General features: G+C 43.4%; 2 protein-coding genes across 6 annotated transcripts; one reads left to right on the forward strand and one right to left on the reverse strand.

Moving 5' to 3' along the window:
- Positions 1 to 31,221: 31,221 nt before the first annotated feature.
- On the forward strand, positions 31,222 to 93,121 carry RMDN2 (regulator of microtubule dynamics 2). Of its 4 annotated transcripts, none has more exons than XM_039528630.1 (12): positions 31,222 to 31,477; positions 31,964 to 32,027; positions 32,288 to 32,752; positions 42,802 to 42,997; positions 45,284 to 45,386; positions 48,160 to 48,220; positions 63,439 to 63,514; positions 66,753 to 66,830; positions 75,182 to 75,280; positions 77,809 to 77,862; positions 77,954 to 78,034; positions 79,284 to 79,368. In XM_039528630.1, exons 3-12 carry the CDS (start codon positions 32,298 to 32,300, stop codon positions 79,293 to 79,295), a joined length of 1,215 nt encoding a protein of 404 aa, XP_039384564.1. In that variant the 5' UTR covers positions 31,222 to 31,477; positions 31,964 to 32,027; positions 32,288 to 32,297; the 3' UTR covers positions 79,296 to 79,368. The 4 variants fall into 4 exon arrangements, with proteins under 4 accessions (XP_039384564.1, XP_039384565.1, XP_039384562.1 ...); XM_039528628.1 differs by lacking the exon at positions 79,284 to 79,368 and adding an exon at positions 92,284 to 93,118 and having other exon boundaries at positions 31,224 to 31,477; XM_039528629.1 differs by lacking the exons at positions 31,964 to 32,027; positions 79,284 to 79,368 and adding an exon at positions 92,284 to 93,118 and having other exon boundaries at positions 31,224 to 31,477.
- A 39,784-nt stretch (positions 93,122 to 132,905) lies between these two features.
- LOC120400195 (cytochrome P450 1B1) lies at positions 132,906 to 140,985 on the reverse strand. 2 transcript variants are annotated; one of them, XM_039528604.1, is made up of 4 exons: positions 140,153 to 140,985; positions 138,344 to 139,339; positions 133,924 to 134,282; positions 132,906 to 133,125 (listed from the first exon to the last, which is right to left on the reverse strand). In XM_039528604.1, the coding sequence occupies exons 1-4, from the start codon at positions 140,170 to 140,172 to the stop codon at positions 132,926 to 132,928; spliced, it is 1,575 nt and encodes a 524-aa protein (XP_039384538.1). In that variant the 5' UTR covers positions 140,173 to 140,985; the 3' UTR covers positions 132,906 to 132,925. The 2 variants fall into 2 exon arrangements, with proteins under 2 accessions (XP_039384538.1, XP_039384537.1); XM_039528603.1 differs by lacking the exon at positions 132,906 to 133,125 and having other exon boundaries at positions 133,659 to 134,282.
- Between the last annotated feature and the right edge of the window lie 3,194 nt (positions 140,986 to 144,179).

A 144,179-nucleotide genomic window follows, 5' to 3' on the forward strand; every position in this document is an offset into this window, starting at 1 on the left:
GGTTGGATGAGTGATGTGGTGTTAGGTGGCAGAAAAAACAACTTTGGCATTTTCGCACAGGTCGTCCAGGTTGATTGAATGAGCCGGTGCATTATCAATAAGTAATAAAATCTTGAAATCAAGATTTTCCTTGGCACAGTATTCCTTCCATGCATGGACGGCATAGTCAGCCATTCTGAAAAAATAGCTCTAGTTACCCATGCCTTCTTATTGTATTTCTAAATGACCAGAAGGTGTTCCTTTGAGAATTCCTTGAGAGCTCATGGTGCTTCGGAGTGGTACACTCTCAGCGGTTTCATCCTCATGTCTCCAGCAGCATTACAACCTAGAAGCAAGGTTAGTGGTCTTTAGCTGCTTTAAATCTGGGAGCTGTCTTCGTGTCTCACGAAATGCAAGTCCGTTCACGCATCCTCTTTCAGTAGAGTCCCGTTTCATTGACACTGAAGACTTGCTTAGGTGAATAGCCACCTTCCTTGATTATTTTCTTGAGATAGTCAGGGAATTTTTTAGCTGCTGCAATATCACCACCAGCTGTTTCACTGGACATCTTGATGTTATGCAGGTGGAAGCGCCTTTTGAACCTATCAAACCATCCCTGACTTGCCATGAATGTCTCTGTCTATTATCTTTCACTTTGATCGCTCTTCGGATTGTCATACAAACTTTTTGCTTTAGCCTGTATCACTAGCAAATTTAGAGGTACGTTCTGCTGGTTTTGGTCCTCTATCCACATGGAGAGAAGACACTCCATGTTTTCCATCAAACTGCTTCTTGATCAACTTATTTTAGTAGCACTAAGTGGTGTTACCCACTGAGCACTAGTCCTGATGTTGTCGGCATTACTCCGACTTGTTCTCACAGTGGTCGGAGTAAGACCTGGAGTGATGCCAATGTCTACTGCATGCTCACCTGCATCAAAATGCCTTAAAGCATCTAATTTAATACCCAAACTAATGGTTTTCCTGGTTTTCTTACTGCTACTGCTAGGCACTCCACTATCACTTGCTGGGTGTTTTTGACTCATGATGCTGGGTGATACAATCACAACAGGTTAGACATGTTCAGGGAATACTTGTACCGACACAATGTAAACAATGGCTGCCACACTGAAGCGGGAGTGTCGCTTGGCTTATGTCACAAAGTAGTTACCTACTAGCAGGCAGCGGCCAAACAACATTATAACCGAACATTGCATGATTTTAAACGAGTATGTTCTCTAATAAATCAGCGATGTAATAACGAAACAACATTAACCAGGACAATGTTAAGTGAGGAGTTACTGTATAACAATATAATCATTCACTTAATACTCTATACCTTATAACAATATAATAATTAAACATGTAACAATATATTAAACATTCAGTATTAAATACTTAAAACTAAGCATCTAGTAAGTGCTGGCCTGGTGATTACTAAATGGGTAGGAGAAGAACTTAGACCACAGGCATTCAGCTTTATTTACAGTCAAAATCCTACGCTCTAGGACAGTGGTGGGCAACCTATGCCCCCTGGGCTGCATGTGGCTCATCAGGGTAATCTGACTGTGGGCCGCGGGACATTTTGCTGACATTGACTGTCCACAGGCACAGCCCCCTCCAGCTCCCAGTGGCCACGGTTCGCCATTCCCGGCCAATGGGAGCTGTGGGAGGCAGCAGCCAGCACGTCCCTGCAGCCCGCTGCTTTCCGCAGCTCCCATTGGCTGGGAAGGCCTGTCCCCTACAAGGTGTTAGCTGGCTGTCACCCTTATATACAATTTGCAGCTCATTAGCTATAATTTAGGATCGTAATTCAGCCAATCAGTGTTCAGGGATTTGCATATGCTAATTTATGTCAGTGTACCAACATGACACTCAAGCTCAGCCAATCAGCTTCCAGAGATTATTATATGTTAATTATGTGCTACTTAGTCACATGTACTTGTAGGTCCTCCTCTCATAAACTTGTATGGGCTCAATCCCCATTCAGTTTTTCAGTTGACCTTTGGATGAACCCTAGCTACTTCCTGTTTGAAAGTCCCATATATTCCTATGGGCTACAATATATATGGGATTTTGCGGAGTCATTCCCCACAGGAAGTGGAATTCACCATTGCATCACAGAAAGTGAAGTTATTACATCATATGCAATGGACCCCATGTGCCCTAGAAATGGGATCTCCCACTATATTACATCACCCTATAGCTGCCATTACTATTCTTAATTTTTATTTAATTAAAGACTTATTCCTAAAATGAATTACTCTCCTAAGCATTCAAAAGGGTCCTGATACTATTACCACTCAGTTTATGTCCAATTAAGCAGTTTATAATTTTACCGAATTTAAACCCTTTCCGAGGTTTTTCTGCAAATTTCCTACTCCTTTTGGACGGCTATTCCAGAACTCCATTCCTCTGATGGTTAGAAACCGTTGTCTAATTTCAAGCCTAAACTTGTTGAGGGCCAGTTTATATGCATTTGTTCTTGTGACAACATTGCACCTTAACTTAAATAACTCCTCTCCCTCCCTGCTGTTTATTCCTCTGATGTACTTATAGGACAATCTTATCTCTCCTCAGCCTTTGTTCTGTTAGGCTAAACAAGCCAAGCCCCTTAAGTCTCCTCTGGTAAGGCAGGTTCTCCATTTCTCTGATCATCTTGTGTAGGAAGAAAAGTAAATATGGCAGGTGACCAGCTTGGCTTAACAGTGAAATCCTTGCTCGTCTTAAACACAAAAAAACAGCTTACAAGACGTGGAAAATTGGACAAATAACCAGGGAGGAGTATAAAAGTATTGCTCAGGCATGCAGGAGTGAAATTAGGAAGGCCAAATCACACTTGGAGTTGCAGCTAGCCAGATGTTAGGAGTAACAAGAAGGGTTTCTTCAGGTATGTTAGCAACAAGAAGAAAGTCAAGGAAAGTGTGGGCCCCTTGCTGAATGAGGGAGGGAACCTAGTGACAGAGGATGTGGAGAAAGCTAGTGTACTCAATGCTTTTTTTGCCTCTGTCTTCACAGACAAGGTCAGCTCCCAGACAGCTGCACTCTGCAGCACGGTATGGGGAGGAGGTGACCTGCTCTCTGTGGAGAAAGAAGTAGTTCGGGACTATTTAGAAAAGCTGGACGAGCACAAGTCCATGGGGCTGGATGCACTGCATCCGAGGGTGCTAAAGGAGTTGGCCGATGAGATTGCAGAGCCATTGGCCATTATCTTTGAAAAATCATGGCGATCGGGGGAGGTCCCGGATGACTGGAAAAAAGCTAATGTAGTGCCCATCTTTAATAAAGGGAAGAAGGAAGATCCAGGGAACTACAGGCCAGTCAGTCTCACCTCAGACCCTGGAAAAATCATGGAACAGGTCCTCAAGGAATCAATTCTGAACCACTTAAAGGAGGGGAAAGTGATCAGGAACAGTCAGCATGGATTCACCAAGGGCAAGTCATGCCTGACTAACCTAATTGCCTTCAATGATGAGATAACCGGCTCTGTGGATGAGGGGAAAGCAGTGGATGTGCTATTTCTGGACTTTAGCAAAGCTTTTGATACAGTCTCCCACAGTATTCTTGCCAGCAAGTTAAAGAAGTATGGGCTGGATGAATGGACGGTAAGGTGGATAGAAAACTGGCTAGATGGTCGGGCTCAACGGGTAGTGATCAATGGTTCCATGTCTAGTTGGCAGCCGGTATCAAGTGGAGTGCCCCAAGGGTCGGTGCTGGGGCCGGTTTTGTTCAATATCTTCATTAATGATCTGGAGGATGGTGTGGACTGCACCCTAAGCAAGTTTGCAGATGACACTAAACTGGGAGGAGTGGTTGATACGCTGGAGGGTAGGGCTAGGATACAGAGGGACCTAGACAAATTAGAGGATTGGGCCAAAAGAAATATGATGAGGTTCAACAAGGACAAGTGCAGAGTCCTGCACTTAGGACGGAAGAATCCCATGCACTGCTACAGACTAGGGACTGAATAGCTGGGCAGCAGTTCTGCAGAAAAGGACCTAGGGGTTACAGTGGACGAAAAGCTGAATATGAGTCAACAGTGTGCCCTTGTTGCCAAGAAGGCTAATGGCATTTTGGGTTGTATAAGTAGGGGCATTTCCAGCAGATCGAGGGATGTGATCATTCCCCTTTATTCAGCACTGGTGAGGCCTCATTTGGAGTACTGTGTCCAGTTTTGGGCCCCACACTACAAGAAGGATGTGGATAAATTGGAGAGAGTCCAGTGGAGGGCAACAAAAATGATTAGGGGGCTGGAGCACATGACTTATGAGGAGAGGCTGAGGGAACTGAGATTGTTTAGCCTGCAGAAGAGAAGAATGAGGGGGGATTTGATAGCTGCTTTCAACTACCTGAAAGGGGGTTCCAAAGAGGATGGATCTAGACTGTTCTCAGTGGTAGAAGATGACAGAACAAGGAGTAATGGTCTCAAGTTGCAGAGGGGGAGGTTTAGGTTGGACATTAGGAAAAACTTTTTCACTAGTAGGGTGGTGAAGAACTGGAATGGGTTACCTAGGGAGGTGGTGGAATCTCCTTCCTTAGAGGTTTTTAAGGTCAGGCTTGACAAAGCCCTGGCTGGGATGATTTAGTTGGGTTTGGTCCTGCTTTGAGCAGGGAGTTGGACTAGATGACCTCCTGAGGTCCCTTCCAACCCTGAGATTCTATGATTCTATGATCCTAGTAGCCCCTCTCTGCACCTGTTCCAGTTTGAATTCATCTTTCTTAAATATAGGATACCAGAATTGCACACCGTATTCCAGATGAGGTCTCACCAGTGTCTTGAACGATGTTAATAACACTTCCCTATCTCTACAGGAAATACCTTGCCTGATGCATCCTAGGATTGCATTAGCCCTTTTCATGGTCGCATCACATTGATGGCTCATAATCATTCTGTGATTCACCAATACATCTAGGTCTTTCTTATCCTTTGTCACTTCCACCTGATACATCCCCAGCTTACAGCAAACATTTTTGTTGTTAGTCCCTAAACGCATGACTTTGCACTATTAAATTTAATCCTATTTCTATTACTCCAGTTTCCAAGGACATCCAAATCTTCTTCTATGATATTCCTGTCCTCCTCTTTATTGGCCATACCTCCAAACTTTACCTCATTTGTGAATTTTATTAGCACACTCCCACTTTTTGTGCCAATGCCCTTAATGAAAATGTTAAATAATATTGGTCCCAAGACCAATCCTTGAGGAACTCCACTAGTGACCTCCCTCCTGTCTGATAGCTCACCTTTCAGCATGACCTATTGTAGTCTCACCTTTAACTAGTTCCTTACTTACCTTTCAGTTCTAGTATTAATCCCCATCTTCTCTAATTTAACTTCTGTTGAAAAAAGAGACAAGCTTCTGAACTCCAAAACGCTCTTCAGGTTACCTGAAAGCTTGTCTCTCTCACCAACAGAAGTTGGTCCAATAAAAGATATTACCTCACCCACTTTGTCTCTCAAGTATATTTCAGATCACTTTGTACTGTCCATGACTACACTGACCTTCACACCTCCTGAAGAAGCAGCAAAGAATCCTGTGGCACGATGCAAGCAGTGGAAATTTCCACTGCTTGCATCCAGACTAACACGGCTACCCCTCTGATACTTGACACCTCCTGAGGCACTCTTCATGGACTTCTCATGGAACAGGTCCTGCTTTCATTTGTTTGGAAATTGTGTCTCTCTCTGTGGGTATTATCACAAATGAAATGTGTAATAAAGTTTAGGTAGCAGGAATGCAAATGTCTCCATAACCTAGATCTTGTTTTTTCTTCTATTCCCTTCTCCTGTTTCTGCCTCCCCAGAGTTTGGATACTCTTTCCAAAGTGCATATCAATTATTGACTTGGCTGACAGTTATGAGAGCTATTTCAAACGCTCTTAAATAAAATAATATTTGGTAGTATTTCCTTGGCAATTTACTTGAAGTAGAGCTAAATCGTAAAATGAAAAATAGGCGTAAAAATATCCTAGCCTGGCCAAATTCAATGGAAAATGTTACGTACAAAGTATTGAAACAACTTCTTGGACCTAAATTTCTGTGTCATCTTGACCTTTTCTTCTACCCTTGTCAGGAAACACTGTGCCAGCCTCCAAAAGGAAAATTTCTCTTGGAGCCAAATTTAGCCTAGGAGTTAGTAGGAGCAATTCACGCTGAAGTCCCTGAGAGTTGTGCCTTCTCACTGAAGCAAAGAAAGCCTCCCATATGCTTCACCAGGTATGTGTTTGTCTGCCTCCATTGTGACTGAAGAACCTCTACATCAGGGGGTAGGCAACTTATGGCATGCATGCCAAAGGTGGCACGCGAGCCGATTTTCAGTGGCACTCAAACTGCCTGGGTCCTGGCCACCGGACCGGGGGGCTCTGCATTTTAATTTAATTTTAAATGAAGCTTCTTAAATATTTTAAAAACCTTATTTACTTTACATACAACAATAGTTTAGTTATATATTATAGACTTATAGAAAGAGACCTTCTAAAAATGTTACAATTATTACTGGCATGCAAAACCTTAAATTAGAGTGAATAAATGAAGACTTGGCACACCACTTCTGAAAGGTTGCTGACCCCTGCTCTAGATGCTCCATAACTTCAGAATCTGCTCTAGTGAGGTGGTGAGTACCCTCAGCTGCCTGTGATGTCAATGGAAGTGGATGTATACAATATTGTTGTAGACATGTTGGTCCCAGGATATTAGGGAGACCAACAGAAGTTGGTCCAATAAACAATATTACCTCCTCCACCTTGTCTTTCTAATAGAAGTTGACATTCACCACCTCTCAAGAGGAGCTCATCACTTTGCAGAATTGGGCCCTAACTGTTAGCATTGGGCACTGCCACACCTCCAGTCAATGAATTGCCATTACTATACTTTTGTTTTACAAATGTGTTTCCTATTCATTTAGCAGCAAACTCAGTTATAATACTTCTTCTCACGTTAATGTCTGTAACGCTTAGAGCTAATTGACATTTTTTAAATGAAAAAAGTCCATTGAAAAATGACCCTTTTCCAAAAAAGAAAAATGGTTGCAAAAACCTGTTGACAGGAGATCCCCTGCATCATGACCCCAAAGTACAAGAATCCACCCCTTAGTTAAAGAGCCAGTAGTCAAGCTCAGGAAACGACCAGTGCTTTGTGGGCATGGAGTTGAACTCCATTTGGTCTTAAGTCTGTGGTAACTAAACTTTTCCTGTCATGCCCCCCCCTATCAGTAATGGAATCTGTCCAACCCTCCCCCCCCCACATTACTGCATAGTTGGCTCAGCTCAGCAGAGTAGCTTGGACTGAAGGTGGAGCTGGGGGAAGCATTGGGGATGGAGGAGGATCTGGGGCTGGAGGCAGAGCTGGGCTGGGGGCAGAGCAGGGGATGAAGTGGAGCTGTGGCTGGTGCCAGAGCCAAGCTGGAGATGGAGCAGGTGGCAGAGCTGCGCTGTGGCTGGGGGGCAGAGCAGGGATGGGTGGCACTTCCACCCTGCCTCCTGTGGGGGCAGGGAGGGGCCCAAACATTCCTCCATGCCCTCCTAGGGGGACGCGCCCCACAACTGGGGAACCACTGCCTTAAGTGTCTCAGTCAGACTAGTGCACATTGTAGCAAGCAGCCACTTGGAGCTAAATGTCCTGTACAGAAAAACTACATGAAAAGAATGTTAAGGCTGCAAAGTGAAGTATTCAGGTGTCAGGAAAAGAAAAGGCATAAGACTGGCCTCTTCTCCATATGTGTTTTGATGCAGTCTTTCATTACACAGAATCTGATTATCCACTATACCCTAGAGGGGCAGCTGTAGGGAGCTAGTTAGGGCTCTATGATTCAGAGCTGGCATGTTCTGGTGCCAGTTATGGCTGCACAGGAGCAGCTGTAAATTATTCCATCAGAGGCTTGAGCATAGCAGAGCTCTCCCATACCACCTCCTCCCTGTCCCACCCATGTTCTGAATCCAGAATGCTCGCAATAGGCCTAGGGTTGCTAATTTGGGTTGGATGTATTCCTGAAGGTTTCATCACATGACATAGTCTTTAATTAAAGATTTATCTTTAATTCCTGGAGACTCCAGGACAATCCTGGAGGGTTGGCAATCCTAAACAGGCCCCCTTTTCACCTTACATCCAGAGTGGAGAGGGTAGGTAGATTTAGGATAGTTTGCCAGATTATTGCCAACAAAGAGTTCCTCTGCACAGGGGCCACTGTCGGCTTCTTTAAAGTCACTTTGCACTGCGTATGATATATTGATTCTCCCACCACATCTAGCCACCCCTACACATGCAGTTACACCTAAATATACAAACTGTCAGACAGCCAGGCAACTGGTCATGGCTTTAGCAGGAACAGGAGAAGGCACAGTCTGTCGAGAACTACCAGGCGGATGGGAATATCCCCAACCAGGTAGCAATGTTGAGCAAGCTGGGGTGGCTGCTTTCATTAGGAGCTTATATATGTGCCTCAGAGTGACCTGGTTAGATGTTTGCTTATGAATTGGCTGAACCATTAAGACTTGCAGTGAATTACTTCAGGTGACTCATCAGGCTTGGAGCACATCAGGTTCACACTCATCACACTCAGCACACAGACTACTGTATAATTTAGTAGGAGGGGTGCAAATTATAAACATAAAATAATCTCAGATCCCATTTAAATATAGCAGTAGTTCTGTCTGCCTCACTGGGAACTACTTGTGTTACTAGTTTTTGTTGTTTCCCTCATGTTGGTTGACTTTCCAATTCCACGGGTCAAAATGCTGATTTTAAGCTTTGGCAGTACACAAACAGGAGATGCTCTGGTTCTAATTTAGAATCAGCTCTGCAGAACCTATGGAACCAAAGAGGACTCCATTTATTTAAAAAAAACCAACACTAAAAATGTATGGGAAAAAATACCTTCATAGTAAACCCTTCTAGCTGTCCTTACACAACACTTTGAGTTATGTAATGTGGTTGTCTAGAACTGAGTACGTTTCAGATAGAAAAAGCAGTAACACTCTCCTAATGGCCACAGGTGACAGAAGCTTTGGGAAGATATTGATATACCTTTATTATATTGCTTTTACAGGCTTTAAAATTTCTTCACGGCATTTCCTGCTCTCAAGGGTGAATTCAATTGAATAATACTGAATTCCTGTTTTAAAAAAAACCCCAGACACTCCTTTCCTGTAGAACAATTGGAAATTAAAAGGCCCAGGATTATACAAAAAGGGCACTGGCAGTTATGAATGTAAAGCTTTAGGAGATGAGATGGGTTCTCCTGTACAAAATTGAAGGAGAACTTGCAGCTTGTTGAAAGCCAGGTGGAGGCATTAAGTAAAGGGTAGAGGGGACAGAAATCTTCACTGCTCACCCCCATCCTCTGTTCAAAGTACAAACTGATTGAAAGGGGTCCTGTAGTAGTGGTGGGGGAATGGAATCCTTACCTCCGGGCTTTGTTAAAGAGACATACTCTAAGTGTATCAGGGAAAATAAATTACTGGATATTTATCAATATACAGTGTTTGCCATAGAATGCATATAAATTAAATTAATTTAAAAGTTATAGGGTGGCTTTAGATTCTCAATGGCAACTTTAAAATATGCAATAATTTTATAACTTTTTGTCCTGTGTCAAATATACTGTATATATATTCTGTTTTCTTTTCCCTTTTGTAATCAGACAATTTTCAGAAACTGTAAATTTCCCCACTCACTCAGAACATGTCAGAGGCAAGAAATGTCTATATATGTGCTAGCTGGTTAACATCCAGTATTGAGCCACTAGTCATTAACTCTTAGGATTTGTGTAACTTTCTGATAATGATGATATTCTAGGATGGCATTTGTGTAAACTGCTGGATACGATGTATAAAAGATTTAAAACGTAAACATACATTGTGTGTATTTTTCCCCTTTTTCAGGGGCAGGGAATTAGCTATCCTTTGAAAAACTGGCTTGTGAGTCCTATTTCTCAATCCTAGAAATAAAATATACTTAAGTTCGTCCACTTCATAGAGTGGTAATTGAAAGAACTTTTGGCATCTTAAAGCGAGATTTAAATGTCTAGATAAACTCAGGTGACACGTGAGAACGTTGTACTTCAAAAGATTACCATACTGTCAAGCCAAAGTGTGCAAGATGTTCCTGGCTTGCTGCATGGCACACAAAGTAGCTATTAAACATGGATTATCTTTGAAAAGGCAGAAAGTATTGAGTCAAATGAAAATGATGGATGAAGTGATCTTGATGGGGTACAATTGTAAAAAGTTATGTGTAGAACCCAGGAATATCCAAGCTCCAATAAAAGAGCAGAGTTGCTAAGGTACATACTTTATATTTGATTCACTCAGTATTGGAGGGCTATATTGGTTGTGTTAAACTACTTAGAGGTTGGAATAGATACTTATTTGTAAATAAATTGAAATAAACAACTCAAATGGCATGTATTTGTGATCCAGCTATGTAAATGTTTCTTTTTTACTTTTGTTACACACGGTGATGTTGCCTTGTTGGGAACTCTATTTCTGCAATTTCTCCACCTCAACATAGCATGTACTAAAATGCTGCTAAAAGCCTCTACTACAGGCATATTACATTGGTAATTTATTGCATTACTATATTGTATTACTAGTGTAAGCCCCATTTTAAACTAGTACAGTGTGCTTATATTAGGGTTTTGCACTGGTGTAAGTACACTGAGGTATTTACACAACTGCAAATTTCACTAATCTAGATGAGCCCTGCTGAGCCGAAATCTTTCTCTTCCAATGTTTTCAAATTCCTGTCTGAATTCAACTGTGCCTCTATTGTGCATGGCAGAGAAGTGCTAGTCGATTGCATCATCTTCACAGCTGATACTGAATGCTGTGTGATTATACAATTTATATTAAGCATTACTTGTTACAGATGGAAACAAGTTGCAAATTTAGGCCCTGATTCAGGCCTCAAACTAAAATTAAGCACATGCTGGAGCACCCTTCCTATATAGGGACATTTTCCTGAATCAGGGCCTAAGACAGTGGAACTGTTGACATAGCTATGTCATTTGCTGCACAAAACACTGCAGCCATGTCAAAAAAGTTCTTTTGACTTGGTGTGAGATATGTTCAGGGACCCAGTTGTGAATTCTGTGCACCCCTCAAAGTCCTGTTGATTTCAGTAGGAATTCTGGATGGATAAGGAATAGAGAATGGGAACCCATGGATTGCTTTACAACTTTAAAATTCTTCTAAATATGAAAAATACAACTTTTTGCAGCCACACGATTTACTGCATTTAAATGTTTTAATAAAATGTTTTGCATCCTTGAAACAACTGTAAAAAACAAAATAAAATAAAAATTAAAAGTGAGATTTTATTATAGATAGAAAACAGTTGATATTACAGTGGAGTCGCATCTTACGCAGGGGTTAGGTTCTAAAGTCAGTGCATAAGGCGAAAATCACGTGTAGTCAAAATTACCCTTGAAAATCCCTTAAATTGCCCATAAATTACAGTATACTGTACGTGGTTTTGGGTATACAACCCTGTACAGTAATATGTATAAATGTATAATGTATACAGTAATGTACAGTATATAATAAAGAGTACATATGCAAAATATAATTTTACAGTACTGTATTTTTAATTACAGGGGGTAATTACAGGGGGTTGTCAGGGCTTGATGTCGATCCAGGAAATGGAGGTGACGGAGAGCTTGGGTGACGGAGAGCAAGTTGTAGATGAAGTGGTTGGCTCTGGTTCAGCTCGAGAAGTTGACTGAGTAGGCTCATCTGCTGCTGGCTGCTTTTCCTTGAAAAACATGGTGATCGGCAAATGTCGCTGTTGTCTCTTGAGCTGCTCAAACATTTCTTCATACGGTCTCAAATCGTCCGTAATACGACGTGTGATTTTGAGGCTTCATTCCATAAAGGGATCATATTCAGAAATTAAATCATTCATGTGTTTTGCTGCTTGGAACACTTCAGCAAATTTATGAAGATTCCAACTTGCTGGCTCTTCCTGTTCATCGTCATCATCTTCGTCTTCTGTAGACGATTTTATCAGTTCCTCTAACTCTTCGTTAGTCAATGTTTCTCTATGGCTCTCAGTTAATTCTTCAATTTCTTCCTCAAGGATGTCGACGAAGCCATCATCAGCCTGGCCACCTGAACAATGCGTTTCACTTCTTTGTCAATGGTCGGGAAACCCTTAAAATCATTCACACATTCTTTCTATAGGTTTTGCCAACATGCATTGACTGTTTCAGGCTTGATTGCATCCATTGCCTGTTTAATATAAGTGATGCAATCAGCAATGTTGAAGGAATTCCAACACTCCATCACATTAAGATTGGGATCAGCATCCATAGTACTATGTATCCATGAGAATGTAAGCCTTGTGTACGTGGCCTTGAAACAGCGAATCACGCCTTGGTTGAGAGGTTGGAGGATGGAGGTGGTATTGGGGGGGAGAAAGATGACTTCAGTGTCGTTATGTGTAAACCGGAGTGCCACAGGGTGGCCAGGAGCATTGTCTACAATCAGCAACACTTCAAAGTCAAGTTCTTTCTCTTTGAGGTACCGCTTGACCTCTGGAATGAAACACTTGTGGAACCAATCCAGAAATAATGCTGCCATCATCCAAGCCTTTTTATTTGATTGCCAGAACACAGGCAGGAGATTTTTGTTCTTGCCTTTTAGGGCACGGGGATTTGCAGCCCTGTAGAGCAAGCCCAGCTTTATTAAATGCCCAGCCGCATTGCCACAAAACAACACAGTAACATGGTCTTTAGCTGCTTTGAAGCCAGGGACTTGTCTTTCTGATTTCGAAATTGAAGTGCGGTTGGGCATTTTTTTCCAGAAGAGCCCAGTCTCGTCAGCATTAAAAACTTGTTCTGGAAGATAGCCCTTTTCTTCTATGACTTTCTTTAATTGTTCGGGGTAGGCTTTTGCTGCCTCTTCATTGGCAGATGCAGCTTCACCAGTAGTCTGCACGTTTTTGAGGTTGAAATGGTTCCTAAAACTGTTAAACCAACCTTGGCTGGCTTTGAATTCCTTCTCATCACAAGGCTGTCCCCCTTCGGCAGGAGGTTTGAACAGCGTAGAGGCTAAGAGCCTTTTCTCACAACGTGTTACCATACAATTCATGTCTTCCAGCCATAAGTTTAATGCCTTTTCAGTCTTCACTAAAGTCTTATCATGCACCTGGCTCGTCACCTTAGCAGTTATTGGAGCACTTGATGCCACGGCTTGATGAATTTCTCTCTCTCAAATCTTGATGGCATAGATGCTAGATTCATTGCAGCCATATTTACGCGCCACGTTGGAGACTGACATACCATCTCTCAATAAGTCCAACACAGCCAGTTTTCCTCCAGCATTGGAACAGATTGCTGTTTCTTCGGTTGAGCACCAGATGAAGTAGTTGGCTTGCATTTAGGGGCCATGTTGTACAAAAAGTACGTATCTTTAAACACTAGAATCACACTCAGCGCAGTGAGATGCTCACACTATGGGAAGCACGCAGGAACTGAGACCGACTGAGGGACCAGCAGATTCACGTCTCCCATCTCACGCTCACTCCGGTGCATACACTCATTGGGTGGAATCGCCCACACTATTTACAGGTATCTTGCTGTTTTTCCTTTTTTTGCCAAGCGCGTATAGTTGAATTTGCGTAAGTTAAATGCACATATGATGTGACTCACCTGTGTTTTATTAATCCTGAAGCAACTCTATAACTGAATTCAAAGCCTTCTTAAAAATCTTGAAACAACATTTAAAACAGCAGTGGATAAGCAGTTGCTCTAAAATTTACTACATATTGTGGGAACAGACATTGTCCCACTGAAATTAATATAATTTTGTCAAATTGCATTGAACAAATTATTAATTTTGCAGTCTGCAAGTCTAATCCTGCCATCCCTATCCATGCAGAACTCCAAGTGAAGTCAGTGACAGTTTTGTCTGTGTAATCTGCAGAAATAATCTCTATGATCCTAATTCAGCAATCAATCCCTATTCAGCAAAACACTAAGCATGTTTACCGAATAGAGATGGATTTAAGCATGTGCTTAAATGCTTTCCCTAATTGGGGAGTATGAATACTTTATAATATGTAATCACTATTTAATGTGCCTATTAAAGTGCAAAATAATATATTTGGGTATTTGAAAATTTGACAATATAAATTTGTTACTGATATTCCATTTATTATTGTCAGTAAATTTTCTTTTTGAGGTTGGCATCACTAGTCAATCTTCAGATGTGACAAAACTGTTGCTTCACTGAGTTGCTGTATAAGGGCAAAAGTTAATGAAAACAAAGAAAACATATGGAGAAAAGCTATATTGCTTGTGTTCCTCCCACTTAATTCTAATACTGACCACTGCACAAGAAAAGTGACAGCTAATATCACAATTGCTATAACATTTGTTCCCACAAGATGGCATTGATAGCACTATTGGGTAAGCAGTGTTTCTGGCTAGGTGTACACTGCGGGGGGTCGACCTAAGATACCCAACTTCAGCTACGGCATATCTTAGGTCGATTTACCTGGCTGTGAGGACGGCGGCGAGTCGAAGGCTGCCGCTCCCCCATCGACTCCGCTTCCGCCTCTCGCCACGGTAGAGTTCCAGAGTCGACGGCAGAGCGATGACGTGATAAATCGATCCTCGATAGATCAATCACTACCCATCAATCTGGCGGGTAGTGTAGACGTACCCTAAGACTGAGCATCCCATTGAAGTTCAAGAAACTCCCGTTACTTTTTTCATCTTCTGGTAAAGAGTGGATCAGTTTAATTTGTAGCTGATAGTCACCCATGAAAAATGACACAAGAAGATAAAACTGGGTGCAAACGATGGAGGAAAAATAAAAGCCTGAATTTACACAGTGTGACCCTAAGCACCACTGTATTCACATGCTATTGCAATGATGTTTGTACAAAAGATGCCTTGTAAGGTAACTTTGAAAACTAACAGCACACTTGTAATTAATATAATTGCAAAATGCATGTGCTAACCTTATATGAGAAGTTATGAATTCCCTCTTTATAATGTTACTAGGCCAGTTTTAAGAAGACAGCCTAGCTTAGGTAAAGGCAATAAACAGGTCTGTCCTACCTCGGTTTACATATGAGCTAAAAACAAAACTATTAAGTAAACCAGTGTGTGGTGGGGAGGGTTGTCTTGAGCATGAACTCGAGAGACAGAGATTTAACATGGGACCCGCACCCCAGAAAGACATAAGAGACTGAATCCCCAGGACATCTTCCTATCTCTATGAACAAAGACAGTTCTTTGGGAATATAAGGGACAGAGGGAGATTCCACATTTTTCTTTCACACCTAAGATAACAAGAGAAACCAACATCTTGTTCTTCTGTGGAAAGTCCTGATGGAGAGAGTCAGCCATGCTGGACCAACAGTAATTGGTGAGTAAAACGATCTTAAACAGAAATTGTGCCTTGCTGGATTAAGTTAGACTTTTAGGTGTGTGTTTTCACTTTTATTTGTTTGTAACTATCTCTAGCTTTATTTCTTCTACCTGGTAACACTTAACCTATGTCCTGCTGTTAATAAATAATCTAAGCCATCCCAGTGCTATGTTTGAATTGAAGTAATTGTTAACTCTACTTAATATGGCTAACTGATGGGTATTGTCTCTTTAAAAGAGCAAACTAACTGTATTATTTCTCTGAGTGGCCCAGGAGAGGGTCGGACACTTCCAGGAAAATGGTTTTGGAGAAATTTGGGACTGGAAGTATTTTGGGGTCATCTTGCCAGGTGTAACCAAAGCTGGTGGAAACCCAGGGTGTCTGTTGTGTTGTAGCAGACTGCTGGGGTCAGAAGCACTGAACCAGGGCTGCACATCACATAGACACTTAGGATACTGCATGCTTGTCTGTTGGCTGTTGGCATTCAGGCTGTGAGCCGCAGCAGCAGAGCATTTAAGGCACCAGGGTGACTGGGCAGGTGGTGACACAGCCCCTTACTGGTCTGGATTGCACCCCAAAAGGTGACACACTGTACATTAGCACACCAGTCAACTGCTGAAAAATAAAACCTGGGGGACTTGCAACATCCAAAAGTGTCAGGTGCTTCCTTCTACAGAGCAGAGATGTTTTACAGAATTATTTTTGCTAGAAGCAACCTAAATCACAGATAAAAATTATGGTTGTATATAGCAAATATCCCATAACATATCGTGAATGACTTCCTTCCCCTCAATTCTTCTCATTTCACCACTTTTCCTTCTGTATATTGATACATTAAAAAGCTATCATTTGCCAACAGTGATCTTTTTCCGTGTTTGGTTATTCCGCCCCCCACATATCAAAAGCCTCCTGGAGGGGAGGGAGGGGTCTGAAGCCTTGGCCCCCCCCAAGTTTCAGACCTCCACTCTGAACCACAACTTCAAAGCACTGTCTATACAGCTCTTTTTAGAGCAGTAGTGCAAATCCTGCTAGTCCAACTCTGTCAACCTGGGCTTAGAGGCTCGATCCTGTGGGCTCCAAAATGGTGTGTAGACATAGCCCTAGTCTCCAAGTACTGGACTGTGGCAGCCTTAGAGCAGGGCTAGAAGAGGGAAGGGAGGAAATCGTTAGCTCAGTCCCTCTTCTGGACCAGCATAGGTGACAACCAGAATTCTGGTGCTTGCACTCCCTGAGTGTTACACAGCTGGGTAAGTGGAGCCAGCAGTACTCCACACCCTAAATTGGGGGGTGGAGCTGGAAGGTAATATGGCCTGCCCCCATTGCTAGTGCTTAGAGGCTATTGCTGGGAGGACTGCATGCTGCTGATGAGACAGTTCATAAGCGCACACCCCAGGACCAGTGGAGGCATTCTGCCTGCCTCAGCACTCCTCACCCAACAGCTTTGGCAACTGCCACTTGTGTGGTAGAGCTCAACACCAGCCCTACTAGCTGAGTGAGAATTTAATTCCTTAGATGCAGCATTAACTATAGCCCAGGTACATATTAGTCAGCCACTGGAAATTTCTGGAAGAAATTTTGCAAGCACAGTGGTAAAACATTCCTAACACATACACCCACCCACATATCTATATACTGGGCATAGAATGTTAGATTACCTCCCCATATAACAACAATGTAGGGTATTCAGAGGAAGCACTATAGCTTGTATTGTTTCTAGAGGTTGGAAACATTACACTTGGCTCTTGGCTGGTCCTATTTCAGCTGGAAGTGGACTAGATAAAGGAGTTGTTCAGGACAGGACTATCTAGTGCCCCTAACAAAGTTTGTTGGTGACATCCCTGTGCTTGGGACAATGAAAATACGTGAGCATATGATAGGATCTGAAGAACCTAGAGTCCTTGACTGCCAGTCTCATCATCTCATCAATAGACAATGCTGGAGAACTTGAAATACTTAGATGTATGTATTAGAATTAATGAAATAGTTAATAGTATTGTCATTGTTATACTTCATTTTGATGAATGGGGCAATTCATCCCCCTCAGCAAGTTATTGTTTTAGTTTGTCCAGAGAATTGATAAGACTGCTTTGGTTTATATTCACTTCAAATTCTGAAGATCCTCACTGCAACTGGCTAGAAACTTTTGCATTTAAATAAAAGCATACATCCTTCAGGGACTGACAACTACTGCCACTGTCTAGTTGGAGACAGGCTGAGAACTGGCCCTTAGTGCTTTAGGTGTCTTTCCAAAATTTTCATAATTTATTACCTCTGAGTCCCAACATTCATTCCTCTAACTTGTTATTAACAACAGATCCAAGCCCTGCCAGCCCTCTAAGAGATATTTGCATCAGGAAGCCCAGCCAGAGGTCTAGTTGCATAAGAACCAAAAGACACTACAACAGTCCAAGTCACACCTCCTAAGGGGTAGAAGCCAGCCCAGCCCAGATGGGAGGACAAGAGGAAAGGCATTAGACTAGATCAGACTCACCTAAGAGAGAGTGGGGTTAATTAGATCAGATGGGTAAGAATGAGTTTGTGGGAGGAGGCAGGCAGGAAGATGAGACTGGCTCAGCAGGAAACTGTAGTTTGGAATGGCTACCCAATATCAACATGAGCAACTGTCCTGAGTCTCGGAAGGCTCACTCACTTGTGGATCCTGCAGAGAGATATTGTCACAGCCCTTTTAAATATTCTAAAGTTGCACATCAGGGATAAAGGACAGATGGACATCCCATATCTAAGGGCTTGTCTATACTTGAAACGCTATGGTGGTGCTGCTGTAGCGCTTCAATGTAAACACTACAGGAGGAGTTCTCCTGTTAATCCACCTCCCTGAGAGGTGGCAGCTGGGTTGATGGAGGAATTCTTCTGTTGACCTAGCGCCATCAACACCAGGAGTTAGGTCGACAACTACATTGCTCAGGGGGTGTGAATTTTTTACACCTAGGAGCAATATAGCTGGGTTGACCTAACTTTTAGTGTAAACCAGGCCTAAGGGAAAAAGACTTGGATAATGTGAAACCTTAATGTTATTTCAAAGTTTGAAGCCTTGGAAGATTTCTTGTAACAGATATGTTCATATATAGCATAAAGAGCTTTCTTGGACTTCTGAAAGGCTATATAATTCTTATATTTGTATGCCATATTCTTAAATTTGTCTTCTGAATAAATCTGCTAATTCAGTCATTTGGAATGCATCCAAATATTTGCAGCATGGTTTCTGAGTAAGGGTTATTTCTCTGTGCAGGAGGAAATTAGGCCAGCAGTATAGACTTACCCCTTACATTTTCTGTGCCCTGGCCAGCCTGTTAACTTTTTCTTCTCATTTTGAATACACTGTAGAAAATCTTCTATCTTCTGAACAGACAGCTCTTATCTCCTAGGTCAATGAAAGTGAACCATGCACTGAGATAATACATTTTGACAAAGATGTCCTTGAGTATCCTGACAAGATGAAGAAATGTATGCAGACAGAAGAACATATTATTTCAAAATAAATACTGCCAGGGCATCAATAACCCTTTACAGATAGTTTCCAGTACTGCAATTTGAACTGTCAGTGCAAAAAAATAAATGTGTTAATCTGAAGGTCAATGAGCAATCACTCAACCCCTTGTAATTTAGAGGGGTTTTTTAATTAAGAAGTGTGCTTGGTACATATTTAGGAACATTTGTAGCTTAGATGGGTGATGAGTCTAGTGGGGAATGTTCCTCACTTGCCTTCAAGATATAAAATAAATATTTGGTAATTTGTTAAAGAGGCTTACCTATACGCTTAAAAGACAGTTGCCAAAACAGCAATAGTTGATCAGTTGGCAAGAGAAAGCAGGACAAATGCCCACTTTTGTCAAAAAGTGGGGTCCAGAGGAACATGCGGGAGGTAGGGGAGAGTGGTGATGCCATCCCTGTGCTGTGGGGGAGGCAGGGCTTGAGCGAGCAGCGATGCCAGCCCCAGCCTCACGCGAGGGGCAGGCAGGGCTCAAGCAATCCGCGGGGGCAGGGCTTGGGCTAGCCACATGCGGTATCCTGTTTTCCCTTTGGGAAATATGGTCATCCTAGTAAACCATCTCCTGTTTGTCACAAAGTGTTAAATTGTCTTGTCGCACACAAAGAGGAGACGCTTTGGTCAAGAAAATTAGATAAGATGCTTCAGTCTGTGCTAAGTAGTTTCTGCTCTTAACATTTACAAATAATAAAATACAAATAAAATAGAATATTTCAGATATATTATGTCACAATCTGATATGACTCAACATGATGGGACACCTCATATTATGCATTGCTACTAGTGACACTCTCAAATGGATCCTAACAGCTCCTACCACAGTCAGGTAGAAAGGAGAGGCTTGTTATCCTTACTTGACCAAAGGAGAAACTAAGGGTACGTCTACACTACGGGATTATTCCGAATTTACATAAACCGGTTTAGCAAAACAGATTGTATAAAAAATCGGTGCGCGCACACACCACACACATTAAATGGTGTGGTGTGTGTCCACCACCGAGGCTAGCGTCGATTTCTGGGCGTTGCACTGTGTATTCTGCTGCTAGCTATCCCCATAGTTTCAGTCCCTCCCCCCCCCCCCGAATTTGAGGGTTGAGATCCCAGTGCCTGATGGGGGGCAAAATCATTGTCGTGGGTGGTTCTGGGTAAATGTCGTCAGTCACTCCTTCCTCTGGGAAAAAGCACAGCAGACAGCATTTTTTTCCTTTTTTTCCTGGATGCCCTGGCAGATGCCAGCATGCATGGCGTGGAGCCTGTTTTTGCCTTTGTGACTGTTGTGACTGTATGTGTAGAGATAGCTGCACAGCAGCATCGCGAGCGGCACACAGCAAGCATTTTGCTTTTGCATGACAGCAGAGATGAGAGCCACTGCACATACACATCTGCCATACCATATATCGGTAATAAGATGATCATGGTTACCAGCACTTTTGCACTTTGCCATTTGCTGCTTGCTGCTGCCATGAATTGAGCCAGCTGTGATCAGCCAAAGCAAAAGCCAAATCCCTCCTCAATCCCTCCTATCCTCCTCCTATCTAAAAATAGAATCAGTCCTGCCAATGATAGAGAACCACTGTAGAACCTAACCAGAGAACCAGAGTGCTCAGAGAGAGAGTGAGCAGAAATTAGAGAAATTATGAGCTGTATGGTGCTTGCTACCAGGTGCTCACAACAACTCCCCCACCTGTTGATTCCTGTCTTCCCCATTCTTCCCCCCCTTCCTCCTGGGCCCCCCCTTGTGTGATGAAGTAATAGTGAATGCAGAATAAAGAACAGAGGTGTGACAGTGTGAGGAAATGAGAAGAAGGCAGTGTGTGCTCCAGCTATAGTCCAGGTCAGAAAGCAGATGTGGAGCAGAGTGTGGAGAGGAGCCAGGCCTAGTCAGGGGTCCTGAAGCATTTTTCTTTTGAGATGGAGGGGAGGGAATGGGGCTGATGCCCTGTTGCCCTGTTGAGGCCCCTGTTGCTATTTACCAGCCAATTACCATGGGCACCAGCCAAAATTAGGGCCCTCACGATTTGATCGACGCATGCTTTTTGGCATGATGATGGTGCCTTTGCACTGCCCCAGTGCACCATATGATATGATGATGATGGATATCGCACCATCAGCCACCTCAGGCATCAGCCAAGGGCGGCATGGATGTTGCTGTTGAGTGCTGCAGTTCTGCAGCATTCAGTCAAGATAGGAAAAAGAGTTCAAAGAGTCAAGAAAAGTTGTTTTTTTTTTTTTTTCTTTTCTGGGGGGGGGGGGGGTGTGCGCGGAATTGGGGCCCCTGCACCACCCCTGACACCACTGGTGGACACTGATTTGACCGGAGCTCAGCAGTCAATGCAAATGCTGCATGACTTTGATACTGCGATAGCTGAGGGATACTGCATCCTCCAGTCCATTCCAGTCCATTTCCTTTTTTGTCTTTCGCTTGGCTTTCCGCGCGCAGTCCGTCCTGAGTGCTGCCTCGCGCTGAGTTTAATTTTTTTTTTTTTTTTTTTTTTTTTGAATTTATTTTGATAGAACAGATTGCTGATTGCCCTTGCCTGCCCATGCATGCTGCATGCACCATTGCTTTTATTTTTGCTTTTTTCTTTTTGATTTGGACGCTATTGCATCTGTGCTGATCAGACGCTAAAAAAATGCAAAAGTTCATCTCAAAATTCTGGGCTTTCTGGGGGCTGTCCCCAGTTTCCTGAGTTCTCAGCAGATTCCAGGTGGTTTAGTGCAGATTGCTGTGCCACACTCGGCCTTAACTCACACTAACCCCAACCGAAACCTAAATACTAACCTAATACTAAGGACCTCGTCCTCTCGTTAGGAGACTTATACAAGAGCCCTTTAAGGCCGATATAATATGCCTAAAGGTGGCATCTCTCAGTGTTTTGTGGTGTGTGGGCGTTTGGTTTTAAATTTAGTTTAAACGGTTTAAACGCTTAGTACCTAAGGCTGAGAAAGGTGAAGTGACTTGTCTTAGGTCATGAACTGCTCAGGGACAATTATTGGAGAGAATCAGCAAGATTAATCAGACACATGATTGGTTATGACTTATTTGCTTGGTTTTAAGTTAAAAGAGAACAAAAGGACCTGAGTCTCCTCCCCATTACCAGCCTCCGCCCGGCCAATCAGCATTCAGACTCTGGGAGCTGGGAGGCAGAGTCCCAAAGGATGGCCCACGTCACTCTTAGAGCACTATTCCAGCCCTACCTCTTTGTGAGGGTAACCTCATCACCCCACAAAACACAAACATCCTTGGAAGAGGGTGGGAAGAAGGGAAAAGGGAAAAAAGAAGCAAGAGAAGAGGAGAAAGGAGGGAGGGAAAGAGGAAAAGGACAAACACCAACATCCCCAGTGATTCTAGGGGACAAAGTCCTAGATAGAAAATCAAATTCTACCACTTTAACCTAGTGTTTTCTGTGCCTAGAATTCAGCTGGCACCAGGTGGATCAGACTGAACAGATTCCAAACCTCTTGGAGGCTCTTACCTTCTAGAAAGGGACGTTAGTTTTCTAGCAAAATGAGTTGTAGGAAAGGAGAAAGCTCTAAAAAGGTTCCTCCTCCCACTCAAGTACACCTCTACCCTGATATAACGCTGTTCTCGGGAGCCAAAGAATCTTACCGCGTTATAGGTGAAACCACGTTATATCGAACTTGCTTTGATCCCCCGGAGCACTGCTTTACTGCGTTATATTCGAATTCGTGTTATATCGGGTTGTGTTATATTGGGGTAGAGGTGTACATGAATCCTAATTCTCTCTCAGTCCTCAACAAGAAACCCTGAGAAGGAGACTTGCTGCAGCAAGACCACGGGGGTCTCTGAGGTTGCCCCTGCCCTGTACCTCTGTCCTGCCTGGCTGATGTCAGGGTCTCTCTGTGAGGTCACTGCCTCCCCACCACCTTTGCCCAATAGGCTGAGGTCCTGCAATAGGCCTTTGTGATGTCACTACCACACCCACCCCTTCCCTGCAAGGCTGATGTCTGCCCCTGGCCAGCCTCTCTGGATGTTTGAGGTGCTCCCTGTGGATCACCCCACTCAACGACAGTTGAGTCTGGGGATCAAGCCGGCTACACAGTAAAGCTTCAGAAGCTGCTCCCTATGCCACACTCAGTTTTTCATAAATTAGTGATTTTAAGGCCAGAAGGAACCATTAGAGCATCTAATCTGACCCTTTGCATATCCCAGCCCTCCTGTATAACACAATAGCTAGGTTTTGATCAAAGCACGTACCAGAAAGGCATCTAGTCTTCATTAGAAGACATCAAGAGATGGAGAATTCACCATTTCCTTTGGTAGTTTGTTGTTCCAATGGTGAATCATGCTCACTGTTAAATATTTGTGCCTTATTTCTAATATGAATTTGTCTGTTTTCAGCCACTCGAACTTGTTATTCCTTTTTCTGCGAGATTAAAGAGCCCTTTAATACTTGATATTTGGTCTCCATGAAGGCACTTAGACACTGAAGTTACCTCTTGACCTTCTTTTTTATAAGCTAAACAGATCGAGCTCTTTCAATAGCTCACAAGAAAGCATTTTTCTCCAGCTCTCAATGTTTGCTGCATGATCTCTTCAATTTTTCAAAAGCTTTTAAAAATATGGACACCAAAACTGGCTGCAGTATTCCAATCTGTCTCACTAAAGCTGTGTCACCTCCCTACCCTACTCACTACTCTGCTCATATGTCTAAGGATGGCTTTAGCCCTATTCACCACTGCATTGCACTGGGAGCTCATGAGCTCATCCAGGAAAGAGTCACTACTTTCCTGGATACCACTATTCCGTAGGTGTGGCCTGCATGCTTTGTTGCTAGGTATATTAACTTGCATTTGGCTCTGTTCAAACTTGTTTTGTTTGAATGGGTCCAGCTTACCAAGTGCTCCAGATCGCTCTGTGTGACTGCCCTGTCCTCAACATTATTTACAACTCTGCCAGTATTTTGTCACCCACACATTTTATCAACAGTGATTTTATATTTTCTTCCAGTTCATTGATAAAAATTATTTAAAAAAATAAGTTCTTGAGAGCCTCTTCAGATCCCTAGTACCAAGTGCCTGCTCCCTACAGCACAGCAGGAAAAGGCCATCCAGCCCTGGTGTTACATAGGGGCTAAGCACAGAACAAACACATGCTTAGGAGCTGTGTTATCCATAGGCACTGAGCAACATGTGGGGGTCAGCAGCTTACAAATGCACTACAGTCCTATAGTGTAGACAGGCCCCAGCTGTGTCTCAGTCTCCAACCTTGTAAAATGGGGGTAATAAATGAAACCTTGATTATCTCTATTTTATAGTTGTGGAAATGGATGTACACAGAGGTGAAGAGACTTGCTCATGGTCACAAAGCCAGCAACAGAAAACGGCAGGTCTGCTGCTTGCCAGTCCTGGCCTCTCTGCTCTAACTTTAGTCTCAGCCCAACTGGAGGTTTTCTTCTTCTCCGTGTCCCTCAACACCACATCACTACAGAAAAAAGATTTTTTGTTAGCATCTGGTCTACTGCACGGGGATGCCTTTCCAAAAGATGTGAATTGGCTCAATCACATGGATGGGTTTGATGGAAGATCCACTTGGTGACATTGTACAGCCTGTTATACAGGAGGTCAGACTAGATGGACAGAATGGTCATTTCTGACCTTAAAATCTATACATTTTCCTGCTGCTAGTAAGATAACTCTTGTCATATTTTTTATCATTTACTTTCAGTTGGAATAATAAAGCAACACTTATAAACACACTCTACTCAGGGAAATTTATTTATCCAGTATTGGCTCTTAATCCATAACACCAAATTAGCTTTCTTCCTTCTCTGAGCATGTGCTTTATCTTGCCTCTTTTCCCACTTCCACCCCACTCTCTCTTCTAACAAACTACCAGCAGTTTGCAGTAATACAGAGTAGAAGCAGGCAGAATTATATGAAGAGAGCATGGGAGAGACAGGGTGAGCTAGCAGCAGATACACACTGATTATAGCATCATCTGTTTATTTTTATTAATGAACAATCTCAGAGAGGTGTGCATATATTTAGCACTGGAAAAGCAATTACGTGTCATCTGGATCCATACAGTAGTGTGCGGTTGTAAGATTTCACAAGAGAAGCAGGGTTGGTTGGTGCTTGGATAAATGACCTCTAAAGAAAACAATGTGCTGTTGGGAGTACTGTGGATGTTTTAGTAGGAGGCATGTCTGTTTGAGGCAGTTTGGAATCAATGTCCCAGCAAGGTGCTGCTGGACATGCAGCTTTTTGGAAGAGATGGAAAATGATGCTACTGACCATGACTCTCGTGCTCAAAAATCCTAATCTCAGTCTTCTGGCCACACGCCAATGTAAGAAGCTACAATCTGCCTACCCAAACCCTCTTTGAATATAGTACACTTTCTTAAATACCTGTCCTCAATGATTTTCCCACAGCTTGCACAACTATATCACCTTCCACCCCAGAGGTAGCTGCATTTCAATACAAGATAAAATAGTTCTTCTTTCATAAATCTGATTCAAAAACCCAATGAAGTCAATGAAGTTGACAGAAAGACTCGTAATGAGTGTTGGTGCAGGTCCTACTGGCATTAAAGATAGCCTTATTAGATCATATCCTGATCAGACCTTTCCAAGAGTTACTTTGTATAAGAAGAACCTACTATAAAGGTTAATCCTATGGTAAGGAATTCATCAGCCTTCTGAAGATCCCTTGATTATGTCTGGAATGGATTTCAGGGCAGCCAGAGAAGTGAAGAATTCTGGAGTTTAGACACATCTATGATGGGCTTCATTATAAAACAGGAAAATGAATGAATGGTTTTTACTATAAATTAACTTAATTTTCAAAATGAAGTTGTATCACCTCCAAAAAATTAGAACTTCTTTGTTTAGAAAATGATGAAAGTGGTGGGGAGGTCTTTCGATAATTTTGAAAATATTTTTTCAATGTTTTGTTTAAGCGGGAAATTTGTTGCAACCATTTTTTTCCACAAACCAGGGTGGATAAAAATCAATGATTAAAAAAAAAAAGATTTTTTTTTATTTAAATCGGATTTTTTTTATAAAATGCTTTTTGAGGAAAAAACCTATCTAAAGGTAGTTTTAATTAAGACACATTATAGCTCAAAGATATCTCATCATGGAATAGGGATTATAAATTCTACTTCTATAGTATCAGACAATATATCCATGTAATGTTTAAGAAAAGTTTTGTAAATGCGTTCCAATAGTTCATGGATTAGGGATCCAATCTTATGGGGCTCCAGGGGCTTCTGTATAGATTATTTAGGTTAATCTTTCTATCTACCCAATGGGACTCAGTGCTCAGTCTAGAAGATACCATCACAGAGGCTTAGTTTTGCAGTTCTCAAACTGGATATGTATCTCCAGAGGTAACATGCTTGTAACAGCAAAAATGTTTTTAAATAAATAAATAAATATACAGAGGTGAGAAATAACAGACCTCAACTCTATTGTCCCTCTGCAAATTTGTGTACACAGAATCAATCCCTTACCCCTCTGTAAAAGTGCAAAGATTCTAAAAGTTCAATGAATAGAAGATTGTTGGGGGCGGAATAGATCTGGACAAGGAGAAGAAATCTGGAGATAAATGTGAGAAGCGAGGGACATATGCTTGTTTTCTTAAAATATTATACGTTTGCTGTCGAAGAAAAAAATCCAGAATACTTAATGTTGTTGTTTTAGTTAAATAAAACAATTTAAATGTCTGTCTGGTGATGTTCCCCCTCCTAATACACCATGGCAAGAAAATCCTCCAAATATTAATGATTAACCTGTTGAATTGGAGATAGCTGACCTCCCAATGACTTCATAAATATCTGCTTCAATTACCTTTGGTAAATGAAATAACCAAACAAACAATCATTTATTTTTTGATATAGCTGTAACACTAATCTGAAAAGTTTTCAAAATAAATCACTCTTTAAAAATGTATAATGTGTACCTTCTAAAAATGAAACCGACATCTATCTCTGAGTTGTTAAGAATAGTATTAAGGTTATAACAACCAACAAGAATGCACGAGTCTTCCAGACTAATGATTTAAATCAAATCCACCCTGCCACAAACAGTTTTGGTTTCAACAAATCAGCATTTTCCAATGAAAGCACCTTTCATCAAGAAATCCCAACCCTGCTCTAGATCCGAGGGTTAGCCCCATTGCTGCTGTGAAGCTCCAAGTAGCCACGACACAAAAACTATGAGCTAAACTATGAGCTCCAAGCAGGGGCGGCTCCAGACCCCAGCACGCCTGCAGAGGGTCCGCTGGTCCTGCGGCTTTGGTGGAGCATCCGCAGGCACGCCTGCGGGAGGTCCACCAGAGCCGCGGGACCAGCAACTGGCAGAGCGCCTCCCGCGGCATGCCGCCCTGCTTGGGGCGGTGAAATGTCTAGAGCCGCCCCTGGCTCCAAGATGACCTCTGGCCACTTGCTTAATACAATCCAACTAAAAGGCTAGAATGCTGGATTCAGACACTGCCCAATCTCTCCTGTTGGAGCTGTTCCACTTGGTATAAATATTCATTGAGCCAGAAACAAAGACTGACTCTATAACCTGGTGAGTAGGAGCCTGAGGACCAAGTCCCTGCGCTGCCTGATTCAGTTCAGGGACTTGAGCTGGGGGCTCCCACAACCGAGAAAACTGTCCCAACTACTGGTTATTCTGGGGTCTCTGTCTCCCTTGTTTTTTGTTTTTTGTTGTTGGTTTTTTTTTTGACAAAAGGTTTCAAGAGGACTCATTTTCCTTCTGCATTGGAATGAAAACAAAACTTCAAAACCTTGCAAATTTTTGCAAAACAGAATTGTTGTTTTCCAGTCAGCTCCAGGTACTATGAGCTAAACTATGCACTTTGTGGGTCATGGAGAAAAATAAATACATATTCTATGGCAGCCACTTCAAATGTCTGACTGCCTCGCAGTATGTAGCTCATCGTGACAAAATGGGTAGAGGGTTGGGCTGGGGCACCACGCAGCCTCACAGTTCAATTCTTTATGAGCAAAATCATAAAATACCTTTTCTTCTTCAACAGGAAGAGCAGCTCCCACTGAAGTTAACAGAAGCACCGGACACTCACTCCCATTAGAATTCTTGGAAGTACTTTTGAAAATCAGGCCACTTATCTAGATGCCTCATTTTAGGCACCTACTTTTGAAAATCTCAGCCCACTGAAACAAAAAATTAACTGGTTGCTGCATCTGTAATCTTTTATTTCAACTTCGTGTTGCATCTGTCATGTGCTAGTAAATTCACCTTTGGTAATCCTCTCTAGTTTTATTTGGCTTGCATGAATATATTTGGCATAGTACTTAAAAATGAAAATATAAATAAAGGTTTGCAAACAAGGTTTTTGCTACACTTGTTCCTGAACATCAACACATGAAAAAGACAATTAGCTAGAAGACTGGCACCATCCTATTCTGTCTAAAAATAGCAGCTGTATTATCTAACTTAAAATTATAACTTTCACTATACTAAAATCCAATCCTTTGGAAATAATGTACAGTCAAACCTTGCAATAATGCGCCCCACTATAACACAAAATCGCATATAACGCGATCATAGGTTGGCTCCCCTTTAAGGCAGATATAACTTGGATAATGTTTTCACAGTACTGTACAGTACCAGTGGTCCCCAACACCGTTGCAGGGGAGAGAAGCTGCAGCCCCGCATCTGCCGGGGACAGAGAACTCCACGCTGGTGCTCTCTGTCCCCAGCAGGCGCTGGCCGCAGCTTCTCTCCAGCTTCAAGAGGGGCTGCGGCTCCCTGCCTGCTGGGGACAGAGAACTCCGGGCCTGCGGGCGCCGGTTCTCTCTGTCCCTGGCAGGCGCGGGGCTGCGGCTTCTCTCCGGCTTCAAGAGGAGCTACGGCTCTCCGCCTGCTGGGGACAGAGAACTCTGGGGCTGCGGAGAGTCGTGGCTCCTCTTGAAGCCGGAGAGAAGCTGCGGCCCCGGAGTTCTCTGTCCCCGGCAGGCGGGGAGCCACGGCTCCCCTTGAAGCCGGAGAGAAGCCGCGGCCCCGGAGTTCTCTGTCCCCGGCAGGCGGGGGGGCCGCGGCTCCTCTCCCCTGCTGGGCACTAGGTGGCGCACATCAATGCACCGCTTTGGGGACCACTGACAAATTGACTGGTTTGAAACCCCGCTATACCGCAACCCCACATTTTGTGTGATGGAAGTTTTTGGACCCCAATCGTCACGTTATAGCGGGGTTTCACTGTACCTAATATTTTCATGAAGTTTCCAAGTCACGTAAGATTTTCAAAACTGATTGTCTAAACTGCTGAGCACCCAGAACTCCTACTACTGTCGGTGCAAGTTGCGGGTGCTCAGGCCTCTGAGACTACATTAAGACTTGACTGAGTACGGACAGCTCCCATCAACTGGAATTGTCAGTGTTCAGAAATTTTGAAAATCAGACACTTTAATCTCTGTTGAGATTATCTCAGTTCCCACTTATAAAATGGAAATAATAATAATTCTTTGTATCAGAGGTGTAGTGAGGATAAATTGATAAATGTATTAGAAGTGCTCAGATAAGAGTGTGATGGGAGCCATAAAAGTACCCTGATAAAGCCATTCCTTGTAATAAGTGTTTCAAATCTATCAATCGCAGACCAAACTGCAAAGGACTAGGCCTCAGTCTTACAACGTGCTCCATTTGGGTCTGCACCCACGTGGAACCTCAGTGGGCCTCTGTGTGTGCACAGAGATCAAGGCATGTTAAGTACCTTGCAGGATTGGAGTCTAAGACCCTGATCCTGCAAACACTTTCTCACATGCTTAACTTTACCTCTGCGAATAGTCATGCTAAAATCAAAGTGTGTGTGTGTTTTACATGATTTGGGCCTTATAAAGCACTTATATGAGGGTGCAACATAAAAGCCTGTGTGAGAAATGGCACCCCTTTCTCTCGCATCAAACATAAGCGACTTGTCTTCACTTTCAAGGCCCTTTGGGACCTATCCCCATCCCCCCTATCGTCTCTCATTTGCTATCACTGCTTTCATTGCCCACATGTTAAACTTTCAAGCACCTTGTGCTTTCTCTCATGCCACTTCTCATGCTTGGGAGGTGCTGCCTGTAAATATCTGCAAAACTATTTCATTATCCTTCTTCAAAACCCTCCTGTACTGTGATGCCTATAAAAACTTTACAGCGACTAAGCTGCTGGCATAAAGAGACCATGGCCTGTCATTCTGACCAATACTGTCTCACTCTTTCCTTGTCCTCCCCAGCTGTCTCTTGTCTTACACTCAGATTGTAAGCTCTCTGCGGCAGGGACCAGCTTTATATTCTGTTCATACAGTGCCTAGCACAATGTGATCCTAGACCACATCTGAGGCTCCCCTAGGCACTAGGGGAACAGGAATAATCAAAAATATGTCCCAGGTGATGGGAGGGCCTCGCTGCAGAGATCCCTCCGCTGCTTTCACTTCCTTTCTCGGAAGCCACCTGTAAAGCAGCGCTGCTCCGGCGGGTACTGCTGTCACTGTAATGTTAGTATCCCCACCCTGGCTAGGCTGGGTGACGAGAGTGCAAATGTGAAAAATCCGGACGGGGTTGGGGAGGTTATAGGCACCTATATAAGAAAAAGACCCAAAAATCGGGACTGTCCCAATAAAATTGGGACATCTGGTCCCCCTAGCCCCGGGTCACTGACTCAGCCCCAGAGAGCAGCTGCCCCCGGAGCCCCGCGCAGGGCCCAGCTGGGACGGGCGCACCCGGGGGAAGCCCACTGAAGTCACCGGGCGGTTTGCAGAAGGCTTCAGCGGGGCCGGGATTTCCCCCCGGGCCCCTGGCCCCGCCGCAGGGGACGCTGGCTCCGCACTGCCGGCCTGCAGCAGCAGCCGCCGCCAAGCAGGAGCCGCCCCGGGGCGGACGCGCTCCGAGCTGGCCGCAGTCCTCGGGCTCTCCAGCCCCGGAGCGGCCCCGCTCGCCCGGCCCATCTGTATCCGGGTCTCGGCAACTCCTGGGCGGCCCCCTGCGCCGCGCCCGCCCCCTCCGTCCTCCCAGGCGGAGCCGCGTCTCCTCTCCGAGCCGGAGCCCCGCCACCCCTGCGCTGCCCGGTACGTAACCGGGGCTGAACCGACCCCCGGGGTCTCGCTGCCGCCCTCTGGCTGCGGCCCGCCTGCCCCCGCCTCTGCCCCCGCTCGCAGCGCGGGGGCTGCAGCCCGCCCGGGGAATGCACCTGCCCCCGCCGGGGAGAAGGGGCCTGAGGGGTCGGTCACGCGCCGCGGGTCGCTGACGCCGCCGGGACGGCCCTGGACTGTGCCCCCTGCTCGCCGCTGTGTTCGCCCTGCTCCCTAGTTCCCCTGTCCCGGCCGGCTGGTGTGCGAGGCGCGGTGAACGCTCGGGTGCCGGGGCAGCTTCCTCTGCTCCCCTAACCCGTCCCGCTTTTCACTCATTTGTGCTTTTTAAAAATACCCTCCCTTTGGGCTGAACGGGCCCTGCTTGGGGTCAGGTGGCAGGTGAAGACTTTGCCAAAGTCTGAAGACCATCCACCCCTTTCGGCTGTTTTTTGATCCAGGGGATCAGGGGAAGATAGTGCTTCTACCTCTTAAAAAAAATATGTATGAATACTTTTGTGCAGGGAAATCTCTAAGCCAACCTTCAAAACACCAAATTGCCCTTAACAGAAGGTAATCGTTCCTTGTTTGTCTTTGAAAAGAATTTAAAAATGCTGAAGATACAAGCCACTTGTTAAAGGCTCCATGTATGCACAATAGACATTTTATTAAACTGTCAGTGCCTGCTGTAAAACAGGCTGTGCCACTCCATAGTGCCATAGCTAGGGATTTTGTGTACATGCCAACTAAGACAGCCTCCTTTGACTGTCACAGTTTCTTTTGGGGCACTGCAGGGGGGGCAGATCCACATGCAGAATTTGACCCTGAGACCCTGATCTTGCAAACCCTTATGCATGTACATAACTTTTAAGCGCATGAAGGCAAGACCATATCTGAAGTTACACAAAAAAGTCTTTGTAAAATCAGGGCTTACATTTGTAAAGTGCTGTGAAAATATAAATCCTTAGGTAAATGTTAAGTATTATTAGAAAATGTTGCAGTTTAAAAACCATAGAATTTTATAAAACTAAACGACATAGGTTTCTTCTCTTAAAACAGAAATGCCCAAGGACATTAACTGCAATATTAAGGTTACAAACGAAGGCCCCAGGCCTGCACACACGTAAGTGTATTTGCAGAATGGGGGCCTTGAACACAAAAAAACTGGGAAGTACATAAGTTAAGGTCTTTATTGCAACATTGTTGCCCTCATTGCATGTATGTAGTATTTTATTACTACTGAGGCTAATAAACGTATATGATACCTAAATATATACTATATCTGCTGCCTGGTATAAATTTGGATGTATGGTTTAAAGGTAAGATAATATTTCCGACAGAGTGAAAAAGCAGATTTCATTCTCCCTCCCCCTTCATTTTCAGATAAACAGAAATGTCTCACTCTGAAAACAAAGGGCTGATATTGGGCATAATGGCAGGGGCTGCCGGAATCAGCTTGGTACTGGTTTGGTATCACAAGATCCGAAAATCTGGGGCAACTATACATTTTCCTGCATTTCTAGATTTACGCAACAGATTTCAGTATGAGTTTCATTTTGCAAATCTACATAATGAGCAAGGAACAGTAATGGCTTTACAAGGAAGACAGCTTCAGATACTGGAAAAATTGAATGACTTACTACTGAATGTGGAAGAACTGAAGAGAGAGGTGAAGTTTCTTAAAAAAGCTGTTCCAAAGCTGGAAGAGCTTGTTCGAGATGAACTGCAAGGGCAGGCTGGTGTTCGTCGGACTAGCCCTTTACACAGAGCCACCAGAAAAAGAAGAGTTGAGACAGCTTATGGTGCAACAGAAACTACCAGCTCTGAGGAGGCAGATAGTGAAGGAGGGTGAGTCTTTAAAATATTTCATGCATAATACACTTTAAAATTGGCATGCAAACACTTTAGTACCATATATGTGGAATTATGTTCTGTAAACAGCAGTCTATATCTCAGCATCTGAAAAAGCTTTCCAAATCAGTAGGGCCATCCTACACCCTGCTGTGGCTGATTTGCACAGGTCTTCTAGGAATGTCTCAATTTTGTACAGAAAAAAACCAAAATCAAAATGAAGCATTTTGGAACACATGGGATGGAATGGTTCAATATTTTGTTTCAACATGACTTTTAATATTGAAATGTATATTTTCTATTATAATATAAAATTTTAGAGGTCAACATCAGAACAAAATGTTTCAATTTTATCAAAATAAAACAGTTTGACATGAAACAATTTTTTTCCAAAATATTTATTTTGCCTGAAATTTTAAGGTTTTTGGGTGTGTTCCTATTCAGAATGAAAACAGATTTTAAAATCATGAAATTTCCTGCATAACAACTTCTGGCTCCTGCACAGCTCTGCTCCTAACCTTCTCATGGAAGCTCCCATATCGGCACAACTTCAGATGGGATGTTTAAAAAGAAGCTCCTTCTGAAATGTGTCAAAAATGTTACTCTTGGATCATTTTTTAAGGGTCCTGGTTGTGTCCAAGAGTTTAGTGTTTTCTCTTCAAAGTGCGTTATACTCCTTACTAATTGTGTTCAGTGCTCCTCATTGCCTGAGAAGAGAGTATACTGTTTTCTTAGTGAGGTCATCATTTGCTGGCCTGGAAACAGAATCTAAGCTCAATTTCTGGTCTCACTTTCTATAAGTTTAAACAGGTACAGCATGGGCAATGACAGTACAGGTTTCACAATATTGCCTTGAAAATGCATCTAAATCCTGACCTGAAGGGCCCACTTCTAGGGTCAAGAGGTCTCCAGACCATTCAGTCCTTGGCCTTTTTGCTAGGATTGCAAATAAATGCCAGTTGTCATAGAGGATTATGTGGAATTTTTATTAACAGGTTACTGAAGTCCTTTATAAATATTTTTCCCTTTTAAGAAAAGTAAAGAAATATGATGAGTTTGCCCCAAGCGCGTGTTCTCAACTCTTCAGTGCATATACTGACAAATCTGCTACACCACTTAGAGACTGTGTGCTCTGAAGAGAGCTCTCTTAATGTCCATGCAAATGTGCTCATGGAATGACTGCAGTATTTGAAGTTATATGCAGGCTGTCTTTTAAATTAAAACAGATTAATGTAATAATAAACTATGATATTCTTGGATTATTAGTTTGACTGTCATAGGAAAATGTTTTAATGACATACAGACTTACCTGAGGCTGAAATAATCAATAGCAATTTTTTTTTTACTAAGTTAACCTGTAAAGGTGAAAATGTAGAACACTTTTCTACTGAAATATTTTTTTCTTTTGAGCCTGAGTGGATACTCTACAGCTTACCATCATGGTTCTTTGCAATAGTCTTTCCTTTACAAATGCTTAATAACTTTACTTACATTGAAAAGCATATACACAATATAACAAAACACCCAAGTGCAAAGCTGACCCTCTTGTCATTGAAATAGTTCCTTAAGATTCACTTTCTCTGTAACCTATAAGAATCACAGTTATAATAAAATATATAATAAAAAATGGAACAGTACCTTTTACTTGAACTATGAAGCTGTGCACATGTCTATCCTGAGTCTGAAACATATTGCTTTGAAATCTAAACTTGCTCATAATAGTGCTCTTCACCTTTTGTTACTCTCACTCACTGGATCATTTCTAAGTTAAGTGTTTGCAGGATGAGAACCTAATGTATGAGCCTAACTTTATGTACATGAGAAGTCCCATTGATTTCAGTTAGATTACACGCATGGGTGAGGGTACGTCTACACTACGGGACTATTCCGAATTTGCATAAACCGGTTTTGTAAAACAGATTTTATAAAATCGAGTGTGCGTGGCCACACTAAACACATTAAATCGGTGGTGTGCGTCCACGGTCCGAGGCTAGCGTCGATTTCTGGAGCGTTGCACTGTGGGTAGCTACTCCGTAGCTATCCCATAGTTCCCGCAGCCTCCCCCGCCCCTTGGCATTTCCGGGTTGAGATCCCAGTGCCTGATGGGGCAAAAATCATTTTCGCGGGTGGTTCTGGGTACAGCCTCACCCCTCCCTCCCTCCCTGACAGCGGCAGACAACCGTTTCGCGCCCTTTTTGCTTGGTGAACCGTGCAGACGCCATAGCACAGCAAGCATGGACCCTGCTCAGCTCCATACCGCAATCGTGGATGTTTTAAACACCTCGCGCACTCTCGTGCAGTATATGCTGAACCAGGACCTTCGAACCGAGGCGAGTAAGAGGCGGATACGGCAGCGGCGATGACAGTGATGAGGACGTGGACACAGAATTATCTCAAACCGCGGGCCCGGCGCTTTGGAGATCCTGATGGTAATGGGGCAGATTCTATCCATTGAACGCCGATTTTGGGCCCGAAACAAGCACTGACTGGTGGGACCGCATTGTGTTGCAGGTGTGGGACGATTCCCAGTGGCTGCGAAACTTTCGCATGCGTGAGGCACTTTCATGGAACTTTGTGACTTGCTGGCCCCTGCCCTGAAACGCCATAATACCAAGATGAGAGCAGCCCTCACAGTAGAGAAGCGAGTGGCGATAGCCCTGTGGAAGCTTGCAACGCCAGACAGCTACCGGTCAGTCGGGAATCAATTTGGAGTTGGAAAATCTACTGTGGGGGCTGCTGTGATGCAAGTAGCCAAAGCAATCACTAAGCTGCTGCTACGAAGGTTGTGACTCTGGGAAACGTGCAGGCCATAGTGGATGGCTTTGCTGCAATGGGATTCCCTAACTGTGGGGCGATAGATGGAACCCATATCCCTATCTTGGCACCGCAGCACCAGGGCACCCAGTACGTAAACCGGAAGGGGCTTTTCAATGGTGCTGCAAGCACTGGTGGATCACAAGGACGTTTCACAAACATCCGCGGGATGGCCAGGGAGGGTTCATGACGCCGCGTATTCAGAAGCACTACTCTGTTTAAACGGCTGCAGCAAGGGACTTACTTCCCAGACCAGAAAATAACAGTTGGGGATGTTGAAATGCCTGTCGTTATCCTGGGGACCCAGCCTACCCCTTGATGCCATGGCTCATGAAGCCATACACAGGCAGCCTGGACAGTGGTCAGGATCTGTTCAATTACAGGCTGAGCAAGTGCAGAATGGTGGTGGAATGTGCATTTGGCCGTTTAAAGGCTCGCTGGCACACATTACTGACTCGCTCAGACCTCAGCCAAACCAATGTCCCCTATGTTATTGCTGCTTGCTGTATTCTCCACACTCTCTGTGAGAGTAAGGGGGAGACCTTTATGGCGGGGTGGGAGGCTGAGGCAAATCACCTGGCCGCTGATTACGCGCAGCCAGACACCAGGGAGATTAGAAGAGCACACCAGGAAGCGGTGAGCATCAGAGAAGCTTTGAAAACGAGCTTCATCAATGTCCAGGGTACAGTGTGACTGCTGTGTTTGTTGATGAACACCCAACCCCTTGATTGACTCAGTCCCTGTAAGCAACTCCCCTCCCTTCGAGTACAGCTTACTTATGCAAATAAAGTCACTCTCATTTAAAAGCATGAATTCTTTATTTTTCATTATAAAAAGAGGAGAGAAGTAAGGGTGTGCTTTGGGAGGAGGAAAGGAGGGATGGAGAAGGCCATTAAAAAAATTCAGAGTAACGACATCCTTCTGGTTGGGCTGTCCACGGGGTGGAGTGGGCGGGTGCAGGCCTCCCCACGCGTTCTTACACGTCTGGGTGAGGAGGCTAAGGAACATGGTGAGGGGAGGGTGGTTATACAGGGGCTGCAGCGGCACTCTGTGATCCTGCTGCCGTTCCTGAAGCTCCACAAGACGCCGGAGCATGTCAGTTTGATCACGCAGCAGCCCCAGAGTTGCATCCCGCCACCGCTGATCTTCCTGCCGCCACCGCTGATTTTCCTGCCGGTCTTCCTGCCGCCACCTCTCATCTCGGTTGTCCCTCCTGTCCTCACGTTCATCCCTCCTGTCCTCACGTTCACTGGCCTCTTTCCTGTAATTTGAAACCACGTCCTTCCACTCATTCAGATGAGCTCTTTCATTGCGTGTAACTTCCATAATATCCGAGAACATCTCATCTCGCGTCTTCTTTTTCCTCCGCCTTATCTGTGCTAGCCTTTGGGAAGGAGGAGGGGCTTGAAAAATTTGCAGCTGCATGAGGGAGATAAATATTTAGAAAGATACATTTTACAGAACAATGGTTATACTCTTTCACAGTGAAAAGCACTATTCACCTTACATAGCACATGTGATTTCCCTACAAGGTCGCATTTTTCATCTTAATAGTGACTGCTTGCATCTCTGGGGTTACAGATCTCACAGACACAGGTCCAGGCATCAGGATTCAGCTTGCATGCGGCCATGGTAAGCCACTGTCTCAGTGATTTACCTCCCCCAACGCATGGCTAATACCACGCTAGCTCCTGCTAATCAACAACCTTCCCCTCCCCACCCACTGCTTGTCCGGTAGCTTGGGAAGATCGCCTCGCCGGTGACCAAACAGAAAAGATCATCGGCATTTCACCCCTCCCCTCCCCGCCGCTACGTGCAGGAAAGTGTTTTTAAGCTGCTGCATTCCACGAACCCAGTAGAAAAATGGCCACCCCCCTTACTTAAATTCCTGATTTTTAACCAGGTTATCCTGAACGATATCACTTTGCTGAGGATAACAGAACAAGATAAAGAGCGGATGCTTCTTGAATGCCAGCAGTCCCGGGACCATACGCTGCGATGCTTTGCCACGCAATGATACCTGATTACTTGCTACATGCATGGCATGGTAAAGTGTCCTACCATGGTGGGCGGAACAAGGATGCCTTGCCCAGAAACCTTCTGCAAAGGCTTCTGGAGTATCTACAGGAGCGCTTCATCGAGATGTCCCTGGAGGATTTCCTCTCAATCCACGGACATGTTAACAAACTTTTCTAAGTAACTATACTGTCTGCGAATGCATCCCAAGTCCTCAGGGCAAATCAATCATTAAAAAAGGCTTGCTTAAAAAACACTGTTTGCTATTTGCAAAGGTACACTCACCAGAGCTCCCTTCCAGGGCGTCATTCTCTGCAATAGTTGCTTGTGAGGGCTGGGAGCAGGGTAATTCCGTCAGGGTGATAAAAGCTCCTGGCTGCTGGGGTCACGGAGTGCTGTGTGCTCTCTGCGAGTCTTCCTCTTCTTCTTCCTCTTCATCTTCCCGTCTGCATAATCCTCAGACATGGCAGAGATTACAACCCCACCTCGGAATCCACGGTCAGGGTGGGGTACTTGTGGCGCAGCCCCCTAAAATTGCATGCAGCTCATCATAGAAGCGGCATGTTTTTCGACCTGCCCCGGACCTTCCATTTGCTTCTTTGGTTTTCTGGTAGGCTTGTCTGAGCTCCTTAACTTTCACTCTGCACTGCACGGAGTCCCTGCTGTGGCCTTTAGCAGTCATAGCCTTAGAAATTCTTTCAAATACTTTTTCATTTCGTCTTTTGGAACGCAGTTCTGTTAGCACTGAATCCTCTCCCCATATAGCGATCAGATCCAGTACCTCCCGAGCGGTCCATGCTGGGGCTCTTTTTCGATTCTCAGGAGACTGCATTGTTAACTGTGCTGATGAGCTGTGCGTGGTCACCTGTGATGATGAGCTCTCCACGCTGTCGAAGCAGGAAATGAATTTCAAAAGTTCGCGGGGCTTTTCCTGTCTACCTGGCCAGTGCATCCGAGTTGAGAATGCTGTCCAGAGCGGTCAGTGGTGCACTGTGGGATAGCTCCCGGAGGCCAATACCGTCGATTGCGGCCACACTAACCCTATTCCGATATGTTAATACCGATATTAGCGCTACTCCTCTCGTCGGGCAGGAGTACAGAAACCGATTTAAAGAGCCATTAAAATCGATATAAGGTGTCTCCTAGTGTGGACGGTTGTGGCGTAAAATCGGTTTTACGCTCGTAAAACCGATTTAAACGCCTAGTGTAGACCAGGCCTGAGTGTCTGCAAGGTTGGCCTTAGATTGCAAGTTCTTTAGGGCTATACTTAATACTTAAGCACATGCCTAAATTTAAGCACATAAGTAATCCCATTGACTTCAGTGGAAGTACTGATGTGATTAAAATTAGGACTGATTAAAATGTGCTGGGTGCTTTCCAATCTTTACTCAAACTTTTAGAACCAGGGTGATATAAAAGGCCACTAGCTTATTCTGGTGAAACCAGTCACGCTCCTTTTAGCATTTTTCACATAATTAATTTTTAATATTTTCTTACTTTGTCATTTAGCAATTGGAAGAATTCTCTACTTTGAAGTAAAACAGCCTCTAATTCAAACTGATAAACTGCATATAATCCTTGCTTTAATGAGAAGATACCTTTGTTGATCAGTTGTCTTTAAATCTGTGTTCTCTTCTTAGTATGTAATGCTTTCATACTGAAAATGTTTAAAATATCTTATAAAGGTGTATAAAATAATAATAATAGGAGATATACCTATCTCCCAGAACTGGAAGGGACCTTGAAAGGTCACTGAGTCCAGCCCCTGCCTTCACTAGCAGGACCAATTTTTGCCCCAGATCCCTAAGTGGCCCCCTCAAGACCACTGCTCAAACCACTGAGCTATCCCTCAGGAGAGAATAGTCAGTGAGTAAATTCATAGGTAGATGAGACTCAATGTATTTGTTCTCTGAACCTGCAAACAGTTAAGCAGATGCTTCAATTCTGTTCTTGAGCATCTTCATTGCTCTGTGAAAATAGGGCTACTAACATGTGAAATTATACATGTGTAACTATTTGCAGGATCAGAGCCATAGATTGTACTGTCTTTGGACCAGTTGCTGTAGGGACAAGTAGTTTTTAACTTGCTATCTGAAAAACTGAAAAGGTCAAGCTAGGAGAAGATTAAAAAAAATGCTGTATTACATCTGGGCTATCAGCATCCATCACTGCTAGGGGTTTTTTTGGGTGGCCAGTTCTCTGGTGGACTAATTGAGTGTCTTGTGACGCTTTTCAGCAAGAATGGAGTTGTTGTATAATACACTACAGCTTCCAGAAACCAGTGGTTTTGCCTTAATAATGTAACATTGTTTCAGCATGTTTCATTTATTAATATATCTAGCATTTTTCCTTTGTCAGAGATTATTTAAGAGATACTGTTTTCTTTTTTTAAGTATCAAAATGAACAATTCAACAATATCATTTATCTTTATCAAGGGAATGGATTGTCTCCTCCACATATTTCTGTGAGGATTCACAAGCATGGGGGTCAGGGAGTGTTATATATGAATATTAATACAGACTAGGAGAGGTTGTTTTTTTTTTTTAAATGCACTTCCATGGGATCAGTGGGGGATGATGTGCAACCCCCTGCCCATTCCTATTCCAACTCACCCTGTCTCCTCCTCCTTCCCCGGCACAGGTTGTGGGCTGGAAAGGGAGTTCTTCCCATTGGTCTGGGAGGTAAGGAAAGGCACATTATGTGGATTGATGGGGATATGATCTGGCCATAGAGAACATTATTACTGCCCTGATATTTTTATGTTTTGTTATTGATGAAGCTTATTCACGTGGTATGATTTGATTTCTACAACAAAATACTGCTCAGCAGTGAGATGCTTATAGATTTTCCAAGTGAAGTTGTAGAAAAATTGTATTTTATGATCTGGCCATCTGGAGCTGATGCTTGGTATTGTCAGGTTGACACAAGAACCTTTGGAGTTCTCTGGGCTCTCTTTTGAGTGCTTCTCAGCGCAAACTTGACCTTGGCATTTTTTGCTTATATGGGAACATCTTGCAGTAATCATGTTAGTCTGTTTTTCAGCCTTGGACAGAATGTTTTTACAGGGGAAAAAACAAATGGGAAGATGTTATTTCTGCTAATTATCATTAATGATAACTGATAACATTGAGACCTTGAGTCCCATGAGTAAAATCAAACACTTTAAACCTTAAAGGTTGTTTGATGTGGTTCGTAAAAGCTTTTAACTCTACACTTTTACAGTTACAGTATCATACAGGAACATGTATCATCGAATCATAGATTATTAGGGTTGGAAGGGACCTCAGGAGATCATCTAGTCCAAACCCCTGCTCAAAGCAGGACCAATCCCCAAAAGGCCCCCTCAAGGATCAAATTCAACCCTGGGTTTAGCAGGCTAATGCTCAAACCACTGAGCTATCCCTTCCATTTACAATTACTATTTAATCATTGCTACATTACACTATCTAACTCCAAGCATTTTCAGTTGGTAGTTAAACAAAACAACCCTCTTTACCGAGACGATGTTCAGCACTGAAGCATGCATTACAGCTAAAGAAGCAGCTAAAAATATACTGCTTTTTTGGTGGTTTATATAGTCATTATATACACCGCTTAATATGCAGTAGCTTTACAACCAGTGCAAAATAATAATGAAATAGCAACAAACTGCACTTTAAAATATGTTTTAGCAGACTACAGTAAATATTTAACAACTTTCAAATCCTGACTTTTGCCATTGGACTTCAGTGGTATGAGGATTCAGCTCTAAACTTATATAAAAATCTGTTCTGAATATTTCACTTTTGTCCATCATACTTTGCTTTTCAATTTGTCGCTAAAAAGCTTTTATTCCTCTTCTTTCCTATACCAGTGGGGTAATTTAAGTTTAGAAACTACCATGCCAAATCTGGCAATTCTGTTATTCAATAAGCAGCTGAATACTTATTACTTTAACTTATCCAAGCAAGCTGTAAATGCACAATGTCATTTTAATTCTGGTGGCTTTCTTAGGGTGATTTATTGAAGTCAGGATTTAAATAAAAGTATCAGAAATCATTTAGCTCTATATTTCCAACATACTGTAATGATCCTATTTCTAGAAAATTATTTGTATGTTTTGGTTATTCTGAGCAAATTTGACTGAATTATTTATTGCTTAGGGTGTGCAATAAATATTAAAAATATGCAATTTGTATTTTATTCTGGTCATGGTAACTTTGAGCGCTCTGTGGTTGGTAGCAAATAATTTCCAAAGATTACTGAAAAGAGATTGTTCCATAAGAACATTATTTTAAAAAAAATAGATGCCAACAGTTATTCATTTTTTATTTTTTTGGGGTATGTGTACCTAAATAGATGGCCAGAATTTCAGATGTCTTTGGAGTCAATGGAAATTGTTGGGTGGTCAGCTCTTTGGAAAATAAGGCTACTTATTTATCTCTGTGTGGCAATTTTATAATATATGATTTTTTCCTTAGTTGTATTTTCCCATAACTCAGTCAGTGAAGTTAGTGAACTACTTTAGTTTTTCCAATGTGGGATATTAATCTTCTGAATGTACAAACTATATTGATGTAATTGATAATGCTTAACATGTAAATAGCATTTGACATCATTAAAGCATTTTGCAAAAATCAGTTACACAGCATTTGTAACATTCTTGTGTTGTTAGTATTTACACCTACATTTCACAGACGGGGAAAATGAGTCACAGAATTCAAGTGAGTTTTTCCAAGGCTACTGTAATGGCATGCTAAACTATATTATACTGTCCAGGCTTTAGATGTCTCTGTGCATAAAACCATATTTAAGCTAACCTCAGCCATACCTGGCAGTGCCTTTAAGGATCTTATGATGAACACATCTGACAGGTATCTTGCTCAGAAGCAAGCTCCGTAGCCAGTCCATATCTGGTAACAGAACCATGACAGCTACAGAGACAGTGTCAAAAACAGAATAAGAACTCACAGTATTCCTGTGCTCTAACCACTAGGCAATGTCTCTGACAATCATGTTTTGCAGACTTAGTTAGGCAGAATGCATCAAGAGTATTTGCCTAATATGCTAATTATAATGAATCTATTCTCTAGTTCAGAATAGGGATACTGTAAAATGAATGTGAAACTATCAGGAACTGACCCAACTTCTTTAAAGTTGGGGAACTGGCACAAATTGTTCTTGAATGTTTTGTCAATATTTTCAGAATATATAATTATTGTTTCTATAATTTTAGCTATATTACAGCTCACACTGATACTGAAGGAGAATCTGAAGAAGAAAGGGGATGGATTAGTTTACCTGCAGCATCTGCAAGAACAGAAAAGGAAACAGAATTATTTAATCTTCTGCAGCAGGTGGACAGTTTGCATTGTGGTTCAGATGATGATAAAAAGGAGAGCTTCAGACTGTTACTTGAGAAAGAGGAAAAGGTACTAAGGGATAAATGTACAATTATTTTCATAGTCCTGGCTCTAGGTTCACTACTGTATGTCATCCTTTTTAACTCTGAAATATTAGAACTAAAGTACAGAAGACTAGAAGGTTTTGTACAACAATTTACATTAAAAACCAAACATTCTTTCAAAATATCACCACATCAGTATTTTTATTAGGGTAGCTGTAAAGGTTTAATTGTTTTGAACTAAATTTAAACTATATCAAGTTGCAGTTTGTTACAGCTTCTTAAGGAACAGACATGTCATGGACTTTTTTTAGGCAGTAGGAGTAGTTTTTCCAGCTCTTAAATTTGTCTATATGGCAATGTCCTATGGAATTAAATAGGGAAGAAGCCAACTGGGGGCTAAAGAAATTTAAGGAGTGTTTATAGAAATGACACTAAAACACAATAGGGAAAGATCCACTGAAGTCAATGGAGCTATGACTGTTTATATCACCTGTGGATCTGCCCCATAAAATTGAATAGAGTGATCATTAGTGTGTAGTTTTTTAAAGTGTCCTATAGAATTCTATAGGAGGGTATCATGGCACACTCACCTCTTGAGTGCCTTCTAGTGGCTGGGTGTGGTAATGCAGGCCTTTCTTGCACCTAGCTGTAGGTTGTCAGCCTCACTTGGTGGGTCTTCAGTGGCTCAGCTCTCTAGCTAAGTCTTCCAATCCATATGAATGAATGAACCCCTTCTGGGTTAACAAGGTTCCAACAGGGACTACCAGTGTGTCCTTATTAGTGTCTTCACCAATGTCTCTGGACCCTTTGAGTCTAGCCTCTTTATCGCCTTTTAGTAAAGAACCCCACCAGGACTGTTGGTCTACCCTCACCAGGGCCCTGTTTCTTGGCCCTTTAAATCTAGTCCCTTTTCTTGGGCTTTTAAACTAGCTGCATCCCTTTCCAGGGCTTAGGCCACTCCAGCACTTGCTGGTGGGGGACCCAGGTCCCTCTACTACTCCAGGTCCCAACACACAGCAGCCACTTACTGCTCCCTCCAGTTTGCTGCTGCTATTCCTTGGGCCTTTTCCCATGCAGCTCCCTTCTCTTTGCCCGTACCTCAGAGCTGAAGTTCTCAGAGCCTCTTCCTCCTCTCTGAATGCAAATACCACCAGAACCCTTCTGCTTCTCTGGAGCTTCTGTGACCAGAGAGGAGCACCCTTCCCTGCTCCTCTGGTCACAGCCAGCAACTGACCTGCTCAGGCCTTGCAGCTCCTTTTATCTGAGTCTGCTGGGCTCTGATTGGCTCCTTCCAAGTAGCCTGGCTAAGCAGGCCTATAGAACCACCTTTGCAGCTCTTTTCCTAGGGAGGGTGTAGTAGGACTGCAGGGCCTCCAGCAGGGGGCCACAAAGGCCTAGTAGACCCTGTTACAGAGGGGTATAATTCTCTATTCAATTCTAAAGGATGATTTGAAAAACCCATAGAAAGTTACAATTTTCTGGTAAATTCTCTAGGACAGGGATAGTAAATTATTGTTTGCCAAAGTTCAAATATCTTGGTCAAGGTATAGTCAGGGTCCAGACTCCAGAGAAAACAATAAAAAACCCCAATAATGATGATAAGTAAAAAGAATTTGGGGTCCGTTCAAAAATGTCTAGCAATCCAAATTTGGCCTGCGGTCTGCCTATTTACTATCCCTGCTCCAGGACTTTTCCTTTAAGATGAGCGTGACCTTTCAGCACTTGTGCTCCCATTGAAATCACTGGGAGTTTTAGCTGCAGTAATTAATACAGTGCTCACTCTTCATACATTTCTTCTGTTTAGACAGATATTTGTGCTTTTGGTAGTGTCCCTCATATAAGTAAGTGTAGAAAATAGCAGTCAGACTGGTAGATATGATACTGTCAGTGGATGATGAGATTTTTATTTCATGCACAAAGAAAACATCCTAATTGATTACTGCATGATATTTTTATAATGGATTACCTTTTTATTTGTAATAACGAACAGTTATAGAAAGTCCTTTTGTAAAGAAAACAAAGAAAAAACCTGAACAAACCTGATACATGTGTTCCAGCTAAGTGTCCTAATATTTATCTTTTTTTCCTAGAGGAAAAATTCATCTATCTTGTTCTCCAAACATAATAAACATAGTGTGGCAGGAATAAATATAGCCAAAGATTCACCATCTTTCAATGAGGGGAATGAGGGGAGAGAATAAATATGCTGTTAAATTATTTTAACTTTTGTTCAAGGAAACTATATAAAATTACATTTACATTTTAGTCAATTTAATGGTCTAATATAGCTGCTTTTTCCTTCTCCTTTCAGTATGGAAACCATCAGGGGTTTCTTTGGAGACTTGCACGAGCTTATGGAGATATGTTTGAGATGACTACAGATGTTGAAGAAAAGAAGAAATATGTTGCTGATGGTAGGGGGGCAAAAAACTGGCTAGATAAAAATGACACCTGATTACTGTAGAAAGGCTCATACTGTGAACTTTTAGTGGCACTTTTCCCTGAAATGTCATAGTCCAAGCAGTTTGTAATCTGGTTTTATAAGGATAGCATTTAGACTGTGATGAAAATGTTTTGCATGATAAAACTGCCACGTGTTTTGGCATCAAGCACTTAGTTTCGCTCTACTCAGAAGAGGTCCAGGACTGGATTAGAAGGGTTTTTGCCAGTCAGGATTGGCTCCAGTCAGTGCTTTTAATTCTTAAATGTGAGCCAGACTGACACAGAACTAAAATAAAAAAAATCTTCAGCCTGATGACATCTAAATAAATGCCAAAGCAAAGGTGGGGGTCCAGGGTTTCCTTCCCCCCTCCGAGGCCCCACAGTTTAGTAACCCCGTCTCAGGTGAGGAGGGCTGAATATGACTCTTTTGGGAACCTGGGAATACTGAGGACTAGAAGCAGTACTAAAGAGTGAAAAGCAGAATATGCTGCATCCACTGCACCTAGCCTGTGTATCCAGCATCTCCTCCTGGATGTCCTGTTGTTAGCTTAATCTCAAACTGGTCAAACCTGAATTCCTGATTTTTCCCTCTCACTACCTCCTTTTTTCCTCTGCAACTTTCCAAAGTACCACCATCTTGGCCATCACTCAGGCTCATAACTGGGAGGTTCGTCATTTGCTTTCTCTCTCTGGTCCTGCACATTTAAGCTGAATCTAAATCCTGCTACCTCTTCCTCTTCAGTATCTCTAGCATCTTCAGAGTAGCAGCCGTGTTAGTCTGTATCCGCAAAAAAAACAGGAGTACTTGTGGCACCTTAAAGACTAACAAATTTATTTCAGCATGAGCTTTCGTGAGCTGCAGCTCACTTCTTCGAATGCATAGAATGGAACACACAGACAGGGGATATTTATACATACAGAGAACATGAAAAGGTGGAAGTATGCATACCAACAGGCAGAGTCTAACCAATTGAGATGAGCTATCGTTAGCAGGAGGAAAAAAAACTTTTTGAAGTGATAATTAAGATGGCCCATAGAAGGTGTGAGGAGAACTTAACATAGGGAAATAGATTCAATTGGTGTAATGACCCAACCATTCCCAGTCTTTGTTTAGGCCACAGTTAATAGTATCTAGTTTGCATATTAATTGTTGGTATGCATACTTCCACCTTTTCATGTTCTCTGTATGTATAAATATCCCCTGTCTGTGTGTTCCATTCTATGCATCCGAAGAAGTGAGCTGCAGCTCACGAAAGCTCATGCTAAAATAAATTTGTTAGTCTTTAAGGTGCCACAAGTACTCCTGTTTTTTTTTCTAGCATCTTCCTTTCTCAATGAGAAACTCTCACCCAGGCCGTCTTGATCTTGACTACTGCAAAATTCTTCTCTCTTGCTTCTCTGATATCCCCATTGCCCCCTCCCTGTCCGTACAACACACTGCCACTAAAATAATCCTCTTTGCCCATCTCTTTGATTACATCACTCCATCTGCACCTCATCCATTGGCTCCCCCTCCTCTACTGCATCAAATTTAACTTGTCCTTACTGCCTTCAGAGCCCTACATAGTCCTGCCTCTCCTTACTTATCTCTTTGTCTTGTTCTGAGTTTTCATTAACCCACTCTGTTCCTCCAGGGATTCCAGCCTGGACCACTCATTTGACAGCTTCTCTCACACACACCTCTCCGTGCCTTCTTTCATGCTACCCTTACACATGCTGTGTCCTTCCTGAGCTGCTCTGCAGGGTACCTACTCTGTCTGCCATCACATCTCTTGTGAAGACTCATCTCTGTCTTGATTCCTATAAGAAACTTGCTAACTGACATTGTCTTGCTTCACAACTAACTTGGATATAATTTATATGCACGGTATGTGTTTAATATTAACACAAGTATATCTTTGTTACTCCCTTCTCCTTACTCACTGTCCATTTGTTTACATGTCTGTCTGTACAGTGAGCTCCTTCGGGCAGGGATGTTCCCTTCTTTGTTTGGAAAGTGCCCAGCACACTAGAGCTACCAAAATAAATAATAAAATAATAATAAAACTAGACTTTGAGCTCATATAATTTGCTGCTGCTTGTGATTAATTTTAGCACTTGTTGATGAGAGATGATGAGAAGCAATGGTGGTATGTGAAGTGGGTCAGAGGTATTCCTGTGATCAGCGGTGTTGTGTCACAGCCTGTTCAGATATTTATCCTGCAATGGCTGGGTGTTCTGAGTTCTGAAGTCTCTTGCAGTATTTTTTTTTTATTTTTAGTTTGGGAAGAGGCTCAGAGAGAACTGTTTCTAAAGTGGACTTGGCACAGTAACTTATTTTTAATTCCAGCTGGACAGAGGATTGTTTGCTTTACCTCTTGTTTTTATAGTTATTTTTAATAATAATAAAAAGTGTGGCTTAATTGGTTACAGCTAAGGCTTTAGAAACAGCAATCTCATCATCTGAACTCCTACTCAAAATGTGAATTTGGCCAAGTCACTTAATTTCTTCATTCCTGAGTCAAAAGCAGAACCATCACTGAAAACCAGTTGGTTGCATCTGAATTGAACTATCCTAAGTAAACAAAAATATAAAAAATACATTTTTGTATGTATTGTGAATCCATAATGTTACAATATCCCTCTCAGTGTTTAAATGGAAAATCAGATTGGTTTCTTTTATATCTAAAATATATTATCTCACAATGTAGTTCCTGGCCTAATCTAAGATGGAGAGATGCTTTAGTATAACTTTTTCTTTTACAGGAAAAATTGTAGCTGAAAAAGCTATTCAGGTGGATACTATGTGCGCTGATAGCCACCAATGGTAAGTTTGAATAATGGAGAAATATTGTTTGTATTGTGGTTTTCTGCAAAGTCAGAAAGATGAAATTGTCTATAAACAATGTCCACAACAAGTCCTATAAGAGTTACAGGCTTCATATTTTATCATTGCAGATTATTGGTTGGATATCAGTTTTGTAAATTAGCTGTTTATAACTTCATATGGTTTTATTTATCCAGCATAATGCAGTTACATCTAATAATTACATTAAAATATTTTGAGAAAAGCTTGCTATGGTACATGAAACCTCAGTTTTTGGTGAAACAAGGCACTAAACAATTTTCCAGAAAGTATGACGAAATGCAGGAATGAGTATTTGATTACACCAGTATTTCATAATGTTCATACAAACTACAATTTTCCATTTTCTTTCTTTTCCTAAACTATTCAAAATAGTTGTTTGACATGATTTTCTTTTTGATGTTATTTCTCTTATCTAATTCAATTGCACCCATCCAAAGCACTAGATGAATTTACAATCTGTAGCAATGAAAGTTAAACAAGAAAGGCCACATTCTGATACATACTGAGTAGTATATTTCGTGCAAGTATTCCCTCTGGAATCCAGAGTGTTAGACAGGTGCATTGTAATAATAAATGAACAATATATTCATAGAAATACTTTAGGAATAGCTAATTATAAAAAAAAGACAAAACAAAAAGTAAACAATGTAATGGAACAGAGAGACAAATGGAAAATAATGGCTTATGTGAACATTTGGAGATATGGGTGTATCCGGATACTAATTTCTACATTTTATCATATTGTTTACTGAAATGCTGTTAGTTTGGGACCTCAAGATATTGGCCCAATGTCCATCCAAAATTGAAAATCCTCCCACATCCCTAGAATTAAGACTTTTACATCACTCTTCCAAAATTAATTCCTCCTCCACACAATAAGAAAGAAACTGGGAGCGTAGTTAATGACTTGCAGCATTAATTGGAGGCCAACAAATTTGGTTCTGGTGGACTGATAGTGAAAGGAAGTTCCAAAATCATGTCTTCAGACCCCTGTTATTTAAACAAGAGAATTATTTGCTGCAGCACTTCAGCTAATCTCCTTATATATTGTGAGGAGTAGGTGATTTATGAGGTATTTAGGCCTTTACTGGTTTACTCCAATAACATAAATTACACCTGGAAATGAGTTGGCGGCCAGTGCAACAGATCATACAGATCAAATGTGATGTGCTCCCTGTGCGGAACATTACATAGCAAATGGACCACAGCTTTCTACACTAGAACTATTTTTAGTGTCTTACATTTGAAAATTAATATTTTTTTTTCCTGTAGCTTGATGTAAAAATTAGGATCATGAACAAAATGGCACATGAAAAGTTGGTCCTAGAGTTGGGCAAAATTTAGAATTTCTTTTGCATGAGAAATTCCAACATTTCAAAATTGTCCCAAGTTGACATAAAAAGTCAAAATTTCCTGAAAAAATAAGCTTCTAAAAATTTAGTTTTGGTGATATCAAAATGACCTCATTAAAGCACTTTGTTTCAGTAAGGTCAAAGCACCTTGTGTTGACTTTTATATTCTACAATAATTTTAAAGTAATATAATATAGTTGAAACAAATTGTTTTTACCTTATTAAAATAAAGCGCTTATCAAAGTCTATATGTTCCCATGAAATGTTTCAAGTTTGGCAGGTCAGTATTTCTGATAGAAACATATTCCATCAAAAAAAATTCTGCTAGCTTTAGCTGGTGTTTCCTCAGTGCTGCTATTTTATTTATTAATTGTTTACTTCTTTTCTCCTTCAAGTAAACAATTACAAATAAACAAGTAAACAAAAACAAATGAAAGTTTTGTTGCTGTTTCTTTCATTCTAGGGTTAGTTTATTCATTATTTGCTAATTATTGCATCGGTTTAGTCTGTCTGCTGCTCTGCTGAGATCTGCACTTTATTGTGTTGTCCCTGCACAGGGATTCCTGAGAGAGTTGCTATGCTTTTAAAATGGTGTATGTCCCCCTTCTTTGATGTTAATCTCACCTCTCCTTGATCCAACTCAGCTTTCTGGCTGTGGGCCATTAAAGTGGTATAGTATGGAAGGAGAGTTTAGTCTGTGCTAGAGGACATTACCCCTTGAGGCTTTTAATTTATCCTCTCCTCCTTGCTGACTTTGTCGTAGTTTAGAAGTAAAATACTGTAATGACAGGCTCTGCTAGCAGGGGAAAATAAATACAAAAGTAAGGAAAGAAAAGGAGTCCCAAAATTAGACTGATCAAAAAAATTGTTCTAGAGGTTGAAGTGTGGAAGGAAATCCCATGTTTCTTAAGATGTGGTGTCTTGTTGCAGAAAAAAATTATATATGTTCTACAGTTTCATCCTTGTATTTCTGTCCTGAGTAAGTTTGGACTTTTCTTTTACCATGCAGCCAGAGGTACGGGGGCTTTCCAAAAGTATAATGGCATTATATGTTTCATTAGTTTGGAATGATCAAGTGCTCAGCATTGGTGGCAATTTTTAAGGATTAATATGGTATAGACTGTAAAGTCGTTTATAATCCCACTTTGTTTATGAAGAATATTGTAATATTTGATATTCCCCTGATTAGTACTGGATAAGGGTCATCTCTAATTCACTTTGCAAATGTGATATAGATGGGCTGCAATAATATAAGCAATAATATTATAGTATAATTCCTAGCAGGCAGCTAAGTCTACTTATCTGCTTTGATTAAGGCCATGTTTACACTTGCGCTTATGTCGGCAAAGTTTTTGTTGCTCCAGGGTGTGAAAAAAACACCCTCCTGAGCGACATAAATTTTGCCATCATAAGCGCTCATGTGCACAGCGCTATGTTGGTGGAAGATGCTCTCCCGCTGACATTGCTACCGCTGCTCATTGAGCTGGTTTTATTGTGTTGACCGGAGAGGTCTCTCGTGGCTACACAAGTGCTACTGTAAGTTGAGATGTGGCCTTAGTTTGTACAGTTCTTTCTCGTCCCCTTTCATCCTTAATTACACAGACGCTTGTAATCTAATAATATGGGGAGGGGGAAATGAAATTTAATTAAACAACTCTGAATTGTACATCAAATTGTTATTCCTTTTTGTGGAAGAAAATTTGTTTTATAAGTTGGCGCTAATGTTTCCCTGGATTTTATTCTGTTTGTCTATTGGGAACATAAAATATATCTGTCTCAGAGGATTAGGATAATAGGCTTCTTTGAAAGCTTTTCTCAGAAGCTTATCTCTAATAATTAGGAGCTCTAATTAGAACATAAATAAATTTCTATATGTACAAGCCAAGGAAGTTCAGCAACCGTGAAGTATAATTGATTGAGGGGAAATTGCTAATTCTGGCCTTCTTTTCCCACCCATACAGATTTTTTAGATTTATTTGACCTGGTAACCATATTCTATATATTACATGTCAACTTGGTGACTTCATTTAGTCTGTTAGAAAAGTTCTATGATATGAGAACAAGTGATGGGCTTTCTGAGCAAAGACAAATATGCCCTTTAACAGAGAAATACTTTCATGTCTACCTGTCTCTATACTTAAAAGTTTTTTAGTGTAGCATGTTGGTTAGGAGTATGAAAAAAAGCACACACTCTCCTACTAACATAGCTGTGCTGGCAAAAGCCCTATTGTATTACGGTATATCAGTTAAAAAGTCCTATTGCCAGTATATCTTTTTTAGTTTGCGGAACTGGTATAACTTATTTATTTGGGCAGAAGTACTCTTTTGCTGGTATAAGCAATGTCTTCATTAGGAGGGTTTGCTGGTATAGCTAAGGTCGTTTTTTAACTACTTTCCATATCTACCTCCACAAAAATGCCTGGAATAGGGCCAACTGCCTGTCCGTGTTTAGTTGTGTGATTTGTCAGTGCAATAGATAATCTTTTAGGCAAAAAGATATTACCAGAGCTTTCTGTGTTTTTATCAGCAGCTTGCCAGGTACTCAATATTCATCTTCAAATTAAATTTATCAGTGGGATAAATATAGAAAGTACTCACCAAAGCATCTTTTATCAATCAGTCAGCCTTGGCAATCAATCTTTTTGCAGCTGCTGCTAAATCTCAAAATTAATAGATGCATCCAGACTTCAGCTGCTGAGTGTTCATGCTTTATTTTATGGTTCCTGGATAGATCATGAAGCCTTTAGATTGTTTGATTAGAGATATTTTAATCTGCTACTTTCAAGAAAACTGTTGACAATGAAAATCAAAACTGTAATTTTTGTCTGTCTAATCAGTCCAGTCCCCTGTGAAGAGGAATTAGAACTATAGTAAGATTTTAGTAAAAGATGTAAATGTTGACGATGCCTTCATATGCAATGATACCTTGCAGCATTTTAATTTGTGGAACTTGTTGCTTGTTTGTGATTGTTTTATGACTAGGAGCCCTACCAAATTCACTGTTCATTTTGGTCAATTTCATGGCCAGGGGGTATAAAATTAGTCAACTTCACGGTTTCAGATGTTTAGATCTGAAATGTCACTGTGTTGTAACCATGGGGGTCCTGACCCAACAGGCGGCCAGGGTTGGGGGGGATCACAAGGCTATTGTAACAGGGTCATAGGATTGCCACCCTTATTTCTGCCTTGCTGCTGGCCAGGGTGCCGCCTTCAGGGCTGGGCAGCTAGAGAGGAAGTCTGCTGGCCAGACGCACAGCTTTAAAGCCAGCTCCACTGCCAACAGCAGCTCAGAAGTGATGGTCGGAGGTATGTGGGGTTGGTTACCATATGGTTTTCCTGGCAGTCTCCCGCCCAAGTGGGGGGCTGACAGCTGGAGCAGCAGCATCCGTGGGTGTCATAGGTCTCACCCCCACTTAGAGCTGTTGGGTTCCAATGTGGGGACCTGCACTGGTTTCCCTCTAAACTAAAATCCTAGTTTAGATCTAGTAAAAGCTGCCACCACTCAATCAAGTATGTGGATTGAGACACAGTCCTTCCCCAAAATCCTAGGGGATTCCAAGAGCCCCAAATCCATGGAGTTCTTACACCCAGGAGAAATAAACCATTCCCCCCTGCTTCCTCCCCCCTCCCTTTTCCTAGGATAGACACCGGGATTTAACTACAGAGGGATACCTCCCCCTCCCCTTTCCCTGAGAATCCACCCAAAGAAAGATCAACCAAGTCCTTAATAGAAAAGAATTTATTAAAGAATAAAAAGAAAAGTCACTGTCTCTGTAACCAAATTGGAACAATATACAGGGTCTAAACTTATCAATCTCTGGAGAGAATTCCCCCTCCCCCTTTCTCAGTAAAAGCAATATCAGCAAACAGGAATAAAGAATTTCCTTTAGCAAACACACAATTGCAAATATAGAAAGCAATTCAAAAGACTAATCCGCCTTTCTAATTAATACTCACTATTAAATAGTAGAAACTACTCCAGGAGAACTTGGAGACATGACTGACCTCTCTTAGATCCAAAGAGAGCTCTGAGCAAACAAGGAACACAGACAAAGGCTTCCCTCCACAGAGATTTGAAATTATCCTGTTCCTTGATTGGTCCTCTGGTCAGGTGTTTCTCAGGTTACTGAGCTTGTTAACCCTTTCCAGGGAAAAGAGACCTTAACCCTGATCTGTTTATTTATGACAGCGGGTGTGCGTGTGTGCGTGTGTGTGTGTGACAGCTGGAGCCGCAGCTTCCCTGCAAAGTCTTCTCCACTTTTTCCTCTTTACGCTGTTCATAGGCCACTGCTCAATCCACTGTACTCACTTTTTGGATGAGGAAGGTTGGTTACGAGCTCTGCAAAGAGCAGAAAGATTTCGAAATACATTCTGTTTTGACTGACATTTGTTTACACAGAAAGTTTTCTATACTTAACATGGCCGATGTATATGTTAGCCACAAAACTAACTTAATGCCGCAGTTAATTATTTATATTAGTTTATAGGATGTCGCTGATTACAGAAAGTCTGAGAGCACATACATACAATTGGTTCCTGGCCAATGGGGCTGCGGCAGCCGGCACTTGTGGCAGGAGCAGCGGAGCCCCTGTCCTGTCCCTTTTTAGCCTAGGAACTGCAGGAACACTGGAGGTGGGTAGGAAGCCCCTGCCAGCCCTACCATTCCCCCACCCCCGGGGTTCCAGGCCACCTCCCCCAGCACCTGTGGTGCCCTGGACTGTCTCCCCACCCAGAACACCCACGCCCCCCAGACTAAGTTTTAGTCACGGGGGTATTTTTAGTAAAAGTCATGGACAGGTCATGGGCCCATGAATTTCTGTTTACGGCCCATGACCTGTCCATGACTTCTACTAGAAATACCTGTGACTAAAATGTAGCTTTGATAAACCGTGGTCTCCTTCTTGGTGAAGGGAAATGGTGAATCATGGGAGATAGAGCCCAGCTTATAGAGGAAAATTGGGGTATGAGGCACCTTCTGCAGCAGGGTCCTTTGATTAGTGGCACTCTGGTGGAAATTCTGCAGCAATTCACATAGGTGAATGGGACATAGTTTGGGATTGCGGCATAAACACACCAGTTGGATGTTTCTGCTAAAATGATCAGTAAGGAAATAATGACAGTTAAATTATCATAGTTAGGTTTCAGAGCTAACACTCAGTTGAGATTAACTGAGCTATTCACGCCTCTGAGAACTATTGTTTCACACTGTGCAGATTCATGAAGATATGACTATTGATTTAAGCTCTCTTAATATTGTCAGAGTTATCTCTGCAGCCATACGACATAAAAACAAATATTTTAAAAATTAAAGTTTAGTTTCTAGGGGACAGTTCTGCTACAAATTCCATGGCCACAGAAATGCAGACAGCCCATAATATTCTGTTAATGTTGTTTTGGGTACAGCAAATTAATCTGCATTGAACACTAGTCTAAAATGATGTGTCTTTGGATTCCTCTTTGTGTGTTGCTGTGTCCTTTACAATGTTGTACTATATGAAAATTCTCCAATTAATTTGCATTCATGTGGGTATTTTTTAAAACTGTTGGTTTTTTTCCAGTGTGTTTGCTTATGTTAGCTGCACATGTGTCTGCTGGACCTGATATTTCCATGGAGCTCAGCTTTATTACTTTTATGAGATCTTACAAGAAAAACTAATGTTCCTGCCAGCCTGGATTAACCAGTGTGTTCTCTCTGCACTTGCATGGGGCCCCTATCTCACGGGGGCCATCTGATGACCGGGGGTGGGATGGGGGAACCCTGAGCAGCACTGCATTGCAATGCCACTTGCTCAAATTTTGCCTGGCTGCCCCCCATAGATGCAGAACTGGGCAACCAGGACCAGGAGAAGCTGCCCTAGCCCAGGATGGCACTGATGAATGGCCAGCAAGGTTGCGGGTGGGCTATGGGTTTAGTGAAGAGAGCAGTTGGGGATGTTGGTGGTGGCAGGGTTGGAGGCTGGAATGAGGTGCTGAGGGCTGTGTGAACAGCATGTATGTCTGGGCTGCTGGAATGTGTGTGAGGGCTGTCAGGTTAAGTGTGGGCTGGTGGAGGCTTGTTATGTGGAGTAGGACGGGCACTCGGAGGTCTGTGGGGAGAGCGGGGCATTGGGTAGTATGTGTGTGAAGTGGGGCATGTAGGAGGTTGGGGTGCTTAGCTGTCTATTTTATGAAAGGTTCAGAGCAGACAATTTCCACAGTGCACAAGGCCCCAAAATTCTTTCTTCCAAGCCTGGTTCCTGCCGGGGTCTACAGTGTAGACTCTGTTGCATTCCAAGTAAGGAAAAACCGCAGGACTTCGCTTTGCATCTTGGCAGGCTTGCAGATTCCTAACCCGAACACCACACTTTCACCAACATAAGCAAATGAGCATGCCACTGATGCTTTATATGTGCCCTGAGACTAATCAGATGCATTTTTATAACTAAACACTCCATAAATAGTGGTAAGAAAGGCTGTAACTTTAGGCACAAACCCATGATATCTGTAATGTAAAGTAACAGTAATCATAAACAGCACTGTAAATCACAGAGCTGAGAGTAACTCTATAAGGCATTAACATCTCATTCAAAGCCAGACTGGAAAGGAAGCCTAGAAGGTTAGTTGCACTGGCACATAAGCAATCAGTGTGTGTCTGGGGCTGTGAATACTGTGTACATACATACCTACAGCAGAGACGGGAGCGGGGAGAATGCGCTGCTCTTCTGGCTGACACAGGAAACTCTGCGGACGGAGTTGGAAAATAAGTGTCCACTGGCGGGATGATCATTGTGAGACAGGACCTCTGAGAGAGGAGCAGTGACAGGGAAAGGGGTGGGGTGGGGGTGAATGAATGGGGCTCCCAGGGCCCAGGGGAGAAATCAGGACCAGCATTTATAACTGTGTGAAAATGAACCCTTCTTTTCCTTGGCTTTGCATGTATTTGAACATTACCCTTTAAATAAAAAGTGTCACTAAGAGAGCAAGAGTGAGTGTGTGTGATTACAGTACATCTAGCGAACCCAGGCCTATTGAAATGAGAATGTTTGTTTAAAACCTTCCTAGGAGACCTCAAAGCCCTTCCCCTGTGGGGGAAGAGGAGGTGGGTTTCCAGTCTAGGGTCCACCTGGGAGGAAAGGGAAGGAGGGCAGGAACTGGGGTGGACTGAGGGAGGTGTGGGTAGGTCAGGAGCAGGTCTACAGGGTTGCGTATCATTTCCCTGCCTCTGGGCTTAAGGAACATATCTGGTAAAAGTAACAGCCTTTGCTGTGGATCTGCCTCCTGGTGGCCCATGCGGGTGACTATGTTGCCAGAGTCCCTGGCTGCTAGCTCATGCCTGCACCCACTCATTTAGAGATGCTAGTACAGTAGGTGAAAGTCCTGAATTTAGGAGTGTCTCAATCTGATGCATGTATTACATGTCCTAGGCACGAGGCATTCTTTCGGAATGGACCTTTTAAAGTAGGACGCACTGCAGTATGAACAAGGAGATCACCAGGGGCCAGAGTAATAATGGGATATGAGGTTTCTGTACTATGACTCTGCCTTTCCATCAACCATCAGGAATCATTAGGCAAACCCCAGCCTCCTCTCTCTCCTCTTTAGCTGTTCTGATTTGGATAGCCTCCTAAGTCACTTAGATGCTTTGGCAAATATTTTAAACTACATCTTGTTTTATTACTACAGGAGAATAATTTAGACCCCTAGCATATCTGCTGAGAATTGTGTTTCTTCTGTCAAGACTTAGGGGATAGACTTTGTAGAACAAAGGCTCATTCATCAATAAATTTCCTTGTTTTTAAGACAGATAGAATCCTAGAATCATCTGCATTTTGTCTGTTAACATTTGGGCTGTTTCTGAACATGCAAGGTAAAATGAGCTGAATTAACCTGCTGTACTTCTGACTGTACCATGTGTGCCCTAATATGTCTTAGTTTTGCCTGAATGCCATTAGACCACCTAGAGCACCGTCAGGGGAAAGGTTAATTCATTGTATGCTGATCTTCAGGGAGCTCCATGTAGGCAGACCTATCCACCTACATAGAGCGTCATTTACTTCATTTCAACAGGCACTGGGGTCTATACAGCCAAAGCTCAATCCAAGATCAGATCCTTGGTGATTCCTGAAAGCTAGCTGATTTTGTGTGTGTGTGTGTGTTTGTGCAAAAAAAAAAAAAGTTAACTGCAGGAGAATAATTCTTGTTTTCAATAAGTTTTTTTCTTCTAGAAATCTAGACATTTTACTTTCATTTCCATTTTTCTTGGTTTGTCTGTGTTTGTGTTTTTCAGTGTCTCTTATACAGTGATTGTACTAAAGCATATTTCCAAGTTCATTATTTGATTTAACTTTAACAGAAACAGTGTTTGCTCATACAAAAGTAATTATAACTGTATCTATTGTTTGTTTAATGAGCATGTTTGAATGTGTGGGTATTTGTGATATTAGTTAATTACCAACATTAACTCAGTCGTGGCGTCATTATTCTAGGTCCCTAGTCTTTAAAGATTTCCTCTTTATTTTTCCAGACCTAGGTATTATAAAGTTTTATTCTCTTTATATAGTATTTAAACATTTTGTTTTTCACAAATTTTATAATACTGTAGTGCAATTACATTGTCATACCAACGATTACTAAATACTCCCCCGTTTAAAGGTGTCTGCTGGTTCCTAATTGAACCACTAGATGGGGCAAGTGACTGTGGGGTGGTGTGCTCTTAAGAGAGAAGTGTACAACTCTGAACCTTGAACATGCAGATAAATGATGAATTTGGATAAAAGGAGGTTGTTAATATTTCAATATGTGTAGTAAAAGCAATGTTCCAGTTTTATTCCTTTTGCTAGCTTTGCTAATAAATATGCCAGAAGTCCATACAGGGATCTTTATGCACCGAAGACTCTTTCATCTCGCTGTTTATTGTTTAATTCTCCTTGATTTCTTTTATCTAGTGAAACATTTTACCAGGTGTGAAATTATTATTATTTGTCTTAAAGTAACATCCAAAGTGTTGGGCAGGACAGTGATTGGCACATGTCTTGTTAGTCCCATGCTTTGGTTTAGTGTTTTAAGGTGCTCCTGTAACTAGCCACAGGTGTCCGGATTTGTTAATCCATTTAGTAGATTATCAATTTACAAATAAGGATAAAATTTCACTTTCCCCACCCTCTTTTATTTGCACTCAAACGCATCCAGACCTGGAAATCTGGAAAGTTATGAATTCCGTCTTTAACCAACCACTATCCACAAATGATTGTCCAATGTGCTTTACACTTTTAACTCTACACAATTAAATAGTTTGTATACACAAATTGCTAGCATTACTGTTTATTCAGATACAAAAGTGCAAAGTAGAACAATGCAGCAAGTATATGAGAGATTTCCTAATTTTTAGAATAGGGAATGTATTTAAAATTGATATTTTAGCTTGTTTGTTTTTCATTTGGTGTGTATTTTGTTGGCATCTCTTCATATTACAGATAATCGCTCTAAAAAAAAGTACTGCTCTGAACTGGTTTAAGCTAAGGCCCTTTTTTCCTTGTCACGCACAGACAGGAAAATACTGCAAGATGCTGGATTAGCTTGCTCGCTTTTCATTGTTTTCTTTTCCAGCAGCAATCCGTTTAGCTATGGTATGCTGAGTTTATCTGATTAGCACCTAATGAGTAAAGGGGGTAGGAGACATGTTGCCTAGATTTGAGTAATTTATACCAAATAATGTTTTTAGTACCTTTCACCTCTCTAAATACCTGAACTTTCTTGACCTTCCTAGCTTCATTCCTCCTCACCAGCTCTTTCCCATATGAAATCATGCTGTTTTAGTTGACAGGAGTACCAGCGTGATTAGCCAGATTCTGCTCAGTGTACATCCTGCTCAACAGTGTTTGACAATCTGTCTGAGGGTCACATGAATTCAACAACTGTTGTTATGCCCTTTTAGCACCCTACCAGGAAATACTGGCAGTATCAGAAATCAACAGTTCATAACATGATTACTTTTATCATTGATTTTTATAGTAAAAGCATTGGATTTATTTATAAGCAGTAAAATATCTTAGTATCTGTGTCAACAATTACAGTATGTACATTTAACAAGGATTTACTCATAGTTTGAACTGTTAAATGTTGTAAAGAATCCAATAAAGCTGAGATTTAACCATGCTTAAAATAAATGAATACTAACATAGACTGTTCTTCTTTTACTGTCACTTACTTTTTACGGTTTTTGCATAATTCTCACTTTAACCCTATACTTCAACTTATTTTTTCTCTTTTAGATTACTCCTTATTTTTTAATGCATTGTGAAATCTTAAATGTCTTAGCTAAACTCTACAAGATCTAAGAAACCATGTTTATGGATTAATGCTGCGTTATTACTTTTATACAGTGGTGTAAAGTGGCCATAGGGCAAATTAAATCAGGCCCAGGGGGTCTGTTTTTCTCTCGATATGCATGCATGAGTCCATTATAATTGAAGTAATACGTGCACATCACTAAGAGTGCATAAGCTCCTGGAGTTTCAAGAAGATAAGACTATTGTTCAGAAAATACAAACCTAGAGAGGGAGGCCATTTAAAATATTTCTAAAACAGCATATTTTCCCCAATTATAACTTTATGTAATTTTTTTTGAGTGGCCCTAAATGTTCTTTTGAAATGCTAATGTCATCGTCCTAGTAATTTATCATAATTTGAAAACTCTCATAATTATAGGCAGTTTGGAATGAAGGCCTTGATCCTCCAAGCACTTAATGTACATGCTTAACTTTATGCATGTGAGTCATCCCATAGAAATCAATGTACATAAAAGATAAACATTCCAGAATTGGGGCCTAAACTAATAGCTGAAGTGGGACCTCACAGCTGCTCTGTTAAAATGCTGCTTGCCTCCAACAATTGATCATGGGCTCATATTGAAAAAGGCAGGAGGAAAAAAACCCAAGGTATGATAGGGTGGTTTTTTTTTTAAATAGGGGTGAATTTTCTTTGTGAAATACTTTTTTTATAAATAGTTAAGGCAACAGGTCCTAAGATGCACTGAGAGGGGAGGAATGTGATAAAAGTCAGTACGTAGGTGACTTGGCTTGGAACCATAGAAAGAGCAGCATTGTCTGGTTTGCTGTAACAGAACACAAATTTTAGGAAATTTTAAAAATTAACTAGACAAAGAATACTAGAAACACCAGAACAACTAACGAACATGAAGGAATGGGTAAAAGGGAGAGGGGACATTCTGAAAAGTGACTAAGATATTTGAAAAACTTCTAGAAAGCTAGGCAGCAGCAAAGAGTGAAAACATTGCTTAATTCAGTTACAGCAGAAAAAGCCATAAATAAAATACATAAGATTTGAAGTGTCTATTTATATTCTGATTGTTCACTCATGAGTGTAAGCACATCACAAAGAGCCGCACCTTTAGCTGAGAATATGCTGGTTATACCCAGTGCTACATCATCAAGTACAGTGGAATCTATTTATATACATTTTCATAATGGAAAATCTACCTCAAGGGAAAGTTAAGGTAGCATTCACAAGTCAAGAAATGGCAAAGTTAAGATTCAGAGGGGTAGCCGTGTAAGTCTGGATCTGTAAAAGCAGCAAAGAGTCTTGTGGCACCTTATAGACTAACAGACATTTTGGAGCATGAGCTTTCGTGGGTGAATACCCACTTCTTCGGATGCATGTACCTTAACTCTCTTCTCCCTTGTACATAAGAACGGCCATATTAGGTCAGACCAATCGTCCATCTAGCCCAGTATCCTGTCTTCTGACAGTGGCCAATGCCAGGTGCTTCTGAGGGAATGAACAGAACAGACAATCATTGAGTGATCCATCCCTTGTTGTCCACCCCCAGCTTCTGGCACACAGAGAGTAGGGACACTCAGAGCATGGTGTAGCATTCCTGACTGTCCTGATAATAGCCATTGATGGACCTATCCTTCCTGAAGATGCAGTCTGGTACAGTCTTTAATTACATGATCACATATAGTTTCTCAAATACAATATCATAGACTAGTCTCTGTGTAGCTGCATCTTCTACTTCTGTGTGCTTTCCTGTATCTGCCAGACAAACAGAATCCATGAAAGTCATTTATACAGAAGATGTATGTACAAGATCTTCTATGAGCTTTGCACACCATGAACTATCAGTTCTATCCTTTGCTTTCGCTCATGTTTCTAACATCCCTATCAAACCTCTTTGGCACCATGTAAGTGATCTGACAACCATTGCATTCTTGTAGTAATTAAGAAACTATTTCTATGAACCTTGCTAGCCTGTGAATACATGAATGATGCAACCATATGATTTGAGAGCCAATCTTCTATTCTTTCAGTCATAGCTGCCAATTGCTGCAGTTACATTCCTATCAAATGTGTGTGGTCCTTCTGGACTTATTAGCCTCTCAGGCATATTATCAGTAGCAGCCAGGGGCGGCTCCAGGCCCCAGCACACCAAGCGTGTGCTTGGAGCAGCATGCCGCGGGGGGCGCTCTGCCGGTCGCCGGGAGGGCGTCAGGTGGCTCCGGTGGACCTCCCGCAGGCGTGCCTGCAGAGGGTCCGCTGGTCCCGCGGCTTCGGTGGAGCATCCGCAGGCACGTCTGCGGGAGGTCCACCAGAGCCGCGGGACCGACAACCGGCAGAGTGCCCCCTGCGGCGTGCCACTGTGCTTGGGGCGGCAAAATGGCTAGAGCCGCCCCTGGTAGCAGCTTGATGTGATGATATGTGTTTGCAGATGTAATATCTCATGTATAATATCTCATGGTCAATTCATGCAGTTAAAATAATTGCAACTCATGCCAGCTGTCCACCTTGCCCCAAGCCCATGCCCCTGAGCACGGCTTGGTATGATCACAAGCTCAGTATTTCCATACTGTCTATAGGGTGAGTATTTGTATTTGCTTGTGGACATCATGGGTTTCCTTTGTAGGTGCTGTCTGTGGCCTGTCTTGTCACCCCCACTGTCATTCTTGACATATCACTTACACAACATAGTGTTCAGCTAATCTGCTTGATGCTGCTTAGTTGTAGTACTGTGTGTGCTGATTGCTCCACCACTGAGGTGAAATGATTTGCTCTGGCAGATTCACTGCTGGCTCCAGGTTTTGAAAGACAGGATATGATAATGCTGTTTTTTATGTATAGCGAGCTGTGCTCCTTTTTCAAGCTCGACAGCATCATCTGTGGCAACTTTCACCCTTCTCTGTATGCCAGGATATATGTGTGTTGCTTATGTAACCCATATTAAGAGAGTGTGGCTCTTTCTCCACCTCTCATGGCTGGTCCACATAAGGTTAATTAGTTCATTACAGCTGACAGCTAGAACCCAAAGGGTAAAATTTTTCAGAAGTGCCTAATTCCAAATGGGAGGATGGGGGGGAAGTGACCTAGGCACTCAGGAGCCTAAGTCCATTGACTTTCTCCTACGGGCCTACGTCACTTTTGTAAATGGCACTTTGGTGCCTGAGTCACTTGGCACTTTTAAAAATGTTATCCTTGGTCCTTTGGCTTAAGTAGTGGAAGTTCGTACTTTCAGCTCTGAAGGGAGGTCCCTGGTTTAAACCCCATTAAAGGCCTAAATCAGTTATACTTTCTCATTGTCTGGCAACTTTTTTGCTGCCATTTTATCATGTTTTTCTATTTTCTAAATATTCACAACTCACGTTAAATTTTGGACCAGACAGTAAATCTTCAGGAATATTCTAGCAATGTATGAGGTAATTATGGAAATATTTTATATAATTAAATATATAATATTGGAGTCCCTTATAATTTGATTCAAAGGGATTTGACTAAAACGATCATAAATATGTGAACTTTATTTTTGCTGCTTTGCTTTCCCCTCCCCCCCAGGTTTGCAATTATGTGCGGCTATATGTCTGAGTTTGACAGTATACAAAACAAAATCAAGAATGGCTGTCTCTTTAAGGTATGTTTTTAGTAGTTTCATTAGCAACTATTCTTAATTTACTTTCCCCGATAGTTTGCTGCAAAACCCTCCCTTTTATACTAACAGCCTCAGGGTATGTTTCAATGCCAGTGTTATGATTAAGAAATTATTTGTATGTGCTCCTACCACATATTGTCCATAGCTTTCAAACTACAAGGATTTAAGTATGACTTCATATATCAATGGCAAGATTTTTGCTTTATTCTTTGACCTTAGCAAAGTGGGGGGAAAGAATTCTGCTGTTGTAATTAAAAAAAAATGAAACAAGTTTAAGACTAAATGCAGCCATTTCCTACAGTGATTGATGTTGCTTCATGTCACCCTGGGGAAGTGATAATTTTGTTTACTGTTTCCCATTTGCAGATACATGTATATTTCACATTCAGAAACGTGGGCTATGTCACTTAGCATTGTAACATGGGGGAAGGTCTTGCCAGGGGCTTTGTCCTTATCCTCCTTTTCTAGCTTTACATCTTTCCCAGGGATTCTCATACACACACATGGCTTCAATTACCATCTTTACACGGGTGATTCATAAATCTGTCTTTTTGCTCCTGACTCATGTCTGGCCCCCCAAGCCTGTATTTCAGCCTCTTTCCAGCATCTCCTCTACAGCAGCAGAGTACACTCCCATAGGGACCCTCAGCCTGCTTCTTGGAGTCCTGGCCCCTAGGATATTGGCAAGAGAATGCCGTGGCCAGCATCCCTGCTTCTATTAGCTATACCAACCAGTGCCCAGTGTCTTGTGTTATTTCCTTTGTAGCTCCAGTTTTGAAGGTTTCTTTTGATGTTTAATTTTTATCTATTACATGGCACCATGGATGTGCATCACACTTTATAAAACAAAAAGAAGGAACTAAGTCTCTGCCACAGAAATCTTAAAATCTTAGTTGTAATTGAAAGGTGTCTAAGGAGAAGTTTTACCATGTGCTATTATATTTTAAATGTTATTTATTGAGGCTCACATGCACCTATACGATCCATGTTGAATACCACCTTACTGCACAAGTAGTCCCAATGAATGAATGAGATCCAGAAATAGAAGGCTGATAAACTTGTGCTGCTATTCAACAAGAGCAAGGGTAGCAGAATGGTCCCTTATATATCACTATTCAGCGGTACCAAGGCATTTTACATTACACAGTAAATAAATAAATAAATAAATAAAAACTAATAAACACCGGTGCCAAATAAGGCAGTTTGTATCAATGAAAATGCTTCCATAATTAAGGAAGATTGTTAGCAATTGTCTAAATTGAAAGGTGTTATTTAAGTTGGGATGTGAAAGAGCATATTGTATAATATCAATATAGTACAAATCTCATCTCAGAGAGCATTCCACCCTTACAGTACCAAGTGAGTAAAGCCTAGAGTATCTGGACACACAGAAAAGGTCAAGAATAGAAGAAAATGAATCGATCATGAGCCAGATATAATTACAAGAGGGTCGTATAATTAAGAAGTAATTTTTGCAGTTAGAAAAGGAGTGAGTTTAAGAAGAGTCTCAAATTTTAACAGTACAATTTTCAGTAAGAGTCTCCTCTTCAGAGGTAACTTCTGAAATCACATGAATAATATAGAAACATGGGAATTACAGGGAAAAATAGATTGAAAGAGTAGTATATATGTGAATAGTTTGCAAAAAAAATGAAATAGGAAGCTCTTAGATCTGCAAGAATATGATCATTTGAGTAGTCCAGATGAGAAGTTATAATACTTTGTATCACTATTTTAGTGACTGGCTTAGTTGAAAAAAATAGAGATGTAGGAAAAGTGAAACCTACAGTATCTGACAATTGAGTTATGTTGAGAAGCAAATGATAAATCAGGGTTGCAAAAAACTCCTTCAAGAAATTCCTTATTCTTGAAATACTGATTATGCAGAAATAATTTGCCTCAAAAAATGAGACCTGAAAATGGAGAAAGGAGGGGAAAGGTGGGTTTGGAAGAAAACATCTCATTTGATTTTTATTATTCTTTGTACTGTTTAATTCAGACCCATTTTATCTCCAGAACTGCGGGGCATGGGCATAGGAGCTGTACTTCAAGTCACATTTCAATTGAAAAGTTAGATCTGAGGTTCAATTCCTGTCTTAGACATTTATGTCCAATTAATTCTAGGTTTCTGACTATCTGCCGTGGATGTATTTTCATATTATCCACCTCACAGAAAACCAGGTCCTGCTTCTGAATATAAAACGTTATGTGGTGCCATGTTCCACACTAGAGGAGGTTACACTTCAGTGGTTGATCATTTGTTCAGGCATACAGTATCTAGGAAGCAAAATAGGAGTGTTCGCATAGGGTTGATGCGCTATACTTTTCTAATACCAGATAGGGATAAAACCAGGGGTGAAAGTAACTTACAGGACTTACCGGTACTGCTGGAGTCCTGAGGGGGCATGGCCTCAACCGGAAGAGGAGGGGCTTCTCAAGATTTAAAGGCCCTGGGGCATTGGCTGTGGCTGGGAGCCCCAGGACCTTTAAATCAACTGGGGGCTCCCAGCTCCAGAGGTGGCTGAGAGCCCCTGGGGCTCAGGGGCAAATTAAAGGGGCCGGGGCTCCAGCTGCCGCGGAGCTCCAGGCCCTTTAAATCCCCACCGCAGCTCCGGCTGCCGAGCTGCGGGCGGGATTTAAAGGGCCTGGAGCTCCCCGCTGTGGCGGGGAGCTCTGAGCCCTGTAAATCCCGGCCCCAGCCCGGCCGCCGAGCCGCGGGTGGGATTGAAAGGGCTCTGGGCTCCCCACCTGCTGGGGAGCCCAGAGCCCTTTAAATTCCTGCTGCGGAAGCCGGTGCGGTGCGGTCCGGCACGGCGTACTGGCTCTTGCCAGTACACCGGACCAGACCGGCTTACTTTCACCTCTGGATAAAACCAAAGTTTAATAGGTTTGGAGTACATCAGTCTTGTTTGTTTGTTTTAAATCTCTTTCAACTGTTTGTTTGAACTTTAGAGGAGTTAGGTCATATTATAAATGCAATGTGTCCTGGTACGTTATGTGCAGAGTTGTTAAATAATTGCGTTTGCGGTTTTCTTCTGTAAGCAAGGGTATTGCCAGTTAAAATATTTACAGATCATTAGAAGAACTGTAGCAAAAGCAGTCACAAAAGATAACTTGAATAAATTTGCACTGATTTTGCAATGCAGTTTTAAAGTTTGAAGGCAACTCCCAACCAGAAATGAATATCCCATTTTCTTTCTTTTGAACTTATTTTTAACAGGAACATCTAGACAAAGCAATTGAACTTAAGCCTCAAGAACCTTTTTTATATTACCTAAATGGAAGATGGTGCTATTCAGTAAGTTGTTTTCTATGCCTAACAGTTGACTTGAATGTGCTGAAAAATGATGATGTGTTTACAATGGAATACTATAACTGAAATCTGAGAGAAATGACACATTTATTGAAGTGGAAATGTTGAAATTGTAAACAAATCATTGCTATGTACTTGTCATGAAATAATTTCTACATGCCTGGTTATTAATACAGACTGCCCTCACTACCTATTGTTATCATACTTGTTAACTATACCACATACCCTTATTCAAAGCCTCTTGTTTTGAATTTTGTTTTATTATTTACACACATCAATGAATGGTAACTAAGATTTGGAGAGGAAGCATGGGTGGTTAGGTGTTAGGTACAAGCTGCTTTCTGCAAGCCTCTCTATTGTTTCTTTTCCCTTTAGTCTGGGACTTCTTCCATAGCTCAGCTTTCCTAGCCTTGCCCCGTTTCAGGGCTTAACTCCCTTTTCAGAGTCCTCACCCAGTCCTGCCCTTCTCGCTGGCCTACAGTCCAGAGGTGTTCCCTTCTACTCCCAACTTTTCTTCCCAGCCTTCTCCTAGTCTGGCTAGGATCCTAGAACTTCCTCCTCCCCACCACTCTATTTTCAGAGACTGATTGTAGACGCTCCCTGCAGCCCCTTTTCTGCTTTTAACTTCCTGGCTTTTAATAACCACACAGCTCCTTCCCAGCTGGCACTCATGTTTCATTAAATCCAGCTTTTCCTCCCAATGCATCCAGGAACATAACTGGCCTTCCCAGCCCAAATTAGCTCTTTCAGGCCCCAGGTGGGAGTACACATCCCATCTTAGTGCTGTAGCTTTGTTAGATTTTCTTGAAAGTTATACAAACAAATACATGGCTTTTTTATAATAAAGTTTTTCATTGCTCCAGTAATGCAAAGGAGCTGTAAACCTGACCTAAGCCTCTGGTTGAGATGGATTTATAGCTGCTTTGTATCACAGGAGTGGTACAGAACAGCCAAAACATACCAGTGAAACTGCAGCAAGGCCTCTAATAAAGGCTATGTAAGTGTTAAAAGTTGACTCTCTTGAGTTTTCTTTTTGCAAATTACTTACAATTGCCAGACTCACCCTTGGTTTAACTCAAGTGATTTCAGTGATGTTACACCAGGGATCAATTTGACCCAACTACTTATACCATATTCTTTGTAATTCTCTTACTCTCATTCACTGGTAAGTGAAAAGCCTATGGAGTTTGTGCTGGATAAATGGGTAGATACGTATGCAGACTGTTATGGCATTTCTCAACTCTTATACTGGCAAACATGAAAGTATTTGTGTTGGAAGCTGATAGTTTACAACAAGGAGGCTGTCCGGTTATTTAATTTCTGCCAGAAGTCCTGAGACATTATACAATTACTTAATTCAGTTCCATCTTAATATACTGTAATAAAACAAGAAGAACCTCTCATGATATTTAAGTAGGTGACAGTAATATTTTTGCTAAAATTGGATGGATTGGAAGGTTTTATTGAGGACAATTGTATTGTGTTTTTAATTAGCTATTACCAAGGAAGCATTGAGGGAGGAAATTCTTTAGGGATGCAAGTCTTTCCCAGGCTGAATTTTCAGATTGAATGGGTTTGTTTCCTTGGTAACAGATTCCTGGTATTTGAAAAAGACTTTGAATGGACACAGTTTGCATTTTGTTAATTAGCCGACAGCACTAAGTTCTGGTACTGCTGGACCCTGGGAGAAAGGGAGGCTGCTAAGAACTTCTCATGTAGCCTTAAAATCTCCAGTAGAAAATTGCAGTCTGCTCCCCGTCCTCCAATAGTAGGATTTTGTATGAGATTTTTGGCAGCCACCACCTCTGGCAGCAGCCTATGGGTAGCTTTCTTTCCTCCCTGGCAGTAACAGAGAGAGGCAGCTGCCAGTCCCCATCCCCTTCTATTGATACCCTGGTTTCTGGAGATGTCTTCTTGATTGTTCACCTCTTTGTCAGTAGGTGGGATATCTTGGTGACTTCTCCCCCTCCAACATAGTAGGGTTAATCGGGGAGTTGATGACTCCTTGGGCTCTCTCCTCTGAGCACCTTTTTCAAGCAGGGAAAACAAAAAGAAGCATGGGAAAGGGAAACGACCGAACCCTCCTCATCCTCAGATAGTAGAGAACTGTCGTCTTCTTCAGACTCTCAGATGTATGACAGACTCCAGTGGGGGAAAGCAGGCTTTTTTAAGACAGATGCCCTCCAAAAGCTAATTGTTTAGCCTTCAAAATTGATCCTGATGGTGGTATGGATTCTATTCCTCCAAGGGACATCAGGAAACGATAAAATCCTGGGATGATGCCTTGTTTTCAATATCTGATTTCCAGAAAGTATAATGGACTCTGAATGGAAAGACCCCACAGAAAGAGGGGCATCACCAGATTATGCCAGAAGGTGTATAAAGTTCAAAGAGGGAGAACATCAAAATTCTCCTCAGATCCCAAAGGGGATTCCTCCATTTGTAAAATGCTAATAAACCCACTCTCCCAGTAGAAGGGACAGGCACCCTCAAGGATCCCGGTGACAAGAAGCTTATGTTTCTCCTGAAATGAGACCATAATGCTTCTTCCCTTGCCCTTTGCAATGCCGTCAGGGTAGCTTCAAGCTATGAAGTTAGAGCCATGGGCTAGCTTCAAAAATCCTAACCTAAGAAAGGTTAAAAAATCAATCAGAGGCCTGCGGATGGCTTGTTCTTCTTATACTGTGTTCCTGTGATATCAGCCACGTCCTGCTCTGCTCTCCACTCCCAGGAGGAACCTGTGGTTCTGAACCCAGGAAGCAGACAGTGGGTGAAATCCTGGCCCAATTGAAGTCAAGGGAATTTTGCCACGGCCATTGAGAGGGTCCGCATTTCACCTAGTCTTTCTGAAACCCATCTTGTACAGGCCTCCCCAGCTATCTCACACTCTTTGGGATAACCCCAAACATTGTAATTAAAGGGTTTTTTAAAACTGGAACAAGTTTGAGTTCAACAGCTCCAATACAATTCTTTCCTTGGCATCAGTATAGCCCTGAAACACCTTTTTAAATAGGATACACATTCTGGGCCAACTTTGTGCCTTTTATTTTTGCACCACTTCCATGACACAAAGGGAATGGAGAACAACTCCAGTAGGATGGGTGAGGATTCTCTTTGCCTAGAGGAAGCGGTTAGAGTATCAATCTGAATGCTTAAAGCTCTGTAGAAGGCAGTAGGAAGCTTATGTATTATCCATAATAATAGTACCAAGCCCTGTGCACATTAAGTATTATTAAAAATGAAATATTTCCCATCCATACTTTTAAAATGTAGATAACTGTGTTGCTTTAAATTGGCGTTTCTTTGTAATATAAAAAAGGCAGAGCAAAGCTATTTATTTTAGTTTGAGCAGTGCAAAAGCGCACCCAAGCCAGCCAAAATACCAAGCCAGACCCCAGTAAAGTAATTCTGATTAAATCTGGTAAGAAAACAAGACAACTGCCAGACAGAACTTGTATTTAAATTTCAGCCTGCAGAATTAAAGCAGCAAATTATAAATTCCACAGTGCAAAAACTTGGAAGTGCCCTTCACTATTGCATCATAGTAGGGGTGTGTGTGTGTGTGTGTGTAAGTAACTCTAGAATTTTGGGTGGTCCAGAGATGTTCAATATGAGCAGTTTCTCTCCCTTCCTTTTTCATTCCTACCCTACTAATGGGTTCACTGTATCTGGATCAGATGGACCTAAAGATACCAGTAATACCTTCCTCCCACTCTAAGAGAGCAAAGAGCATTGCAGCAATGGGTTGGCTTGAAGAAAGCAATATATTCTTTTAAACTCTGATGCAACCTCTCTATCCCACTCAATGGGATTTAGAAAATAAAGAGCAGGTGAAAAGTGCAGTGTGAGGAGGAGGAATCATTTTATCTACACACTAGCTTACATTTGTACGTTTTAGCTCACATGCTGCACTTAGTAGCACGATATTGGCACTATGCATTGCAGGGGAGAAACACCATGTTGTTTTAATGAACAGGAAACCGCGAGCTTGTCAAAGAGTATTTCTCTCGAAACCAGGTCTTTGAAAGAGGCATTGGGAGGGAGACAGATAATGAAAATTGCTACAGTTACTTCTTAATATTGTTTATCTGCAGAATATTATTTTTAGTGGTTTCAAGTGAAAGACTTACTGATGACATCATTTCTCAGGAACTGGCTTTTGCCAGAAGACCAGCGAGACTTGGCCAGGTTGCTTTGTCTCCATGCAATGCTACTCAAACTTGGCCAAAACGATTGAGGTCAGACAAGAAAATAGTCTGTATACACTTTACTGTTGTATGCTGGCTACATTAATACTTTGCAATGGCATATTTTATAGAACAGTTTATAATAAGAAATAAAAAATTCACATCCGGTGAAAATTTTAAAATTATAGTGAATGGCAGTGGCTAGGTATATGTTACGATCATTAGTTTTGGATAGATTCTTTTCTTTAATGGAAAGCTATCAGCTTTCAAAATCAGGTGGATAATAGCCGACTGCAGCAGCAAAGAGCAGAGGAGCAACTAAGTAAGGGTTTGAGGGTTCTGAAGCTCTCCATCCCCCATTCTCATTCACCACCAATCATCAGTACTGTAGCACAACAGACATGAATTTTAAAGGCCCAAGTCTTTGGTTACAATGTGATGCTCGGTCTAAGCTGAGACAGGGTTGACTCACCACATTTTTCAGCTCCTGGTTCTCACATGAATTCTTCTCATCTCTTCATTCTTTGGTCGCGTCCCCTCCTCTCTTGCCCCTCTATGAAGGTCATGCCAGCAGTTGCCAAGGAATCTTAGCCCTGGTCTTCACTACGAATTTAGGTCAAATTTAGCAGCGTTACATTGATTTAACCCTGCACCCGTCCACATGATTAAGACATTTTTTTCAACTTAAAGGGCTCTTAAAATCGATTTCTGTACTCCTCCCCCGACGAGGGGATTAGCGCTGACATTGACCTTGCTGGGTCGAATTTGGGGTAGTGTGGGGTAGTGTGGTCGCAATTTGATGGTATTGGCCTCCGGGAGATATCCCAGAGTGCTCCATTTTGACCGCTCTGGACAGCACTCTCAACTCAGATGCACAGGCGAGGTAGACAGGAAAAGGCCCACGAACTTTTGAATCTCATTTCCTGTTTGGCCAACGAGGCAAGCTGCAGGTGAGTGCAGATGTCATCAGCAGAGGTGACCATGATTGAGTCCCAGAATCGCAAAAGAGCTCAAGCATGGACTGAACGGGAGGTACGGGATCTGATCGCTGCATGGGGAGACGAATCTGAGCTTTCAGAATTCCATTCCAAAAGACGAAATGCCCAAATATTTGAAAAAATCTCCAAGGGCATGAAGGACAGAGGCTATAACAGGGACCCGCAGCAGTGCCCTGTGAAACTTAAGGAGCTGAGGCAAGCCTACCAAAAAAGCAGAGGGGCAAATGGCCGCTCTGGGTCAGAACCCCAGACATGCTGCTTCTATGATGAGCTGTATGGCATTCTAGGAGGTGCAGCCACCACTACCCCAACCCTGTGCTTTAACTCTGTCAATGGAGTAGCACGCAACAGGGATGCAGGTTTTGGGGACGAGGAAGATAGCTCACAGCAAGGAAGCAGAGAAACTGTTTTCCCCAACAGCCAGGAACGGTTTCTCACCCTGGACCTGGAGCCAGGCAGAGAAGGGACCTCTGGTGAGTGTACCTTTGTAAATATTATACATGGTTTAAAAGCAAGCGTGTGTAATGATTAATTTGCCCTGGCATTCACAGCCAGTACAGCTACTGGAAAAGTCTGTTAACGTGTCTGGGGATGGAGTGGAAATCCTCCAGGGACATCTCCATAAAGCTCTCCTGGAGGTACTCCCAAAGCCTTTGTAAAAGGTTTCTGGGGAGGCCAGCCTTATTCTGTCCTCCATGGTAGGACACTTTACCATGCCAGGCCAATAGCATGTAGTCTGGAATCATTGCATAACACAGCGTATGGTCCCTGGTGTTTTGCTGGTTTGCTGGTGTCAATTCTTTATCTCTCTGGGCCCAGAATCGGCGTTCCATGGCATGAACCTGCCCCATTAACACCATGATGTGCACATTGCCAGGGCCCGTACTTTGAGAGAAATCTGTGTCCGTGTCCTCATCACTCTTGTCACTGCGCTGCCGTCGCCTTCTCACCTGGTTTTGCTTTGGCAGGTTCTGGTTCTGCATATACTGCAGGATAATGCACGTGGTGTTTACAGTGTTCATAATCGCCGTAGTGATCTGAGCGGGCTCCATGCTTGCGGTGCTATGGCGTCTGTGCTGAAAAAAGGCGTGAAATGATTGTCTGCCATTGCAGACTGACGACATGGCTTACAGGGAATTAAAATCAACAAAAAGGGGTGGGTTTGCATCAAGGAGAAATACACAGAATGGTCCCATCAGGGATTGAACTTAAAACCCTGGGTTTAGCATGGCCAGTGCTCAAACCACTGAGCTATCCCTCCCCCCACTATTCATGGAGGAAGAGAAGGGGGGAGCAAATGAATACAAAACAAATCTGGTCTCTCTTGTTTTGATCCATTCCATCTCTCTTATACATCTTAGGCTGGCAGCAGATGGTGCAGTATGACTGCTAGCTGTTGTCGTATCCTGGGTACTTGCCAGAAGACGGTGCAGTACGACTGCTAGCCATTGTCGTCTCCTGGCTGCTCGCCAGAAGACGGTGCAGTACGACTGCAGGCAGGACTGAATCTCCATGAGACTAAACTTAAAAAGAGAATGACCTGGAGTCACTCCCATTTATGTCCAGGCGCCTCTGACAGACCTCACTGAGGTCTTTGACTGACCTCATCGAGATCGGCTAAAAGCGCACCCAGGAGACGACGACAACGGCTACCAGTCTTAATGCACCGTCTGCTGCCAAAAGGCAATGAGCTGCTGCTGTGTGCAATGCAGTACTGTGTCTGCCAGCACCCAGAAGACGTACGGTGATGGTCAGATGAGCGGGCTCCATGATTGCTGTGGTATGGCATCTGCCTGGGTAACCCAGGAAAGAAGGCTCAAAACGATTGTCTGCCGTTGCTTTCATGGGGGCGGGGCCTGAAGACATGTACCCAGAACCACCCGCGACAATGTTTTTGACCCATCGGCCACTGGGATCTCAACCCAGAATTCCAATGGGCGGCAGAGACTGCGGGAACTGTGGGATAGCTACCCACAGTGCAACGCTCTGGAAGTCGACGCTAGCCTCGGTACTGTGGACGCACTCCGCCGAGTTAATTGTCTTAATGGTCTTAAGTGGAGACACACACAATCAACTGTATAAAATCGATTTCTAAAAAATCGACTTCTATAAATGCGACCTAATTTCGTAGTGTAGACATACCCATAGTGCCTAACTCCTTGGGCATATGCCTTGTCAATCCTAGTCAATTTCAGTAAGCATCAGATGTACGGTTAAAGTACAGATGTGCAGGAGAATCATCCTGCTTTTCCTCTCCAGAAACACTAGTTTTCCTCCAAACGTTAGTTGGGGGGAAAACAGGAAGTTCCTCCACTCCGTGAAGTGGCATCCCATTTGAGAAAACCAATTTCTCCATCCCTATATTGTCATCTTTTTGCTGTTTCTGCTTTGATTAGGGATTTGGCATCTCTGTTCATTGGGTTAGGTGGTGGAACTAAAAATATTATGGCAGTGACCAACCCACTCGCTCTCAAGAATCCTTTCTTGTGACTGCTGGAGTATGCCTAGCTATATATGGAAAGGAAATGGCATACAGTATATACTGTAGTGTGACAATGACAACACAGAATGAAGAAAACTCCAGAAGGTGCCTTTACACCAGCCTGTAATCCTGGGAAGTGAGAGGCTCCTTGGCATGTGCCATTGGTCAGAATTCAAGCAGACAGCTGGGCACCTACTTAGTGATACCTGTGTCAAATCACTGCACAAAAAATGAACTTGTCTTAGAAGAGCATTAGCTTCCCACATAATGACAATGTCAACAACTGCCTCTAATGTTCAGAAATATTTAGTAGATGGGCTATCAAGCTCTACCCTCTATTTCAACCTGACATTTTAAAAACTGATGTGGGTAGTAATAATCTCATGTCGGTTTAATCAGTATTTTGCACTGAATTTCTCATGATGTGTATATTATATTTTACAGTAAAAAGGGATTTATTAAAAAAGTCTTTAAATTATGTCAAATATTCAATGTGTGTATAAGAGATGACTCTTTGCGACAGTGAAGCAAAAATATTTTATTAAAGACTCCTTTTAGTGTTCCTTTGCACACCAAATTGTGTAAGTATACAGTAATACAAGGCAATATTTTGCTTCACAACTGGAAAGTAAGCCTTAAGTATATTTTCCTTCTCTGGTTTTATTATAGGTAGCACAGTTGTCTTGGATTGAGAAGAAAGTAGCCGCTACTCTTTTTGGGACTCCACCAACTTCAACAGTACAGGAAGCTTTGCAGAATTTCCTTAAGGTAGATCCTATCCATCAGTTCTCCTGGGTAGCTATTTACCAAATACTCTGTGTGACTGTTTTCAAGAGATCAGCTGAACAATTTATGTTCAGCAGCTATAAATTCAAGGTTCACATAGTTCTATAATAACTTTTTTTTAAAGTTAGTATGGAGTAGAGTGAGTAGCACCACTTATGTATTTATTTATTCTCTTTTTAAAAATTTCAGTAACCTCCCAGGTTAATTGCTATTAGATTTCATGTCAAAGATACGGATGCCTTCGAGTCAACAGTAACCTTAGTGAACAGCTCTTATGTTAAGCCCATTTTTTAAGGGACTTGCAGAAATGAGGATGATTTTTATGCAGTTTCAGTGGAAAACTCTGACACTGTGGCAGTTTCCTCTTTCTAATCTAAACTTTGCATTCTGTAGCTTTCAGTGGGAAATTCTTCCTTGTGTGGGAGATGAGTAAATACTAAGAGTGCATGTAATATGAAAAAAAAATGAATGGCTCCGTCACATAGGAGCATGTTCCTGTGCATTTGTCTTTGAATTCACAATTTTAAGAAAACTGTGCACACATGTTAAAGCTGCCATTGGGTAACTTATCTGTCACTGCTATTTCTGCAGCTGATAAGTATAAGCCAGGTAACAAATTCAAAAGGGTAAATTTTCATAAATGTGATTACTTAGAATCATAGATTAGGGTTGGAAGAGACCTCAGGAGGTCATCTAGTCCAATCCCCTGCTCAAAACAGGACCAACCCCAACTAAATCATCCCAGTCAGGGCTTTGTCAAGCTGGGCCGTAAAAACCTCTAAGGATGGAGATTCCACCGCCTCCCTAGGTAACCCATTCCAGTGCTTCACCACCCTCCTAGTGAAATAGTTTTTCCTAATATCCAACCTAGACCTCTCCAACTGCAACTTGAGACCATTGCTCCTTGTTCTGTCATCTGCCACCACGGAGAACAGCCTAGCTCCATCCTCTTTGGAGCCCCCTTTCAAGTAGTTGAAGGTTGCTATCAAATCCCCCCTCACTCTTCTCTTCTGCGGACTAAGCCCAGTTCCCTCAGCCTCTCCTCATAAGTCATGTGCCCCAGCCCCCAATCATTTTCGTTGCCCTCTGCTGGACTCTCTCCAATTTGTCCACATCCTTCCTGTAGTATGGGACCAAAAACTGGACGCTGTACTCCAGATGTGGCCTCACCAGTGCTGAATACAGGGGAATAATCACTTCCCTCAATCTGTTGGCAATGCTCCTACTAATGCAGCCCAATATGCCATTAGACTTCTTGGCAACAAGGGCAAACTGACTCATATCCAGCTTCTTGTCCATTTTAATCCCCAGGTCCTCTTCAGAACTGCCGCTTAGCCAGTCGGTCCCCAGCCTGTAGCAGTGCATGGGATTCTTTCATCCTAAGTGCAGAACTCTGCACTTGTCCTTGTTGAACCTCATCAGATTTCTTTTGGCCCAATCCTCCAATTTGTCTAGGTCACTCTGGACGCTATCCCTATCCTCCAGCAGGATCTACCTCTCCCCCAGCTTAGTGTCATCCACAAACTTGCTGAGGGTGCAATCCATCCCATCATCCAGATCATTAATGAAGATGTTGAACAAAACCATCCCTGGGGCAGTCTGCTTGATACCAGCTGCCAACTAGTCATTGAGCCATTGATCACAACCCATTGAGCCCGACGATCTAGCCAGCTTTCTATCCACTTTATAGTCCATTCATCCAAACCATACTTCTTTAACTTGCTGGCAAGAATACTGTGGGAGACTGTATCAAAAGCTTTGCTAAAGTCAAGGTATATCACGTGCACCACTTTCCCCATATCCACAGAGCCAGTTATCTCATCATAGAAGGCAATCAGGTTGGTCAGGCATGACTTGCCCTTGGTGAATCCATGTTGAGTGTTCCTGATCACCTTCCTCTCCTCCAAGTGGTTCAAAATAGATTCCTTGAGGACCTGCTTCATGATATTTCCAGGGACTGAGGTGAAGCTGACCAGTCTATAGTTCTTCCCTTTTTTAAAGATGGGCACTATATTTGCCTTTTTCCAATCGTCTGGGACCTCCCCCGATCGCTATGAGTTTTCAGAGATAATGGCCAATGGCTCTGCAATCACATCAGCCAACTCTCTCTGCACCCTTATAAGCATTGCATCAGGCCCCATGGACTTGTGCATTATTATTATCTTCCTCCTGGTATGAATGGATGAACGTTGTTGATTTTGTACCTGGGATGATGCATTTTCTTGATCCTTTTGTAAGCATTTAAGAGAGAGAAGCTCCAGGACTTCAGCAAATTCTCAAAAAATTACTTTTCCAGCTTTTGTGTGTTAACCATAAGAATTTTAGATGTATATTTTTTTTAAATAGTGCTAAAGGGATTATGGAGCATTGATATGAGATGATTCAGACAGAAGGGACCCAGCCTAAGTCTTTGAGGAAGCTTTGTGCTTTACTGGAAATTGTATCTTGACCACATTAGTCTCATCACGCTATATTTGTGTCTCTGTTGTTTCCTGTATTTTATTATTCAGGCTGAAGAAATGCATCCTGGATATTCCAAATACAATTATGTGTATTTGGCAAAGGTAACTAAAACAGTTTACTTTAAAAAAATAATTAATAGAATCTGGTATTATAGAGGCCCTGGTTAGTTTTTACACATTTTTTTTCTTTCAGTGCTACAAAGATCTTGGCCAGAGAAGCAATGCACTGAAATACTGTGATTTTGCATCATCAGTGTTACCAGTTACCAATGAGGTGAGTACCGAAAGTGGCAATGAGTTTCTGTTGTGATTGTTATCCTCTCTTTGGCACTCATCACTGCGGTGTCCAAATGCACTAGGGTAATAAAGCTACACCACTTTACCTCTTGAAGGTGAAACCCTTCTCCTTTCTTTTTAAGACAGTTTATTACAATAGTTGATTCCATCTGTGTGAAATATCTGACAAAATGGTTGTTTGGGAAGCTTCCTAAAGCTTGCTGTACAGAGTCTGGTTTATGCCAAAGAATTGACCCATTTGTAATTCATCTATTTGTATTAAACTAGCTTAAGCTCAAACTGTTCTGTATGTCCCTACTAGCCATGCTTGTTACCTGCACACTCTGGGGCACTCCAACTTTACCCTTCTGTGGGCTCAAAGCGTAACCCGGTTAATTTAGGCATCCCCACCCTTTCCCAGTTCCTAGGCACCTATCCTTACCCAGTTCCTAGAGCTCGGGGCCACCACAGGGTTTAGGGCGTAATCTGGTTAATTTAAGTACCCACCCTTGCCCAGTTTCTAAGGCTCAGAGTGGGTTTGCAGGCCCTTATACCGGTGAAAGAGCCTTACACAGTAATACCCTTAAACGCTGTTTATTAACAGTTACCAAAACAGAATGCACATGCTAAGCATACAATGCTCATCACTCCCAATAAGGCAGACAGACTTTTCCTAGTGGCCAGTCAGGATCAGGTCATCCGGGGCTCCTCCAGCTTCTGCACGATATAGCTGGCAGGCTGTTGAGGTCTGACAGCTCTGATCTTGGGCTGTGTCCTAGAGTTAATTTCCAAAGAACTTCCTTTTGGACCCCAGTTTATATAGGTAAACTTGAGTCCTGCTTACCGTAACCAAAGTGCTCCAAAACAGTATTTTTCACCAGTCCTAGCCCATTAAGAAACAGTTCTTTAACCAGACTCCACCACCTTAACTGATATAAATCTTGCAAAATTGTTTCTGTCTGTTACATAACTAATCAGAGAACCAGACAGAAACCTACAGATAAACAGTAGAGAAGGGGGGACCATAAAGGCAAAACAATAAAAAAAAGTATAGATTTCACAATCACATCTGTTGATAAGTGATTCCTTGCCAGACCAAATGCTATCAAACAAAGTTTTCTTTAACCACCTTAAGATCTGTTTCTTTATCTGGTGATGGGGGGCAGTATTACGACAGGATCGCCCAATATTACACTGTTTTGATGTGATTTAGATGGAATGTGAAGATGTGACTTTCTGCTTCTTAGCTCATGTCCTAATGTGGCTGCAGAAAAAGGACTCAGACCTTACATGCGGAAAAGTTTTGCCCCATTGGCCACATTTGCGCTACCCTAAATAATTTCGGTCTCAATGACTCTGGATCCTGGATTTCTGGTTCTCCTTCTAAAAGCGGTGTACTCTGGAGCCTGGTGATTCTGCAAGATCACCAGTGCATCGTGGGTCAGTGGGAGGAGGAGGACAAGTTTCAACTTGTCTTCAGCCACACTACTGTTAAACTAGTAAGTCTGAACCAGATGAACTTTACCCAGTTACATCTGCTGAAGAAAGTCTGTTCTAACTGACTATCAGATCCTTTGTTGACCATTTGGAGTGCTTTTCTGTGTGGACACAAAGCATTCTGTAACTACTCTAGAGACTTTAACTGGTTTAATTTCTGCAGTGTAGACCAGGTCGTGGCAATAAGATCCATACATAGTCTCTGGTCTCCTGTAGAAGCAAGTTCCATGATTACAGACTTTCCACTGAAAATGCCTTAATGTCCTAGAGTGTCACAAATTCAGACCTGAGCTTTATCAGCATAAGGACCTACTGTGAGCATAGCAGATGTGGTGGGACAGGAGAGAGATATAGAGGTGGTTCTGAGAGGAAATGGCTCTATCCCATTCAGTTCTTGAAGTTAAGGAAATAAGACTTTTAAGTGGCCTCATAGTTTGATTGACAACTCTGTCAAATGTTCCTGCTCAGAAGACAGACCACTGCCTGCTGCACCAAGAGCAGCTTCTGGGTGGGCCTTAGTTTCAGCCAAAGTTAGGGTATATTGTAATAATATAATATATTAAATATAATAAATTAAGCATGACATTTTTTGGTAATATTTATTGGAACAAATATTAATAATCTCCTTAGCAGTGTTTCATTCTTTACTTAATGCTAAGATATGCTTTGAGTTTATCCTTTTTTAACTAAAGTTAAGAGGATCTCTCATCAGTTAGCAGTACACAGTACATTGTAGAAAAATCAAGACCAGTGGATTCGGGGAACAGTTTGTAACTGAACTGGTTTAAGCAGAGACAGTTAAGTATGTTCACATTAGTCATAGAATCATAAGACTGGAAGGGACTTTGAGAGGTCATCTGTTTAAGTCCCCTGCACTCATGGCAGGCCTAAGTATGCTGAATGGGTTTAAGTTTTGCCCCCGTGTTCATCCTAGTGCTATCCACGTGATGTTGTAATGAGCTCCGGCTGAAAAAGTACAGGAAATCATTTCAGCTATTACACAATAAAAATGCATCAAAATAGAACAGACAGATCCCAGAAGGTTATGGTGGGCACACGATCCATCGAATACAGCAAGCCAAAAGGATCAATTCTCTTCAAGATATATGTGAAAACTGGTTGAAGAGAGCTTGAGGCAAACAGCACTATGTTAAAATGCACTAGAGAACATTTGAACAGCAGCAGCATCTACATGGACCAACTAATGCTCAGCACATTAGTGTGCTTTAGAAATCATACCCTGTAGAGCGTAGCACCCCACTGTGTAGACAAGCCTAAGAGTGGGGACGAATTGAGCCCCTCTTAGCAACAAAATACTTGTTCAACTAAAACACTTAAATGATTCACTGGTTTTTGTTTTGCATGATTTTAAAGATATCACAATGTTCTGGCCCTGGATTGTTGTTTGCCTGACTTGGCTTTGTTTACATGTGAAATGTTTTGGATTAGATTTAGAAGAAAGTCCAGGAAAAAGAGACATTGGGGTCACAGTCAGTAATGCAGTAAAACTAATGTGTGTGATCAAACAACAAGCAAAGTCTGTGAAACAAGTAAATATAATGTAGAGATTTGAAAGATGAATTGTGCCAAATGTCAGCCCTACTTACATCTGATTTAGAATATTGTGGATTGTTCTGTTTATTGAATAAGGAAAAGACTATTATTGAAATTGGAAAAAATGTGATGGAAAAGCTCCTGAAATGATTCAGGGTTTGGAGATTAAGGTGAGAAGAATATCTAGTCAGATTAGTTTGGAGTGGGAAGAGATTGTACTAAGAGTGCAGAGGCTCATGGAAAGAAAATAGTAAATGGATATCAATAAAGTATCTAAAGTGGAAACAGATCTGAAAATAAGGAGGTTATAGATTGAAGATGGAGAGGAGGAGAAGCAATTCAGGCAGAATGTGTTCAATGTGAAGGTTACTTCAGTATAATTGTTCAGTCTTGAGGTTCATCATCTGCCATATGGCTTAAGATGCTGTCACAGTCATGCTAGAAATCTATCATTTCCGACTGTAATGACAGCCATCTTCTCACGTGGGTAATTCAGCAGGGGAATTCTTTGCTTATACTCTCTTTTTTTAAAGACTGGTTCTTGTTGAGAAATATGTATATTTACATAAAAAGCGGAAGCATAATATAATAATACAGTGGACAACACTATTGTTCTATCTGTCACTCAGGGCCGTAACCTGGGTGTCATCTTTGATTTGAACCTCTGTCTAGGTCCTCATTTCCAGGCTGGTTCTAAGTCTTGAAGATTCTTTCTGTGTAACATCTGTGTAAAATGGCCTTTCAATCCAGCCAGCCAGCTAAAACCTTTGTCCAGGCTCTCATCCCGTGTCTCGATTACTGTGACATCCTTTTCTCTGGCTGTCACAAATACAATCTTGTCCCACTGATGTCCATTCAGAATGCTACTACAAAGATCATTTTCCTAGCCCATCACTTTGACCATGGCACCTCTTTCCTTGCATCCCTTCAGTGACTCTCTCTCCTCTGTCATATGAAACATAAGCTACTTGTCATTACTTTCAAGGCCATTCACGACCTATCTCCACCCGATCTATTATCTCTCATTCACTAATGAAAAGTTGATTCCCTCCTCTGAGCGACCCATGAGGCCAGCCTCCATCATCCACTTGTTAAATTTTCAAGCAGGCACCTGTGTGCTTTTTCCCATCCTGCCCCTCATGCTTGTGAGACACTCCCCATGAATATCCACAAAACTAACTCATTATCGTCTTTCAAACCCCTCCTTAAAACTCTACTTTGCTCTAGGGCCTACAGAAAGCTTGACTGCAGTTAGGCAGCTGGTGTGCTGAGACCGCTGCCTGTCATGCTGATAAATATTGTCTCATTGTTTCCTTGTGCTTCTCCCTGTCTGTCTATATCCACCTGTTGTCTCTTGTCTTGTAATTAGATTGTGAGCTTTTTGGGGCAGGGACTGTCTTTTTGTTCTGTGTTTGTACAGGGCCTAGCGCAATGGAGTCTCAGCATTGCGATGTCTAACATTTAAGTCTCCTGCCACCTAATGGTATTCAGTCTCAAGTTAGGCAGCTAGAATCCCTATAAAAAGCATGGGGAGAGTTAGAAGCCAAAGAATGGGAGTCACAAAGGCCAGTATGTGGACAAAGAGCTGCCTAAACTAGCCAGTAGGAAATACTGCGGAGAGAGATGTGGCCTAAGCCTCAGCCCTCAAAGGGATTTAGGTGCTTAACACTGGGCCGGAAGGAGGTGCCTCGTGTATTCGGGATTCACAGACTTGAACCCTTTCCTGGAGTTAGGTGCCTAAGCCAAGTCATTCTCTTTCTCACAAAAAAATGGAGGAGGTGGTAATAGTGGCCCCCTTATATCCAGTAGCTAGAGCACTCACCCAGGATGTGGGAGACCCCAATTCAAATCCCCACTCTGTCTAATTTGCATCAGGGATTTGAACCCAGGTCTCCTCCCTCTCAGGTGAGTTCCCTAACTACTGGTTTCTGAGGTAGGAATCTATCCTGTTGAAACTGTTCCACTTAGTATGAAATAGTTAGATATTCACTGGAGCAGGGACTGGAACCATCAGGTGAATGCCCTAACCATTGGGCAAGAGAGCTGTCTCTCTCTGTTTAAGTATTTCCTACAAATTGGAACAGTTTCAAAAGTGAGACAGAGTGGTCCACCCCAGAACACCCTAAAGCCCAGTGGTTAGGCCCACACCTGGGAAGGGAAAGAGATCTTGCTCCACATCAGGCAGAGTAGGGACTTGAACCCTGGTCGCCTAGATCTTGGGTGAGTGTTCTGAGTATGAGAGGGTTGCTGTTGCCATCACCACCTCTTCTTTTTGGGCTCCGTTTTTGGTAGATGGGTGTGGGCAGTCTGATAGGTGGCTTCTGGGAATGCCTACCGGATTGAGCCCTGCAGGTGAGAGAGGCAGGGGAACACCTAGTTTGTGGTTCCTGGTGGAGTATAGTCACCAAGCTGTTTGGCATCATCAGGAGACTTTACCAGAGGAAACTTAGGTGCCTACCAGGTTAAGCAGCAATTGAGTAGGTGTTTTGAGGATGTACATTTTGGGCTTAGGTGCCTAAAGTGGCAGTTACGTGCCTAGATCCCTTTGTGGATCCAGCCCTATATGACAAAGTCCCTGGAGTGGTGCAGCAATGGATTTTAAGGAACAAGCACTTGGAGCACTTTATGGTGCAATTTACGTTGCTGCATAAACACTAGAAATAATAGTCAATGATGGCCTGATTTCTCAGAGCTGCTGAGCACTTACAGCTTGCACTGAGTTTGGTGGGGGCTACAGGTACTTAGCATCTCTGAAAATCAGGCTATTATCATATTCATGTTTGTCCCTAATGAATTTTGATCTTAGAAAACATAGGCCCAGATCTTCAGCTGGTTTAAATGAACATAGATCCGGGACAGCAGTCCTATCCAAATATCCTCTTTTTCTCTGCTCTCCCCGTTACAATATGCACTTATGCCCAGGGGGCCACTTCCAGCTTGGAGCATCTCTAAATAGACAATATCCCTCATGAAGGAAAAAAAAGATTCAGTGGGCCAGTATCAAACTGGGAGTAATTCTTCAAAGGGGGCACAAGAGAAGTCTTCAAGTAAAATGACAAACTACTTCTCAAAGAGAATGTATTATCCTTCAGGGTCATTGTTCCTGTAAGTCCCTATATCTTGAGGTTTTGGAAATGGGCAACTTGGCATCTCTGAACAAGGGGCCACAATCATGTACACAGTCTTTTTTAAAATAAGAGAATACAGGAGTAATGTCACAAACTAGATTTAGGGGTTAAATTGGTGGTACAGCACTATATTAGATTTCTTTTCCTTTATCGCTTGTACTAAAACAGAAGGCTTTGATGAATCATATGGTCTTCCACTGGTCATAAATCTCATATTGTAATGGGGTGTTGAACAGTTAGAAGTGCATGAGACATTACGTTGTCCTGTTTCTCTCTGGTTGCTCTCCAGGTGGGTAACCTCAGGGTCCTGGGAAACATTTGCCCTCTCAATGAAACAGATCCTAATGTTCAAGGCTGTGTGTGAACTCTGGTTGAATGCATAATGGCTAATCTGTTTGGCCAGTGGTCATTATGCCACCATTAGTTTGAAATGTGGTTTGAGAAACTGAGAGTGCGAAAGGCGTTATATAAATTCTGTCCAAAGCAGATGTGGTGGACTACCAAAATGAAAACAGTACTTTTTGAAATCTTGGGAGAAAAATGCTATAATTTAATTTGAAAATATGAACAGTCATTTGAAATTTAAAAAGGAGGTGTGAGTGTGTGTATGCATATAGTATTAAAATACAGTTCTCATCAGGCAAAGGAGGCCTAGTGTTGCAGAACTGAGAACACTGATTCCTTGTTTTTAAACAAAGAATCTTGTATATTGTCAGTGGTGAAACTTGTAGCAGCAAGAACCTAAAAATATAATTTTAATATGTGCAAATATAAAAAGAAAACCAGGAAAAATAACTAGCTTCATATCCTACATGTGGGCCACAGTGAAGGTACCATGCTTGCCTATTGGGAACAATGAATTCATCGCTAAGCAGTATAATAAAAGATTTAGTGACATGTTCCTGGAAAAAATTGGAAGGTTCCAATCATCCATGGCCTCATATAAAAATAAACATGAGGGACTATGGTTATAAACACCTGCCTCCCCTATCCCCCCCAAAAAGAGTTGTAGTTTCAGAAGAGCTGAAAACAGCAAAGCAGGAAGAGCTATTCAGTTACACTGGGAGATTGATCAAATCCAGACAAAAATTATATTAAACTGGAGTTAAGATTGAGACTATATATAAGTATATTAATGGTGGTACAATGCATCAGAATACTGTAGTTATCAAAAAACTACTAATAAAAACACAGGAAATTCAGAGTTAAGGCTAAACATCAAAGAAACAAGATGGGTGAGGTAATATCTTTTATTGGACCAACTTCTGTTGGTGAGAAAGACAAGCTTTTGAGCTACACCTGAAGAACAGCTCTTGTGTAGCTTGGAAGCTTGTCTCTCTCACCAACAGAAGCTGGTCCACTGGAAGATATTACCTCATCCATAATCTCTCTCTAATTCCTGAGACCAACATGGCTACAATAACCCTGCAGACATAAAAGAAACACACATTTGAGTGTTATAGAAATGCACAATGAAGACATTGTCAGGAGACAGGGCCATAGGCAGTCATGCCTAGTGGTCAGAGTCCAAATGCCAAAGCCCTGGGTTGAGACAAGGTCAGAACCATGGTCAAAGGTCAGAACTGGAGTCAGAGGCCAAATGACAGAGCCAATGGTAAAGAGCGAGTCAGAATCAGGAATCAGAGCTGAGAATCAAAACTGGATTACCAAGGGTCAGGGATGGCAGGAGCAGGTCTGGTTCTGAGGTAGGAGCAGGGCTGGGACAGGATGGAAACAAGGCTAGATGCAGGGCAGGATTTGGGCTGGAGCTGTGGAGGAGCAGGGCTTGGTGAGAGGCAAGCACAGGGAAGCAGAGAGGACGTGGGTGTATTTAAAAACTGGCCTGCTAGCTTCCTGAGCTAATCAGGCAGGGCAGTCCATCAGGCAGCCTAGCTGGCTCGTTTGCATGTCAGGAATACTGCAGCTACAGGGCCTTACTCCTGACAGGCATCCACTGCCTGATGACCTTAGTAGGTGAGCAGGAGCCAGGGATTAACTAAAGGTTACAGCAGCTCTTGCAAATATTAAAAAGTCCATGAGGAGGAGACAGATGGGACTGGAAACAAGGATTAAGATCTGGAACTTGTGGGATCAAGAGTAGAGAGCAGATGAGTCAAGGTACTTAGCTGGGAAATGTGAAAATCTGAATAATTCCTTGATATTGGACAAGAATGCAGCAACAGGGGAAGAACTCAGCCTGTGAGGTTTTTTTGTGTATATTAATCACCATGACAGACCTCCCTAGTGATAGATTCACATTTTCAACAGTCTGCATAGGAAAGAGCTAAAGACACTCACATATATATTTTTGCACGATATATATGTGTGTATATATATATGTGTGTGTGTGTGTATATATAAATAAAATAAATGAGTGTGTGTATGAGAGAGAGAGAGAGAGTTGCAACCTCCATCAGTTATTTGACCCCTTTGAAAGTTTGATGTTCGTAACACTCCTGTATCATCTTAAATGTGCTTTTCCCAATCTCAAAAACTGTTCACCCTTACTAGGTCTTGCCAAGATATTTCAAATAAACCTAATTTGAAATTTCTTTGAAAAGTTGGTTTGTAGATATGGCATGGGAGTACAAAAGTACCAAATGTTAAGTGGAAATTACCTTTATTGAGCATTTGAGATTGGGGAGAAATCAGTTTTATTGTCAAAAATAGGTCTCAAGGTCAACCATAGAGTGGCTGCCTCTTTTCCATAATCCTGCCATGGGAAGAGAGCTAGAAATCTTGGTAAACCACCATAGTTGTATGATTGGAGCAGAAAAGGAGGGCATGGGTTATATTCTGTTTGTGGAGAAATTGATACCAAAGGCATTAGATATTGATTTAGTTGTGGATTCCATTTGCACTGACTGTGACTGTCTGAATTTCAATGAAGGGCCCAGCCAGAATTGGCAATCCTGAGGGCGCCATAATTTACTCTTACAGACTAATAACTGAAACATGTCGCTTAAAAACAGACCATATGTTATAAGGTTCTAAATTTATAAAACAAAGGAAGGTTAACACCGTCTATATTCTCCTTTTTTCTTTTCTTTTTCTCTCTCGTACATCATAATCTACATGGTGTTTAAGTTATTGCCAAAAGGCTTGACTTTTTCTATTGCTTACATTCTTCATAGTCCAAAAAAGTATATGGAGAGATGACCTGGATATTTGCATTTTTTTGATTGGGGGCACACTTGTGTGGTGACTTTTTACATATGAATAACCTATCCTACATTTATGTATTGAGTTTAACATGTTATGATGAAACTGATGATTAGTTTATTACTAAGCACTCATGGCAAGATCCTCTCAAATGTAAGTAGGGTGACTAGACATTCCGAAATTATTGGGACCATCCCAATATTAGGGGCTTTGTCCTATATATGCCTCCTGCCCTGAAGAAAAAAAAAACGGCCCGATTTTTCATACTTGCTATCTGGTCACCTAAATGTTTGAACATAGTTGTCAATGCAATAAAAATATTATGGATTGCAGCAGTCTTCAAAGCATGGGCCATGTTGGTGCAGCAAGGACTAGTTACGGGCGTGTAGGAGAAATATCAATTGAGATGGCAGCACATGCCAGGACTGAAGGGAGGTGCAATTAGTTTCATTTTCCTGAAGGGAGGCTCAGCTTTCAAAAATTTGGAATATGCTGCTGCTAACTGCTAAAATAAAACCAAATTAATTGGTGAAATTTGGTTTTTGAGGTTGGACAAAGAGCCCGTCAGGATATAAAACTTTACATAACTAATGGTCAATATAAATTGAACCTCAAGTCATTTGTAGAAGATATACCTTTGCAACACAAATCCTAGAAATAGCTGAAATATGAGTTTTCAGTCATTTTGACGTTAATTTTTTTAAATAAAGTGTAATTAGAACATGCAGCATTACGAACAGTCAACTGCATGTTTTTCATTTTGGTGGCATTGATAATTAGAAGCCTTGAGAAATCATGGCTCATTTCCAGAGGAAGACATTAGAAATATGTGAGACCGTAAAACGCCCTGTCTTGTGACATACAGTAACAATGTAGAAAATTGCAAGTGAGTGACTGCAGTGATTTATTGAAATATCTAAGAAGGAAAGCAATATTATGAAATTATATTTAAACTGATGACTACTGCAGTCATGCTTATGAAGTGCCTGTGGTAGTTATTAAATTGGGAACAGGAAGCATTTAGTTTATATAACTAAATATATTATCCACAAGAGATTTTACTCTAATTGGCCACCATTGTGTGTGATTGGGTCTCTCTTGTACTGTACTTGAAGGTGTCTCACGGAACTATACAGAAATTGTATAGCTATAACCAGAAGTCATGAGTGGTTCTCAAAACATGGTAATGTCAATGCTGTCCATTTAATGAATATTAGAATATAGTTTTGGACCCTGATAGCCAAACTCTGAACTGATTAAACAAACCTTGTAGCCCCATTGACTTCAGTGAAGTCTTACATGATGGATAGCAGTATAGAATTTGGCCCTAATAGCACAAAGTTATGTTCTGGTTAACTGGTGCACCCATTTTGCAATGTTGCCATGGTGTGTTGACTCCCAGTGATGCACAGTTGGGACTTTATCACGAAACACACATAAGTATCCATTGTGCTGAGTGTTTCATGCATGAGGAAATAGTTAGCTGAGAGATGGGATGTAAAAATAAAGATTTTTATCTTTCTCCCATATATTTATTTGCAGTTAAAGAAAAACATTCAGAAATTAGCTGCAAAACACCCGCAGACTAGGGCCAGCAAACCTCTCTCCCCAACAACCTCTTCTCCCTTTCTTGTTCTCAACAATCCCCCTTTCCTCTTTGTCCCCTTTCTCAGCTGCCTCTCTTTACTTTTTCTATCTCTAATCCCTCAGATCTCTCTCTCCCTTACTAAATTCCCTGAAGTTGATGGACGAAAGAGAGACATTTAAACAGGAAGGGTAGGGGGGGAAGCGGTAGATGAGCCCATGACCTTAAATGTCCCTTAGGGAGCAGTTTATGGCCCACGGAACATATGGAGCTCACATTTGATTGTAAAAAATATATTAGAAGCATTTAACCAATGTGTGTTTTTCAGTAGAAAGTCAAAGTTGAAAATGACAATTGGCTCTAGCTGAGTAGGTATGACCAATCTTCAGCCTAGGAGTGAACAACTGAGTCTCTTGTCAACAAACTGCTTTCCCGGTCTGACTAAATCCTCCAAAAGGAGATCAGGGCTTTTCCATCCTCCCAGCTACGAATGAATCAATATGATTGTTCATCCCTGGAAGATCAGAGATCCAGTGAATTTCTAAAATGCCTTAAGGGAGAAAGCTGTGCAGATGTGGGAGTAGAGGATCACTGGTCCTGCAACAATCAGCGATCTGCTCCTTTACCTCCACATTGCGCCTGTGCGTGCCAGATTGACCGCCCTGGAATCTGAGCTCTTCCTCCATAAAGCAGGGTCACAGTCAACTGCAGTGCAAGCTTCTCTTCCCTGCCAATGTGCCACAACCCTGGTCGGGAGGGACCGCATATAAGGGTGACATAATAGCTCTGTTTCTATTCTGTGTTTGGTTTCTTTGTTGTTATTGCCAGCAAAAATCCCAATAGTTGTGCTTTATGATGTGTGGTCTCTTATTACTTGGATGGAACTACTCAGTTCACATAGGCCATCAAATAGTCTTCATGCTGTTACCAATCTCTTCTTTCAAGTAGTTTTTAGAGCAGTCACATTTTGGTTTCTTTCTCTAATATCTTTTCTTAGCAGCAGAGGCAGAAGCAGGAAAGATTGCTCAACCTTTAGCTCTGGGTGCGTTGCAGCTATCTGAAAAGATTGCCCAATGTATTAGTCTTGCTTTTCTTCTAAGGAAAGAGAGAAATATGCAAGACTATTTTGGAGATTATTTTTAAACGGGATAATTTCTGGTGTGAATAAAGAACTCAGTCTGACTTTGAAATACTGAACAAAATTCACTAGGATACGACAGAACCTGAGTCTGTATTTATAGCTTTGGGCTGAAAGAACTGGGAAAAGACTAGGATTAAATAGAACTATTTTTTTCCTAACTGTAGAAAGAAAATGCCTGCGCAGTTACTTCTGAGTGTAGCCCTGAAAGTCATTTCTGAATTCCATTGAATAAACTGTCATAAATTTGTAAACCTATTATACTTCTTCTGAACCAAGATTGTGACAGCCTCTTGATGTGAGGATTGTGTGTTTTCCAACTCTGTATTAAGAGCCTTAGAACAGACACTCTGAGGGGGTGCAGTGGCATGGAATTTAAGAGGTGCGGGATATAATGTGATATTTCTTCCTGTTACTAAGAGTATTTTGGCAAGAGTATACAGGCTGTACAATACGTGCCTTTCAAGACTCTGATAAATGATTAGGTGGATAGTTTAGCCTATTGTTGCCAGTGAGAGCACATATTCAAGGGACTTGTACAGCTAACATATTAATGCCTTAATCCGGCCTGATAGTATAATATAGTTTGACATTTCTTGCATATGTTTTCTATCAGTTTCAAATATTTCTCTTTATTCCACCATGTCATTATAGACAACTAACCAAAATAAAGAGGAGCAGGAGTTTATTCACCCATAAACTATATTTTAAAATGTTCTGTATTTTGTTCCAGTTCTTTGATTGAATAATGCAGTGATCCTGAAATTAAGTGATTACTTCACTGTTTTGGGCTGCAGAATTTTCTTTTAGAAAATTTCCTTTGCAGAGTTATCCTGGTTGTTGAAGAAATTATGGCTTCTAATTTTGGAAATACTGGTACAGAACATCTAATGTGTGCATGCCTATGCTTGGTGCATGTGAACCCCAAACCTGTGTATGTGAATCTGGTGTTTTCACCCCTACTTCTTTGTGTGCATCATGTACAGACTTTTAAAAATGTAGCTTTATCTGAATTGATACTGGCTTTGTGAGTTGAAGATGTGTGCATGGGCAGGGAGAAGCAACACACAGGTGGTAATTTTCAGGAGAAATGTTTCAATAACTAGAATATCATATTTTAGTGCTGATATTTTGTATAAATACACCCCACCTTTGCATAAGAGATTATATTTTATGACCTTCAAAAGAATTCTGTTGGCCAGGTTTTGCCTTTAGGCACAGCCTGTATAAGCTGTTCACCTGTGTACTGCCCTAGGAGGAGCCCAAAGTTCCTTCCCTGCTCCCCACTTATTTCCAAGTGAGAGTAATCTGCTGTACTATAGCAGTAGCAGATTACTACCTTTTGCTCCCATGCTGCCTCAACTTCCTGGCTGTAGTGTTGTGGGAGGGGTAGCTTAGTGGTTTGAGCATTGGCCTGCTAAACTCAGGGTTGTGAGCTCAGTCCTTGAGGGGGCCATTTAGGGATCTGGGGCAAAAATCTGTCTGGGGATTGGTCCTGCTTTGAGCAGCAGGTTGGACTAGATGATCTCCTAAGGTCCCTTCCAACCTTAATATTAAATGAAAACTGTATCACTCCTCACTCACATGTACAGGGGAGGGGGAAACTACCAGGCATACAGCCCCTTCTCTTTTACTCCATGCCTGGAACTGGGAGGAGGGGAGGGCAGGGTATATTGACACATAGGGTTAGGGCAGGATCTGGCCCTAAATCATTAGGTATGTTTCTCACATTTTCTTGATAATTAGATAATAGAGTTCCAAAGAAGAGACAGAGAAGCATCCTCTTAGACACTGTATATTCACAGCATACAAACTTCCACACAAAATACAAAGCCAAATGTCTTTTGACCCACACTGTACACATAAAAATGTGGGCCTCGCACCACTGCTTCCACACTAAAGATATTACTGGTATGTGAAGAGCTTTGTCAGAGCTGTATGAAGAAGGCTGCCATGGGCTTTATTTCCCCCCCCCCCCCCCGTTTTACTTTTGTGATCACTGAAAAAGAAAAATTAACTAGTTATACAATTTGTAGTTTTAGACATTCCATGGCTATTAAATTTATGTAGTATCTTTTGTTAATAGAGAAATGTGCATGAGCACATATTAGCATGATGAAACAAACTGCAACAAACGGGGCATTCCACATCTAATTGCATGTTTGTCTGTTTTCCTGTCTTAGGATAAAGAGGCCCAGAAAGATTTAGAAGCTTTACTTTTAACGCTGCAGCTGTGACGAAAAGCACTTCTAGCTCTTCATGCTGTGATGATATTGTAGAAGAACCATAGAAACTAGTCACTCGGAGTCTGAACCAAAGCTCATTGAAGCTAGTGGAAAGACTACCATTGACTTCAGTCATTTTTGGATCAGGCCCTGTAAGTGGATGGCAATTTGGGTATGAAAATGATGCATTATATCTTTTTGATTCATAGCTTTATTTTTAATTTTTGGATCTACAGTTTGTTTTAAATTATTCTTGCTGGAAGTATAATCTCTCATTATGAAGTCTACTGCTGGCAATGGACACCACATAGGCAAGAACGCCAAATGCATTAACTGTGTTCTTGGAATAATTAATCAACTAAACTGCAATGCTAGCACAGGATTATATGAAGCAATTTATTTGTTTCTACATTAAATTATGTTTCTACCAATTGATCTATATAAATGTATATGAAGGTACATCATAAACATATGTATGTGTGTGCCTCTGCTTTTATTCACAAGAAATGTATATGACTGATGGAAGTTAAGGAAAAAGGGATAGTCTTAAAAAACTATTTTTACTTTAGCCTATTTTTGATTTTAGATGGAAATGTGAAAACTTTATAAATCATGTTTTAAAGTCATATTTTATGTTACTTGAAAGGAAAATATTAAAAATTGGACCAATGAAATGAAATATTGTGGTTAAATCTGTTAGAATTGTGATACATGAGCCCCACCAGGTAGATGAATCCTGGTAATTTGTCTTTGAATAATCGCCTGTTGCGGTATTGTCAGTCTGGCTTTGAGAGCCCCTCCCCGCCATGTGTAACATTTGTTGATCGTTCATGTCATTTGTGTAATGTGGCTTATGTATACATATGTAATAACTGTGACATGCTTCTTCTGCTTAAGCAAACCAAGAGTTTATGGAATAGCAGGAGTCTAAATAATACAGGAATGGCAGAGAGATCATTTTGTTTGCTCAGGGTCTGATCCAAAAACCCACTGAAGTCATTGAAAAAACTCCAATTGCCTTTAATGAATTATGGATCATGATCTTAATCTGGATTAAAGTATGTGGCCAGAACAAGAAAATGTTCCCGTAAATGAAACATAAGTACAAGTGAATATACAAGCAAGAGCAGGTGAATATATGAGCAAGAGCAAGCATCATTTCAAACAAAGGGCCATATATTCTCCTTTATGTTTAAAACATCCAGGAGAGGAGCACTGACTTCCCTAGTTTCATGCAATGTTGTTGCAGCCATGTTTGTCCCAGGATATCGGAGAGACAAGGTGGGTGAGGTAACATCTTTTATTGGACCAACTTCTGTTGGTGAAAGACCTGAAGGAGAGCTCTGTGTATTTCAAAGGCTTGTCTCTTTCACCAACAGAAGTTGGTCCAGTAAAAGATATTACCTCACCCACTTTGGTTGCCTAGCTTCATCACCTTTAGGGAGCTATTGATTGACTTCATTAACCTCTTGGAACCTTTAGACAGTGCAGAAGAGACAGAGCCACTACGAGTCTATAGCTGTGACCTCTGCTTATCGTGCTGACTAGTATTATTGTTTTCTTGTGCTCTCCCAATCTGTTTGGATCGCTGTCTCTTTTCTTAGGCTTAGATTGTAAGCTCTTTGGGGCAATGATTTTTTTTGTTCTGTGTTGTACAGGGCCGAGTTCAGTGCTTTACTGCAATAAAAGTAATAGTCTCAGCTATTGCTTGCTGATCTCCATCCTAGTCAGGGATCAGGGTTATCTTGCAGTAGGCACTGTACATTCACATAGTAAGAGACAGTCCCTGCCTCGAAGAGCTTACAGTCTCAATAATGTTTTGTAATATTAATTTGATAGCTCATATGTCATATCAAAGTAAGTATGTCATAATGAAAATTTTATGTTTAGAGAGCTACCATCTTTCATTCTGAAGAATCCCAAAGTTCTTTACAGAGCTTCACTAAATTCACTAAACCACCATCTCTCAAAGAAATGTAGAAGCTGTTCAAAAGCATTAGGTGACAAAATAGTTTAGTAAAAGAAGTGAAAACTTCTATAGCCAATTGAATATATTTTTTAAAACTCTTATAATATTAAAAAGTCACCAAAAACATGGACAGGAAGCTACCAGAGAAATGTAGGTAGAATGGATTTACTATCTATCTACCTAGTTCTGTCTCTATATAGATCTTTGCATTTTTTACTTCTACCCCTCACCATTGTATCGGAACATCTTCCATGCAAAGATGTTGGAACCAGTGAAGTCCCTCGTGAATGTCAGGGAATTTTGGGGATTTACCTACAAAGGAATGTATGTGGTCCTGTGATTTTTAATGGGCACAAGAAGTCAAACCTACACTTGAACTCTTATCCAAAACACAGCAACTCCTGGGTACAGTGACCACCAGTGATCCTGGTTTTCCGTGATATAACCCCCCAAAATTCTCCACTAAAAACACACAAATGCATGGTTTTTTGTGTTTAAAATGAAAGCTGACAGCCAGAGCCCCACCGCCTGAGGCTGACAGCCAGAGCCGAGCAGCCCAAGGCTGAAGTGTCAATTTCCCGTGTTTCGGTGTAAGCACTAGTGGCCTGGTACATGATGATGGTTTTCGTCACAAAATGTAAAAACGCAAATTCCATGTTTTTCCATGGCAAACAGATTTATAGGATCCCTTGTGACCATGAATACTATTCTCCAACATTTATTCAATACCAGCTCAGCGGAGAGAGCAGTACCTACTTAATCACCATTATCACTTCCTGCGCAGCACCTGGATTTTCCTTTATACATAAAGTTATGCTGTGATTTTTTAGTGCTTTATGTACCACAGATCTTCTCAAGTAGACTTGAAACAAATCTAACTGCCTATGAGATCATTCCTGGCAGTGTATAAAAAGCAAGCTTTTCTCATCCATTGTATGTCTGTGTAACCCCTGCATTAGGTCACTGGTAAACAAAATACTAGAATGAAGAATGAGAAAAGGTTTTCGTTTCCTTAAAATATTGTTAGGCTTTTTCAATAAAATGTTTTATTAAATTTCAGTAAACAGATTGAGATTCTAGAACTGTATTAAGAGCCAGTGTAGTCCAGGGGTAAAGCAATAGATTAGGACTCAGGAGCTCTGGGTTCCATTCCTGCTTCTGTCAGTGATCTGCTGGGTGAGCTTAGACAAGTCACCTCATCTCTGTTTCCTTTCCCATCTCTTGTCTGCCTAGATTGTAAGCTGCCTGAGAGAAGGACTGTCTGCTACTCTGTGTTTGTACAGCACCTAGCCCAAATGTGGCACTGCTGTCATATAAATAATTTTCACTGGGTACCAATGAGGCTCTGATAGAAAAAATACATTTAAAGGGTTTCAGATGTGAATGGGGATAAACTTTTCCAGCCTAACAAGTAAAGAGAACTGGAGTTATGGTTTCCAGTTAATAGAAAGAGATGGCCAGTGTGGTGGATAGAATTTCAACACCTGGATGTGTGAGAAAGAGTCATTCTTCTTCAAATAGTGTCCCTATGGATAGAATCATAGAACTGGAAGGGACCTCGAGAAGTCATCTAGTCCAGTCCCCTGCATTCAAGGCAGGACTAAGTATTATCTAGACCATTCCTGACAGGTGTTTTGTCCAACCTGCTCTTAAAAATCCCCAATGATGGAGATTCCACCACCTCCATAGGCAATTTATTCCAGTGCTTAACCATCCTGATAGTTAGAAAACTTTTCCTAATGTCCAACCTAAACCCGCCTTGCTGCAATTTAAGCCCATTGCTTTTTGTTCTATCCTCAGAGGTTAAGGAGAAAATTTTTTCTTCCTCCTCCTTGTAACAACCTTTTATGTACTTGAAAACTGTTATCATATGTGTGCCGCCCCTCCTCTCCCTCCCCCCCGTCTTCTCTTCTCCAGACTAAACAAACCCAATTTTTTCAATCTTCCCTCATAGGTCATGTTTTCTAGACCTTTAATCATTTTTGTTGCTCTTCTCTGGACTTTCTCCAATTTGTCCACATTTTTCCTGAAATGTGATGCCCAGAACTGGACACAATACTCCAGGTGAGGCCTAATCAGCGCGGAGCAGAGCGGAAGAATTACTTCTTGTGTCTTGCTTACAACACTCCTTCTTATACATCCCAGGATGATGTTTGCTTTTTTTTTGCAACGGGGTTACACTGTTGACTCATATTTATCTTGTGATCCACAATGACCCCCAGATCCCTTTCCGCAGTACTCCTTCCTAGGCAGTCATTTCCCATTTTATATGAGTGCAACTGATTGTTCCTTCCTAAGTCGAGTACTTTGCATTTGTCCTTATTGAATTTCATCCTATTTACTTCAAACCATTTCTCCAGATCATTTTGAATTTTAATCCTATCCTCCAAAGCACTTGCAACCCCTCCCAGCTTGGTATCTTCCACAAACTTTACAAGTGTACTCTTTATGCCATTATCTAAATCGGGGTGAGCAAACTTTTTGGCCTGAGGGCCACATCTGGGTGGGGAAATTACATGCAGGGCCATGAATGTAAGGCTGGTGCAGGGAATTGGAGTGTGGGAGGGAGTGTGGGATGTGGGAGGGAGTGCAGTGTGCAGGAAGGAGCTCAGGGCAGAGGTTTGGGGGGCAGGAGGGGTGCAGAGTGTGGGACGGGGCTCAGGACAGCGGGTTGGGCTGCAGGAGGGGTGTGGGGTGCGGCAGGGGGCTCAGGGCCGGGGATCTGGGTGCAGACTCCGGCTTGGCGCCGCTTACCTTGAGTGGCTCCAGGGTGGCAGTGGTGCTAAGGCAGGCTCCCTGCCTGCCCTAGGCCTGCGCTGCGTTCTCCGTTCCTGGCCAATGGGACCTGTGGGGGTGGGGTGTGTGCCTGCAGACAAGGACAGCGCGTGAAGCCCTCTGCGCCCTTCCCCCCAGTACCCCAGGGGCCGCAGGGATGTGATGCTGGCCACTTCTGGGAGCAGCACAGGGCTAAAAATCCCACAGGCTGGATTTGGCCTACAGGCCATAGTTTGCCCACCCATGAGCTAAATCATTGATGAAGATATTGAACAGAATCGGACCCAGAACCGATCCCTGCGGGACCCCACTCATTATGCCCTTCCAGCATGACTGTGAACTACTGATAACTACTCTCTGGGAATGATTTTCCAACCAGTTATGCACCCACCTTATAGTAGATCCATCTAAGTTGTATTTCCCTAGTTTGTTTATAAGAAGGTCATGCAAGACAGTATCAAAAGCCTTACTAAAGTCAAGATATACCACATCTAGCGCTTCCCCCCCCCACCATCCACAAGGCTTGTTACCCTGTCAAAGAAAGCTGTCAGGTTGGTTTGACACAATTTGTTCTTGACAAATCCATGCTGACTGTTACTTATTACCTTATTATCTTCTAGGTGTTTGCAAACTGATTGCTTAATTATTTGCTCCATTATCTTTCTGGGTACAGAAGTTAAGCTGACTGGTCTGTAATTCCCCAGGTTGTCCTTATTTCCCTTTTAATAGATGGGCACTATATTTGCCTTTTTTCCAGGATGCTCCACTTCAGGTGCATGTATGCGTCTCGAGCCCTTGATCAGAGATTTTTAGCTAGCAGTGCCCATTTGGCCCACACGTGCTCTCTATGCCTCCTTGTGGCAGACAGCAAGGCTATATAGGGGTATGTGGGTGAACCGCCCTCAGTTCTTTCTCTACCTCTTCAGCCCAAGACAGAACACTAGTGTGTCTGCCTATTCATATCCTAATGAACAGGTGTAAGGGGGCTCCCATTTCTGCCCAAAGACTTTCAAAATGGACATTGGGTCGAGTCTGCAGGTGCTCAGCCCCCTTGCCGGGGGTGAGAGGACATTTAACCAGATCACAAGTGCCAGCTACTGCTTTTTTGAAGAATACCCTAGTATCTGAGATATGCAGTGCCACTACCAGGTCTTCAGTCCATCATTTTCAAAGCATTACACCCTGTTCTGTGCCATCAGATCTGATGTGGTACTTGGCTCTGCAGTACTATCTTCAGTTCTGGATCCTGTTCTGAAGCTCCTTTCTCCTTCTGGGGATACTGTTTGGAAATCACCTCAGTGGAGCACCGCTAGGAACACTACTGGAAGAAGAAGGAAAAGTTACTCACTCTGTACAGTAACTCTAGTTTTTCAAGATGTGTCCCCCTATGGGTGATCCACTACCCATCCTGCTTCCCCTCTGCTTCAGTCATTCCCTAGGGGATGACTGAGAAGAAAAGGAACTGGAGGTGGTTCACCCACACACCCGTATATAGCCTTGGTCGTGGTGTCTGCCACTAGGAGGCATAGGCCACATGTGTGGGCCGAACGGACACTGCTAGCTAGAAATTTCTGATTAAGGGCTCAAGAGGTGCATGTGCACCTGAAGTGGAGCACCCATAAGAGGACACATCTCGTAGAACTCGTCAAATGTGGGTGCCTAAAGTTATCCCCCTAAGTCCATATCTGAATCCTGATGTAAACCCTGTGTCCTGAAGCACTAGAGCAGGGGTGGGCAAACTTTTTGGCCTGAAACTGTATGGAGATCAGGTGTAGTGTATTAAATTGCTCCCCATAGGAATGTGCTACTTATGGTGGACTACTTATGGCTGCCAGTCCTGTGCTCCGAGTGGCATGGTAAGGGGATGGGGAGGGTGGGGGTTGGATAGGGGGCAGGGCGTCCCAGGGGGCAGTCAGGGGCCCGGGACCGGTTGGATGGTGCAAAGGTTCTGGGGGGGTGGTCAGGGGATGGGGACTGGGGGGGGTTGGATAGGCATGGGAGTCCTGAGGGGCATAGAATCATAGAATCTCAGGGTTGGAAGGGACCTCAGGAGGTCATCTAGTCCAACCCCCTGCTCAAAGCAGGACCAAACCCAACTAAATCATCCCAGCCAGGGCTTTGTCAAGCCTGACCTTAAAAACCTCTAAGGAAGGAGATTCCATGTCAGGGGGCGGGAGTGTAGATAGGGGTCAGGGCAGTCAGGGGACAGGGAGCAGGGGAGGCTGGATAGGGGGTGGAGTTCTGAGGGGCTGGTTAGGGGCAGGAGGTCCTGGGAGGGGGCAGTCAGGGGACAAGGAGCAGGGGGGGTTGGATGGGTCAGGTGGGGAGGGGGCAGGGGCTAAGCTGTTTGGGGAGGCACAGGCTTCCCTACACAGGTGTAGTGTATTAAATTGCTCCCCACAGGAATGTGCTTCTAACGGTGTACACTACTACTTTGGGCTGCCAGTCCTAGTGCTCCATAAGTAGCACATTCCTATAGGGAGCAATTTAATACACTACACTTGGTGGCTCTCGCAGTCATGCTGCCTGGCAGGAGCTCACAGCCCTGCCACCCAGAGCACTGGCAGCACAGCTAGCTGAGGCTGTGGGGGAGGGGCTAGCCTCCCCAGTAGGGAGCTCAAGGGCTGGGCAGGATGGTCCTATTAGTATCCAGGAAGTGGGCGGGCGAAGCCCGCCCACTGCTAAAGGACCTCCCCCCAGCCTAAGGAGAGGATCCACAGGTCCGGGACACTAACTAAGTACGTGGGACAACTAATGAAAAAAACAGGAGCGGGAGTGAGGTCATAGGGCTAAACGAAGGGAACCAGATGGGGACACCGAGCAGAGAACCCCGGACAACGCCCACTGCTCCTCGAAGGCATCAAGGGAGCCAGTGGACGCCGCCCAGAGGAACTCCGCCCGGATGCGTGAACGGACGGAGGAGCGGAAATAGGCCCCACAGTCGCAGGAAATCCCTGCGGTCAACCTCCTCTCCCTGGTTTTATAGATGGCCAGTTTGGCCAGGACTAAGAGGAGGTTGACAAGGAAATCCCGCGACTTCGTGGGGCCACGGATAGGGAGTGCATAGACAAACAGGTGAGGGGAAAAGTGCAACCAAAAACGCAATAGGCGATCCAAGAGGAGCCGGAACAGGGGCTGCAACCTGGCGCACTCTAAATAAACATGTGCCAGGGTCTCCTTCACGCCGCAAAAGGGGCAGGTGTTGGGGACAGGGGTAAACCGCGCCAAGTACACGCCCGTGCTCACGGCCCCGTGAAGGAGCCGCCAACTGACATCCCCGGCGGGCCTCGGGACTAGGGCAGAATACAGGCTGGCCCACCGGGGCTCCTCACCCCCGAGAGGTGGCAGGAGGTCCCACCATTTCGCATCGGGGCGGGACGCGAGGGTGAGGTAGTGAAGTGTGTGGAGCACGAGCGTGTACAGATGTTTTCTTGGCGCGGTCTGGAACAAAACCGGCTGCAGATCGGGCAGCCGGCTTGCAGTGAAAGGGCGAGGGGGGTGAGTGGGGCCACGGGGCAGGGGCCCGATAAAAAGATCCACAGGGCCCGGGGTGGAAGGTGGGCGGGGCGTGCCCTCTCGCAGGACCTGGTCGAGGTAAACCCGAGCAGCGGGCTGGGCAGGATGGTCCCATGGGTGGTAGCTTGCCCACCTCTGCATTAGAGAGCTGGGAGCTTGCTATTGGCACCTGTTGGTGAAATGGGAGAAGAGCAGCCCAGAACTGCTTGAGAACTCGTGGACAGGGACAGAAGCTCTGTAGGTGAGAGAGCTCTGCTAGGTTAGCATTTGTTGGTGAATAAGAGGGAATGACTAACCTTCACCACACTGATGCACAGTTGGGTGGGGGAGCTTTAAGAGAAAGAGACAGAGAGAGAGAGAGAAAAGGGTTGCATCCTCTGAGGGGAAGGTGTCTCCTGGTAAGGATTCTGTTAATGGCTCTGTAGAGACCTCTCTAAAGACCTGAGACAGCTACAAAACAGTGCACAGCTGAGACAGTGGGTTGATGTTCTAGAGCTGAGGTGGCTTGGGCTGAAGTTGCAGAGAGCAGCAGCCTGCTTGAGAGACTTCCTATGCAGCAATCAAAGCTGACCTCACTCCAGCTGGGTCAGGTGGTAAAGCCCCTGGAGTAGCACTGACCTACCAGAATACTTGGATACCAAAAACCCAGGACAACAAACTGTGAGTAGGGGAGCTGAGGAGGAGGGAAATGGGTAGAATGTATGAGCCACTCCCAAGTGCAAGTGGAGATCTGAGGCTGGGAATACTGTTAAAACAGCCTGCAGGGGTGGGAGTCTTGCCTAACAGATCTTGTTTGCTGCCTCTCCCAAGTTCCTTTGGTTGTTCACCTCTTCCCTCTCTATCAAGTTCTCTATTTTAAACCCCTGCAGTATTGCTTATCAAGGGCACCCAGGGTATTTGTAAGTAGTTGCTTAGGTTTCTGGGTGGGGGGTTCAAGCTGGAGATGTTTGTTTTCAGAATGAATCTCCAGAAAATTGAACCTGGCCTTTTTTGCTGTTGACAACACCTGGAACATGGGTTACCCTTAAGTAGGTAATTGTTTTTAATTTTTTTTAAGGGGCTAACAAAGAGGAATATGGAAGCTATCGGTAGGGATGTTACCCTTAGACATGATAAGGGATTTCATAAAATAAATATTATGTCCTGAAAAGGAGGACTTCAAGGCCCCGATCCTGTAATTTAGTTCCATGCAAGAAGACATATGCCTCTGTGGAGCCCATTGACTTCAGATAGGTCCCTGTGGCTTCAGTGGCATTCTCAGGGGGCACAAGAGCCTATCTATGTTGAACCAGTTACAGCACTGGGGCCCTAGTTAATGAAATGAGCCATTTCAGATATGGATGATTTGCTCTCTCTCTGTGCATAGCATTCACGTATATATGAGGTGGTAAGCGGTATAACAGAATGAAGGGTTTGAAAAAATGTTGCATATAATTAAAAATGTTCAGCACTTTAATTTTTAGCAGAATTTCATGTACACTCAAAGTATTTTAAAATATAGCACGAGGAGAAGACCTTTCATAGTATAAATGTTTGCCACTTGTTGCTGCCTTCTCTGAGAACAGTTAATTAACATTAAACAAATATTTGTGTGTTGAGTTCCAAAATGCTAATGTGACTATTTTACAGTTTATAATATTTTTGTGTGGGATTCATGTTGTCTTATTTAACCTCTTATACTTCTGTTTACTCTGGTTAATTATAATCTTCGCTAATGGACCTTTATAAACTACTGTACCATTGTAGGTCAGATCTTCAGCTGATATAAATCAGTATAGCTCCTCCATGTAGCTCAATTGTTAATAGAACTATGCCAATTTAGACTGGGGGAGGAGGGTCTGGCCCATTGACCTCAATTAAGCTATGCTGATTTATACCAGCTGAGGATCTGGTTTGCAGTTCTAAGTGAATACTACTCTGTGAGAAGCTTTGAAACAGATGATAAATCTGCTGAAGTACTTAAAAAAATCGATAGTAGAAATTTGTTGAGTGAGGGAATATTTCTCCTGATGAAGAACAGTGTGTAGCTGAACAATAGCATACAGTGAGGTCTTATTTATGTTGTGTGTTGAGTTTTACAGGATAAAAATCAAGGGCCTAATTGATTTCATTGAAACCAGTGTAACTTCATTGAAACCAGTGTAACTCCATTGGCTTCTGTGAAAATATTTCTGAATCACACTGGTGTAAATCTGTTCAGATTCAAGTCCTTAATCTCTGCTTTACCTCTGAATACTGAAATGAATGCATAGATATGAAAAATGGATGAGGACTACATTTTTCACTAAACACCATTAAACAGTGGAATTGTGATAAGTTTGACTTGTGCAGTAGCTCATCTTATAGTTAGACAAACATTATTTGGCCTTTTTATGTTTAAAGGTTTGTGAACCCACCTAATGTGTAAAGTGTTTTCCCAAGAGACAGGCAATGACAGGGAATTACGTAGGCCATGTGCAGTGTTGGGTAGTGAGAAAGTTAAAACCACCCTATAAAAAGGGAAGAGATGGCAGCTGACTGCCTTAAGTTCAGCGACTGTAATAGAACTCGGCCGTGGGGTCCATGTGGCGATAGAGTAATTATCAGAGGAAGATTTGAGCAGGTGTGGACTTTCTGTTAGAGAGGGAGAAGGTGCTAGCTAATAGTCTCAAAATACACACTGATTTTGCTGTAGGCCAGTCAGTTTCTGTCACTGGCCACTCCTCCCCTTTTTTTTCCTCTGCTAGGGACCTGAGTTCAGATCCTAATCTGAGTGCAAAAAAGGGGGGGAATTTTTTTTTTTCCAAAGCCCACTAAAGTCAATGTGAAGACTCTCATTGACTTCAGTGGACTTTGGATCAATTCTCTAGTTCTTAGCAGATGTATCCATAATGCATATCACTAAACCGCCACACAATTCAGCATGGTTATAAAAAGTCTCTACTTAAAGGGGGCCTGGAAGTTGCACAGCAAATGTACTGTAGTGGAGGATTGAGCTGCTGTAGGAGAGGTGCATGAGGAAAGCTTACTCAGCACTTTCCCATTCATATGCCTGGCTTCCTTCATCTTCTTGAGCTCTGAATTCACTCTCAAAACATTTTTTAAAAGAAAATGGGTACAAAAAATATAGTGCAGAGGGTATGGATCCAAAACCAATTGATGACCCTGAAGCATAGAAAAGGGCTAAAACAGCTGTCCTCCAGAACGTCCTTTTGGAATTCTTCATTTATACTCTTTGGAAGGATAAGGTGGCTTGAAAAAAAGTATTTTCTACTCTTGAGAAAATTCCAATGCCTCTTGAATATTCCCATCTTGCATACAAGGCAGTAGATACGAGCACTTTAAAATGCCAGTGTCTTTCCTTAATTTTAGTTCCATTTTTTTTTTGCCGAGTTCCCTTCCTTGCAGGAGATTATTTCTAATTGCTTAAACATGTCTGCTACGCATTAGGAGTTGCAGCCTAGGTAGGGGTCTGATAAAATTGCAGTCTGTGCTTTCAGGGCGGTGCAGAGTCCCTCACTACTTCCCTAGTGGTGCATGGCTCTCAGGAAGGGAGCAGGTGAAACCTCTAGAGAGCAGATGCCTCTAATCCCTACCACATGCTAGCCAGCAGACCAGGCTAGCAGCGGGGAGTATACCAAACCTCATGAAGGGGTGTAGCATTGTGCAAGCTTCCTCTGTGCACTGGAGAGCTCTGGGAAGCAGTCTTCTAGTGTTCCTCTGCCTGCCTTTGGGCAGTGTGGCTCTGCCACAAAAATGTCCTAAATCAAAAGCCAGGCTATAGTATCTGCCCAGTATAGGATGATAGAATGTGCATCTGTATCCCTCTTCCCCTCTAAGGAGCTAATGATCTCAAGATTGTAATCAACCACCACTCCACTCCAGTTTTCTTGCCAAACCAAATAGTATTTTCAGTCAAGTTCCAAGTAAGAAAGAGCCAAAACATAACCTTAAACCAGTGAGCTTAGAGCCAGGATTTTAAGGGTTGTTAAGTGATTTTGCACCAAGCAGACGGGCAGGCCATTTAACACTAACCGCAAGCCTGTCAATAGGTTTGTCCTGAGACAGATGAGCCTGTGCCCAGAAAGAAATATGTCCTGGGCAGCACTGTGTAAAACTTGATGGGTTTTAATTTGCAGGAATTCTGGCAATCGCCTGTATGTTGTCTGTTTGCATAGTTCCCACCCCCTGAAGTTTGGCTTTGACTTTTCCCTGGTTCCCCTGACACACTAAACAGTCAGAAAACACAGAAGTGAAGAATCTCAAAATAAAACTTGCTCTCCTGCAGCCACATGCAGAGTAGTTTTGATTACTACTTAGGCTACTTAATTTATATTGTATTTAATACATACAGCATGTGCAATGCAGTGGATGAGGTGCTGCACTAACTGATGTTATTTCTGTATCAGTTTGGATCCTTAATCTTACAGTAGCAGAACTAACTGGGTTGGATTAATTAGGTGTATTTTGGTCAGAAGCTGTTTGACCTGGAGTCATGTCATCTCTCTCCTTCTCCTCCTCCTCTTCCTCCCCTCTCCCCCCAGTGACCTGTCAGGTAGTGTTTTCATACTTTGTTACCCAGAGTACCACAGTGTATTTTTCTAGGGGAGATGTATTAAGTACTTTTTAAGTACTCCCCTTTAGAGTCTTTGCTACAGGCCAGCGAAAGCCAGCTGGTGTATTGGAACACCCCAGAATGCAAAGCAATTATAAGGAGGCAGTCATGAGATTGATCCAAATAATTTGGGGTGGAGAGCTACATGGCCATGGCCAAGCCCCACACTGAGGTATCCTAGTCTGTGGCTGGCCAGCCCACCCTGGCTCATGATTTTTATTCAGAGGTGGTACAAATTTAAAGACAACCCCTTTCTTCCCAACAAAAGCCATTCTTGCAGGATGTGGGGCATGAGAATAGGATTTATAATTTTGTGACCACTCTCTGAATGCAGACTGGCTTTATTCTAAATGATATAAAGGTAACTTAGCCACAAACTAACATGAGATGATGAACAATCTCTCCCCTCTCTGCCTTTCCCAAGAAGATACAGTGAAACTATAGCAGTCTAAGAAATCAGACAAGGCAACTCGAAAGAACAGGCTTCCCCCTCAAGATTCCCAGTGCTTAGTGGTTTCTGCATAACCTTGTTCATGGTATTTCAGCCCAAACCAGGAAGTATAGAGGCACTTGAAAGGTTTAAGACAAGAAAGAATAAGGAAAATTAACCCAAACATGCCAGCCCCCTATTCACTCAACCCTTCTATAATATGAGTGAACAGTGTAACACTGTTGCAAAAAAGGCAAACATTCTGGGATGTGTAATTAGCAGGAGTGTTGTAAGCAAGACACAAGAAATAATTTGCCTGCTCTACTCTGTGCTGATTAGGCCTCAACTGGAGTATTGTGTCCAGTTCTGGGCTCCACATTTCAGGGAAGATGTGGACAAAGTGGAGAAAGTCCAGAGGAGAGCAACAAAAATGATTAAAAGTCTAGAAAACATGAACTATGAGGGAAGATTGAAAAAACTGGGTTTGTTTACTCTGGAGAAAAGAAGACTGAGAATGGACATAAGTTTTTCAAGTGCATAAAAGGTTGTTACAAGGAGGAGGGAGAAAAATTGTTCTCCCTAATCTCTGAGGATAGGACAAGATGCAATAGGCTTAAATTGCAGTAATGGTGGTTTGGGTTGGACATGAGGAAAAACTTCTGAACCGTCAGGGTGGTTAAGCACTGGAATAAATTGCCCAGGGAAGTTGTGGAATCTCCATCATTGGAGATTTTGAAGAGCAGATTGGACAAACACCTGTCAGGAATGGTCTAAATAATACTTACTCCTGCCATGAGTGTAGGGGACTGGACTAGAAGACCTTTCGAGGTCCCTTCCAGTCCTTCATTTTATGATTATAAACTGTTTCCCCTCTGGTTAGCAAGAGAAACTAAGGCTTCGCTACAAGACCAATATTTCTTTACAGTGCAAACCATCACATTGCCAAATACACCTCTACCCAGACATAACGCTGTCCTCGGGAGCCAAAAAAATCTTACCGTGTTATAGGTGAAACCGCGTTATATTGAACATGCTTTGATCCACTGGAGTGCGGAGTGCTGCTTTACTGCGTTATAACTGAATTCGTGTTATATTGGATTGCATTATATCCGGGTAGAGGTGTACTATTTCTTTGCCTGTCACCATCTGAAACTAGAAATTTCTCATTCGTTAGACATTTGGTGAAAATAAAATTTTCATTAAGGTCCTGATCCAAAGACCACTGAAGCCAATGGAAAGACTCCCATTGCCTTGAGTGGGTTTTGGATCACTTCCATTTATTTGTTACCTGCCTTGGACAGTTAATCACTTTGTTTAATTGAAGTATGTGTCTGTTCTTTTTAATTATCCATCAAAGAGTATTTTGGCAGTTATAGCAACAAGAAAATAGAAGAGCACTGGGAGAACAATAATATATTTATGGCCCAATTCAGGAAAGCTCTCCATTTTCAGGAAGTCAAGAGGCCTGAAGCACATCAGTCCTGAATCAGGGCTTTGGTATTTTGCTCCTGTTTTGTCCCAAAGTCTCATTTCCCTACTGACAGTCTATCCCAAATGATGGGTTCTTCTGGCTTGAGCCTCCTTTGCCTGATGATGATAAGATTGATGGAGAGGGAAAAGCAGCTCAGTGAACAGTTTTATTTCTGCCCACTTTGTTTCATTTCCTGTTTAATCTGGGACAAGGTGGCAGACCTTATTAAAGACATGGTCCAAAGTCTACTGAAATCACTGGAGGTCTTTCCATTGACTTCAACAGACTTGTGATTAGGCCCCAGCAGTGTCTCTTGTGATGAGCAAAAGGAAATAAAAATAGATATGATGGAGGAAAGCCCTGTGAAATTACTCACCCACTCATTCATGGAGAGTAACTTTTTAAATGAGTGAGTAGTATTTTTCATTCATTTTCATAATTATGGTAAAAGGTGGGCTTGTATTTATGGGTTTCTTTTCCTATTTTGTGAGGTGGCTTTAATCCATCCAACGTATATATTTTAAAAAACCCAATAACTACGAGAACAAGACATCCACTGCACGTATTTCTCTGGGGAGAGGATGAGAGAACAAACAATACTTGATAGGTGTTAAATCATGTTGCTTAATGAACAAGTGGAAGGTGCTCAGAGACTATGGTGACGACTGCAGTATAAGACCGACTATAGAATGGACTAGACGTCATGAATCCCTCTAGGGACTTTGCTATTGATTTTCTGTGGAAGGCACTCAGATACCACAGTGATGGACATCCATATAAAACTCTAAGGTGGAGAAACAGATTAGGAATCCAAATGCAAATTAGAAAAACTACTGAGCTAAATAGGAACTGAACTGAATGCACCTGGCAGAGAGAACCTGGGCTTCCCTTCCATCCCCCAGCAGGCTGGTAAGTGAGGACAGACTCACACAATGAAGCACAAATCAGAACACTTTCTCATTGGCTGAATTTACTCTGAGGGCATAGTGCTGTTTGTAGCAGCTTCTGAAAGCTGCAGTTTCCAAATTAACCCTTTCATGGGCATCACATACACCACAAAATTGACCTAATATATGTACCTGGGATGGGGAGAAAATAGTGGATTTCTGTGGTTTTGCCTGCCCATGATCTCAGAAGCAATAAAAAAGTTGAAAAATCCCTCCAATTTTATCACAGTATGTCGCCAGAAATTAACTGTGAACTATTTTTGCTACTCCATCCGAATGTTTGTACTGAAAGTGGTTTTTTGAGACTTTTCTATCTGTGCCTTTTGCCATATTTCCCCCCATGTTAATGTGCAGTGAAGCATGTCTGAGAGCTAGATTTTTTTTAAATGAAATCCAGTACTAGAGTGTTTTTTCTAGAAGCAACGACCACATGAAAGCACCTAGTTCTACCCCAACATGTGTAACTATTTAGCTATTCTGATAATATTGATAGTAGAAAGAAATGAAAATATTGAAAGATGTTGTGATGGAAACAGTGATAGTGTGCTGCCTGTGCAGCTGCTGAGCAGTTAGGTATGCTGTTCTCTGCCTGATGTTTTTGACTACTAAATAATAAAACGTTTTGTTAACTCTGTGCATACTGCAGTTGCTAAACTCTTTAGTATTCACATTATGAAGTCAGGAAAGCTAACATTAAAATTAACCATGTACACCTCTACCCCGATATAACGCTGTCCTCGGGAGCCAAAAAATCTTACTGCGTTATAGGTGAAACCGCATTATATCAAACTTGCTTTGATCCGCCAGAGTGCACAGCCCCGCCCTCCCCCCCTCCAGAGTGCTGCTTTACCGCGTTATATCCGAATTAGTGTTATATTGAGCCACGTTATATTGGGGTAGAGGCAGTGGTGAGTTCCAGCAGCTCCCTTCCCTGCCCCCCCCAACCCAGCTCACCTGGCTCCAGCTTTGCCTCCCCGACTCTGGCTGGCGGGCGGCACGTCCGGGGCAAGGGTCCTGGGGGCAGTCAGGAAGGACCAGTAGGATGGGGGTCCCAGGGGCTATCAGGAATAAGAGGAGTTAATATTTTGGCAGCTCATCACTGGGTAGAGGTGTATATCAGGATCGCCTCTTATGTTCCTCACTACACCATGCAGCTAAAGGCCCCGATTCAGGAAGGTGCTTAAGCTCATGACTAATGTAACCTTATGTTTAACCATGGTTTACTAACACAATGGTGGACATATAGTTTGTTCTGGTCTACACTGAACTATGTTACAAGTCTCATCAGCTAATATGCTTGTTGACCCCAATCCCAGGGAAGGATGGGCCTGTAGGTTTAGGGTGCTCGTTGGGGACTGGTGAAACCTGGTTTTGCTTCCTTGCTCTGCCAAACTTTCTATGTGTGACTGGGGCAACTCACTTAGGGTATGGTCCACAAAGGTACTTAGGTGCCCAAGTCCCATTTTTAGGCATCACTGTGATTCACAAAATGCCCACTTGGCAGCTTCCTGACCCTACAGGTGCCTAAATTAACTCAGCACTTACATTTTTTCAGTAAAAATTCCCTAGGCTCCTATGTGTCTGTCTCTGGGGATGCACACTACTTCCTCCCTCTAGGCACCTGGGCACCTATCTGCCATCTAAGCCCCAGAGCAATGCACAGGCCAGAGAAGAAAGGCCTTTGGCCACCCGAGTTGTGTGTGGGGAGTTGGGGATGAGCAGAAATCTGGTATGTGTGCTCGGAGACCTCTTACTAGATGAGGCCTCTCAGGTGGGTGCACACAAACTGGGGGGAGGGGAGGAGGATGGAGAGGAAGCAGCTCTCTCATAACATCTAGCCTCATGGATAGGTACTGACCCAGAATGTGGGAGACCCCCAGTTCAAGTCCCCCCTCCTCTGAGGGAGAAGGGATTTGAACAGATTGGCCACCTCTCAGATCACTATCCTAACCACGAGGCTATGGAGTCCATTCTAACTTTCTCTATCCCAATTAATATGAACTATTTTGTATAATTAAAGTGGAACAACTTCAGTAGGAGAGATTGAGGGAGACCCACATCAGAATATTCCATAGCTTAGTTAAAAAGAAACAGCTAACTATACCAGTTGCATGTGTCTCTTTCTGTGCAAATACTCGAATGTAGTTAGCAATGTTGCTGCTGCCAGTTTGTGTGGAGATTATGTAGGGTTTTGGTGGTCTTTTTCAATTTTAATGTAATGATTAAGGGTGAAACCTTCAGAAATGCCAAAGAAGCATGAAAATCAGCGTGTGCTACTAAGTCACTTAGCTGCTTTTGAAAGTCCCTCTTTAATGTTATAACATATGAAAACCTTAGTACATATTGGCCCACTCATCTACCAACAGTATTATTTCTGTTTCAACTCTTTCCCATATACTAGAAACAGATGACTCCCATTGTGCTAGGTTCTTATTCTGGGTGTTGAGAGTTCTGTCCTTTTAATGTAACACGTTTTCAGTTCCCCATCAGGTTGGGGAAATCAGTTGTGAATTGCCTTGGCCAAAAGTAAATGGAATATTTTCCATTCACTGTCACCTGAGTAGCTACCTGCTTAGGACCCTTTAACTGTAAAGGTTTAGAAATAAAGTGGAGCCATCACTGAATAATTTAAATCTATATGTAATCTATTGCATGTGATCAAAGAGACCAGAGAGAATACCTGCTAATATAATTCTTACAAGCACATCAGTGGAGTGTAACATGGAACATAAAATATGCCTCCTAATTTGGTGTGAGTTTCATAGAAAGATGGAAAAATGCACTTTTCCTGTGTGGTTAAAAGAAAAAAAGAATTAATAAAGTTGTTGGGTTTTTTTTTTTTAAAACCCATGTAGAAAAGTAAGTGGTCTGTGACTCCAAAACAGGTGCAGTCAGAAAAAGCGTTTCCAGCTGTGGCATATAAAGTGTGGGAATGTTCTTAAAATCTACCCCCACAAAGCAAACAACAAGATCTTTTAGTTCCAAGAGACATTAGTAATGTGCAAACCACCAAAGTACAAATTGATGCTGTTGTTGACTGTGGCAAATCCTCACCCTTGTGCCCAGCCTGGGCACAGGGCAGATGTGTATGTAGAGGTGAGGAATCCCCCTCACCAGAGCCCCTTAGTCAACTCTGCTATACACTGGCAGGACTCCCCGACATCCCAACATCAACCCCTCTCTGTACCTTACTTGCCCTTTGCAAGGGATCCCCAGAGAATGGGTCTTTTCTTCACACAAGGACTGCAAACCCCTTGCATGACCCATTCAAATTGGACCCCCCTCCTTCCACAACAGAACAGCTCTTGCTAACAGTGGCAAGATTTGTCTGTGCTCAGACCATCTCCAGTTTGCAGTGTTGACAGTGTGTTAAAATGGCTTTTTACGTGGAACTGAACTCCTTGGCTCTGGTAGCATTTGGGAGGCTACAGGCGCAGAGCCCCTCTCTACCATGTTCACAGCATCACTTTTCTGAGGAGAGTTGTGCTTTCACAGCTAGATAAGATAAGCATCCCATGGATTCTAATGTCCCAGCTCATGTGGTAAGACCCACATTTCAGTAGTTTTCATTTCGAATGATGAACTGTGATACCTTGGAGCTTAGGTGAAGAGGTGCTGGGCTGGGAGCCAGAAGACCTTGAGTTCAAATCTTCTCTTTCACTGCCTGCTTACCCCCAACAGATGTGGTCAGTACTGAACTAAAGCAATTGAAAGCCCAAAGAACAGCATAACACGGGGCTCTTAATGGCGCCAACCCTGCAGCCTTGCTCACATACTATGGTCCCAACCCGTCCTTGGAGCGTAGAAGTGGGGTCCCCTTCCATACAGGTATTGGCATAAGACCCTTGAGGAGCAGCATTAAAGGTGGTAGCAGGAATCCCCTCTCTGCCTCTTTCCCCACCCTCAAAGAAGCAGAGGCTGCAGCAGGAGATGCCCTCATTACTTACCTGAGCAGTTGGCATGTATCTACTTGGGTGGGGGAGCTAAGCCCTCTGTACTCATCTCTTCCTGCCACACACACTGTCTTCTGGGTTTGTGTTAGTGTTAGCGGGATAACCTGGAGTGGTGGTTCCTGGAGCCGACATTCCAGTGAGATAAATGGAGCAGTTCACATCTCCTGGAGCTGATAGTTCAGGCTCTCAGTAGACTCGGGCAGGGATCACTCCATTAGTTACACTTGGTTCATGTTTTTGGCTTTTCTTCATAACCTTGAGGTCAAGAAACTTACATTTTTTTCAAAAATGAAAATTTAGCCTGATGTAATCACATTCAGGAGCTGGGTGTTAAATTTTTCATCACTTGGTGTTTCTAAGTTAAGACCAGATGGCCGCCTTAAGGAGACCAAAAGTTTGACAAATTATTGTCAGTGCAGGAATAATTGCATGAAATTCTATGAGCTGTATTATTCATGAGATTAGAGACTGTCGTAATGTTCCCTTGACCTTAAAATCTGTGCATTCGTATTATGCCATGAGAGAAATCCTCAACCGGTATAACTGGAGGGTGACTAGGGCAGGGATCTGCCTACTGGTATTCATATTCAGGCTTCCCAGTGTTCATGCAGTTTAGACATGCTCTAACATGCAATCGTTCATGGTGAAAATCCTCCTGTGCAGACAACATGCACCAGGCTTACATGCTATTTATGTCATATGTAAGATCTATTATGAAGGTTTCAATGTGACTTAAATGATGCATAGACCTTGTGTGGTCCCTCTGAATGGGATACATTTCTTCATATTTTTTTAATATCTGTCTTCAAATGTCAAGAACAGTAGGTACAAAACCAGATGTTTTTATGCATATGCATGGATGAATATTGCTTTTGCAGTATGCTAGGAACACTGGTTTTTTTTGTGTATATGATAATCCTATCTTATTATGACGTTAGCAGAGCTGTCCAATTTCCCTGTGCTCAGGAACAAGCATTATTCTCATCCTGTTTTTAGATGAATCATTTTATAAGCTAAAAACATACTAGGTTGCAAACAGCTGAAGGTAGCTTGGAGTCAGGTGCCTTAGGCCAATTCTTGCAAGAATGAATTAGCTGTCTGCCTAACACCACACACAATGGCCAGAGGAGGCAGCAGCTTCCTTTATAACTTGTTAGCCCAGCGGGTAAGGTACTCACCTAGGATATGGAAGACCCTGGTTCAGTTCCCCCTCTGCCTGATGAGAAGGGATTTAAACAGAGGTTCCCTACTTCTTGGGTGAGTGCCCTAGCCCTGAGTCTCAGCATCAGAGTCATTCTCACTTTTTTTCTCTGGCTCCATTTAATATTTAATTATTTAATACACAGAGGAACAGCTTCAACAACAGAGCTGGGGAGAGAGCCACAGCAGAATAGTCCATAGCTCAGTGATTAGGGCCCTTAGCGGAGATATGAGGAACCCCTGTTCAGATCCTTTGTGCTCATCAGGGAGAGGGAGGATTAAACCAGGTTCTCTCACATCATAGATGAGTGCTCCAACCACTAGGATAAAGGTTATAAATGAGGCAACCTCCTCTTCTCCCTCCCCACCCCCGCACATCTTGTGTGATGGGAACATTGGTAAGAATTTGCATAGGCCATTGCTTTGATTCTTAGTATGACTACCTAGGTTTACAACTCCATTGAGATGAACAGGTGAAATATAATACTTCATCTTTGGTGAGAGAGTTTTACGATGTTTAAATTTTGCAATGGAAATGGTAAATCAATAAACCACACTCTTAAATACAAGAGAAACTGCACTGTACCTTATGAACCTTCTAAAATACTTAGGGCAGATGCATTTCCTAGAGTATAATGTATAAAATTGGTTGCATCAGTTATCTATAGATATATGTGAATATGTACAAGCATCAGGAAGGGTATAAGGAAAAGACCCAGTCTTCTGACACAAGTCATTGGGTAACTGGTCTTATTAAAACATCATGAAGCTTAGTTTGGGATTTTGTAGGTCTTCATTTTACTGTGGTTTAAGACAAGTCTTTTGAGCATGTAATTTTAGTCCTGAGCAGCAAGTGATGAAGGCAAGGAAGAGATCAATAGAGACAGGGCCGGCTCTAGGAACCAGCGCTCCAAGCATGTGCTTGGGATGGCACTTTCCAAGGAGCAGCACCCCAGCTCCTTTTTTTTGCTTGGGGTGCAAAAAGCTGGGAGCCAGCCCTGAGTGGAGGTGAGCTACAGTGGTGGGGGGCATGGGGAGGGTCACAGGAAGTAACCCTGGGGGGGGGACAGAGGAACCGCTCACCTCCGCTGCTGCCTGCTCCCCCGAGCACACTGCCGCTCCGCTTCTCCCCCGCTCCCTTCCAGGCTTGCCACGCGAATCAGCTGTTTTGCGGCAAGCCTGGGAGGGAGGGGGGAGAAGCAGAATGACAGCAGCTTGCTCGGGGGAGCAGGTGGAGCAGAGGTTAGCTGTGGCAGTGGGGGGCGCGGGGAGGGCCGCAGGAAGTAACCCTGGGGGGGGCAGAGGAACCACTCCCCCCTACAGCTCGCCGCCTCCGCCTCCTCCCCCGAGCACACTGCTGCTCTGCTTCTCCCTCTCCCTCTCCCTCCCAGGCTTGCCTGGGAGGGAGGGGTAGGAGGGGAAATGTGGCATGCCCCGGGGGAGGAGGCGGGGCCGGGGATTTGGGGAAGGGGTTGGAATGGGGTGGGGAAGGGGCAGAGTTGGGGCGAGGCCGGGGGAGACATGGGAAAAAATTTTTGCTTCGGTCGCCAAAAAACTTGCAGCTGTCCCTGAATAGAGATGAGCAAGAGAGCAGAATTTAATTTCTAATTGCATTTCTTATTTTCATTTCAGTTTTTATCTGAATTGCTCCTGCCCATATTTGAAGTAATCTTCATTTTAGAACTGTTTATATTTAATGGATACCCACATTCAAATTATACAGCAAGGAAAGGATTTTAAAAAAAACCCTGCAAATGTTGATAAGTCAAACAAAATTTTACTTTGTAGTCAGAAGGTAAAAGAAGACAAATTCCAGAGCAACCCACATTTATCATATTTACACACGGATACACATGGATACACAGAAACACACATGTTCATAGTAATAGTATTAAAGTAACTTCTTTTGGAATGACAGGGAGGAAAACTTAAACGTTGAAACATCACAGTTCAGTATTCAACCAAATGACTGAGTTCATGTGCCAAACCAGCACTGGGTAATCAAGTCCCGGTTTCAATCCTTATTTGAAACAGAATGGCTATTCTGCTTAGTGTCAGTACGGTAAGAGTTCTGACAGTGACGCTAAATGCCTACAGTTCTCTGTTTCTCAAAGGGGAATTGTCGTCATTCAAAATGTTAATAGTGCTAAAACTGATTAAAAGATGAGGGAACTTTCACTGTTGGAGACATGTTCACACCTAAAGATTCCTCCATTTGTTAGGTCCTTTGCTCCTGATGACACTTGTCTTGCCCTCAGGATCAGGACAGCTCTTGGTTCCCCATGTCAAGTGGTGAATTTTTCTCTTGATTGTGCTGGGATTGCTTTTTAGGGGAGATTAGACAGTGCATAAGGTTCTCATTAGTTCAGAAAACAGAACCATCTGTGGAAGTCATGAATGACTTGCTAGGACAATGCAGGAGCAGAAAAGCCTCTGATGGATCATTCTGGGCCAAGAGATCCCCTACATTACTCAGAAGGAGCAAATGTGCATGAAATCTGGTCTGACATACCAGAAGGAGGACAATGGTGGCTGTTACATGGCCTTACCCTCTTCCTACACCAGTGGATGCTCCTCCCAGGGAACAACACACGTTTGGGGTACATCAAGCAGCCACTCAACATGGTATCGTTACCCCTTTTGACAGAGCAGTTAACAAATTTGGGTTTTTGCAGGTTGTTCCAGTTGGGGAGAGAAATTGATGGATATAGCCAAGTAACTTCTTTGATGCCATCTTTTTATTTACAAAGATTACGTAAAGTCCTGTTTCTCTGAACACAGTTGCAATCAAACAGCGGGAGACAGTTTCTCTGCTGCTGTTCGAAACCTGCCTTTCCAGCCAGCACTCTGTGCCCAAGTAGCTTTCTCTCTTAGCTTTCCTTCAGGGCCCCATTACCAGCATTTCTTGTACTCTCTGCTTGGCTGCTTCTGTGTCTCTGCCCTCCTTCTCACTCTCTCAAACACACCCTTACCCAAACAACAACTGGTTCAGTCCCAGCCTATGTAGTTCAAATTTCTGAGTGGCCTTTGATGCGTCCTTGTTTCAGCTGGAGATGTGGGCTTGTGTTTGGGATGGAGGCGGTTGAATTGTTTCAGTCACATGATTACAATGATTTCCTTACATTTATCCTGAAGGCAAAATGGTGGTTACACTTGACTCATAACAAGGTATAACCCAATCCATAATAGTATGCTTCTGTAGGACACTGGCAAACTTCCCAAGGATGACATTAATGCTGCTCCAAACAGAAGCTAGAAAGAGAAGCCAAAGGGGGACTGTGTGTGTGTGTGTGTGTGTGTGTGTGAGAGAAGCCAAAGGGGGACTGTGTGTGTGTGTGTGTGTGTGTGTGTGTGTGTGTACGCGTACAATGTAAACTGAAAAAACAGAATAAAGGCTGGTCTACACACAGTTTTTGTACTGCTACAACTTTATCAATTTAGAAATCAATATAGTTAAATCAGTACAGCCCGCTAGTGTGGACACATGTATATCAGTATTTAAAGGTGCTTAAATCAGTGTAGCTTATTCCCTAGGGGTGTTGCCTCTAGAGTAGTTTGTTTTCAACCTGTGGACTAATACTTCCAAAGGGTTCTGCACCTCCATCTGAAATTTTTTTAGGGGTCTACAAATGAAAAAGGGTTGAAAACCACTGCTCTAGAGGAATATATTATACCAGCATAAGCACCTTTATACTGGAATAACTGCTGCCACATTAGAGGATTGCACTGCTTTAACTAGAGCTGTTTTTAAACTGTACTGCATGCTGCTTAACAAATATAGTAAAGATTTGTCTCCGGTTGATTTCTTCCTATTTTGAAGATTTGACCTTGTTTTATTTTATTGAACTTCTTATTTTCTGAAGTGCTTTTTCTCAGGATGTATTAGCCAATTTGCAGTCAACTCGCTGTGGCAGGTGTACTTATCACGCACTTGGAAGATGCTGGCTTGGCAAGAATACACAAGGTGTCAGGAGAGAGACCTGAGAGAGAGCTTACGGAAAACACTTCCCCTTTGTTCTTGTGCCACTTGGAAAGGATACCCAGGAAGCGTCTCTGCAGGGCATATTGTTCTGCAGAGTAGGTACAGCTCTACCTCCTCTCTGCCAGGAGCGGAAAGACGAGTGTAGTTCTGACGCAGAACAAGTGGCAGCATGACACTGTGTTCCAGCAGCTATATGCTTGAACAAACTTCACCAAGGGAAGGAAAAGCCATGTTACAAACTTTTTTTCTCTTTTCTCTTTTAAAAAAAAAAAAAATCTACTCATCATTAGAGTAACTATGAAAGCTGCTGATTTAATCTTCAGTGGCACTTTTTGCTTGAGCCGAACAACAGAGAATCAGTCCATGGTTCATACCTTTTTATGATTTTCTAAGTAGAGTGGAAAAACTAATTAACCATCTATTAAAATATAAAACAGAGTTAAAATATAAACTGTGCTAGAGAGGCCTGTTTCTCTCTCGCACAACATTCAAGAGGTACACAGTACCATTTCTCAGTGCTCTGCAGCAGATTGGACATCACTCATTTTATACAGTCAGAATCTGACATAAGGAGCCTGCCTTTCAGAGCCTTTCTGTTCAACAAGGGAGGTAGAAATGACTTCTCCATTTCAGCCACATTATTATGATTACACATACGTACAAAAGAACTTAGTGTCGTCTTGATCTCTCTCTTGTGGGAATAATTTAGATTCACCTTTAGATATGGATTAGATGGCAGTCTTCTATCTCTAGTTACTGAACCATTGAGTCACAATATCACCAAGTGTCAGATGGGATGGGGGTGGGGAAATAAGTGGTGGTATTTACCAGAGGCCCTTCCCCCCCCCCACCGCCCCCCCAAAAAAGAAACTCCATCCACCACTGAAAATAGACAACTGAGTCTGTCACCCACCACCAGTTCATTCTGACACTCCCCTCCATACAGCTATTTAATTCTTCCCCTCCATACACACCCCTGATATAGACCTGTCTACACAAGCCCATATATAACTGTTGCAAATCCCCTTAGAGTAAAGATCCTCTCCACAATTGGTACAGACCTCCCCACGTACACGGCTTCCCACATAAATGATAGGCACACAGGAGGGAGCACAAACTGCTCCATTTGATGAGGGACAGTGGCGTAATAGGCCCCAGAGGCAAGAATCTCCCAATTCTGAAATCTGTTGTCCCTCAGTACATGGAGCAGCTTCGAATGACCAGTGTAGGTGACAGGAGCAGGACAAGGTGGCAGCAGGCTCATAAATGTGCTGGCGGGGGGTATGGGCATACCACAGCTGTTTCCAGTCCCTGATTGTTACACTCTGTCTCCATTTGAAGTTGGTGCTTGTGGCTCCTTTTAACTTCTCTTGAGTGAGCTGGATTCTCTTTCTTGTGCTAGTGCTTCTCTGCTCAGTGTCCCAGTCTGCATGGCTGCACTGCTGGACAGTCCCCACTGATACCCTAAGTTTCTCTCAACTAGGTCTTGGTGGTTGTTCCTCTCAAGGTCTGTCTTCATCTTTGTTGTAGTTTTTCCAGGTCCTGGGCTGATAACCCCATTCACCTCTCCTTCCACTGATTGTGAATTGTTCCCCAGACCCTGCTCACCTGGTTCCCACTAGCCACTGAAAATCATTTTCCACCACAGATCTGGTTCTTTAGCATTTTGTTGCTCGTTCTTCTCATTCTGGATCTAGTCTTTGCTCCCATTGTAGTCAATGGAAGTTTTTTGCTTTTGGCTTTAATGGAAACATGATAGTGCCCTTGGTTAGTATGCGTCCCTAGTTTCTGCTGTATTCATGCTGTCTTGCATGACTCCCTCTCTTGCATGTATGTTGACACAGTTCAGGAGCTACTGATTTTTCCAAGCTACAGGCAGCCCTGTAGCGCTCTCAGTATCTTCCAATTTTTTATTACCACTGAACCCGATTCCCAACCTGAATAGAAGGCACAATCAGTGCTTTCAGGAGCTGCCCAAGACACAGAAAAGAAAGCGATAACCCTTCTGATGAGAAGAGGATGAGCATGCTGGAGGCTGACTTCACAGGCTCTGTGAAATCACTGAGTCCTTGAGAACTTTTATGTTAATTACGATGGAATAAAAGGACCAGGACAGTCAAAGGCATTAACGTGACTTTGCCATTATTCAACACTAAATAGTCTCACGTGGTTTGGGGTTTTGAGTAAAAAGACATGGGCCTGCTGAGTCCCATAGCAAACACACTAATAAATTCACACCAATATTTGGACAGCTATCGATTAGGATACAGAGCAGGAAAAGAATCAGAAATAAAATATAAAGCATTTTGAAATTATGGTTAGGCAGAACAAGCTTAGTCAAAGTCCCTTCTTCAGAGAGAGAGGCTATTGTTTAGTCCAGTGGTTTTCAACCTTTTTTCATTTGCAAATCCCTAAAATATTTCAAATGGACATCCAGACCCATTTGGAAATCTTAGACATAGTCTGTGGACCCCAAACCCCACCCCCCACCCCAGAGGTCCACGGACCATGGGTTGAAAACCACTAGGTTAGTTTCTTATTTCTCTAGTGTTCCTTCATGGTGGGGAAGAAAAGTTTAGTTTTAATTTGAGTGCTCCACTCCAGGTGACAGTACATCCTGTCGCCGTTGATCAGAGATCTTCAGTAGCAGTGCCTGGTCGGGATGCACACACTCAGGTGCTGTCATTAGGGTCTGCCTGAGCGCACGCGTCCTGCACCCCCTTGGTTCCTTCTCAACTGTCCTTGGCTGAAGATGGGACTCAGGGCAGTGCTAACCTCTTCCCTGGTCACTGAAGGAAATAAGTAGATAGAAATAGTTAGTTAGACTTATCCCAGTTTCTCCCTTTCCTTTAGAATAGTTCGTTAGCTTATTTAAAAAAAAAAATTCCTCACGTTAGTCTCCCGTTGAGACTTTCCCCCAGGAAATCATACTTCCATGATGCCAGGGTCTCCAGGCTTTAAAAAACAACTCTATGCTGTGGTCTAACGGGATCTCACTCTGCATGAAATGTCTTGATGAGACATATGTTCCTGCTAAGTGTCTTCATTACACCAACCTTAAAACTGGGGCTTGGCGTGACAGAGACTTGCGCCTAAAAATGCTCCTGATGGAGAAAGCCCTGCAACCGCTTCTGGAGAAGGGCAGTAAACCCTCTCCCTCACACACCCCTGCTAAGTTGGAATTGACTGGGAGCGCAGCTTCACCCTGTCAAGCGAAGAGGCAGGAAGCCCCGATGTCTCCTCTCAGAGACACTCAAAGGGGTAAAGGATCTCCTACAAGGTCTTTCCCTTGGTGCTGACAGCGCCAAGAGCAGGCACCTCCGGCTGCCCCAGCACCTCAACTGTGACTCGCGCGGGGCGCAAAGGCAGGGACCCGACATCCCACAGCGACAGTAGACCCGGTGCTGGCAGCGCATTCCACCCCAGTGCCAACAAGAGCATTGGCACCAAGCCTGCCTGTCACCCCCGGACCAGACATGGAACCTCTGCAGGGCTTCCACAAACGTTCTGCGGCTCCAGTTAAAGCCAAGCACAAATCGCTACGGGCTGCTGCTGCTCACAATTTCTACACCAGACTGATATTTCTGTGGCCCCTGAGCCTGAATCTCCACTCCTTGACACGGAGCGCTCAATCTTTGAACAACAGCTCTCGCCACCAGACCTGGCTGCTTTCGCTGACAGTGAAAATGACATACAGCAGCAGGCAGAGTTCTCCCCACCTGATTCTCCCCCCTCCACTGGAGCCTTGTCTCTCTTAGGGCACAGCGCATCATAAGAACCAGCCTCAGTTTCCCTATTTCATCCCCCTGTGGATGGGGTCCCAATTTTCCCACCCTGTGCCCTGGCCTCCATGGTACCCGTGGCTGGCTCCTGCCACCGCTCCTCCTTGTGCCCCTTCCATCAGACCGCAAGCTCGTTCCACACCTCTCTCGCCAGCTACATTCTCATCTAGAGCTCCCGAACACCCTCTTGAAGATGTGGGCTATGAACCGTTGCCAGATTTACTGGCTCCTGCCTCACCATCAGCCACAGATGAAGCCCTCCTGCTTCCACCTCCACAAAAGGTGAACAACTTTAAACAATTCCAGGACCTTTTCAAGAGGGTGGCACTCAGCCAGGATATTCCTTTGGAGGAAGTCCAGGAGACACAACATAGACTCCTCAAAATCCTCCAACCCTCTGTGCCCTCAAAGATCACGCTCCCCATCAACAAAACCCTCCTAGAACCAGCTAATACTCTCTGGCAGATCCCTGCCTCCATCCCACCAACATGCAAGAAGGCTGAACGTAAATACTATGTTCCCGTGAAGGACATAGATTTCTTATTTCCCACCCACAACCCAACTCTCTTGTGGTGGATGCAGCAACACACAGAATAAAGCAGCCACAATACTGGCCCACTCCCCAAGACAAGGACCTCAAACGCATTGACCTCCTGGGCCACAAGGTTTATACCTCCTCCACTCTACAATTTAGAATTGTAAATTATTCCGCCCCCCTCACAAGGTATGACTACAACAACTACAACAAGCTCTTTGATTTTACCTTCCATATCCCGGAGGACAGGAGAGCGGACTTTAAGAATGGCCATACTGGGTCAGACCAAAGGTCCATCCAGCCCAGCATCCTGTCTACCAACAGTGACCAATGCCAGGTGCCCCAGAGGGAGTGAACCTAACAGATAATGATCAAGTGATCTCTCTCCTGCCATCCATCTCCACCCTCTGACAAACAGAGGCTAGGGACACCATTCCTTACCCATCCTGGCTAATAGCCATTAATGGACTTAACCTCCATGAATTTATCTAGTTCTCTTTCAAATCCTGTTATAGTCCTAGCTCTCACAACCTCCTCAGGCAAGGAGTTCCACAGGTTGACTGTGCACTGTGTGAAGAACAACTTCCCTTTATTGGTTTTAAACCTGCTGCCCATGAATTTCATTTGGTGGCCCCTAGTTCTTATATTACGGGAACAAGTAAATAAGTTTTTCCTTATTTACTTTCTCCACACCACTCATGATTTTATATACCTCTATCATATATACCTTAGTCTCCTCTTTTCCAAGCTGAAAAGTCCTAGCCTCTTTAAGTCAGTCCTTGTCGAAGGTCAATTGGTGTCCAGAACGGAGCTAGAAGCATCTCTGAACATGGTGGACACAGCAGCCTGCCACTGCGGTGGTGATATGCAGGTCTTCCTGGCTGTCTGTATCCGGTATCCCCAAAGATCTGCAGACCAAAGTGGAGGATCTTCTTTTTGATAAAGAAACTGTTTTGCAAAAAAACCCGACAAAGTCCTTCACACTATGAAAGACTCTAGGGCCACTCTGCACACACTGGGTGTATACCCGTCCCTCTTCAGGAGACAACAGTATCAGTCTTATCAGAAACCCCGTGCACAACAATATCACTGGCCCCCATCCAGACCAGTATGATACTGGGAGAAACGGCAACAGACCTCCTAGGCGCAGACAAAAACCATGCACAACCAACTATTTCCCACCCATTGGGAAACAAACAGCAGTTTTGAAGTGCTGGTCGGGGGTCTTCATGACCACTCCTTGACTCCGCTGCCTATTTGGCCACCGCCGCCAAGCTTTCCACCATATCTGGCAACAGATCACCCAGGACTGCTGGGTCCCGGAAATAGTTCAGTCAGGTTACTCCATCCCTTTTCATATCTTGCCCACCCATCCTTCCCCTTCCCCATCCCTCTTCGGGGGCCCCTTTCACGAGCACCTTCTCCATATAAAGGTGGCTCATCTTCTACACCTAGGTGCAGTGGAACATGTACCGACACAACATTGGGGAAAAGCAGGGCCAGTGCTTCCATTAGGTGACCCTAGGCAGTTGCCTAGGGCTCCAGGATTCGGGGGGCGGCATTTTGTGCGCTCCCCACAGGGCGCACGGGAGCTTCCGATCCCGATCCCATCGTGCCGCCGAAGAAGGACCTTCTGCCGATGTGCCGCGGAAAACAGCGGCAGGCAATTGAGCAGCTTAATGACTGCCGCTGTCGCCTGGGGCATTTCAGCAGAGGGTCCTTCTTCGGCGGCGCGATGGGAGTGGAACCGGAAGCTCCCGCTCGCCCCATGGGGAGCGCACAATGCCGCTCCCCCGAATTCTGCCTAGGGCGCCAGAAATCCTGGCACCGCTCCTGGGGAAAAGGGTTCTACTCCCTACTCCATCCCCCTACTTTCTGACCCAAAAGAAAGGCGGGGGATGGAGACCTATACTAGACCTACGCTGACTGAACAAATTTGTCCATGTACAAAAATTCAAGATGGTCACATTGGGCACAATAATACCCACGCTGGAACAAAGGGACTGGTTTACAGCCCTCAAACTACAAGATGCCTATTTCCATATATCCATTCATCTAGCACACAGACGCTTCCTGTGATTCACACACGGACACAACCACTTGCAATACAGAGTACTCCCATTCGGTCTCTCCACAGCATCTAGGGTATTCTCCAAGACCCTAGACGTAGTTCATGGCCCACCTCCGCAGACATGGGATCATACTTTTCCCCCTACTTAGACGACTGCCTTATCAAAGCCAGCTCCTATGACAAGACGTTACAAGTGACAAACTTTACCATCTCCCTCTTCCACAGTCTAGGCTTTCAAATAAATTTCCAAAAATCCACCCTGATACCTACACAGCAGATAGAGTTCATTTGAGCTCACCTAGACTCAATTCGAACCAGAGCCTCACTTCCACCCAACAGATTCCTCACTATATTTATACATCTCATACACACAATCTCTGTTCACCGCAGAATACAGACACGGACCTGCCTACAGTTTCTTGGTCATATGGCAGCCACCACCTTTGTGGTCAAGTACGCCAGGCTGCACATGAGATGCCTTCAGGGTTGGCTCAACTCTAACTACAAACCCAGTAGACAGTTTCTACATAACACTGACTTCACCACGGCACGTATTGGCTTCCCTATATTGGTGGACAAAACCAGAGAACCTATGCATGGGTGTTCCCTTCCACACTCCCCAGTACTCATACTCACCACAGACACTTCCCTGATAGGTGCACTCCCCAACCTAGGTGACCACAAGGTACAGGGCCACTGGCCCCTATCAGAGACGCGTCTGCACTTCAATCTTCTAGAGCTCAGAGCCATCAGGTATGCTTGCCTTCACTTTCTTCCCACCATAAAGAACAAGTCCATCTGAGTTCTGATAGACAATATAGCATGTATATTTTACATCAACAGGCAGGGAGGAGCATGATCACACTAAGTGCAGAAGCCATCCGACTATGGAATTGGTGCATACAACATCACATAGAAATCCCTGCTTCCTACCTGCCTGGGTGTCACAACAACACTACCGCCAACACACTCAGCAGACACTTCTGAGGAAAATGAATGGGAATTACATCCCACCATACTCCAACAGCTCTTCTCCCACTGGGGCACTCCGTCGATAGACCTGTTTGCTGCTCCTCAAAACCGCAAATGCCATCTATTTTGCTCCAGAGTGGGACTATAGGGGATGCGTTCCTCATTCCTTGGAACAATTCCCTCATGTACGCTTTTCCACCAGTTCCACTGATACACAGGGTTCTACACACGATCACAGAAGACAAGGCCCGGGTCATACTTATTGCCTCAGCTTGGCCCAGACAGACATGGTATCTTTACCTGCTATGCATGTCCATCCGTCCTCCAAGGACTCTCCCCAACAGACCAGGTCTCCTCTCCCAGAACTGCGGTCAGCTTCTCCATCCGCAGCTCCAGAAACTCCATCTGACGGCGTGATTCCTTCATGGTTTCAATCCCACAAATTAGCCTGCTCGGAATGGGTCCAATACATCCTTCTGCATAGTAGAAGGGACTCCACTCATAAGACTTACCTGCAAAAGTGGAAACGCTTCTCCATCTGGTGCTTCCACAGACGCCTGACACCCCAGACTGCAACCCTCTCTCACATCTTAGACTATCTTTTCAAACTAAAACAGGACGGGCTTTCACTCAGTTCTATCAGATTACACCTCGTGGCCCTTACCACCTTCCATGACAACCTGGACGGCTATTCACTTTTTGCCCACCCAACCATGAAACGCTTCCTCGTGGGCCTGCAAAATCGCTACCCTGAGATTCATCACTAGTAGCCTCCTGGAATCTCAACCTAGTTCTCCACAGTCTCATGAAACCTCCTTTCGAGCCCCTGGCTACCTCATGCCTGCTCCACGTATCCATGAAAGTGGCTTTCTTGGTAGCCATAACGTCAACGAGAAGGGTTGGTGAAATAAGCGCCCTGATGGCCTACTCTCCCTACACCGTTTTTTCTAAAGACAAGGTTACGATGTGACCCCACCCCAAATTCCTCCCCAAGGTGGTGTGTCCCTTCCACCTTAACCAGCCAACACTTACCTGTATTCTATCCGACGGGCTTTTGCATTCTATCTTGACAGAACTAAACCATTTTGTAAATCCCCTAGGCTATTTGTTTCTACTACAGAGAGATCAAAGGGTGAGGCAATCTCTAAGCAAAGACTCTCCAAGTGGATCTCGGACTGCATCTGATGCAGTCCATCAGCCACCAGAGAGTGTTAGAACTCATTCTACTTGAGCAATGTCATCATCCATTGCCTTCCTCTACAATGTACTTATTACAGACATATGCAAGGCGGCCATGTGGACATTTGACCACACATTTGCCAAACATTATGCTATCACATAGGATACCATGGCAGACGCCATAGTCAGCCATATGGTACCAGCCATGGCTCCAGGCACCAGCGCTCCAAGCACATGTCTGGGGTGGCAAGCTGTGGGGGGTGCCCTGCCTGTCCCTGTGAGGGCAGCAGTCAGGCTGCCTTTGGCGGCTTGCCTGTGGGAGGTCCACTGGTCCCGCGGATTCGGTGGCAATTTGGCAATGGGTACGCTGAAGCCGTGGGACCGGCGGACCTCCCGCAGGCATGCTGCCAAAGGCTGCCTGACTGCTGTGCTTGGGGCGGCAAAAAAGCTAGAGCCGCCCCTGTATGGTACTGTCTACTGTTATCCCTCACGCAATTCCAAAATCCCACCAACCATAATGGGTACTGCTTCACATTCACCTGGAGTGGAGCACCCACAGGGACCGCACTCAAAGAGAAAGTTACTCACCTTGCAGTAACTGAGGTTCTTTGAGTTGTGTCCCCCTTTGGGTGCTCCACTATCCACCCTTCTCCCCTCTACTTTGGAGTACTAATCAGACAACTCTATGGTAGAGAAGGAACTGAGGGGGGTGCGGCATGCGCGTGCTTAGGCAGACCCTAATGTTGCTGCGAGACAGCACCTGAGCGTGTGTCCCCCAACCAGGCACTGCTACCGTTGATGAAGATATCTGATCAACGGCACCAGTACGCACCATCCCCTGGAGCATGGGCGGCAAGTTACATACCCACGTGATGCCTGGGCACCAGCAATATTCAGAGCCCAGGGGCTCAGCTCCACCAATGTTTGGGGCCGGGTCTTCCCCCCCCCCAGCCCCACCTGCTGCCTCCCCCGAGTGCCCCCGGCCCCCCCTTGCTGGCCCCGTGCACGTCCCCGGGCCCCGAAGGGAGCAGAGCGTCCCTGCCTCTTCCGTGCATCTCCATGCTGCTTCCCTGCAGCAATTGCTGCCGCAGGGTCCTAGTGCCCCCCATATCGACTGCCAGGGCAGACTGACTCTGAGCTTGCCCTTCCTCCTCAGACCCTTCCCTTTTCTGGCGGGACCCTCCACCAGCACAGCTCCCCCCATCCCCCCCCCCAGTCACCGCTCCTGCCCCATGCTGGGCAAGGAGGCAGCCCCATCCTCCACCCCCAGTGAGGCTACAGTCAGGGGCAACAGCAGCGGAGGAGGCGCACGCAGCACCCCCCGGCACCCATGGGGGAGACGAGGGAGATTCCTGAACCTGAGAGGGGCCCTATGAGCACATGCAGTGACAGTGGTGGGGGTGAGTGTGCTGCTGGGGGGGCGGGATGGGGGGCTCCTCCCCCAGAACTCGCTGCTGCTGGCAGAGAAAGGGCTGGGGTGAGTCCTCTCTGGCCCCTATCCTAGAGCAGCCTGCCCAGAGGGGCAAAGGCTTTGCCCCAGCCCTGGGCCCCCAGGCCCCAGAGCCCCCAGCCAGAGGATCCCTGCCCCTCTCCTGGAGCCTCAGCGCAGCTCCCGAGTCTCAGCCTGAGCCCTCATCCGCCCGATCCGAGTGATGAGGCGGGGCTGGGAGCCCCACCCCACAGGCCTGACCCCACCCCGCTGCCAGAGCGGCGTGGGGAGGGGCAGGGCTCATCCTCAGCCCCACCCCAAACCCAGCCCCACCCCTGCACCCCCTACCTCCCCCAAACTCTCTCCCAGAGCCTGCACCCTGCACCCCAGACCTCCTCCCACAGCCTTGGGCAGGTGGGGGGGGCAGAGTTTTGGGGGGGCGGAGTTTGGGCGGGGGTGGGTTCTGGACACCACCAAAATTTCTACAAACCTGCCGCCCATGCCCTGGAGTGGAGCATCCACAGGGACACACCTCTCGAAGAACCTCAGTTACTGCAAGATGAGTAACATTCTCTTCTTCTGTTAAATTCTGAATTGTAAATGATCGTTTTCCTTGCCTTTGACAAAACAGACACAAGTGGGGGGGGGAGAGAGAGAATAGTAAATGTGGGGGAAATTCAGCTTTTGTTGATCTTGAAGTACAAGGCAACTAGACAGTCACGTGGGGGCAGCTGTTGTTCTGGGCTCTGGCTCACTTCTGCAGTCTGGGATGTCATCTGGCTGGTCTGGTTAAGTCCCTCTCCTTCACCGGTCTGTCTCAGACTGGGCAGAAGTAGATATGCCATCTCATTTCATTATGCTTGTGCCATGAGGTACAGCTGGTCTCAGGATCAGATGAAAAGCTGAGTGAGTGAGAGTTGGGAAGGGAAGGGAGACAGTGAGGGATAGAAAGGAACATACGAGGGGAGGAAAGACCGAAAGCTCTCACATGTATATGGCTGATGTCCTCACTGGTGCAGCAGTGGTGGTGGTCAGAGGTCCCCCACTCATGTGTTGAGGTCTGGGAGTCATGATGATCCTTCAGGCTCATAAACAAAGGACAGTATCTGGAGTGAAGTGGGGGGTCTATCAGCCTTTCCCCTGGAAATCCCCCAAGAATGCAATCCCCATTCAGTTTCCCCACCCCAAGGTCTCTCTTTATGAACCTCAAAAGCGGATGATGGGCAGGAGAGCCATGTCACAATTCCTGATTTAATTGCACCTCTGACCCCTTAGGGGTCACCTTGAGGCACCCCAATTAGGTCTCTGGTCTGCAGATGTCACCTTTCTGGGGACAGAATTCTGCCATTCTCTCCTTCCTGACTGGGTTTTTAGGTTGCAGACTCCTGCTCGGGTGATCACAGTGAATTGTGGATCTGACTTCAGTTCAGCACCTGCAGTCCTGTTCTCTCAGAGGCAGTGAAAATGTTATTCAGTGACTAACCAGCTTTCACAAAGCCAAGTACTCTTGATTCAGTACAAAAGCATTATAAAGAAAACTTACCTTTTAAAAAAAATCAATAGCTTGTGTGTATATATGCCTGACTTACCAGGTGATCACCCATCCTCTACAAGAAGACCCTGGCATGTTTTAAAGTACTTTGGGTCTCTGCCCACATTGTTTCAGCAGTGAAGATTTGCATTACTTATCCCTAGTGTCTTTACTTCCTGCATGCTTACAATTACTAGCAAAGCCTTAAAGATACATATAACATTAATACAATGCTTTGACTATTCCATTTCCAAAGCATCTGTCACAACCCCATGCTCTCATTTTTTTGACACCATAGATCTACTTTCCAATAAACCCATTTTGATCCATTAATTTCTGGTTTCGTTCTTCTCTTGTTTACCAGACATACAACCCAAGGAATATGTTGAGAGTGGCAGGAGGCTTTTGCTTTTTGTTATGACTAATCCAGTCATTCTGTCTCCCTTTTATACGTTTCTCCAGCCACACTTATTGTTATAGGGGATTGGGAAGTGGGTTTTTAAAAGGTTCTGACCATTGAGGTCATAATTGGGGTAGACCTGCTAGGCCCCCATTTTTACAACACATCAAGAGGATTTCAAAAATACAGAAATATCTTATTCAAATCCCCAAGTTAAAGTATTTGTTTAACTTTGACTCACTTTTCCACTTGTTTCTATCATGATACAGAACGTTCTCGAAGCAGCACCTATGTTTCTCTCATTGCCATAATGACAGCCTGTCACAGGTTAGGAAGGTAATGACATATGCCATTAGGGAATCTCATGGGGGTGTCTGCTGTTGGATACACCCTTGCCCAATCTAGAATCATTGCTACAGCCATAGTCATTTTTAAACTGGGATCTGGTGGAATTTAACAGATAGATTAGCACTTTGCTCGGCCTCACTTCTGTAAACTGTGATTGCTGGCCTAAAATGACATGATTTAGAAGTTTCTTGTTGCCTGTTCAGCAGCTGTAAATTCTACCCCCACATCTTTCCTCAGGCTAGCTGAGAACTGGCAGTAACAGGCAGCTGCTGTTGCCCTGTATAAACCTCAAACCAAGTTCCCCTGGCTGCATAACACAAGAGGGTCTGTTAGCACTGAAGAAGCAACAAGGAAGAGTAAAAATGTGCCAGTTAACCTTGAAGAGGGAGTCTGAGTTTCAGCTTTGGACAGCTGGCTAGCAAATATATTCTGCTATGAAGCACAGACATTAGATGGGTTGGTTAGCTGGAAGACAATGGGCAAGGGAGTACTTGAGGAGAGGAGAGGAGAGGAGACAAGAAAAGCAGTCAGGAGTGGTGGAACCAGTGAAAGGAGGGAGGAACCAGAGAAGAAGGAACATAAAGTGGTGTGACAGATTGGGGAAAGGTGAACAGGAGGTGGGGGAGATCAGAAAAGGTTAGATGGCATTGAGAGATTGTGGCAGAGTTAACAGGGAATGTTTTTCACATAAAAAAATTGTGGGGGAGAAAAAATAGAGATTGTGAAGGGGAAGTTCTGGGAAGACCAAGAGTTGGGATGGGGACCCAAAGATAAAAGGAGGGGAGAAGAGATGGAGAGAGAGGAAAGAATGCAAAAGACTAGAAGAATAATAGCCTAAACTGATTCGACCTTAATCTCAGGGGAAAAATAGACTCGGAGACTTTTTAAGATCAGAAGGGGCCATTATGATCATCTAGTCTGACCTCCTGCACAATGCAGGCCACAGAATCTCACCCACCCACTCCTGTAACAAACCCCTAACCTATGTCTCAGTTATTGAAGTCCTCAAATCATGGTTTAAAGACCTCAAGGTGCAGAGAATCCTTCAGCAAGTGACCCGTGCCCCACGCTGCAGAGGAAGGTGGAAAAACCTCCAGGGCCTCTGCCAATCTTCCCTGGAGGAAAATTCCTTCCCGACCCCAAATATGGTGATCAGTTAAACCCTGAGCATGTGGGCAAGACTCACCAGCCAGCACCCAGGAAAGAATTCTCTGTAGTAACTCAGATCCCACCCCATCTAACATCCCATCACAGACCATTGGGCATATTTACCTGCTAATAATCAAAGATCAATTAATTGCCAAAATTAGGCTATCCCATCATACCATCCCCTCCATAAACTTATCAAGCTTAGGCTTGAAGCCAGATATGTCTTTTTGCCCCCATTACCCCTCTTGGAAGGTTGTTTCAGAACTTCACTCCTCTAATGGTTAGAAACCTTTGTCTAATTTCAAGTCTAAACTTCCTAGTGTCCAGTTTATATCCATTTGTTCTTGTGTCCACATTGGTACTAAGCTTAAATAATTCCTCTCCCTCTCTGATATTTAGGTCTCTGCCGTCTAGCAGGGACAAAGCAATTATTTGGCTTGACTAACTCGGGGGGAGGGAGGGGCACACCATCATTTGACTTTTCCCAGGTTAAGCATGCAACATATATAATGATTTTGTTTATCCAAATCCCCAAAAAAGAAGTATAAACTCAGCAGATTTATTGTAAGAATAATTTTTATTTAATATTTTGGTAATACAGTGATCCATCTTAAAATTAGCTGTTTAAGAACTGCATACATTCTATCTGCATATTAATACACTTGAAGAATTTTACAGTGATAGTATGATGCACATATTTGACAAGCATTTATACTGTGTATCACCTGATCATAGACATCCACACAAATCAATTTTGACTGTGTGAATGACAGTCGTGTTATGACAGATACATATTTTAAAGCTTTTGGGAGAAGTATAAAATTACAAAAAAGGTATTTTTTACTGACATAGAAAACAATGATCCTTGAATTAGAATAACTCTTCTGTTGAAGGTTACAGCCTTTTTTATGGACATATAAAAGTATAAGTGAAAAATGTGTTGATCTAGTCTAGAGCTGAGTATGAATATGTTAAGAATGTTATACAGCATTTCACAGATATAGGCTAAGTTCTGGGATATCAAAGATTTTATGTAGTCCACAAAATACCTGAGGGATACCCCTTTTTTTTATTTTAATGTTTAGTTTTGAAAAACATGGACATACATTCCCTGCAAAATCAGAGATTTGAAATAGCTGAGTCGGGTGTGTCCCTACTACCTAGGTTTAGGGGGCAATGCTTTAAAGACCGTGATACAGATTCCTTTGAAGTTAATAGCAAAGCTCCTATGTACTTCAGTGTGATCAGGATCAGGCCTTTAGTGTTGCTTCCATCCAACACCACTGTGAATTTTGCCATTGCTGTCAATAGGGGGTAGGATTGTCACCTACTGTATAATATATGGCTCAGTCCTTCAAATCTTTATTCATGTGAGCAGTCCTCACTCCATCAGGTAGTCCCATTGATTTCATGTTTATAGCACCAGGCCCATATTCCTCTATATACCATAGGGTCTAATTTTTGCACTAGTCTATGCACCTCAAGCAATGTGCTGAGTGCCCCTAACTCCCATGGATTTCATTTAGAGTAGAGGGTGGTTTGTCTTTCACAGGAGGTGCCCAACACTTTGCAGGGTCTGCACTTTTATATATTAAAAAGCAGGTTCTCTGAGTGTTGTTCATTATCCTATATAACCATTACAGAGTGGTTCAAGACTGAAATACTTCTCATGTATGTTTTACTTAACAGCTGATCACAAGGCTATTTGAAATGTAAGTGTTTTGTGAAATAATGCAAACTACAAAATGTTCAAATTGTCTTGATTGGGCCCCAATAATTGTATGTAAACCAAACTTCCATTATTTTGTTTCATGTCCTTACTGGAAGTAGACCACAGTAATAGTACATGATGAACATCACAAGCATAATTTTAACTCCAGCTAATAGAATGATTATAGGAACATAACTATATCTATTCCACATGTTTGATCTTAGTGGCACAAAAGTTCTAAGACACAAGTCCTCCTGCAAACCTATGTGAATTTTAATGGGACTGCTCATGTGATTAAGTGTTGGCATGTGCCTAAAGATTGGCAGAATCAGGCATAAGCTTTTAGCTGAGAAAATAAACAGTCCACCATAAAAGGCCATCCTTAAGTAGGTTTTCCTAATGAAAATATATATTATTTTTCCTTTGATCAGTACCTTTGCTTCTGCTTATGAATAAATTAATGGTTTATACATCATATCTGCCATTTGGTGACTTACCACTTTTAATCTTTCTGCTTGAGACGTAATGAATTTCAGTACTTTCCATTTGTTCACATAGATTATGAAATACATTTCAAAATTCTGTTGTGCTCATAAACAAGTCTTTTTGTAGTCATACTTTAAATACTTTGGAATGTTAAAGGCAAGCTTGGCATTTTACCCAACTTCATTTGAAAGTTTAGCATCAAGGCACTGAAACACATCCCAGTGCATGTCCCAGGATGCAACATGAGCCCACGGCAGTTCCCTGTATAGGGTGTTTGCAGAATCTGGCTCCAACAATCTAGGCATCTTTCTCCACACAAGATTTCGCTTTGGGATGTAGAGTCTTAGAAGGCAAATTAGGGCTGAGAGAGCTGCAATGAGACATGGAAAGGGTTCATAGAATATCAGGTTTGGCAGGGACCTCAGGAGGTCATCTAGTCCAACCCCCTGCTCAAAGCAGGACCAATCCCAGGACAGATTTTTGCCCCAGATCCCTAAATCACCTCCTCAAGGATTGAACTCTCAACCCTGGGTTTAGCAGGCCAATGCTCAAACCACTGAGCTATCCCTCCCCCCAAGCAGTGGCTGGGACACTCCAGCCAGGCAGTTAATGAGGAGGGTGTCAAAATAACTGTTTTCTTCTGCCTGTTACCCAAAAACAAATTTACTTTTAAATCACATTTTTGCCTGTATTTCAGTACTTAATATATTTATAAGGCTCCCGTGACGCACACCCGCTCGCGCACGCTCTCTCTCTCCCTCTAATTAAAAAAGAGGACCTGCTTAATGCTTGGGCAATTCCATTCCCCAGTGTTTTGTGGTACTTGGTATATTACAAAGAGCTCACCAGTGCAGCATATTTATTATTTAGTTTATTTTAAGTCTAAAAAGAGAGAGGCGGGAGCATCCTTATATATTTTATTCAAACATCAGTGTTCATAGATTTGCTGATTTCTCTGCTTGCAATCTTTGGACAGCTTTATCTAGCAAATCCATAGTTTCCCTAAGAGTGACATTAACTGTAAATGGCTTAGGTTTAATGGTCAACCCATAGGTGAAGTCCATTTTAGAGTCCTCATTTGGATTAGCAATAAAATTGCACTGGTGTACCAGTATGGAGGTAAAGAGAAAGAGCTGCATCTTGGATAACTCCTCTCCAATGCACCTACGTTTACCCAATGAGAAAATCATCACATTGCTAGTAAGATCTTTGTTAATGAATCCATTCTCATCCAGGAATCTTGTTGGATCAAAATCCTCTGGGTTGGACCATTTTTCTGGGTCATGATTCACTGACCACTGATTGATGAATATGACCGTATCTTTAGGAATGAAGTAGCCCATTATGGAGGTGTCGACTGTGGTGGCATGTGGAATAGTGACTGGCACAAAGCTGCTGAAACGCATGGATTCATAAAGGAAAGCCATAACATAGGGCAAATGAGGTTGATCTTCTGCACAGGGCAAGCGATCTCTGCCAACAATCCTATCCACTTCTTCTTGCAATTTAACCTGAACCTTTGGATATCTGTTGGGATTTAAACATATATATACACATGTAGATTATATTTGCATAGATGACATTTTCAAACAACAGACTTTCTTTTTGAAAGAACCATATTTAATTAGAGCTGCTCACATTTTTTCACTATTTTTGTCAAATACAGTTGTCAAAATAAAATATTTCCTAAAAACATTGATTATGACAAATGTTCCGTGGGAAAAGGTCAATGATTTGTTTCAATAGTACTATAATTTGTTTAATTTAGACTGCTATTAAAATTTTATTTTATATTACATTTATTATTTCATGTGTATTGTATATTTTAATGCAATATAAAAGTTGAAACAATGGATTTAAATGACACTAAATTAATTATTTTTTAATTTTAAATTTCAGCTTTTCATTCTAAATCATAATTACTTCCCCCCACTCCATAGCCCCAAAAGTAGGAATTTATCACAGAATGGAAATGCTGTTTCTTGACCAGCTCTATATGTAATCTCTAAATCTGTTTACATTGGTGTTTGAATTAACATACATGAGACTACAGTATATTACACATGGATTAGAGCTGTGTGTAGTATTTTTTTACAACTAAAATATTTTAATCTGATAATTTATCAGAATAGGAAAGTTCTGAGCACTCGGATCTTTGTGGATATTTACTATGACTAATATCAAAATACACTTTCATGGTACTGCATTGTATTTAGGATCACTAGCAAAACATTATTCCAGACTTGTTATATAAACTTGGAGAAGGATCTCCAAGTGAGAGAGATTATAAAATAAATAAACAAACAAGCAAAAACATTGTAGAAAGAGGAAAAAATAGGCTGATCTCGTTTTGGGTTTTGTTTTTTTTAAGCCCTCATTCCTTCCCTCTCTAAAAGCAACAAAGCTCTATTGTCTTCCTGCATCTATAATTTTTTGAAGATTTGATTTTTAACTCATCAAGTTTGGGCTTTTCATGTTCCTGTATCTCCCCCTCTCTCTCTCAGTATGTCTGCATGAGACAAGGTGGGTGAGGTAGTATCTTTTATTGGACTAACTGTTGGTGAGAGAGAATTAATTGGAATTAATTTTGCAAATTAATTCTAATTCAGCAGTGAAGTGTTCTCCCTGGTCACTCAGCAGTGAAGTGTTCTCCCTGGTCACTCAATTACAGACCTAAGAGTTGCAATATTACAACAACAAAAACTTCAAAAACAGACTCCAACGAGAGACTGCTGAATTAAAATTAATTTGCAAAATGGACACCATTAAATTAGGCTTGAATAAAGACTGGGAGTGGGTGGGTCATTACACAAAGTAAAACTATTTCCCCATGTTTAGTTCCCCCCGTCACCCCCCCCCCCATACACACACACACTGTTCCTCACAACTTCTTGTCAACTGCTGCAAATGGACCATTTTGATTACCACTACAAAAAGTTTTTTTTCTCTCATGCTGGTAATAGCTCACCTTAACTGATCAGTCTCGTTAGCGTGTGTATGGTAACACCCATTGTTTCATGTTCTCCGTGTGTGTGTGTGTTTTTCTACTGTATTTTCCATTCCATGCATCCGCTGAAGTGGGCTGTAGCCCATGAAAGCTTATGCTCAAATAAATTTGTTAGTCTCTAAGGTGCCACAAGTACTCCTGTTCTTTTTGCGGATACAGACTAACAAGGCTGCTACTCTGAAACCTATTCAAGGTGAAGTGGCCCATTAATACCTCTGTAGTCATAAGACAAAAGGGGGAATTAGTGGGTTACAGATTGTTGTAATAAACCATAAATCCAGTGTCTTTATTAAGACCATGATTTTTAGTGTCTAGCAAAGTTATGAATTTAAGCTCCCAGGCTCATCTTTTGAAAGTGTTGTGAAGGTTTCCTTTTGAGGATGAGGCCTGAGAGGTCAGATCCCTTTGTGAAATATATGCAAGCATGGCAAAGTCCAAATGTAAAGTACTCCAGTTAGAATGCCAAACAGGTTATTTAAACATTAGTAATTATATCCTTACTCTTAACACCTTAAGTATGTGTGGCTTTTAAGCAGCAGCTAAATCAATGAGCCTAAGGAGATAACATCCACAGAAAGTGCAAATGGTTAAGGAAATGCTGGGAGATGAAAAGGAGGGAACACCAGTTTCTTGCTATTTAAATGCAGCTTCAAACCATAAGATTTTTGCTGAGTCCAATCATTTTCAGCGAGGTGAATATTACGATGCGTTTATAGGCACACACTGCCCAATGGGTCCACCTGCTCTAAAGCATTGAGACTGTTTGTTTGTTTTTCACTAGTCATGCAACCATAATAAAGGCACCCACATTATAGGAGCAATAACATAATAGAGGGTTTGTAAACCAGTGTGTGAACTCTTTATCTTGTTTAAGTAGATATTATCCTGTTCCTACCATCTCTTTGATCTTGATCTGGTAAAATCTGTTACTTTTGGGTTTGTTTTGTTCCCTTTTTGCCAGCCTGTATCTTCATATAACGTTTACTGGATCCATGGAGTGCATTGGGGTTTGCGTTTTTTTTTTTTTAAATCTTTAGTTTTTGGCAGTTTTCCCAGAGCTTCCGTGTGAGTTAATCATGAACAACCAACGTACTTTAGTGCCCACAAATACAGGATTGTTATCTTATGTGTACTTTCTACTAGAAACAAAGAGCTAATAACCAGATGAGTTCAGTCTGATGCTTGCACGTCACTGGCAATCAAAGCATTCACCTCTAATAATAGGCCAATTTGTTCATGGTGCATATTTAATACATTAGATTTTGGTTGCAGGATTCACTCCAACTTGTCTGTCTTATGTTACACACAATGTTCTGTACAGCTAGACCTATTAGTTTAGAAGCATTGTTTATTTTAGTTGGCTTTTATATAGAGATCCTTTCCAACAGCTGCATCTAATTGCGTTTGAGGAACTGGAGTGGGGAAAGCAATAGACATACTATGTGATTGGTGACACAACCTCACTGTCACATTTCAGAAGCATGGCAGGGGAGAGAAGAAAACTGGTTTGTTTTTTTAAATGAAACGGATGGGGTATATTTTCCCAGAATGCTGAAATTCTGACTGGCAAGGGGCAACTTTATTCTTTTGACTTCAACTAGCAGGATGTAGCCATACCTAGGTCTCATAAACTGATATTAAACACACCCTGCCTAAAGGTAACAGAGCCAGGTTGGCCCAATTCTGATCTCTCTCTCCGCCTCCCCCCAAGAGAGATCAGAATCAGGCTCTGTATTTGTAAATTATTTTAACCCTGGGTGAAAGCTCTTGCCTTAAACTGGGGAAGTCACTGCCATGTTTCCCTTGGAGGTTTTTTTATTTATTTATTAAATAAAGCTGTGACAAGATCCTCACAGTAGGCTTCCCCAAGAAAGCTGGGAGAGGGTCCTGCTGCTGGAAAGAAACAGTGGCAGTCAGGATGATGTAGCAGCAGTAGTGAAGAGGGTCTAGGTCTGGGATCATGCACTAAGAGGGACTCTGGGTATATCCCTGTTTGTGGTAGGTAAGAAGCTCTAGGATTACTACTAGTGATACCTATTTCTTATATAGCACTTTTCAAAGTCTTTTTGATGTATTTGTTCTCCCACCACCCCCCTGAGGTAGGGATGCAGCATTCTCCCAGTTTTACTAATGGGGAACTGAGGCACAAACTGATTTAGCTAAGGTCACTCAACAGGTCCATGGCAGAGCCAAGCACTGAGCCCAGGTCTCCCCTATCCTGAACCCCTCGACCCTCCTTTCCCTCGGAGGGGTCGAGGTCGTGGCCTGGAGGGAGATGAGAAGGGCTCGGATCCTGGCCGAGCAGGAATGCTCGGTTCATGCTGCAATGCAGGGTTTGGCCGTTGGTTAGGGACAGGGAACAAGGCGAGCCCCGGGCTGGGCGGCCGCCCCACTCCTCTGGATCGAGGGTGACCAGGTGTCCCCGTATCAGGGGCTTTATTTTACATGCACAACTCTACCCCTCTGGAAAACGTGCCCCCCTCCTTCACACTTGCCCCCACCCGGCCGCGTTGGGTGGCTGGTGGCTCTCAGCGCTTCTGGCCCGGCCCCTGCACCCCGGCCCCGGCCCGAGCGCACCCACCGGATGAGGAAGATGACGAGCCACTGCAGGGCCGTGGAGAGGGTGTCCTGGCTGGCCCCGAAGATGTCGGTGACGGTGGCGGGCACGTGCTCGAGCGGCAGCCGGGGCTGCTCCTGCTGCAGGCGGATGAAGGCGTCCAGCATGTCGCGGGGGGCGGCCCCGGGGCGCAGGCTGCCGCGGTGCTGCAGGAACTTGCCGCGCACGAAGCCGTAGAAGTCGCGGTTGAGCTGGCGGAAGGCGCGGTAGGCGGCGCGCACCGGGTTGGGGAAGCGCTGGAGCCAGGGCAGCGCGTCCACCAGGCTGCCGGCCCCCACCGTGCGGCCGAACTGCTCGTTGCGGCCCACCAGGCGCAGGAACTCGGCGTCGCCGTGGCTGTAGCGGCGGCCGAAGCACAGGGCGCTCATCACGTTGGCCACGGCCACCACCAGGCTGCGCGAGGGGTCCGGGAAGGCGCCGCCCGCGCTGCCCCGCACCAGCAGCGCCACCAGCGCCCGCGCCTCGCCCAGCAGGTGCTGCTCCAGCAGGCGGCGCGGGGCCGGGCTGCCGGTGGAGAAGGCCCGCACGGTGGAGTGCGCCAGCCGGCGCTGCAGCTTCCACAGCTCGGAGTAGCCGCCGAAGGCCAGGCTGCGGCCCCCGGACACCAGCTGGAAGGAGGGGAAGCGCGGCCGGCCGGCGAAGGCGGCCCCCTGGCGGATGAGCGCCCCGCGGATGGCGCGCTCGCCGTTCAGCACCACCACGGGCCGGCTGCCCAGGCGCAGCTGGAACACGTCGCCGTAGGTGCGGGCCAGGCGGGCGAAGGTGAGGTGCGGGGCGCTGCCCAGCTGAGCCGCGTTGCCGATCAGGGGCCACGGGAAAGGGCCCGGGGGCTCCAGGCGCCGCTGCCGCAGGAGGAGCTTCGCCAGGTGGATGGCGGCGAGCAGGGAGAGGAGCAGCAGCAGGGCGCTCTGCAGGGGCGGGATGCTGGAGAGCGCCTCTCCCAGCCGCCGGAGGGCCATGCTGCGGGGAGAAGCAGAGATCAGCTCGGGCTCTGAAGGAAGGGTTCATGTGCCCGCACCTGCCGCGCAGCAAAAGGCGGGGGCAGTGGGGGGCTGCAGATGTGCTGGCTTCGCAGGGGCGGCCAGTGTAAACAGAACAAGGCCTGACACCGACGCCAGCGAGCGATGCTCATCATGTCACTGTGGCGCCTGAGATGTGCCTAGAAAGCGCCTAGCGCGCGGCTGGGTGCGGAGCGAAAGCCGCAATCAAGCACCATGGGCGTTTGAGAGCTGGGGAAGCGCTCGCCCCGGCCGAGAGGGGAAGTTTGCCTCCTGGCATGCGGATTCCCACGGCAGGAGAGGGCGAAGAGAGGAGGATGCGCTCGCTGTAAGGAGCTGCCGCGACGTGGAAGCTGCAAGAAGCTTCTTCCGTATACAGGTCGGGCAGGTGATGCCAGCAGTGTCACCGCACGTCTGTGCCTGCTGCAAAATAAATGCGTCTACCGCTTTGGAATCTGCGCGCAACGCTCCTATTTGTCTTTGGAAGGAAACAGTGAGAGACTCTGTAAATCAGGACAAGCTTTCCCCGTTCCTGACTTGAATTAGCGGTAGGCGTGAACTGGTAACAGTCAGTATGCACGCATGGGTTGAGGGAGATGGGCACAGCCCCAGTGATACGGGAATATCATTCACACCCAAATAGCAGTTACCAGTGTGGTAACTCAGAGCTCCTAGACAACGATCTAAACGTGCTTCACATTTTGTCTTTTAATTTGAGTATGGGGGGAGGAGAAGGGGGGAGGCAGCTTTTAAAAAAATTTCTAATAAAACTGACCTGCTGATAAATGCTTCCATCCGAGATTTCTGGGCTCCAGTGGGAGGATCCGGGCAGCCCGCAGCAGCTGATCCGTGCAATTGGGCAGCCCCAGCAGGAGACTCAGCACGCAGCGCAGCAGTGAGGTTCAGATCCCAGACTGTGGGAAACTCATTAGAAGCCCAGGTTCTTGTCACCCGCAGCTTGGCAGGTCATGTGCAGGCAAATGCCAATTGCACCCGATCCCGCATCGTGAGTTGTTCTAACTTTCCAAGCCTGTTAACCCTTCAGAGCTCGCACTTCAACAGCCCGCCTCGTTCAGACTAAATAGACATCAGCCAGGTGTGATCCCCGCACAGAGCCCGGGTGATGGGGCAACCAAAACCTGCTGGAGAAAAATGAGCGGCTTGCAGGACAGTTTAGTTCCCCCTGAGTTGAGCCGGAGCCCGGCTGGGCAGCGTCCTGGCACTGGCTCTCCTGGCTTCAATTCCACCAGCAGCTGCAGCCGCCAGCCCGCAGTTAGCCCTTCTCGAATTGCCTGGTATTGACAAATCGCAGCCGCCCGGTTCTTCCCTACGGGAGCCGGTTCTTTGTCAATTGCCTTTGGCCCCAACCCATCGGGACTGGCTGAGCCTTCGAGGTTTCCTGCCTTTGGGTGAACGTTTAGCAAAGCGGTTCCAGTTGAACGGCTGGCGGGGCTGTGAGCTCGCGGACTCCTGTGGCAGGAGGGAAAATCTCCTTCATCTTCAGGGTTTATGAAGTTGGAAAGTTTCCCCCTCCTCTGCCTGTCGCCTCCCAGTTGCGTGCGGAGTTTGCATTGCGTGAGCCTGTGGTGGAACCCTCCAGCCATCTCCTCCCCCCGCTCTCCCTCTTCGCAGTACCTGACACCAGCTTAAAGGGAAATAACGCGAAGCTGGGCAATGCAGGCGCCCGGCAGCGTGCAAGATTAGAAGGAAACGGCTGTAGCACGGGGAGCCAGGCTGATAGCTTTGCCACCTGCTGAAGGGAGCTGTTAGTTCCCAGAAGTGAGTTATTTCCTTGGTGAGAGGATGAATAGTTCGTTCCTGTTCGGTTTTGCTCCTCATCAGAAATCTCTGTAGGTCACGGGGATGTGTCCCCTCTCTGGCGGAGGGTATGGAGTCTCGGCTGGAAATAGCCTGCACGTCTTTCCATTCGTTCGCTTACCTCTGGGACAGCACGAACTGTTCCTCTGGCTGCTCAGGGAAGCCCAGGGAGTTTTTGCTATTGACTTGAAGGGAAGCAGGATAGGGCAAAGTAAAGGGAACAGCCCAGATGTTTCCTAAGGTTCCTTCTTGAGTCCCATTACAGTTTTTATTTGTTTAGGGAGTTTTAAGAGGTTGACAAATGCTTGCCATGTAAATATCAGAGACAATACAATAATCGTTATAACACTGGGCTTTTAGTTAAAGAGGTACAATGATATAGTCATCAGATCTCTATGTTACTATATTGCAGAGTGAGCATGTTAAGACACCTAAAGACATGTCATTTCTAATTGTTTTATTAGACCGAGTAAAATCTCTGATTACACACTTAGCAGAGCAGACATGTCTATCGCATGTTAATATTCAAAAGTAAATGTACTGTTCCCCTTTTCAGGCACAAATAGTGATCTTTTCAGAGGTATATTTTCCAATGTTCCAATATTATTGGGATGCTTTCCACGATTTATTTGAGGGATTATTTCCTTGTAGACACATACTGACAGAGAGAGAGAGTTAAGCACTATAATACATTTAGGATGTATTCCATTCTTTCTGTAATCCATTTTAAATCAAGAAGTCCTCAGAGATACCTACAAAAAGGCGGTTCTGCGTTTCTTTTCAAACTGCTTTTCAAATATTCTTAAACTCTCACGCACAAAATTTGCCCCAGGCTAACAAAATAGATTACAAATTGTTAGCATGGCAGCTTTGAGTGGAAAATATCATCTTGGTAGCATTTAGAGTTTCATGAGATTAGAACATGGCATCTTGTCCATCTGAGAAGATTTTTTTATTTTGCTATACTATTTATTAATTTGTTATAAAAGGCACATTGTGTTCACAGCATTATATCTGGATTCATATTACAAACATTTAAGCAGACTGTTACCAACAGTTGGCATTGGTCAAACCCATCTCTCTCCTTCTACCACCTCCGTCAGCTGAGTAATGAATGACCTAATCCTATTTCCACTGAAGTCAATGCACACTTTACCATTTATTTCAATGGCAGCAAGAATGCATCTGTTATGAGCTGGGTGAAATCTTGTTATGGGTGGAGTTAAAACCTCACTGAGATTAATAGGTCTGACTGCACCCTTCAGTTAACATACTGTAAAGATAAACCTCACCTATGACAAAAGGAATATGTGAACACATCCAGGAATTTTTGCTATGTAATGTTTATGTTCAGCGGCATGGATGTATGCAAGAGGGAAGAACACACAGAAGCTGAGACAGATTGGTATCTGACCTGGAAGAAACCTGAGTAGAGATTTTTTTGGTCAGAGGTGCAGGCTGAAAAGAGTGTTCTTGGTGCTGTGAGCCAAAGAAGTGGTTTCCTACTATTTGATTCCTTCTGCATTCAGAGACACAGAAGTTTGCATGTTCTTTGTAAATAAACAAAACTGCATCAAAGAAATCCTTTTCACCAATTTCTTCTCCCAACTGGAACATCCCCAGGGCCCCAAATTTTGACTACATGCTCGAGTCAAAAAGAGGCAACGGGTCCTATATCTCTGTCCTGCCCTCCTCCCCCTGAATTAAGAAAAGGACAGTATGTGTTTTGCATCGAACCCCCAGGTCGCCAAACTCCAGTGCTGGTGGACTGCAAGAGGGAGAAGATTTCCAGAACCAAGGTTAACTTACCAAGGACGCCTTGCTGTCTGCACCCAGGAGCTTAACATTGGGGACAAAGATCAAGAACATCCTGACCCACCAGAACAGGACACTTGAAACAGGTACCTGAAGAAGCTGAATCCTAGGCCATTCAGAGCACTTTTAAATGGCATTTCCTGACTGTTGAGTGCCTCACTTTGCAGCCTTAAGATTTTTTTTCCTGTTGAACCTCCAAATTAGATTGTAAGTATAACTGCTCACCCTGGGTGGTCAGCAGGGATTGAACAAAGGACTTCTCCACAAAAATCATCAGCATTCACTGTTCAAGCTAGAGGACTCAAATCTAAAGTCCATGTATTATTACAAGCCTATTTTTTTTTCATTCTGTAATAAAATATATATCCTCTCCTTTCATTTTTCTTTGGCCTCTGAGAAAGATAAGTGACTTCCAGGAGTCATGGATGTCGAGTCCTACCATTGATCAATGGTTGGGGGAAAAGAAAGAGAAACAAGGCAAGATGAGAAAAAAGATATTACATTTATTCTTTCATATTTATATTGAAGTGGTCCCTACTGGCCAACCAGGTCTGGGCCCCATTGTGCTGGGTGCTGTACAAATATGTAAACGAAGTTCTCACCCAAAGTGTCGAGTGTTTAAATCCATTATTGTCCAAACATTATTTCAACTGCATGTAATAAACACTCACCCCAACTTTCTAGGGCCTGATTCTCTAGTGCTTTGCACCTTGTGTAGTCACACCTGTGCAAAGCATATGAAATGTTGCCATTCTGATTTCTTAGTGTTTTACAAGGTGTTTACAGTTTCAGGGTAACTGCACCTATATTCCTCCTCCATGGTCCCTTGAGGGCACTCACTTAAGGTTTTCAGCTCCCAGGTGTCACCCCTCAGGTGGAGACCCATGTGTCTCTCCCTCCTGTCTGGGGTTTTAAGACTACAAAGCTCCTTGCCTTACACTGTGATATCACCAGTCCACTTAAAGGCCAGTGCCTGTGCATTGCTTTCTCTCCCCGAGGGCTATGAGCAGTGTATTGCCAGCAGTGGCAAGTCACCATGCAGCTCTTTCTAACAAGCACTTTATTCATAAGGTAAAAGCGTTACAGGGAACACATAATAAAACAAACAGATTTTAACACACACTAAACATACTAGGAGTCACTCGTGTAAGAGTTAGGTTTTTGTTATT

The sequence above is a fragment of the Mauremys reevesii genome, linkage group 3 (assembly GCF_016161935.1).
Source record: "Mauremys reevesii isolate NIE-2019 linkage group 3, ASM1616193v1, whole genome shotgun sequence".
Classification (NCBI taxonomy): Eukaryota; Metazoa; Chordata; order Testudines; family Geoemydidae; genus Mauremys; species Mauremys reevesii.

Excerpts from the sequence above, each read along its gene's own strand:
- RMDN2 (XM_039528628.1), top strand. The coding sequence starts at position 32,298 with ATGTCTCACTCTGAAAACAAAGGGCTGATATTGGGCATAATGGCAGGG. Across the intron at positions 45,387-48,159 it reads GAAGAAATATGTTGCTGATG|GAAAAATTGTAGCTGAAAAA; the intron begins GTAGGGGGGCAA and ends TTTCTTTTACAG. Across the intron at positions 78,035-92,283 it reads TGTTACCAGTTACCAATGAG|GATAAAGAGGCCCAGAAAGA; the intron begins GTGAGTACCGAA and ends TTCCTGTCTTAG.
- LOC120400195 (XM_039528603.1), bottom strand. The coding sequence starts at position 140,172 with ATGGAAGCATTTATCAGCAG. Across the intron at positions 139,340-140,152 it reads ATGGAAGCATTTATCAGCAG|CATGGCCCTCCGGCGGCTGG; the intron begins GTCAGTTTTATT and ends TTCTCCCCGCAG. Across the intron at positions 134,283-138,343 it reads CTCGTCATCTTCCTCATCCG|ATATCCAAAGGTTCAGGTTA; the intron begins GTGGGTGCGCTC and ends AAATCCCAACAG.